General features: G+C 40.8%; 10 protein-coding genes across 15 annotated transcripts in view; all 10 read left to right on the forward strand.

Annotated features, from left to right (window-relative positions):
• The first annotated feature begins 8,009 nt into the window (after positions 1-8,009).
• LOC146385812 (tripartite motif-containing protein 2) lies at positions 8,010-36,307 on the forward strand. Of its 5 annotated transcripts, none has more exons than XM_084931786.1 (12): positions 8,010-8,121; positions 23,147-23,325; positions 25,194-25,431; positions 25,974-26,125; positions 26,233-26,413; positions 29,123-29,846; positions 30,810-30,913; positions 31,027-31,194; positions 31,667-31,847; positions 32,791-32,861; positions 33,325-33,465; positions 34,879-36,307. In XM_084931786.1, exons 2-12 carry the CDS (start codon positions 23,192-23,194, stop codon positions 35,029-35,031), a joined length of 2,247 nt encoding a protein of 748 aa, XP_084787912.1. In that variant the 5' UTR covers positions 8,010-8,121; positions 23,147-23,191; the 3' UTR covers positions 35,032-36,307. The 5 variants fall into 5 exon arrangements, with proteins under 5 accessions (XP_084787912.1, XP_084787911.1, XP_084787910.1 ...); XM_084931785.1 differs by lacking the exon at positions 8,010-8,121 and adding an exon at positions 13,774-13,972; XM_084931784.1 differs by lacking the exon at positions 8,010-8,121 and adding an exon at positions 20,155-20,474.
• Positions 36,308-36,914: 607 nt separating this feature from the next.
• On the forward strand, positions 36,915-57,415 carry mnd1 (meiotic nuclear divisions 1 homolog (S. cerevisiae)). Its single transcript, XM_084931792.1, has 8 exons — positions 36,915-37,062; positions 37,540-37,605; positions 38,097-38,154; positions 42,467-42,615; positions 45,828-45,902; positions 45,998-46,112; positions 53,038-53,082; positions 54,682-57,415. The coding sequence occupies exons 1-8, from the start codon at positions 37,060-37,062 to the stop codon at positions 54,786-54,788; spliced, it is 618 nt and encodes a 205-aa protein (XP_084787918.1). The 5' UTR covers positions 36,915-37,059; the 3' UTR covers positions 54,789-57,415.
• Positions 57,416-57,519: 104 nt separating this feature from the next.
• On the forward strand, positions 57,520-88,637 carry tmem131l (transmembrane 131 like). Of its 2 annotated transcripts, none has more exons than XM_084931789.1 (34): positions 57,520-57,717; positions 58,464-58,537; positions 63,955-63,998; positions 69,811-69,882; positions 73,099-73,222; positions 73,336-73,452; positions 74,789-74,893; positions 76,136-76,210; positions 77,409-77,562; positions 78,218-78,276; positions 78,354-78,459; positions 78,544-78,646; positions 78,836-78,980; positions 79,160-79,330; positions 79,417-79,483; positions 79,564-79,687; positions 79,804-79,873; positions 80,008-80,117; positions 80,230-80,299; positions 80,404-80,531; positions 80,834-80,976; positions 81,074-81,260; positions 81,558-81,743; positions 81,856-82,005; positions 82,114-82,651; positions 82,793-82,905; positions 83,098-83,264; positions 83,368-83,574; positions 83,805-83,883; positions 84,156-84,265; positions 84,394-84,520; positions 84,960-85,030; positions 85,182-85,315; positions 88,104-88,637. In XM_084931789.1, the coding sequence occupies exons 1-34, from the start codon at positions 57,594-57,596 to the stop codon at positions 88,401-88,403; spliced, it is 4,554 nt and encodes a 1,517-aa protein (XP_084787915.1). In that variant the 5' UTR covers positions 57,520-57,593; the 3' UTR covers positions 88,404-88,637. The 2 variants fall into 2 exon arrangements, with proteins under 2 accessions (XP_084787915.1, XP_084787917.1); XM_084931791.1 differs by having other exon boundaries at positions 79,597-79,687.
• A 9,609-nt stretch (positions 88,638-98,246) lies between these two features.
• On the forward strand, positions 98,247-100,873 carry LOC146385815 (toll-like receptor 2 type-2). The gene has a single exon (XM_084931793.1). It carries the CDS (start codon positions 98,247-98,249, stop codon positions 100,188-100,190), a length of 1,944 nt encoding a protein of 647 aa, XP_084787919.1. The 3' UTR covers positions 100,191-100,873.
• Positions 100,874-104,104: 3,231 nt separating this feature from the next.
• LOC146385816 (toll-like receptor 2) lies at positions 104,105-106,570 on the forward strand. Its single transcript, XM_084931794.1, has one exon. The coding sequence runs from the start codon at positions 104,120-104,122 to the stop codon at positions 106,481-106,483; it is 2,364 nt and encodes a 787-aa protein (XP_084787920.1). The 5' UTR covers positions 104,105-104,119; the 3' UTR covers positions 106,484-106,570.
• Positions 106,571-110,320: 3,750 nt separating this feature from the next.
• LOC146385817 (toll-like receptor 2) lies at positions 110,321-113,195 on the forward strand. Its single transcript, XM_084931795.1, has one exon. The coding sequence runs from the start codon at positions 110,835-110,837 to the stop codon at positions 113,193-113,195; it is 2,361 nt and encodes a 786-aa protein (XP_084787921.1). The 5' UTR covers positions 110,321-110,834.
• A 3,162-nt stretch (positions 113,196-116,357) lies between these two features.
• On the forward strand, positions 116,358-117,209 carry percc1 (proline and glutamate rich with coiled coil 1). Its single transcript, XM_084930019.1, has one exon. It carries the CDS (start codon positions 116,358-116,360, stop codon positions 117,207-117,209), a length of 852 nt encoding a protein of 283 aa, XP_084786145.1.
• Positions 117,210-119,128: 1,919 nt separating this feature from the next.
• pdia2 (protein disulfide isomerase family A, member 2) lies at positions 119,129-127,494 on the forward strand. Its single transcript, XM_084931796.1, has 11 exons — positions 119,129-119,451; positions 120,148-120,354; positions 121,596-121,729; positions 121,814-121,951; positions 122,680-122,796; positions 122,931-123,056; positions 123,261-123,455; positions 123,605-123,725; positions 126,381-126,559; positions 126,647-126,814; positions 126,893-127,494. Exons 1-11 carry the CDS (start codon positions 119,175-119,177, stop codon positions 126,947-126,949), a joined length of 1,719 nt encoding a protein of 572 aa, XP_084787922.1. The 5' UTR covers positions 119,129-119,174; the 3' UTR covers positions 126,950-127,494.
• A 5,370-nt stretch (positions 127,495-132,864) lies between these two features.
• On the forward strand, positions 132,865-137,151 carry LOC146385820 (lipopolysaccharide-induced tumor necrosis factor-alpha factor homolog). The gene is made up of 4 exons (XM_084930020.1): positions 132,865-133,014; positions 133,354-133,455; positions 135,376-135,583; positions 135,686-137,151. The coding sequence occupies exons 1-4, from the start codon at positions 132,879-132,881 to the stop codon at positions 135,789-135,791; spliced, it is 552 nt and encodes a 183-aa protein (XP_084786146.1). The 5' UTR covers positions 132,865-132,878; the 3' UTR covers positions 135,792-137,151.
• A 2,061-nt stretch (positions 137,152-139,212) lies between these two features.
• LOC146385821 (protein disulfide-isomerase) overlaps positions 139,213-142,188 on the forward strand; it is a 5,220-nt gene continuing 2,244 nt past the window's right edge. The window contains exons 1-6 of the mRNA XM_084930021.1: positions 139,213-139,381; positions 139,510-139,710; positions 140,413-140,537; positions 140,628-140,765; positions 141,101-141,208; positions 141,902-142,027. Coding sequence (XP_084786147.1) covers positions 139,213-139,381; positions 139,510-139,710; positions 140,413-140,537; positions 140,628-140,765; positions 141,101-141,208; positions 141,902-142,027 — 867 coding nt within the window. The remainder of the gene's footprint in view (positions 139,382-139,509; positions 139,711-140,412; positions 140,538-140,627; positions 140,766-141,100; positions 141,209-141,901; positions 142,028-142,188) is intronic.

The following is a 142,188-nucleotide window of genomic DNA, read 5'->3' on the forward strand; positions in this document are numbered from 1 at the left end:
ATTAAAGCCAGGATGTTAACACAGCAGGTCTAGAAGTGGATTCACTGTGTGGAAGAATCTTTTTTGAGGTTTGTGTACATCACCTAAAATAATTTTTGACAAATGCATGAATGATAATGATAAAACCATCAAGGACTCAGTGGTTTGACAGTACACTAATCTACTCTGTACATCCATAATGATTTTGATTTAAGCCCTTCTGTAGTGTCTCCTTAATATTCATACAGATGGTGTTATAGATACTCAGGAAGACCTCAGAGGTGCCATGGTGATGCCATAGGGTTAACCTGAAAGGACAAGTTCAGCTTTCAGAATGTTTTCTGGCTTTTCAGTTCCTCTTAAGAGATTTTAGAGGGTTTGCTGTTACATACCCCTTGGTTTAATGCCAGGACCTTTTTGTTTTTGAATTATTGTACACAACAACATAGTAAAAAAAAATCAATAATCATGTTTTTCTGATTCCAATTTCCTGAAAAATGATAGCTCAAGGTCGCGTTATAGACACCCATCAAACCTGACTGTCACTTGGGCGCCCACGAGGTGGAATCTGCTCGGCCTCGTGATGACTTCAACAAACTTTTCGAGCTGACATTAATCATTTTTGGCGATTGTCTCCCAAGGGATTCCCGCTCTTCAGTTAGGTGCCCATCACCATGTCAGATGGATGGAATAAATGATTTATGCTGACCTGAAATGTGTCACACAATGTTGGAACACTGAAAAGCTGTCTGCACACTGACCGGTCGCTCTTCTTGTGCTACAGCTGACATTAAATGTAAGATCATTGCTCCATTCAAGAAGGAAAGCCTGGAAAACCCTCCTCTATCCCTGTTCTGCAGGCACATGTAGACCTCATAGCAAAGGAAGCGTGTCCCATCCCTCAAGTTTATCCAGTTTCACTCTGTAAAATGTAGACATGTGTGTATATATATGTATGTATATATTACCATTATTACCATAAAATGCAGCACACACAGGTCTGCTGTAAATGAGTCATCCATCCTAACATACAGACAGTAGATAATAGAAGCACAATGCAGCATCATGAGGAGATAAAAAAACAACAAACAACAGCACAGACAGCGTTCTGCATGTTTTTTTTACAGAGAGGGGCTGTAAGCCTATCAGTATTCATAGAGATAAGCTATCTATCTGCCACGATCACAGAATACAGTCAGACTATTGTTTGCATACGATAAATGGCACATCATCATGTGACATATCTAAAAGATTACACGGAGACAGAGCAGGATAATGTGGAGTTTTTTATTCAGCGAGGTGAACTTGACAGTCTGAAAATTCTCCATTGCACATAGAAATGAGTTCATTTTCTAAAAGCACTGATCCTATCTTCTGTTTTAGATACCATTTAACCATTTAATGAAATCAACAAGGATTTGATACATTGATAGTGATTTTTCTACTCTTTGAGGACACAGTTACAGCTCAGACATGTTTCATCTCTTCAGGAGTCGTTGATATGGTCGCCCATCGATAGATAAATGGTAAGACTGGTCTCGGTCAAGCCCTGCAGCAGACTGGTGACTTGTACAGGGTTTACCCCGCCTCTCGCTCTGTGACAGCTGGGATAGACTGGATGAATGGGTGAATGTTGTCAGTCACATAAACACTGGAAAACACATCACACGCCTACAACAGTCAAATAAAAGACCCACAAACATTAATGTGCAATGTTAGATTTGGTTAATAATAATACGACCCGTGACTAAGAGGGCTTTTGCCCTTGAACTGAATAGAATTTCAATGTGTTTTACCTGAACTGACTGGTAGTTTGATTAGAATAAGGGTGTGATAACTGAAGATTTTACAGGAAAGAAGACACAAATTACACTGTAAGTAATTTTACGTAGTGTGTACAAAAAAGCATTCCCTCATTTTACTGTATTTACTGTAAATATGCAATACTTTGAGGGGCAGGGGTATTATGAAGTGGCTTTTGTGTAGAAAATTTAAAAAGAAAGAAAAGAAATAACTAAACAGTGGTAAACTGCATTTTTATATGTAATACAGGAAGACAATTGAACTGTGAAAAGTCTATGATGGAAGCAAATATAAAAGAAAATAAAAATGTAAAAAGCCAAAGTTAAGGTACCACAGCTGAAGATTACTTACAGTAGATTTATTTATTTTTCCTTGTAAACAGTTGAATCGGTGCTCCGTTATTCTGGTGTATCCACGAGGATTTGTAGATAAATGATAATTATATGCTAATTTTTGATAAAATTGGTTGGAATTGCATTAAATAATAAGGCGACTGTACCCCAAGTCACAGGCCATATTATAAAGTACTACTTAAATATATTGATATGATAGAAGTTTTACTGATTTTATTCTTTTAAACATGGGAATAAAGTTTCTGCCAGGAGGACAGAGGAAAGGAGGAGCCTCCAAGGTGAGTATGATGAGATTTTGCATTGATGGTGATTTCAGTTTGAGACCGTACTTGTCTGAATGTTAAACAGGTGCACGAGAGGGAGCTGGCAGGCAGACGGGATTCCAGGGAGATCCAGGGAAAAGGCTGGAAGTATCTGTTAAACTTAGTGTTATCACTTTAGAGAACAAACAAGAGAGCCAGGTTGATGACAACACCAACAATAGCCTGATAGAGAGCAGCAGCCCGAGTTGGTCCTTAAATAGCATGAGTCAATGATCCAGTGCAGAATGGGTGTGGTGGAGAAAGCCTCAGAGAAAGAAACTCCACCTGCAGTCGGGCAAGCGAGAAAACGCCAGCCCGTTACTCCACCCCAGAGTGAGAGAGAGCTACAACAGATAGAAGAGAGACAACAGAGGGAGGAAAAGGGAGAAAACCTCAGATCTGCCAGGACCATAACAGAAACTGTTATGTAAGGCTTTCTGTGGTCAACTGGTGCAGTGAGTGGTGCAGGTTCAACACTGGGCTGCATCTCTTCCAGAGGAAGCACTACAAAGCATGAGATATCAAGCAGCTCGTGACTTGGCACGTTTATCTCCAGATCAAAGGTGCTTTAGCCATGTGCGAGGGATTATGCTCCTCTCAATCCCTCCTTATCCTACAGCTCAGGGCGACACCTGAAGAGCCAGCTCTTTACTCTCACTGCTGCAGGTAGTAAAAGTCTTCTCCCTGCTGAAGGTTAGCCTGGTTAGTCAGAGAAAGCTCTAATCATTCCTGGGTTTGGAAGGGTTGTTTGGTGGATAGAAGAACAGCAAATAAACAGTCTCCTTTATATTAACGTCATGAAGCAGACACCTGGGATCAGACACAACAGGCGTGGTCCCGTACAAGAGTGAGTCGCAACCTCTGTAACCTCTGCAATCTGAATATTTACTGCAGCAGCTGTTTCTGCAAGTGAGAAGTTAACATGAAGTCTTAATATTTGAATTTAGTTTTCTCTGATGTTAAGCATCAAAAGCCACAAATGAAGCTGTAAAATGAAAATCACCTTTGGCTGCGACTCTTTTTGGAATTTGGGGCTGATGCAGGGTGATCTGTGGTTTGATAGTTTACTTTTTTAACGTCATGTGTTATTAGAGTCAGAGCTTTACTACGCTGCCCTGGTGATGACCTTACTCCGTATCACTTTAAAGGACATGCTGTCACTGCTTATTAGTCTCCCTCCATCACTGTGACCTTTAAACAAGCGTGTGCCTGTAAATGCTGTCTACAGCCCACAAACAACATGCTAGGAGTTTCATACTCACGCACTCATACTTACTACAGCCTCAGAGATTACCTGTGATTACAGCACACAGATTAGCATCCGGTTTGGATGCAACTGCTCAGATTTGTGACAAAAATAAGTGAAGCACTCAATGACCTTATAAATACAACCAGTGGGTTAAAAGTAATTCGGTAACAGAGCGAGTGACAGTCAAGAGCTGATCTGAGTGGGGCTTTCTTCTGTCTTCAGATCTTCATTACATGAAGATGTGGTGAAAGTCAAGCCCCCGAACTGACCTCACAGCACAGAGAGGAAGTGCTGCGGAGAGAAGACTGGAACAGAAACATGAGGTGAGGCTGTTTTTCATTCACTGATATAAAACATCTCCCCCATGCTAGTTTACTCAGCGCTTTTCAAATGATGTGCTGCAATAAGACAAGACTATCTTTGTCTTTGTGTTTATGAACCAACGTGATATTCATGCCATATTACCTGAGTCACTCAGTTTTTTAAATTCTCCTTTAGTCTCTAAATTGCAGTCTTTTACACTCACCAGACACTTTTTTAGGTACAGCAAGATATTACTGGGTTCCCTTTTGTGGCATAAATTCAACAAGGTGCAAGATGTCTGCAGCATCACACAGTTGCTGCAGACGTGTTGGCTGGATCGTATGGACACGTTTAGCAACAATACTCAGGTGGGCTGTGGTGTTTAAATGATTAGCAGCTGGTAAAAAGCGCTTTTCTGGTGTGAATTGTAGCCTCAGTTTCCTGTTCCTAGCTGACAGGAGCACTCGGTTTGGCCTTCTGCTGCAGCTGTGCCTTCTTAGTCGCTTGACACAGTCTGGCCATCCTTCTCTAAACTCTCACATCAGCAAGGAATTTATGCCCAGAGAATGACGACTGACTGGATATGCTTTGGAGATGACAGTGTGGGAAAATCTCAGCAGACCAGCTCATCTGACGTGAACAACCGTGCCACATTCAAAGCAACTTAAATCACCTTTTTTGCCCGTTCTGCAGCTCGGTTTGAACCTCAGCAGGTTGTCTTTACTACGTCTAGGTGCTGCCCTGTGATTGTCTGATTAGATATTTGCGTAAACAAGCAGTTGAACAGGTACCTAACATAGGTGAGTGTATGTATTCTGTTTCAAGCTTTTGGTTTTACTACACCACAAACATTTTGCTGCTCTTTAGTCTTACTGTACGTCTTGTCAGTATCAGTAGATTGCCTGGTAACTGTGCAGTAACTTCAGTGTACATTTGCCTGCAATAACCTGCAATGATGGCCAAATTAAAGCCTCACGCTGGACATTTGTAATGTCCCAATCATGTGTTCCAACAAACAGCATGAATGAGACAAAAGAAGTTGTTCAATTATTCAGCAGCCATTCACAGAGCCCTCTGCTAATCCGGCCATGCTCCACTGAGCTAATAACAGCAGCAGGTGCGGGCAGCTGTGACCGGTGTGATATGAAATTATGGTCAAATGGTAAAACTCCAGTCTGGCCTAAAACTAAAAAGCACTCTGCCAGAGCATGGCCACACTATAGTGTGGACTTTATTTACTGTTTCTACTCTCCCGTGAAGATTTGATTTTAAAATGAATAAAGCTTTTTTTCTGGTGACATCAATCGATTCACATTTTTATGCCAAGTTACATCTTGTTGTGTTATTTGAAAACTAATTTTCGGACTCTAAACCAAACACTGAAAGAACCAAAGCAAATCAGCCGTGGGCATGAACTGAGTGCATGGTGTTTTTAAGATTTAAGTTCTGAAGTAATTGGACTTTTTGTAAATATTTGATGTTTGTATGGCCGTCTCAGCGCCTTAATATTTACTTTAAAGATTAATATTAGACTTTTTCAGTCCAGTATGTGCATTTAACACCTTTATTTTACTTTTGTGTACTTTTTGTGTAGATTTAAGTAAATAAGAATTAATTTAAAAATAAATGCTGGTTACTGCTGATGCTTCTGAGCTTTTGCTCGCGTACTCTGAATGTGAAATTTTACATGCACTGGTGTGCTTTTGTGTTCTGGTTCCTCTTCAGCCTTTATTAAAACTCTTTTTAGGCTGTCACTGTACCGCTTTAGCTGTATGGAAGCAGAGGTGGGATGCGGAGAAGAAACAGAAATCTTTGCACTGAGCCTGTGATTGTGCATCGCATGCTAAACAGGTGCCCTTTGACTGTGGCACACACACACACACACACACACACACACACACACACACACACACACACACTGCCTGAGTTTTCTAAAATAGTAGTGAGGCCTTCAGATGCGTCACCCTTCCCCCACCTCTGACGCACACCAGACAATAAACGTTACACGGCCTGTTCCTGCATCAAACACAATCATTAATGGAAAAGGAATGCAAATAACTCGATTCTTTCTTTCTATTTAATCTGAAAAGAGTCTTTCATGGGCGGCTGCATAATGTAGAGTTGCCATGCAACAGCCTCCTGCATAAAAAAGGGAGGGGCTTGACAGGAAACCACAATTACAACTGGCGCTGGGACGCCCATCAGGAGTCCTGCTAGAAGCTGGAATTGTACGACCAGCTTACATTCTTTTTAACTCAATTAAAAAAATAAATAAAAATCTTATCTATTGATTGATTGATTGGATTAAAAAAATACATCCAATATAAATCCATCCGTTAGATTTCTTAAATCCTTGTCCTGTTCATGGCTCAAACCTATCCTTATTGTGTGAAGAGCTGGGAAAACTCTAGACAGTTAACCATAGTGTAGTTAAATATTAGCCCACAGACAGCTTAGTTTAAGCTATCTTAGCCTAATTTAAAACAAAATGACAGCTAACATGAACATATCTATTGTTATATCACCTGCTGGTTTTGGACTCTGCATTTCGAAACCTCAACAATGGCCCTTTGCCAAGAGCAGACGTGACAACATTTGAAGGAGAGCAGGAGCTCGCAAGCATAATTAGCAAGCTTCATCCATGACCTGCAGAGGTGCCATGCACAGACACACATAGCTAGTTACTTATGGAGGGCCTAGTTGGCCGAAATGAATGAATTAAATAGAATTCATTTTGGCACTCTAGGCCCTCAGTACCACACTTAGAGTAGTCTAATACCAGAAGTTTACTCCTTAAACTTAATCACACTTTGCAGCCGGTCTGTAGCGCACACAAAGCCCTGACATGAGTCAGATAATTCTATAACAAATGCTTCAAATGGCTCCAGCAGCACAAACACTGTGAAGAAGTCCACTTACAGTTCTCCTCACATGGAAAACTATCCTACAGCTGTCTGTGTTGGCATACCCAGCTCCAAATCAAATCCAGTTAGTAAAAAAATCACTTCACTTCTCTGCAGACTTCTGAAGCTACCCACAGAGACCAAAATCACATTTTGTATCAGTGTAAACTTTTTTGTTTGTTTTTTATTTTGTAAAGTTAAGCATTTTAAAATAGGATTGACTCACTAATGGATTTAGCCTCAAGTGGCCGCTAGAGGAAATGCAGTTTATGACAGTCCATATTTTAGCTCCAGTGCTTGTCACTTATTTATTATCTGGTGAATAAATAAATTAGGGTCACCTGTAAAGTTGAATGAATGAATAAATAAATAGATCGATCAATATTCAATTAAAAATTATCTATATAGTGCCAAATGACAACAGCTGCCTCAAAGGCTTTATATTGTAAAGAGGCTACAATAATAAATACAGGTGTTAGCTAGCAGTTGATGGACGGCTGACAAAGTTGGTTTGTTTGTTTAATTTTTCGGCTAACTGTCCTTTGTTTCATTCATTTCATTTATTTGGTAGTTACTTTAAATATTAAATTACTAAATGTGAGATTTTTGCCTCAGAAAGAGTGTAAGGAGGTTGTTTTTTATGCCATACGACAAAACTACGTTAGCTTTTAGCTTACCCGTGCTTCCTAACGTTATACTAAACTATAACCACTGGTATTTCTTACAACCCGACAATAATGATTTTTTTATTTGTGTGTGTGTGTGTGTGTGTGTGTGTGTGTGTGTGTGTGTGTTTAAATTATGTAGAAACAAATTAACAACATGCAGAAGCCTACTTTTCTTTTAAATGTATCGTGGTAGAAATATTAGGCTCGATTCCCAAGTGATAAAACAAGAAATACAACAAATAGTTTCCTCGGTGAGCTACAGAAGTACCAAACACTGAAGCAGAAATAGAAATAACTCTTTGACAATCGGTTATTTTTATACGTGGATGCATTATTGATGAGTTAAGACTGCCTCCGGCTGCTGTTGCCTTTCCCTTTATTGTCAGCGGATCCCTTTAATAAGTGAAGTGGAAGTGAGTTGAAGTGGCTCTCGGTTCAGCTGTAGAGTGAGCGCAGAGAAGCACACGGGACGGAACAGAGGGAGCTTAAACGGGACAATCCCAGCAGCTGACGATAACTGCTTGAAACACCCTCAGTTTTCGCGGATAAGTCTGCCTTTAGGTAAGTGGTAAACATCAGCTGTGTGTGTGCTTTGGGATTTGGCTTAACGCAGTCAAAGCTCTAGAGGATTCACATCTGTGTGTTAAAATGAAATGCATCCAATCATATAAAGTGCAGATGTCCAGCTGCTGGTTTAGTAAGAGCGCAGGTCTGCAGCGGGACAACAGCGCCTACGTCCGCATCTTCAATCTGCGAAAACTTGAACGAACCACTGATGCGCTTGTGATGAGCGCTGGGGAGGAAGGATCGCATGAGTTGCGAGGCACTGTGGGATTTTGTTTGGCGTCTTCAGCGCGTGTGTTGTCTGCACGTGTAGTTCTCTGTGAGTGTTTTCAGTTTAAACTTCAGGCTTGATCTTAAAGTTGAGTTGTCACAGCGCAGAGTCTGGCGTGAGTAACGCTGTAGTCGCCGCACTGCACCTGATTCTCTGCTGCTTGTGACAAGCTGCTGTTATTTCTGCAGTGAAACGTGTCTGACCGTCGGATTCATTCAGAAGTCATCTGATTTTAGCAGGAGTCATTAAAAACACTGAGATGAAAGCATTTATGAGATGAGAGTTAGTGATTTATTTAAATAAAAACAGTAACAGTAATTTTTCAGGGAATAAATTAAATAACTAAATCTTGAATTGACATTTTGACACCATGTACACCTAGTTGAACAGTTTATACACTGTGTGTTGATTTTAGAAATTAAACATGCTAATAAGTGACTCTTGGACTTGTGCTCTCCCTCTGCAGTCAGTTTACAGATATAAGAAACTTGAATTGAATACCAAATGAATCCTTTGATCAAATGTGACCAGAGAAGTCTTTGACTCTGTTACACTGCTGGGGTTTTACATTCATTTTGGGAGTTTCTACGACATTGCCATCATTATTCACAGTGGATTGTCTCAGTGGCTCATCAGCAAGCCACATTCATGTCATTGTCATGGCTTCGTTCTTCATAGATAAACTAAGTGGATTAAAGTGTAATTACATAAGCCTGCCCTCTCTGTCCACTCCTCTCTCTTATCCTGGCTCTGTGCGAGAGAGTCTTTGATGTCCGAGCAGTAGTTTTCCTACGGCGGGCTGTTCTTTCTGTTGTGACATCAGAGATGCTTCAATGCAGTAAATGGTTGTGGGAACAAAAAGTAGAAAGTGGTGTGGTAAGGGCTGCACAGTTCTGCCACCGCTGCAGTGGAGCACCATCCTCGTGCTAATCGGGAAACGTGAGTGTTTTGGAAAGAAGGAATTCATCTTCAAGCTTTTTCTTCTTTTTCCCATCATGTGACTAAGTGGCACCGGAAGCCACACGTGCCCATCCATCACATCCCACCTGATCGTGAGCTGTTCCGAGCCTTCCTCATCGTTTTGATTGAAGTTGACATTAGTCTCATCTGTCCAGAAAAGGTAAACTGGGAAATGAATCGTGTCATCTGGGCTTTGTGTTCTTAAGTCTGATGAATAGTTTGCTGAAACCTCTGTGATTATTGTTGTGAATTCTTCTCTTTATGGGATTATTATGTGTCTAATCATATAGAGGTTTCTTTATTTTAATGAATGTGTGGTCATCCACCATTCTTGTCTTCCATAGATGTCCAGGAGTCTTTGTTTCCAAGTGCATCTTTGTCTATTTTTTCTTTTGTTGTTTTTTACCCCTGAGATTTGATTTAAATGTTTTCACTGCTAGTGTTTCTGCTCTTAGCCTGATTGGTTTGTTATTTTTATTTTTATTTTTTACAGCCTAGACCAGGGGTGGGGGAACTCCAGGCCTCAAGGGCCAGTGTCCTGCAGGTTTTAGATGTGTACTTGATCCAACACAGTTGATTTATATGGGTAATTACATCCTCAACATGTCTCAATGTTCTCCAGAGGCCTGCTAATGAACTAATTGTTTGATTCAGGTGTGTTGACCCATGGTGATATCTAAAACCTGTAGGACACTGGTCCTTGAGGCCTGGAGTTCTCCACCCCTGGCCTAGACCTTCTGACCACATGTTTCTGTTTTGCACCTTCAAAATGCAAAAGCCACCCTAGGAGTCTCTACACATCACTACTTCTCAATTCCTCTTAATGACGAAGTAGTGATGAAGGAACCCACATATGTCCATGAAATAACTTTTGGGGGTAAAGGCAGCACGTCCAAGCAACAATCTTAAAATGATAAAACAGGAAATAACACAAATCCGAAACACCTCTAACTCTGCATCGAGTTACTGTAATCCTCAAAAAATTCCCACTCTGTGCACAGAATGCTGACTCCGATCAGTGCAACACTTACTGTTTCTGTATGAAACGACAGTTTAAAATGTTGTTTTTGCTTTTATTGGATAGTGAAGTAAAGAGTGGACAGGAAAGCAGAGAGTGCAGCAAAGGGCCGCAGGTGAGAATCAAACCCTGGCCAACGTATCGCTCCCTGCTCACCCTGGGAGCTAAACTGGAGTCCTTAAAAGAAAGTCCTTCAGATTACATTTACATTGAACAGTATGTCTACACAGTGAACAGTCTTTAGTGAAATGTAGAATGCATTTTGTCAATAAATGTGTTTAATCACTCGTGATACTTAAAAAATAGTTGAGGTACGTTGTCTTGATACGCAGTGTGTAGTGTCAGCAGTTGCAAAACACTTATTTTCCCTCAAATCCATCCCTCATTCTCATCCACGTCAAAGAAATTACTTATTTTTTTTAAATATACAAAGTTTGAATATGAGAACACGTGTGAGAGAAAAAAAAACTATGAATAAGCAATAAAGTAGAACAAACCTAATAGCAAGTTACATGACAAAACATCTGTTTAGCCATAAATATATAGAAAATTTTAAGATCATTTGCAACATAGACGCTCATTAAGGCAAATGTAGTTTTGTTATAATATCAATCAGCAGATAACCCCGATATCGACTGACATATTTTTCCATTACATGTCGGCTGGTGGTGTTAGTATTGATGTTTTTCTCGTACAGTGACTAAAACACCAGAGGCTTGCTGTTCTGCACTGTTGCACTGTGACATTGTCACCCCTCAGGATCAATGGACCCAGCGCTCTGAGCTCTGCCAGAGCTCAGAGTCTGTGTGGTTAAAGCTAAGCGATTAAGCTAGAACAACAACCAGCTTAGTCACTCTTTACTCTGTTGTAGCTCTGAGTGTATCTGAATCATTTCTGTGACTGCAAATCAACAGGAGAACGAAGGACTTCTGAGTGACATTGTTTTTGAAAGGGCAAACAAACACATTTTGTGCAGATTATGTGCATGAAGTGTGTTGATGAGCCTACTATTAGTGCTGATGTTGCATGGTGTGTCCACCAGGGGGCACTCTGCAATTTCCTGCGCACAATAACTAACAGCTAATCCGAGCAGATTCAAGCGGAGTGGGAATGAGTAAATAAATAATTACACGTACCGAATGATTGGAGAATCTGTTTATGTGTTATGGAATTTTTAAATCACCAAATATCGGTGTCTGTATCAGTCATAAAAATCCTTCTGATCTATTTCTGATCCAGCATGCAAGAGGTGACATTATCTTTTGGTCATCTCCAAATAATGAGGAGCTCTGATGTAATGCTACAAGTTAAAGGCAACACACATTGTAGTTATATGTGCATGTGAAAACCTTTCACTTACTATCTTTGAACATATTTGCACAGAGAGGCATTTGTACCATTATGAGCATTAAGGCTGCAAACATATATATTTTTTGTGTCAAGGGTATTGTCAGTCACAATAGAGGATACAGTACAATAGTGATGACATCATACGTCTTTCTTATCAAGTAATGCACAGTCTCCCACCCTGTCATGTGACCTATGGAGGTCACCTGATGCAAGATGTGAGTGGAGGTTGAAAGGAAGGGAGGAGACTGCAATGTAAGAGGAACCTGAACCAGCCTAATAACCAAAATAAACACGTGAGCTTAGAGATGGTCTGCTTAAACTAATTAGCAGTTTTAAGTTTATTTACCTTTCTGGAGAGCAATGAAGACAAAACATTAATCAATCAAAATGGGTTATTCATAGCAAGTAATAATCATCTTAAATTGTTCTTTCACTTTTCTTTTCTTTATCGTTCAGGTTGAGTAAACAGTATTTAGTCAGTATTTAGGAGAAAATACTGAAGCATGTCTCAATGAACTCGTTTGTTAGATTTAGCATGCAATGCAACGAGCCATTACAGATTAAAAGAACAGTAGCTACATCGCATTTCTTCTTCTTCTTTCACATATTCAGCTGGTGGTTTCCTGTTACTCTGTGTGACACAGTGATATAAATCTGAAAGAGGATTGAATCACAGTGCTCCTGTTACTGTATAACGTCATTTTCTATGCTTAAGTAATCCATTTAAGTGGGAGTCGGGGGGGCGCAGATGCATTTGGATAATTACCACAAACATTTGTTTTTGCCTGCCAATAAGATTAAAGCTTTCAAGAAATAGGAACCACTCTGGGGGGAGCTACATGTCTGTGTTATGTGAGAGTGTCTTCCTGTCTGTAGGAAAGTGTGGGTGTGGGTACAGCCCGATAACGCATCATGAGTGATTTTTTTTTTGTTATGGTGGAACAGCTAATGTTTCTCTGCCAAGGTATAAACGTGAAAGATGTGCAAACAATAAGAGGAAGGCTGCCCTCTTGGCTGCAAGCGTCAGAACAGGATGCTCATTTTATTATCGTGTTTTTGGAAACGCGAAACAAAAACAATCAGTAAGATCACACTAAAACACAGTTGAGCCGTTTATACTAAAAAAAAAAAAAAGCCTGCATATTAAGATTCATGGTGCTGAATGGAAAGCTGAAAAGGAATTTTAGAGCCTCATATGTACAGCTGTGGTCGGAAGTTTACATCCGTGAGCATGAATGTCATGGTCATTTTGGAGGTTTTAGTTAGTTCACTGAACTGTTCTTTTTCCCTGGAGGAATGACCGCACACATAAAGTCTGCTTCATGTTGAACTTATCTTCCAACTTTGCCTCATCTGGAGGCAAACAGATACCAACGCACCGCTGATTAATAACTGCATTTCTGCTCTTTGAACCGTAGTGTTCAGCATATGATTGCACTGTGGTCATCACTTAGAGGACTGTTACAGTTATTATGGCTTTCTGGGACCATCTTGTTTCAATTACTATGACTTTGGTTGGCTGTTGCTCTTTAACGTTTGGATCAACGAGTTTTGGATCTGCCTGCATTATGTTTTAACTCTGAGTTTATCTAGTTAAACTACTCTGTGCAGACATTTTTGCTTTGATAGTTTTTGCTAGTGCAACTTGTAGCACCTTTACCTCAAATCAGGATAAAACTTCTCATAAAAAGGTTGGAGTGGTGTCCTGTGCCTTCGCACTAACATCTTAATGTAAAAATTACTAGCTTTTATTACTTTTGTGTCATTTAGGGAGTTTTCTTATAATCTTTTGCACATGGGACAGCATTTGGACTCTGAAAATCATGAAATCCTTTGGCCACTGCTGGCACATTTGATTGTGTCTGTTTCTGTCAGCCGCCCCGTCCTCTGTCACTCCTTATCTGTCTCTGCTCCATGCTAGTTGAGCTTCTGCCCTCACCGGGGGTTAAAGAGCAGCACAGGCTTTAAGCCCAGCCTTCTTCAGCCTCCCTAGCTCCTGTGATTGGTCTGTTGTCTTCCTCTACACCACTGTACCATCCTCCCCCTCCGTCTCCGCTCACCCGTTGGCCTCCTGTCAGTCTGTTTGGATTATTGTAGCAGCTCAGGCCTCTCACATGCCTTCTTGTCACTGCCTCCTGGACATAATACAGCATATCATACATGTGGAGAATTAGGTGACGAAGAGCAGCGTTTGTTTTCCACCTCAGTGAAGAGAGAGAACAGAAGAGGAGAGCAGCCATGGAGTTGAAGTAAGTGGGATGTTCTGAATGTGGGTAGGAGGGCTGGAAAGAGCGGGTAACAAGAGGAAGGAAAGATTTATGATTAATTAAATGCAGAAGCTATAACAGCGCTGTGTTCGAACAGTCCAGCGCACAGCACTGAAAAGTTGTTTGGCATCTGTAACAGGAAAGAGATGATTAAAAAGATGCTCCTGTAACTTCAGGCTGTTACACTGGAAATCTGCTGATACAAGAAATACAGGTTCCTGCTGCACGTCTTGTGGTCTCAGGTGTTCACGTGGAGAAATACCTGTTATTTAATTTGGGCAGACGTGCTGTAATGGCACATCTGTTCATTTCCTGCTGCTTCCTGTTTACGATGCTCACTGGCTGATGCTGATTTGACTTTAGAAGCTGCAGGTGCGACATGTTTATGTTGTACTCTGTGCCGAGGAGGAAGTTAAGTTTTTCTCAGAGGTCTCAGATGTGTAACTAACAGCCAAGGAAACAAAGGACCTACCACATGTTTTTATACTTTACACAGTATCAGTGAATGTGAACTTGTATTCTCACAAAAAAATCATATCTTGCAAATTTACAAACTCATTTTACTGAAAGTACAAAGTGTGATCAGTACAAACGCTGAGGATTAAAGATCAACCAAACCAAAAACCAGCTTTCTCTTTTGTCTTGTCACTCATTCACTGAGGGAGAGTGTTTTGTCTGCACATTAAGTCAAGCGTCACTGAGCTCTGCCTGACAGATGTGCACCATGGACAGTTTGTAGCGGCCATGCCCTTCCACATCTGTAAGCCTTATTTGAGGTCAGCCGTTAGCACGCACACTCTGACACACAGAGCATTGTCTTATCTTGTGCCCCCAGAGTGCGTGGTTGGCAGATATACAGCAGAGTGACGCAGCGACACGGAGTTTCCTTCTTTATTCAGAGCTCCATTTTCTTAAAATAATCCAAGTTGGATCAGCCAAAAAACAAACTTAAACTTAATTCTCAAAAGGATTAATCCACAATTCTCCAAATGACACTTTGCCCACGCTGAAAAATGTCTTTAATCTGCCCAAATGGAAGGTTTAGAAACTTTAACCATCTGTGTTTTCAAATTTGTGGTGGCGTTGGTGGATGTGGAACTGGATAAGAGGACATTCACCCTGAAGTCGTCGTTTGCCTCTGTAATCTCTCATCATCCTGCCCCCAGTGGATGCTTTAGATTATGGGTGAAAACATGAGAGACTTTTCATAATTCGGGGTGGGGCTTATGTCACCCTTTTCAGCATTAAAAGCACGGAAAGCCCCAAATTCCTCTGAAATGGAGCAAACGGAGCCTCCGGGCTTTGCATGCAAACATGGCTTAAAATACAATAAGTGGAAGAGAGGGAACAAAGTTGAACACATAAACAGTAAAAGGTATAATAATCAAACGTGGAGTCCGTACTTTATAGGCAGCACAGTCAGCTTAGTCTTTGTCCATGTTGTCTGCTCCTGAATGTGATCATAGTGATTTCAGGCATAATGAAGACAGTTGCCAGGCAGCTAAGTGGGAGGCCATTTGTCACTTTACTATAAGTAGTCATTATGGCCATGCAGGCCATGATAAATGGGATGATGTCATTCTGTAGTCAGTCCAAACTGCCAGGTCTTTTTTTTTTTGTGCTTGTTCGACTTTAATGAGCCAGCATTTAAATGTCTCTTTGAAATTTAAAGTCATCCCACATGTCCCCAGAATGGATGGATGGCAGACAGACAAGCAAGGACAGCCTTTTCTGTACTTACACATCACTGTCATGCTTGTGCAGTAAATGTGAAGCCTTAGCATGGTGCATTTTTGCTCATAAACTCAGCGTCTTTTGCATTAATGGCAAAATGTCATCAGTGTACTTCAGAAAAAACTGAGAACATAAAAGCACTTTATACTTGCTGGGAGGCAAGTAGCTTTGCTCGTAAAAACATGAGGGCTTGAAGTGATGGGAAAATGTTATTTTCTTATTTACCTCCACAACTCATTGAATCTGATGGTATTTTTTACATAAAGTATAGCTGTTGAGGTCACATGTGAGCCATCAGGGTCACCTGAGTTGACGAGCAATACCATTTCATATCTGTCTGGGAATCCCCGCTGCTAGAAGCATCCTGGAATCTCGACCGAGTAGATACTAAAAAAGTACCTGGGACCAGATAATACCACTTAATGGAAAATCGTAAAAACTGCGTCGAGTCGATCTGTAATGAAAAGGGCTATAGATCGTTTGCTTCAAATAACTCGAGCAAGACCAGTGACCTTTGTTTTGGTACTTTTCTATAATAGGGTCTGAATGGCTGGAAGTCTTCACACACGTAAGCTGTTTTCACACATGAACTTCAGACAGAGTGAGGAGAATCATTGTCCAAAGAAACCTTTTCTCATATGCGGCACACAGCATGCTTCAGTGCTGTTTCAAATCACATTAACACAGAGACTTTGTACTAGTTAGTGTTGCTGGGTAATGACTAGAAAAGTTCACAGCTGCAGGACATGCGTGGAAAAAGTTACAGAAACATTCATGCTTTTCCACAAAATGAATCCTGATGACCTTTCAATTCAATTCACTTCAATTTAATTCACATTAAATCACAACAACAGTCATCTCAAGCTGCTTTATACTGAAGGTAAAGATCCTGCAATAATACTGAGAAAACCCCAACAATTTGGCAACCCCCTGTGAGGCAAGCACATTAGGCAAGCACTTTGGTGACAGTGGGAAGAAAAAACTCCGTTTTAACAGGAAGAAACCTTCGGCAGAATCAGGCTCAGGGAGGCCATGTGCTTCGACCGGCTGAGGTGAGGACAGGAAGACAGGGCAAAGACATGCTGTGGAAGAGAGCCAGAGATTAATAATAACTAATAATTAAATGTAGAAAACACACAGAGAGTGAAGAAGAAACACTCAGAGCATCATGCGAACCCCTCCCAGCAGCCCAGACTTATTGTAGCATAACTAAGGGAGGGTTCAGGGTCACCTGACTGAGCCCTAACTAACGCGTTATCAAAAAGGAAGGCTAATCGTAAAAACAGAGAGGATGTCTGTCCCAAATCACATTTAACATTTCCAGAATTCAGTGAAATCCCTGCACAACTCTATATATTACCATATAGCATAAAAGCTTGGAAAGCGATAGCAGGCCCACCTCTGAACCACATCAGACAGAGCTGGACTCGCTTCCTTTTTTTCCTGACTTGTACGTAATGCAGAGAAATGTGCTTGATATGCTGACTGTGTCATGGCTTATCTTGCACCTAACATCACACTGAGTATTAGCAAAGTTTGAATTCACACAACCTCTTTCAAAATGTGTCTTCTTTTTACGAGTGTTGAACTCCAAATTTACTTAAATTTACTGATCTTGGATAAAGGAGAAGTAAAGTAGCTCTGTGGACTCTTTTTTCCCCCCCAGTCGATTTCATAACCAGCCGACACAACAGTGAACCCACCTGTGACTGGACTCTTCGACCTGACAAACTAATGACTTTTCCATCATAAAAATGACATTAATAGCTCAGTAATGGGCAGGTGAAGTGTGTCAAACCAAAAACACTGTGGTCATACTTACTGAAAATCGAGGAACCATCTTTCTTGTCTTCACACTTGTTGTTTACAATTTGAAAGCGATCAGTCAGCCTGTGCAGTGTCGTCACTGTGCAGCGTTTTGTGTGTTTAGAAACCGAGAGAAGCGGTGGAAACAGCTCGAGTCGGTGCTCTGGAAAGAACTGCGGGTTAGACGGCAGGGTAACACAGAAAGCAGCTTATAAAGTAAAATGCAGTAAACACAAGTGTGTGTTTCTACTTCGTCATGGTGAGTGAGTGGAAGTGGTTCAAAACTACAACTTTATTTTCTCTATTAATCTGTCCTGTAGACGTTTGAAATGTTTTTGAGTTTGAGTCGTTTTGCTATTTGTTTGTGAGGGATAATGGTGAACGTGAACGTTAGAGCAGCTGAAACAGGTTATCTGACATATTTACTCCTGTGTGTTGGCTTCAAGTCAGGCCTGATGTAACCTGATGTTGCCTTCCTTAAATCTTAGCAATGTAATGCTGCAGTTTTTCAGTTTGCACAGTGTGTTTAAAGGCATCATTGCAGAGATTTACATGGATTATTAAAAATAGTAAACCATGTGACCTGTTAAACTGCTCACCATAACTGAAAATATCTGCATTTTTCTGCTGTGTTTACAAACACTATTGATATAGTCGAGCATTTAAGAGCATCAAAAATACATCATCAGTCTGAACATTTAAAAGACAGGTTTGATTTCAGTCTGTGCCTTTAAGGAAGCAAAAGCAAACTATTTAAGGCATGTTCGCTGGCTGTGATTTGCATTATCCAAATCAAAGGCAGCCTCTATAACCACTCAGTGAATAGATTTTAAACACTACTAGGATCGTGGAGAACTCTTTTTATTATTATATGCCTGGATTTCTTTAAATGACATGTGTGGTAATATTGTAAAATTTTCTTTAATAGAAATTATGCCAAATTCAGCAAAAACATTTGCCATATAGCATACTGTCCATTCGGCCGAAGACTGATTTAGTAAATGTATCTTTGTAACCAGTAGAAAATAAAGTGTTGAGATTAAAAATCTCTTTTACAACAGTGTCCTGGCCAAGAAGGACAGCAAATCCATACAGCAGCTAAGTACAGTCAAAGAGTAAAACACTAAACACAGAAACAACCAAACTTTATAAACTTCAGTATCGATAAAGAATGAGCACTAGTAATGAATCTAATGCCAGAAATAAAGGAATAGGTTTGGGTCCGAGTGCCACTGAGCTGCAAGTCAGAACAGAACATATAAGATCACACGGCCTTATCCTTCATAGTGCTGAATCTAAGATGAAGCTTTAGAGACTGATTGTTGTCACTGGTGTGCACCCACACAGTATTTCATTCTTTTTCCTGCATTATGTTTTCTTGTTCTGTGTCCTCTGATTGACTGAGCTCACTGAGTTTGGCAGAGGCTGAGATGAGATCACTGGAACAGCTGTGGAGCTGCCAGGCATGCTTAACTCTGTGAAAAAACTCCATCGACACAACTGTGTTTGACGTGGGACTGAAATAAGAAAATTTAAGAACTGAAGGGGAGGTGGGGGTGCTGCAAGTATCATGTAACATCGTACTTGCAGCCAGTTTTTTTCATGTATATTCAACACAGTATCCCTTGGAATTGTTAGTGCCAAGGAAGCAAAATAACTGCTATCGGTCCAGATACTCCAGCTTCCTCCCACAGTCTAGAGACAAGACTGATAGATGAATTAATTGGTGATTCTAAATGTGCTCTATGTGTTGGACCTGTGATGGACTGGCGGTAGAGCAGGCCATCCACTAATTGGAAAGCTGGTGGTTTCTCTCTGTCTCACTCTCTAACCACTGAACAGTTTTCAGAGAGTACGGTGACGGACCTGCTGGAGTCACCCACCATTAGGCCTTTAAATCTGTCCTCTTACTGACCAAATACTCAAATTGCCTCCAGTTTTCATGGTGGAAAACCCCCCAGATGATGTCCACAGAGTGGTCGGTGTTTGAGGTTGTCTGAAGGTTAAAGCTTTGTGTCATTGTTTAAGTCATCCATTCTTGCGTATGCAGAAAGCAGAGCTGCGACAGAGCTGCAGTGCAGTGAGAAAAAACAGGCAGAAAATGCGTTTCACCTCAGCATTTTATCACCTATCTCTATTTCTGTCTCTTAAACTGGAGAGGCAGTGTGTCCTTTGTGTCCACATTTGAAGCACACGTCTCACCGTACTTCCTTTCTCTCTGCAATGTTTACTCTCTGTCATCTCTCCTCCCTCTCTTCATATACAGTGTGTGACTTTTCCTTGCGCTCATTTTCAGTCTCTGCATGTACAGTGAGTCAGCAGCCTGCACGCACGCACACTCGCACGCAGAAAGATCCCTGTGTCTTCATCTCTATTGGCTGTGACGGAGACCCTTAAGTGCTGTCCCTTTTTTCCCATTTGTTAGGTAACCAGGCGTCAGCCAGTGCTCGCTCACATGCTCCGGATGCTGCGCTTTCTTGCTCACCGCGCTGCAGTGAAGCAGCATTTACTTCAGACAGAGAGGAAGGAGGGAGATGAATGGATGAGACAGACCGAGCAGGGAATGCAAGTGATGGGAGGAGAGAAAGTAACGCAGGGAGGGAGGGAGGGAGGGAGGGCGGGGGGACATGATGTAGAAAATTGAAATACAATCCGGCTGAACTGCTCCTCCTTAACTTTGCTCACGTGTGTGCACGCCCATAAACACTGGCTGGCTTTCTCTCTCTCTCTCTCTCACACACACACACACACACACACACACACACACACACACACTGGTGTCTCGTGTTTGGCTCTCTGTTGCAACCTGGAGGGAAGCATCATTTCCTGTCAGAGCCGGTATGAGTTGAAGGACGATTCAGAAGATGAAGGCTGTCTGTGTTTCATTCATTTGAAGTGCACTTGTGTGGATGACGCCTGTTGATCGTTCCGTGAATGCAGCACTGTAAGTTTTTAATAATCCTCTTATGATTATAGGAAACTCTCTGGAATAGCTGCTGTTGCCCTGGAATCACTTTTGTTGTGGAGTGTTTCTCACAGTCTTTCTATGACAGAAGATGCTTTGATTTGGTATAAATTCCTGCTGCGACACCCCCCCCACCCCTTTTTGTCATGTGCGCCCTCTTCTGTGCGTGGGATGACGGCTCAATCCAGCAGGAATTATTCCGCTTAGCTGGTGCGGCTCTGATTATGTAAGAGTGAAGCGCTGTGGGACTGCTGCGACCTTGTGCACCGTCAGCGTGGCACTGCTTCTGTTTTCCTGCTGTGGCTTTCTGCAGGATTTACATATTTATTTATTTTTTTATAAGCAGTCCCATATTTGATGCTGTGAGCATCTGCTTAATCTGCTCCGTGGAGCTGGTGAGTTATTAAGAGAGATCTGAGCTCTTGTGTTCGTGCACGTCTGTGCTGGAATACTGCCAGATGCTTTTATTTTCTGTGTCTTTTCATTTATGTTCTGAACATACGTATTTCTGTAGGTCATCCTCTTAGTGATAGATTAGCTTGGTGATGAGTCTCAGTTGATAACTTGCTGCTTTTATATCAGTTGCAGTAACACTGAGCTTGCTTCCATTCACCTAGCATACTGAGAAGTTTGTCTGAGAGCTTCTTTAAAACATTACAGGCTCCCACGTCTGCTTCCAGAGAGGAATATGAGAGAAGATGTGTATCTAAAGGAGAGAGATTAAGTGGAAGCGGGATGAGGAGAAAGAGCGTGCACTGTAGAAAGGAGTGCAGTCCCTCGGGGTTTCCTCCCAGCAGCAGAGGTGGCCTGTTTCTGTGGCCAACTTGAATGTGATGAGACAATAAAAGCACTGACACACTTTCCGTGTCTAAGTTAGCTGCCGGATAATGTAACAGGAATATCGCAGGGACGAAATGATGCCAGGAGAAGCTGTCTGGGATAAAGCAGAGGGCCGAGTTGGAAATAGTTTTGCTCGGCTGTCTTGGTAGTTTGACTAATGTGTGCTGAACGCAGAGTGCCTTGCTTTCACTTCACATCATCAAATATTTAGTGCTTAAAGTGCCTTTTCATGACAAACACATCTGCGGCTCAGGTGCTGCTCTGCTACTGCAGCGGTTACCAACATAAGGGTTGAGACCCACCACAGGGGTCACAGGATAAATATGTGTTATACTATAGAGAGCATTTATTTTCTTGACCGTGCACTGATTAGAGCTTGGATAACAAACTCATTTTATACTGTGGGCCACTTACTGCCCACATTAGTCTTGAGTGGGCCAGACCAGTGAAGCTTCCCTTTCTGTCAGTGTAAAGATGTTTAACTGAAATATCTAATACAAAAAGGAGAGCAATTTTCACAGTGCATAACAGAGAAATACTGCTCTATTAAATGAAAGAAATCTTGTCTTCATGACTCTTTGGACTTAAAATGCATGAAATAAATCTGTAAACTGTAAGATTTCTTGTAGCTCACTTCCCAGGCTGACCTCTAATTTAAAAAAGAGCAACTTCACAGAAAATGTCTTTTTTTTTAAGTACTATATAAAAAAGATTAATATATTAAAATAACCCAGAAATTTCTGTAGTAGTGAAGAAAGTGTCAGGTTCTGTCACTGAATTGTTTCTCCTATCACTTTGGTGTATTATGAATGGAAATGAGGGAAGACTTTATGAAAAGGAAAAGCTGTAAAACTCCCAAAAATACATTAAAAAGTCCAAAATCTATCCCTTCCTTCACATTTTCCAAAGCTGTCCAGTAGACCAGATTGGAAACTCTGTTTTTGGTTCCCGGGCCCTATGTTTGACACCCCTGAATCAGACTATTTTTAACGATATCAGCACTCCGGTAATCTTAAAAAATAAATAAATAAAAATCTGCACATAACTCAGTGAGAGTAATTAGGAAGTGTGCTGCACGCGATCGTGACTTTGTGGAGGCACATTAAAGATCTTCATAATGACATTTACGAAATCTATGTTATGTGGAGCAGACATACTGCATCTGACATATAAATGTCAGCGTCTGTGCCAGTACCAGCGTGGCAGAGCGGGATTTGCCTTTAAGCTATTTAAGTTAAGCAACATCAAAAGGAAACACCACCCGCACTGCCTTGATATTTATCCAGCTCATGGTTTGGTGAAATTGCAAACATCACTTGCATCACTTGCAGGATCAAAAGCCCAAAAATATAAATATATATTTTACACATCTAGCTGTTGCCATAAATCCGGCAGCTCATCACACAAGTTCAGTGTTATTGTCAGTCTGCTTATTTTAAATATGGATAAAAATATTAACAATGTGGTAAAGTCAATTTTTTTATATATATATTTTACTATATATATATATATATATATATATATATATATATACACATATATGGTTTTATCTTCATGTCCTGTTGATTGAGTGGCTGTTTGCAGTTGCCTGGTCACAGGCGCTGATTGATGTGTCTCTTTGTGTATTTTTGCATTTCCTCTGTGGAAGGAAGAAAGTACTTTGTCTTTGCCTTCGGCCTCAAACTCTGATCTCTGCAGCCCCACAGAGTCCCGCTCACCACCACAAGATCTTCATTGTGCGTTTGATCCTATGTGATGCCACTGTGTTTACGTCCTCACCGGTTTTGTTCTCCCTCCGTGTCGCTCCGCAGGGTGCAGGGTAAGAGGAAGAGGGACTTCTATGCCAGAGCTTTAGGATGGCCAGTGAAGGCTCCACTATCCCCAGTCCTGTCGTTCGCCAAATTGACAAGCAGTTCTTGATCTGCAGCATATGTCTGGACCGCTACGAGAACCCCAAAGTCCTGCCCTGCCTGCACACCTTCTGTGAGCGGTGAGTTTCCAAAGTGCTGTAAGTGTTGTACTGTTTTATGATTTCAGACACATGATGCAGCCTATAACGGCACAGTAAAAATAATAATAACAGATTTTTAAATTAATATCTCATTGCTTTAAACTTGTGCGTTATTTTAGGAGACAGGTCTGCATCGCTGCTGTTGACTCTGGTGTGTTGGTGTCATCCTCGCCGTTAAGCAGCCTTTGTTTCTGACACAAAAGACAAACTGTTCACGGTGTGCGCCTGCCTCTTTGCTCTGGTTGTTTCTGGAGCATCAGTGTGCAGCTGAACAATATACAGTCATTTCTAACTCTTTCTGTGGGGCATAGCTACTGTGTTTCACACATAGACGCTGGGATGAACATTAAAATATTCAGCTCCACCACTTACCTTTGTTTGACTAGATTAAAGCTGATATGAGCCGTCATGTACTATATTTACATGTGATTTGATGATCATCTTTGGGTCACTGTTTATTACGTCCTCAGCAAACCGACAAAGAGTCTGTTGGAGGCTAGACAAGCTGTGACAAAACACTTTTTCTTATTTACCTCAAGCTTATTTATTTCATGTAAAAATAAGACTGCTGCACAATGGACAACATATATGTGTCATTGATGATATCAGTAAATGTAGTTCAATAAAGGAGAATTAAGATGAGCTGAATGACAAGCACAGCAGCTACATGCATAAACAGTATAGTTTCACATATATGTTGTTTTAAAAGACTTGTGCTGTCATTTATTTTCTTGTTGGACTGGATTTATTAAGTACTGACCTGGAGAGGGATGTGAGCGAACAAATTTCGTATAACACAATGATGATTACCTTCACCAAGGAGGTCATGTTATTGGTAAAGTTTGCCTGCATGTGTGTCTTTCTGACTGCAAACACAGTTTCAAACTAATTTGTTAAAAAAATGTAGTTGTGGCTTTTTTTTTTTGGTAGACTAGTTTTGTGTGCGTGGCAGGATTTTAAAGTATTCTCTGCCATGTTTGTTTTTCTTGTGCTTTATTTATTATTGTATTTTTTATATAACTTTGGATAAAGTTACATACTCATTGTGGTAGTGAGCAGGAAGCGGGTGTTTTTATGGTGGCAGCGCAGTGAGTAGCACTGTAGCCTCTCTGTGTAGTTTCTAGCTGTGCTTGTTTACTAGTGCAGGTGTTACTACATTAAAAATATAAATATATATATATATACTGACTTTAAGTAATTTGACTAGTATAATATAAAACACTACATTTAATGGAATCTCAGTATATACATATTTTATGCCAATCACATTTTCCTTAGTGATTAATGAAAGAGATTTTATTTATTTATTTATTTTTATTTTGAGTTTGTGATTGGTTCACATTGCATCCTGCCTCCTGGCCAGTGACTACTGGGAAATCCCTGAGATGAATAAATAGAATATGATTTTTCTTTCTTTTTTTATCTCCTCTAACACACATTAGGAGAGATAATTGGGTAACATGGCAGTGCTACATGATGGGTACTTATAACTCTGCTGCAACTTAATCATCACCTTCTCTGACATGGCGTCAGTGTCATAAAGCGCACATTAAAAGCTTCACAATGACAGGATTTATGGCACGGTCATTGCATTTGAATACACTACATTGCACAGATGTCGTTGATAAGTGCTGCTGCAAATCACTGTCAGAGTATAATCGTTCCAACCACTAGATGGTCTCAAAGACACGATTTTGACCTGCTCTGTTCTTCTTTTACTTGAAGGACAAATAAGCTGTTAATGGACTGCTAGATGAAAGCTTTAAGAGGTTTTTTTTTATGTCAGGCGATAAAGCACCACATCTTGAAACTACAACCTTTTTAATACACCTGTCGTCCTCCTGCAGGTGCCTGCAGAATTATATCCCGGCCCACAGCCTCACACTGTCGTGCCCCGTGTGCCGCCAGACCTCAATCCTGCCGGAGAAGGGTGTGGCGGCGTTGCAGAATAACTTCTTCATCACCAACCTGATGGACGTGCTGCAGCGGGCGCCGGGCAGCTGCAGCCAAGAGGCCGCCGCTCTCAACAACATCACCACTGTGGCTACAGGCCAACTACTCTCCTGCCCAAACCATGGAGGCAGCGTAAGAGCTCCTCACACTGACACCTGACAGCAAAGTCAGCTTTAACATTTAGTTAGGGTTATAGATGTTATAGTTATAGATGTTCAGAGTGGAGCTGAGGGTGAAGTCAGGAGATCACCAAGTCATTATGTTTCATAATCTGAGCGGCTGTCATGCCTGTACACAATAATTTCATAGCAGTCTCTTCCACATCTGTCTGGGTATTTCAGCGTGGAGCAGAATATCAAACCAGCTGACGGTGCCGTGATTCAAGAGGTGGAGATCATTTTAAAGCAAAGAACATTATTTATTGATGGGCAAGTTTGTGCAGTAGACTGATAAAGTGACACAGCAGAGCAGTGTCCCCAACAAAAGCAGGAAATAGGACAGGACTCCTGAGTCTGGAGATGCAGAGTTGGCAGATGTGAGATGGAGACATTAAAGGAGTGTGTAAGCATGCAGGATCAGGAAGATGGTTTATATCCTCAGCATTAATGTAGATAAATGGGTCTATGACTCGGGCCTATTTTAAATTCAGATCCCTGCTTTTTCCTGATTTGTAGGTGATGGAGTTTTACTGTCCTCCGTGTGAGACAGCCATGTGTCAGGAGTGCACGAGCGGCGAACACGGAGAGCACCCGACCGTGCCTCTTAAAGACGTAGTGGAACAGCACAAGGCCTCATTGCACCACCAGCTAGATGCTGTCAAGAAGAGGTAGGCAGCAGCAGCAATATTATTATGTAAATACTGTCATATTGCACTGCAGTGATGATTTTCCAGCTCTGTCACACGACCTTGACATTTTACTCGACTGCCTCCAGGTTACCAGAGATCGACTCAGCCCTGCAGACGCTGTCAGAGATTCTTCAGCAGCTGACCAATCAGAAGAGCGCCATCGAGGACGACATCCACGCGACCTTCGATGAGCTGCAGAAGACCCTCAATGTCCGCAAGAGCGTTCTACTCATGGAGCTGGAGGTTAACTATGGCCTCAAGCAAAAGGTGAGCGCAGAGTGAAGCACAGCTGGGACTTTGGCTAAAATGTAACAACCAAATAGGACAAATGTAAAGCACTTAAATGAGCCTGATCTGGAGATTTTGGAGCACAGACTAAAGTAATCTTTTCACCTGTCACGGGTCCTTCAACAGGTCAGGGCTATCCAAATAATATAGATAATATCAGTACCAGCACTGGTATTCTTACTGGCCCAATACTGACACGAGAGGATTGATGCATCTGTTTGTTTCTCTGCTGTAAGCTCAGAGGATTATTCTCGTTTATCAGGCAGCAGACATGTCGGCGCTAACACCGCTCCTCTCATGCAGGCACATTTTGCTTCACCGTGTTTGTTGTTTTCTTGTGGTCATGTGACTTAGTTGCCAAATGAAGGTAGACAGAGACAGAGCCCACTGTCACTGCCATTCAGTGAGCCAAAGAATAACCGGGCAGATCATGTCATGGTGAAAGTAATGTGCCAGTCACGACTGATGCCACACCAAAGTGTTCCTCACAGTTGTTACTTCAGCAGTCGGATTACCTCCAGACTATATACAAACATTCAAAAATATATATTCAGCCCACATAATTGTGTTAATTCTTAAAATAGATCATTCTACTGGAAAGGGGAAAAAATATATACCCTAAAGATGAATTGTATTTTTAAAAAATGGCTGCATGTGATAAGCTTTTTGTGTTGAATGTAGAGTTTATTTAGTTTATGCAGCACATTTAAACAACAGAAGGTGACCCAAAGTGCTTTAGAGACCATAATAACAATAATAATAATAAAAACTGTTTCAAAATATGGATGAAAAGCTAAAAGGTGTATTTGGTTGTGTTAAGGAAGTATTGTACAAAGTAAAAATCATGTGATTTAGTGGTCATTAAAATTGTTCAGAGTTTGCAAATGTATGATGAGTCATGCTTCTCCCGGCATAAACTGTCTAAATGAGTTAAAAGTATCGATACTGGTATCGGCCAGACTGGTCCTGTATTTGGTATCGATCCGATAGAAAGTAAAATAAATTGGCAGTATGGCACAGACTGCCTCTCCACAGGAAGGAGGTGCCGGAGCGGGGGCTGGTGCGCTGCATTGACCCATGAGCCAATCAGCCGGTTGGGTTAAAAGCCTGCTGACTCCCTCGGGGAGTTGCATCACATGGGCACAGCTAATGATTTACAACTGAGTGGCTGTATGGCTGATCATCGGTCACAACACTGCAGCCCACGGGGAAGCTGTGCTGCTGCTCCTGCTACATGAAGCCGGTGTCCCGCGTGCGCTCTTGATTTGGGCGTGCCGCGCGTGGGGAGGGAGTACAGTCCGGGCCGCAAACACTTTGTCACTTCACCGTGAATTTCTCGTCCTACAATGTTACAAAGAGTCTTAGTTTTACTGCGCGGATGAGCTCTGTGGGTGAAACACTGGACGCTATGGCGTCTCTGGGAGTAGAAGAGGAGTGTGATGACGGCCGGACGCCGGTGAGTTTGTCTCGGTGCTCTAACGAGTGCAGCCTGCGGTAATGTCGCACTTTTTAGCGCCAGATTAACTTAACGTGTGAGCGCAATCCCCTATACAGCGCTCACAGGTGTGCTCGGTTTCACGGGGGATTTACAGAAGTTGCGCTGCTTTCTAAACACATGCGCAGTCTGTTCGCTTCAGTATCAAGTGCAGAAAATAAGATGTGCTGCTTTTTGTTTTTCTTTTTGTTTTTGCGGCGTTAAACATCGGCGCAGGAAAGTGCGTGTCGAGCATGTTAGTAAATCACTTTTTGTTTTTCGCCTTGAGAACTCCAAGAACACATCAGCAGCAGGGTCAGCCGCAAAAACCCGAGTTCAGCTTGTCACAGCGCTCTTAGTAAACACCCACAGTAGCAACTAGTTAGTAAAGCTGGTTATTAGCGGTTAAATGTGGCTTAGGTTAGCGCGTTATTGCTCAGGAGGGTTCGTCTGTAGAATGAGATAATAGGATGACTTAAAGATTTGATTAATTCTGGATATTTGATCAGTTCCTTATCCTCAGTTACCAGGTAACCAGACCAGTTTAAACACCTGCATTAAACACACCCACACATTATCTGCAGTTCAGTTGCAGTGAAAAGGTAATTTCTGTATGAAGGTGTTTTATATCTGGTTATCAGATACTTACAGTTTTCTGCACGTTGCTTCTACCACCTGTACAAGCAAGCGGTGGTAAGCTTTTTGAGTCCCAATTACTTTTTTTGTGGTGGGTTTGAAAAAAGCTGAAGGAAACCAGCAAAGCTGTGGCAGCTTCCACATGGGAGGCGTATCTGAATATCCAGCATTACAATCAAAGCAGCCCTTATTTAATTATCAGAGTGCCTGAAAGAAGATTGCAATTAAAGAACAGCAGTGTGGTCGTAGTAAAGTGACTAATTTACAAATTAAAATTAGGTAATATAAGAAATCACATTTTTATTGCATTATATTCTGAGATTTACCAGCAGCTTAATAAACTAACATCCCTGTAATGCTTAATTAATACCATATATTTGCTCCCAAGCTGAGGATTGCCAAGTATTAATAACCTGATCTGATATTAAAAGCGGACACAAAGGAAAAGCTAATATTCTTTTCGTTAGTATAATGTAATCAACAGAATAACTGCAAGAAAAATAATAATTTTGAAAGCTTCATAAAGTTTTATCTAAGCTCAGTGTCTCTCTGCTGCCCCCTGATGCATGCATGTGTAGGTGCTCCAAGCCCAGCTGGACACCCTGCTGCAGGGCCAAGAGGGCATCACCAGTAGCTGCAACTTCACGGAGCAGGCCTTGAGCCAGGGCACCGAGGCCGAGGTGCTGCTGGTGAAGAAGCAGATGGGCGAGCGTCTCGTCGAGCTGGCCAGCCAGGAGCTTCCGCTGCAGCCCGGAGAGAACAACCAGCTGGACTTCCTTGTGGAAACGGAAGGACTAAAAAAGTCCATCCACAACCTGGGCACTATTGTGACCACCAACGCCGTGGCCTCCGAGACTGTGGCGACAGGCGAGGGGCTGCGGCATTGTGTGGTAGGCGTGCCCACCTCCATCACCATCACTACTAAGGACAAAGATGGAGAGCTGTGCAAGATGGGCAACGCAGTCATCGCTGCTGAAATGTTTTCGCCTGACGGCAGCAAGTGTGACGGAGACGTGCTCGACAACAAGAACGGCACTTATGAGTACCTGTTCACAGCTCCTAAAGAGGGCACGTGTACTTTATCTCTGCGCTTATATGACCAACACATCAAAGGGAGCCCCTTTAAGATAAAGGCCACCAAATCCATTGACGTGTCACCGACTTCAGACGGCGTTAAGAAGAGGCTCAAGTCTCCGGGCAGCGGACACGTCAAGCAGAAGGCCATCAAGAGGCCGGCCAGTATGTACAGCACAGGGAGGAGGAAAGAGAATCCCATTGAGGACGACCTCATCTTCAGAATCGGTAAGACCGGCTCCCAGCCGGAGGGCTGAACATCAAACCTTAGCACTTTCTTTAAACCGCAGAGGAGGATGTAAAGTGTAGTCTGCACTGTGAGGAGCTATCAGTGGGGGGAAAAAAAAAGTTTATTCAAAATGCATAAACAACACAAGCTGCTGGCTATAAATTGCTAATGCTACCCAGTCATGTTCAAAGTGTTAAGGCGAATGTGTGACCCACCTGCCACTGAGACACAAACTTCAATACAGGAGAGGTAAATTTAGGTCAGAGTAATGAGCAGTATCCCAAACTAAGCCCTCCCATTACCCATTATCCCGAGTTTCCCTTTATAATTGTGGCCCACCTCCAGTATCTTCACGGCCTATCGGGAGCCGTGACCCACAATTTGGGAATCTGTGCACTAGGGAAAAAATTAGTTAAATAGCTGATTAACAAGTATTTACGAGCAATTTAAAAAGTGACAAAAGCTCAATAATTATGATTAGTTCGGCTTCTTGAACATGAGGATTTTAAGTCTTGTGTTCATATGATTTTAACCCTGACATGTCACATGCTTCAGTTTTTGTGACGTCTACATCATCAATGTGATCCTTTTTGTCGTTTTCCCCACAAAAACCCAGATGTAGCAAGAAATAATAACTAATACTTGTATTAAATATTATTTTAATACAAAAAAAAATGGTAGAAGGTTCAATAAACAGCTGTCCATTTGCAATTCTTACTTTTTCTACCCAAAAACAGACCAAAAAAACAATGTAAGTAAGATAATACTAGTAAATACGGTTTGGAGACGTCTGTTTCACGGTTATGTGAAGTATAAATGTTTACACAACAGAGAGCTTATTACTGCTGGAGTGAAAATTGAGCATCAGGTTACCTTTACTATGTAACCAATAGACTTTACATGTAGAAAACGTACGTGTCGTCATCATCATGGTGAACGTGGTCATGTTTCGTGTCTCACAGGCACAAAGGGAAGAAACAAAGGGGAGTTCACGAACCTGCAGGGAGTGGCTGCCTCCTCTCAGGGGAAGGTGCTGATAGCAGACAGCAACAACCAGTGTGTGCAGGTGAGAACGAATTCCCTGAAGCATCTGCGTCTGTTCTGAGATAATATATGAAAACTATTTAACATAGTGTTTTATTTTATTTTATTTCATTTTATTTTTTTAACCAAATCCAGATTTTCTCCAACGACGGCCAGTTCAGAAGTCGTTTCGGCATCCGGGGCAGGACTCCGGGTCAGCTGCAGCGGCCGACAGGTGTGGCCGTGCACCCCAACGGCGACATCATCATCGCGGACTATGACAACAAATGGGTCAGCATCTTTTCGAGCGAGGGCAAGTTTAAGGTGAGTTTTATTTATCTCTGGGACTGGGTCATTCAGTAGATTTTTCCTCAGAATGGCAATAGTCGGCATGTTCCTGGGTGGGCTCCGGCCATAAATGCCAGTGCCACTGCAGCTGTGCAGAAGGTCACACTGATTTTTGTCCTCGAGTCAGATGGTTACACTTTCTCACACCTCATTTGCAAATTTCTCACGCGTTAAGAGCCTCACTCATGCTGGTTTTGACTTCCCCTTTTCAGCCTGCTTATCTTCTGTTAAAAGAGTTCAGATTTTCAGGTTAAAAACACTGGTTTCCTGAGTGGGATCACCCTAATAGGACTTAGGGTGTGCTCTCAGTCTATGTGCAAACACATAGAAGGCAGCTTCGGGGGTTTTATGTGTTAATGCAAACAGTAATACTTACCATTACTTGTATTTTTGTGATTGTAAGTACTCATTTCCTCACGCGTGGCTTCGTGAAATAAAATCTCTCCAGAACAAGATCGGCTCGGGGAAGCTGATGGGTCCTAAAGGCGTGTCGGTGGACAGAAACGGCCACATCATCGTGGTCGACAACAAGTCCTGCTGCGTCTTCATCTTCCAGGTCAACGGCAAGCTGGTCACCAAGTTTGGTAACCGTGGCAATGGTGACAGGCAGTTTGCAGGTACACTCAATGGTAATACAGTGCACTGCTCCAATATAACACAATTCAGTCTTTCTCCAACCTGCATGCTGAATGAAGAGGAGCCGCACTGACCTCATGAGGGTCAATAATATGGAAAAAGCAACTTTAGTCCATCACATTCGTCCATTATTATAAACGAAAGTGTCCCTAAAACAGCATGGTGTCTTGTTAATCATGCTATGAGTTGGTTGTATGTTTGTTTTTTGTCATACATTTAATCTGAGCGACAGATGTAGGAGTTTTAAGACTGACACTGATACCGATATTTTGTCTAATATGTCGTCTGATAGCTTTTCTTTTCTGACACATGAAACATAAACAGATTTCCCTAACATGTATTACGTGTAGTTATTTGAGTTATTACTATGATTAGATGGCAATTCAGTTTAAAATAATTTTGTTTTATTGTTTTAAAAAATGTTGTTTACCTCTGCCTGACTCTCCTCAAATCAGCTGGTTGCTTGTGGCTAACAGGGAAGTTGCAGAGCGCCCTCTGGTGGATAAACTATGCAACAGCAACACTCAAAGCATGATTAAAGGGTGCTTCTGTCTTCTTTACTTTTTAAAGTTGGATTTATGGCTATTATAAATGTTGATAGCAATATATCAGAAAATGGCCAATTGCCTGACTGATATATCAGTATTTTCAATCAATCCAACTTTATTGACCAATATTTTGGTCATGCTCTAACATCAAAGCATTAAAAATCAGTGTACTTTTATTTTTATTTTTTTTTTGTCTGTTGCTGAATTCGTTTTTGAAGCTGCATGTCCTCCACAAATATGTCCTTGTGACATGTGCAATGAAAATAAAGTTGAGTTCTATTCTATTCTACCTGTCATGTAGGAGTTTTCTGACTTTTTGTTTTGTCGCAGTCAAGCAAAACTGTACAAATGATTTCTGAAATCTTCTTCATATTTCTCTCTAATCCAGGCCCTCACTTTGCTGCTGTCAACAACAACAACGAGATCATTGTGACAGATTTCCACAACCACTCAGTCAAGGCAAGTGAACTTCCAGAGCAGTCTGTGTGTTACAGGAATACAGATGTTAGCAGCTGCCACCAAAACGTGATTTACAACGTGTTTTCACATTAAAAGGCTATTGTCACATTCATCAGTCGAAGGTGGGAAATTTGTCATGTGGACGAGGATTTTATGACATTCCAACAAGTTCGGAGTCCATTTATAGTCAGTGTAGTATTGACCAATCATGTCCGAGCAGACAGTCTGTGCAAAGAGGAAACCATCGGCTAAGAATATGGTCTCAAATCCATCAGCATCTGCTTCTTATTTATTTAAATGTATCTCACTGCATTTATCAGACTGTAAACCAGGCCTGATGCACACAACAGTGAGTCCTGGTCTGGATATCAGTGTTCTGTTATGTGAATATGTGCTGGTTGCATATTATTTTTTTAAAGAAGTGTTCTCTCTCTGCTGTTGCTTCTCTGAAACCATACTGCAGGTGTTCAACACAGAAGGAGAATTCTTGCTGAAATTTGGCTCCAATGGTGAAGGCAATGGCCAGTTCAACGCCCCCACAGGAGTGGCGGTGGACGTCAATGGAAACATCATAGTAGCCGACTGGGGCAACAGCAGGATACAGGTACGCAGAATGAATCCTTTCTACCCCTCGAAGAATCGGTTAATAAAAACTTCTGTTTCTTTTTTTTTTTTTTTTATTAAGTGGCATCCAACATTACAATCTTGCTTCATAATGGCTTATGAAATGTTACCAAAACACCATTAATAGTATATTTATACACTGATCAGACAACTGGGTTTCCAAAACCACAGCTCTTGTGGGGGGTTCCCCGTCTGCAGTGGCCGCTATCCTTTAAAAGTGGTCCAAGGAGGGAACAGTGGTGAAGCAGCGACAGGCTCATGGGCGGCCAAGGCTCACTGATGCATGTGAGGAGCGAAGGCTGGCTTGTGAGGTCCGATCCAACAGACGAACTACTGAAGTTCTGAAAAAGTTCACCCTGGTTCTGACAGAAAGGTGTCAGAAAACAATGTGCATCAGTTTATTGTGTATGAGGCTGCATAACTGCAGATCAGTCAGGCTGCCCACCAACACCAACACTGGGCTGGACCCCAAAGCAATGATCTGGTCTGAATCAGGTTTTCTTTTACATCATATGGATGGCCGGGTTCGTATCACTTACCTGAGGAACAACTGGCACCAGGATGCACTGTGGGAAGAATTCAAGCTGGCTGAGGCAGTGTGATACTCTGGACAATGTTCTGCTGGGAAACCTTGTGTCCTGACATCCATGTGGATGTTACTTTGACACGTACAACCTACCTACAACCAACCTACCTACCTAAGCATTGTTGCAGACCACGTAAACCTTTTCATGGAAACTGCATTCACAGATCGATGTGGTCTCTTTTAGCAAAGCAAAAATGTTTTAGGGAGGGTTTGAGGTGCACATCGAAGAGTTCAGTGGTGTTCACTTGACCTCCAAATTCCCCAGATCTCAATTGAGCATCTGTGGGATGTGCAAAGAAGTCCAATATATCGATGCCTCACCTCACGCCTTACAGGATCTGTTGCTCATATCGTGGTGCCAGAATCCACAGCACACCTTCAGGGGTGTAATGGAGTCTATGACTCGGCAGGTCAGACTTGTTTTGGCAGTACAAGGGGGACCGACACAATATTAGGCATAATGTTAGGCCTGATCACTGCACGCTGGTGTCTAAAATACATGTTTTTGAACCTCCTGAGACCCTGCGTCCTCAGATGGAGATCTTCCATTTAGCTTTTCTGCACCTTGTATTTCACAGACCTCTTGCATCACATCTATCCCATACAGAAGCTTGGGTCTCAGAAGGGTTAAAACAATAGAAGGCAACAATTGTTGCTTCCTAAAAACTATTTTGGTCACTACATCATCCATATTCATGAAATCATTATTTTTTTTCAACTTTATAACTAGGTGTGTTGTATTTTCCACAAAAAGAATGAACGAAACACTGATTTCCAGCAGTGATGATATTGCTCTCTCTCTCTCAGGTGTTTGATGGCAGCGGTTCATTCCTCTCTTACATCAACACATCAGCGGACCCCCTCTACGGCCCGCAGGGACTGGCGCTCACTTCAGACGGACACGTCGTGGTCGCCGATTCTGGCAACCACTGCTTCAAAGTCTACCGCTACCTGCAGTAGCCACTCGACACAAAGCCTGTACAGTGTACATATGTACAAACACGCAGTAGTACGGAGCAACTGGAAGTTTTTTGCACTTCCCCCCCCTCACCTGTTCACTCTTGAATCTTGCTGTCATTGTGCCATCTGTTTGACCTTTCTCCCTCCCCAAACTAACACGAGAGACTTTATTAGTGGTGCGAGGGAAGCGAGATGACCTCTGACCTACACGAATGGCTGCTGCTGATCGGTGCTCACTTGAGACCTCGTTCACCTTCCATCTTAATGTGGAGTATTTGAAAAGGCTTTAACGTGGTCCACATGCTAGAGCTTTGAACTGCCACATGGCAGAAACTGAAAATAAATAAATAAATACTTTTGCACTTGTTCCTCAAATCACTGGCTGTATTAAGTAAAGTCATAATTAAAGTAAAAGGTACCTTAGTCACCTGAGAAATAATGAAATTCCATCTATAGCAGCAGTGACTACAGCTTCCTGCTAAATGCTCTCAAGGGTTTTTACATTTTGCCTCTTCACTATAAAAGTGTTCCACCCTCTGTAGGTATAGCAGGGTATTTAAGAGCATGATTAAGATGTTTTTGTGCATGCGGTTTTTACTTAAACACCTTAAACTGTGCGTATGAAACAGTTTCCAGCTGAACACCTTCTAACAGAGACGCTGTTTCACTTCTATTTGAATGTGAAAGCTCTTCAGTGAGCTGTGTCAACACTTTGAATTAAAAAAAAAACAACAGTATGCTGACAAGTGTGACTGTATGAATTAAGGGTACCAAACATAAGCCACCTGATATGCTTCTGCTGTGTATGATGCCTCTTAACATTTCTGCTGTGATCGTGTGCAGACCCCTCGAGTTGCAGAATTTGAATGAAAAGCTAAATACTTGGAATGAACTCGGCAGGATGCATCCTATTAAGTTTCGATTGAAAGGTTTCTTCATCACGCTGAAAGTAGAGATGCAGAACTGTGATCACCGTCACTCCTCCATGTGCTCTTATAACTTCAGATAAATCTATAGAGTGACTAACAGATTGTGTTTTAGCAACACATAATTTGTCTACCTTCACAATCAGCAATAGAAAGTTTGGCAGTCGAGGTGTACGTTAAGTGATAATGCACTGTGTTCCTATTAGAAAGCCTTGTTTGTCTTCAAGCACACAATTTGTTATCCAGAATCGGGTCATCGATTTTCTACACGATCTTGTAAATTGTTTGTTTTCCATTGTCCTGTTTATATTTGTAATGCCAAATGGAATTAAAGTGCCCATAGAAATGAATGATAGTGCTTTTGTGTGTAATACATGTGCTGCAATAAGCTGAATTTAGATAGATATGATAAATAAAGAATGACACTAGTAATTTCAAAAATGTTTGCACATCACTCATCACTCAATCAACCCAAACAGGTTTTTAGTCTTTGGCTGCAGATAAAGCCTTTAAGTCTACTCAACAAACGCCCCTTTTAGAGGAACCGCCCAAGGAAAGCCAGGGTGTGGATATTTCTGACCATAGAAGGTTTTTGTTGCTCAGGGCTGTCTGCTTTGGCCTTTTATTTCATCAGACGACAGGGGGCGCTATAAAGCCATACGCGGAAGTCAAAAAACAGTGCTCCTCCCCAATGCTGCCTTCATAAGCACTCATAATCCGGATACTGTTAGTTTTTTATTGGTAAATCAGGATTGAGAGAGTTAGGGGAGTGTAAAAGTAGTGCTTCAATTTAACAGTAAATATTTTGAATGCATTCAGAATTTTGGAATTATTATTGAATCTGTATCTCTATCAAACAGACAGTAACTCTAAGCACACAAAAAAAACATCTGGTGACTTGGTGAGTTTTGAAGTTCCGTAAAAGCAACATTGGTACGTCACAACCTTCCGCGGGAAATTCGCTACTGCTGCGTCCCCGCTCTGCTTATACGTCGCCTAATCTTTCTTCTTTACATTAAAAACTTTACAACAGCCCTGTGTTACCCTCAGGTGGCTAAAACGTTAATCTTAGTGGTCGTTGTTGGTGAGCTCTACATCGAAAATGGTAAGCAGAAGCGCACCTTAACCTGCTGTACCTCCTGTAAAGACCACCGGCGTTTACGTAGTTGTTTGCTATCATTTGTAAGCTAGCTTATAGCTTAGACAAATAGACAGTTACTTTATTGATCCCATAAGGGAAATGATTGTGCTACAGAAGCATGTTAAAGAGTAAAAGCTTATACCCTATCGCTAACGATACTTTCACAAAGCTGCATTTATTATTTCACATCATACATTTGGTAAACGGCTACAAACTTTACATTACCTGTCATTGGACCAGTCATACCCCTGCTAGCTGTCTATTTCATTTAGTTACTTCACAGTGAACTACTGAATATATAAGCAACTTGTTTAGATGAAAGATTTCAAGAGGTCATTCTTCTAATCTCTATTACCTTTGGTTCCTTGTTACTCGTAAATAATAAGTGTTAGTAACTCAGTGCCTCAGATATAGATTAATAACATTAACCCCCTGTTACAGTCAAAGAAGAAAGGACTAAGTCTGGAGGAGAAGAGAACTCGCATGATGGAGATTTTCTTTGACTCTGTGAGTTTTACCATTGCAGGTGACCCAGCCTCCATATCCCAACTGCTCTGTCCTACTGTGTGTCCTATTATTCATACTGGTCATTGCTGTTTTGTGATTATTTTCAACCATTATACATGCGTGATGTAATATATCCCCTGACTAAACATACCCCCCACCCCCAGGCAGCAGATGACGTGTTTGATTCAATGTTTAAATTCATGCACCGTAATATAGAGTTAGAAACTTGGTTTTCAACATTTAAATCGGCAATAAAAAAGTGCAGAAAATGAGATACTTAAGCAGTCCTTAACATGGATAAACCACAAACTAAAATATCCAGAAAATAAATTTATTTTCTGTTTATGCAAATGTTATTTATGTTACCATCCAGAAGCAGTTCTTTGAGATGTAATAGTTTTTAAATGATTTCTTTCTCTGTGATATTATAGTTTTTATTTTGTGTGTTTGTTTTTTAAATCCTGGAACATGTTCTTGTGCTCTCTTCCCAGAAAGATGTGTTTCAGCTGAAAGACATTGAGAAGATTGCCCCAAAGTCAAAAGGCATAGGTGAGTAAAGAACAACAGCTCCAATCGGAAGGTCAGTGGTTCGATCCCTGACTCCACTGGTCTGGATGTCAAAGTGTTAGCTGATTGGAGTGTGAGTGAAAAATTTGAAGCTTCTGTGTTTGAATATTAGTCAAAGTGTTTAGGCTTAGAAAAAAACTGTGTGTGTGTGTGAGAGACTGGGTGAAGTGCTTTGAGTCCTCTGTTACAGTAGTTCAGTTTAAAGGTTGGTTGAGACTTCACTCTATTTTTAGAAGACACTTATTTTTCCTAGACCAGACTTTCTTCTGATTTTGTTTGTATATATATCCACTTACCAGAATAGCCTCATATTTCATTCAGCCAAATGGCTCATGAGGTGATCTTGCTGCTGTGATGTTGTTTTGTAATAAACTCAGAGGAAAAGAAAACAGCTGGAAGCAACAAACAAATCTTCAGTTACTGTTTTATCAAAATGTAGGTTCTTGTCATTTCTGATGAGTCTTGTTAAGGAAATATTTGACTACCCAGCTGTACTTTATAGTGTGTGTGTATATATATATATATATATATATATATATATATATATATATATATATATATATATATATATATATAGAGAGAGAGAGAGAGAGTGAGATCTCTATATAAAAAAAAAAACACCCATCTCGCCCCTGCGGGCGGTTTATCCTTCAAGCTCGGGTCCTCTACCAGAGGCCTGGGAGCTTGAGGGTCCTGCGCAGTATCTTAGCTGTTCCTAGGACTGCGCTCTTCTGGACAGAGATCTCCGATGTTGTTCCCGGGATCTGCTGGAGCCACTCGCCTAGCTTGGGAGTCACCGCACCTAGTGCTCCGATTACCACGGGGACCACCGTCACCTTCACCCTCCACATCCTTTCGAGCTCTTCTCTGAGCCCTTGGTATTTCTCCAGCTTCTCGTGTTCCTTCTTCCTGATATTGCTGTCATTCGGAACCGCTACATCGATCACTACGGCCGTCTTCTTCTGTTTGTCTACCACCACTATGTCCGGTTGGTTAGCCACCACCATTTTGTCCGTCTGTATCTGGAAGTCCCACAGGATCTTAGCTCGGTCATTCTCCACCACCCTTGGGGGCATCTCCCATTTTGACCTCGGGACTTCCAGGTTATACTCGGCACAGATGTTCCTGTACACTATGCCGGCCACTTGGTTATGGCGTTCCATGTATGCCTTGCCTGCTAGCATCTTGCACCCTGCTGTTATGTGCTGGATTGTCTCTGGAGCATCTTTACACAGCCTGCACCTGGGGTCTTGCCTGGTGTGATAGACCCCAGCCTCTATGGATCTTGTACTCAGAGCTTGTTCTTGTGCTGCCATGATTAGTGCCTCTGTGCTGTCTTTCAGTCCAGCTTTGTCCAGCCACTGGTAGGATTTCTGGATGTCAGACACTTCCTCTATCTGCCGGTGGTACATACCGTGCAGGGGCCTGTCCTTCCATGATGGTTCCTCGTCTCCCTCCTCTTTCTTGGGTTTCTGCTGCCTGAGGTATTCACTGAGCACTCGGTCAGTTGGGGCCATCTTCCCAATGTATTCTTGGATGTTTGTTGTCTCATCCTGGACTGTGGTGCTGACACTCACCAGTCCCCGGCCCCCTTCCTTCCGCTTAGCGTACAGCCTCAGGGTGCTGGACTTGGGGTGAAACCCTCCATGCATGGTAAGGAGCTTTCTTGTCTTTATGTCAGTGGCTTCTATCTCCTCCTTTGGCCAACTTATTATACCAGCTGGGTACCTGATCACGGGCAGGGCGTAGGTGTTGATGGCCCGGATCTTGTTCTTACCGTTCAGCTGACTCCTCAGGACTTGCCTGACCCTCTGCAGGTACTTGGTGGTTGCAGCCTTTCTAGCGGCCTCTTCATGGTTCCCATTCGCCTGCGGGATCCCCAGGTACTTGTAACTGTCCTCTATGTCTGCAATGTTGCCTTCTGGTAGTTCAATCCCCTCAGTTCTGACTACCTTCCCTCTCTTCGTTACCATTCGACTACACTTCTCCAGTCCGAACGACATTCCAATGTCATTGCTGTATAGCCTGGTAGTGTGGATCAGTGAATCGATGTCTCGTTCACTCTTGGCATACAGCTTGATGTCATCCATGTACAGGAGGTGGCTGACAACTGCTCCGTTCCGTAGTCGGTATCCGTAGCCAGTCTTGTTAATGATCTCACTGAGGGGGTTCAGGCCTATGCAGAACAGCAGTGGGGACAGAGCATCTCCTTGGTAGATCCCGCACTTGATGGTGACTTGTGCTATATATATATATATATATATATATATATATATATATTTTTTTTTTTTTTCCTTTCCTTTTTTTGGAACGATCTGTGTGCACCTTCTTCAACTAAAGCAACACAATCTGTGTGTTGAATGTAGACAAAGCCTGACTTTTGCCAATTTGTATCATATTTATTTCCCCATGAAGGTCTCACTTTGAGACTTCTTCTTAATGCGTGTGTGGTTAGTTTAGGCAGAGTGAGATGGGTCGAAAGCGGGTGTCTCACACCAAAGTGTTAGAGTTAGCGGGCTCTTCTTCTTCGTCGTCGTCGTCGTCGTCGTCATCTTCTTCTTCTTTTTTTTTTAAAGTGAGCTGAGCAACTCACAATGATGCACAGGAGGCATGCACAATCAGATCTTGTGCCTGTCTCTGCATTAATGTTACTTCATAATCATTATGCTTAAAAGTTTCCTTTTTAATAAAGTGTATAGATTGGGTTGGATCAGGTGACCCAGAATCCTCCCTTAGTTACGCTGCAGTAGGCTTAGGCTCTCCATGATGCAATTTGTGTTTCTTCTTCACTGATCTTTTTTTGCTTCATTGCGTTTACACACCACTCTGCATGTAGTCAGTAGTTATTATTATTATCTGGCTCTTTTCCACAGTGTGTCTTTTGTCCTGTTTCTTCCTGTCGAAAGGGAGTTTTTCCTTCCCACTGTCGCCAAATGCTTCCTCTTGGGTTTTCTCTGTATTATTGTAGAGTCTTTACCTTACCTTGAGGTGACCGTTGTTGTGATTTAGTGCTATATATATAAAATTGAATTAAATTGAGTCTTGTAAGTGACCCGTAAATGTTATTAGTGCAAGACTGATATCCGAAATTATAGAAAACTGACCAGTGTGTTCGTCCAGGCATGATTAATGGAAAGGAGAATTAGAGTATGACAGAAAAATGACAAATAGATGGAGATAATTAAATACCATAAGGACAAACAGCATCAGCGTGCACTGCACATTTATGAATTCTTAAAAACATTGTGGTGACATGCTTACAGAATTGCCATGGCAACCAGGACGGGGCTATTGCCATCTTTAGTGTGTGTAAGCAGAACCAAACCTATCAGTAGCAGAAATCATTTAGTTCAGAGGCTTTTGGAAGCTTTTGGTTCTGCAGCCTGACTTTCTGATGGTTGAGGCAAAATTTCTAATAATACAAAATTAGATTTTTAGGTGCTAAATCGTCTTGAAGAATGAAATTCTTGAGCGTGTTTGACTGAACAAAGGAGAGATTCTGTTTTGAAATGGACACAACATTAATCTAAAGAAACTGGATCTTGTTGCCATGATTAAAAGCACATGTTTCTGACCCCTGTTATTGCGTGATGGGGGGAAGGGGCAATAAGAGATTTACATTGTGGGGGACGCTTTCCTGTAGAAGGGTTGGAAATGTGACAAAAGGGGCTAGTTGAATGGGGGGGGAAGAGCGGTAATAACATACATAGGAGTCAGAATAAGATGAAGCTGCTTGACTCTTATAGATGAAAAAAAGAGAAACGAGCACTTATGGACTTTGGTTAATCCATCCAGAGTGTTCCCCATTTTCCATCCAATTCTTTCTGCTGCTGGGTCCACATCCTCTCAGCAGATAAGCTCTTTCAGGTAAACAGTGGAGCAAAGCGTGTAGGAGGAGCACATTTCACCGCTGACACTGTTCAAGATGTAGCTTGTGCTCTGTTACATCCTCTCATGCAGCGTTCACTCAGATCTGTATGAAACAGCCAGATAGGCTGCAGATGTGTGGGTTTGAGTTTTGTAATTTGAGCAGCATACATTTCCAGCAGTAAAAAGTGAGACCTTATGATGACTTGACTTGTAAGTCCTCTGCAGAGTGCACTGTCAATCCCAGCATCAGATGTGTTTTATATTTACAGATATAAAGGCTACAGACTGCCTAGCTTGTACCGGCCATAACTCAGTTTTAAATCAGGAGAAAGCATTGTACCCAAATGGCATCAACTCCATGGGCATGCAGTTGAGCACTGGGGAAATAAACACCATGTTAATGTTTGTGCTCTGCTGATTTCAGCTCCCATGACTGTGAAGGAAGTGCTGCAGAGCCTTGTCGATGATAACATGGTGGACTGTGAGAGAGTAGGTACATCCAACTATTACTGGGCCTTTCCCAGTAAAGCCTTACACGCTCGCAACCACAAACTGGAGGAGCTGCAAAAACAGGTGAGCTCAGTCCCTTCTAGTCTGATTTCCAATTAAAGGTCGCATCAAGCATACAGGGAGTGCAGAATTATTAGGCAAATGAGTATTTTGTCCACATCATCCTCTTCATGCATGTTGTCTTACTCCAAGCTGTATAGGCTCGAAAGCCTACTACCAATTAAGCATATTAGGTGATGTGCATCTCTGTAATGAGAAGGGGTGTGGTCTAATGACATCAACACCCTATATCAGGTGTGCATAATTATTAGGCAACGTCCTTTCCTTTGGCAAAATGGGTCAAAAGAAGGACTTGACAGGCTCAGAAAAGTCAAAAATAGTGAGATATCTTGCAGAGGGATGCAGCAGTCTCAAAATTGCAAAGCTTCTGAAGCGTGATCATCGAACAATCAAGCGTTTCATTCAAAATAGTCAACAGGGTCGCAAGAAGCGTGTGGAAAAACCAAGGCGCCAAATAACTGCCCATGAACTGAGAAAAGTCAAGCGTGCAGCTGCCAAGATGCCACTTGCCACCAGTTTGGCCATATTTCAGAGCTGCAACATCACTGGAGTGCCCAAAAGCACAAGGTGTGCAATACTCAGAGACATGGCCAAGGTGAGAAAGGCTGAAAGACGACCACCACTGAACAAGACACACAAGCTGAAACGTCAAGACTGGGCCAAGAAATATCTCAAGACTGGTTTTTCTAAGGTTTTATGGACTGATGAAATGAGAGTGAGTCTTGATGGGCCAGATGGATGGGCCCGTGGCTGGATTGGTAAAGGGCAGAGAGCTCCAGTCCGACTCAGACGCCAGCAAGGTGGAGGTGGAGTACTGGTTTGGGCTGGTATCATCAAAGATGAGCTTGTGGGGCCTTTTCGGGTTGAGGATGGAGTCAAGCTCAACTCCCAGTCCTACTGCCAGTTTCTGGAAGACACCTTCTTCAAGCAGTGGTACAGGAAGAAGTCTGCATCCTTCAAGAAAACATGATTTTCATGCAGGACAATGCTCCATCACACGCGTCCAAGTACTCCACAGCGTGGCTGGCAAGAAAGGGTATAAAAGAAGAAAAACTAATGACATGGCCTCCTTGTTCACCTGATCTGAACCCCATTGAGAACCTGTGGTCCATCATCAAATGTGAGATTTACAAGGAGGGAAAACAGTACACCTCTCTGAACAGTGTCTGGGAGGCTGTGGTTGCTGCTGCACGCAATGTTGATGGTGAACAGATCAAAACACTGACAGAATCCATGGATGGCAGGCTTTTGAGTGTCCTTGCAAAGACAGGTGGCTATATTGGTCGCTGATTTGTTTTTGTTTTGTTTTTGAATGTCAGAAATGTATATTTGTGAATGTGGAGATGTTATATTGGTTTCACTGGTAAAAATAAATCATTGAAATGGGTACATATTTGTTTTTTGTTAAGTTGCCTAATAATTATGCACAGTAATAGTCACCTGCACACACAGATATCCCCCTAAAATAGCTAAAACTAAAAACAAACTAAAAACTACTTCCAAAAACATTCAGCTTTGATATTAATGAGTTTTTTGGGTTCATTGAGATCATGGTTGTTGTTCAATAATAAAATTATTCCTCAAAAATACAACTTGCCTAATAATTCTGCACTCCCTGTAAGCGCCACAGCAAAAAATGAGAAGGGGTGATTTTGGTTTCACAGGAACCTCGCAGTTTACAGTAATCTCGCAGTTTACAGTAATAAGGTCAACACGTGAGGTCAACAGTGCCTGGAAGACACTTCTGCTAATAGAGGGTCAAAAAAGAAATGGGAATAAAATGCAAATGAGCTGCTGATTAAACAGGAAGCTTGTCAGAGTTTGTTTTATATCTTAGTTGTAGGTCATTCCATCTCAAATCAGCTACGTTTTTAGAACTTTTTCTGCTCGACTGTCTCTGGCTTGAATACAAATCTTATGGTCCAAATATATTTGCACATATATAATGATTGTAGCTTTATATATATACTGGTGGTGGTCAGAGGGCCTGGTGGCGCCAGTGTCCGGCAGCCTCGCCTCTGTCAGTGCGCCCCAGGGTGGCTGTGGCTACAATGTAGCTTGCCATCACCAGTGTGTGAATGGGTGGATGACTGGATGTGTAAAGCGCTTTGGGATCCTTAGGGACTAGTAAGGCGCTATACAAATACAGGCCATTTACCATATATCTTATACATTTCAAGATATAGGTGTTGGTTTTTTTTTGTTTTTTTTTAATGGTCCATTGACCCACTTTCAGGCAATTTTCTTTGCACATTGAAATCTGAGGCAATTTTTGGACATGAATATCTCAAAACCAATTAAAGATTAAAGTCTGAAATTTTAACTCAGACATTTTTTGATGTATCTGTCCCATATCACCAATCCTGGTTCATTTAGATGGTAAGAAATAGCAATAAAAATGCCTTTAATAGTTAGTATCACTATTATGTATGTTTTCTTTTGTTAGCTATGTCATTTAAAAAAAAATCCACATTTAAAAATGATCCCCAGTTGTAGCTAATAATAAAAATCATGGTATTCATTTATGTGAAATTTGTGTTCACCACCGTGTCGTCCTCATTGATGACCCACTTCCCTCGACTGTTTCACGGCTGACAGATGGTGTGAGGGTGGCGGCTCCTCAGAGAACATTAGCCACCAGATTTCTGGGACAGATCTTAAGCAGCAAGCGCTCACTAAATAATGACGATGTTTGGTTGTACCGCATGTGGTGACAATATAGCGCTGTTTATGCGATATCACAGCATTTGGTCACTGAGATCATCAGACAGATTTTGCAGCAATGCTTGATGTTTTGAGTGGAAGGACGAGAGTAAAGTGTCGACTGTGTGGAAAATGATGAGGTGCAATTTAAAGTTAGAATAAAAGCCAGCTCCCTTTTGCAGCCACATTAATTATATTGTATGATTGAACTATAAAGTTAACAACACTGTAATTGGCTAAGAGTTTAGTACGGGTAAGCATTTGTGTACCATTAAGATTTTGTGATTGTATTTATTGTATTAATCGCTTACAAGGGCTCCAGTGTTGAGTTGTTTCAGTATATTATTGGGCGGTCTCAGTAAATATTGCAGCACTTATCAGTAGAAACATCAATGTTGTTAACAGCAGAAGTGGCTTTACTGTTTATTTATATCACAATTCAGGAAAATCTCAGTTATCTGCTGATTAGTACTGTAAGAAAAGCTTTAACGTGATGCTGTTGTACTTTAAAGATTTCTGAAGCAAAGCAGCGGAAAGCATCCCTAGAGAAAGCAGTCGAAAAAGCGAAAGTGGGGCGCCAGGATACAGTAAGTATACAAAGGTCAAACTTAAACCAGTGAAATAAAATGAATATAATCCTTTTAATGCACTGAGCATGTGAAATCGATGTTTGTCTTTGCAGAAGGAAAGAAGCTCTCTGCTGAAGGAGCTGCAGGCTCTGAGAGAGGAGCGCACACAGCTGCAGGCTGAGCTGGAGAAGTACAGAGAGTGTGACCCTGAGGTCGTCGAGGAGATGAGTGAGTACAGCTGCAGACCTACTGGTTTCTCAAAAAAGGTCACTTTTAAATTATTGCATCAATCGTATCACCTACAGTTACTCATGGGAGGCATGGAGCCCCGTGTGAAGCTTTAAATATCCAAATGTGAATCTGACCTATGCTGGCGAAGTCATATTTGATGTTAGAGTCATAATAGGCTGCTGCTGTACTTTGTTCTCTATTTGTCTTTAAATATTTTATCACAAGCTTTATAGCTGTTGGATTCTTTTACATCATAAAAGAAGTTTGATTTTTCTAATCTGTGGGATTACAAACTGTTACATCACTAGATGTTAAGTTAACACAGGAATATAAAGTGCAAAGCAGGTTTCGACCAAGTCAGCACATGTGTGGTTATTAAATTAATGTTTATTTAACAAGATTCAATCAGATGCTGCTTCCTAGCATCACAGGGCTTATGAATGCAGATGGCACTGTTTTGCATCCAGCGAGGATCTCTTATTAAAAGGAGTTGGGTATCATCCAAGACGCATAAGCATCCGAGCAGCTTCTGTAGCGTTCAGCCTAATGTGGATAAATGGTTTCACACCAGATAATAAACTCAAGATTGAGCCGTAGGAGCCGTATTGTTTAAGCGAAGCCTCCCACGCGGTGTCAGGCATCGTGGAGATACAAAGAAGACTCCGGTGCAGTTGGCAGATATGAAAAATGTTCATCCGTTCAGCACAGAGACAGCTACATTAATGGAAACGGTGGCAGAAAGCACCTCTGGTCATCAGTGCTGCACTGCAGTTGGCATTTGTCAATAGCATCAAGTCAATGTTATAAGTGGGATTTCCCAGCCTTGAAATGTCCTCCTCACCCATTTACTGATAGCCCTAAATAAGGTGCATTCAAATGCATTTAACAGATGTTGGGAAAATTTCTAAGAAAAGATTCAATAGTGACCTGGGAAATGTGCCAATCAGCCATAACATTAAAACCTCCCAGGCGAAATGAGTGCAGTTGATCATCTCATTGCAGTGGAACTTTTGTAGGTGTGCTTGTGTACACTTGCAACAATTTTTAAAAAATAAAATATAAACAGTTGTACTCTCCATGTCTTTGTTGCCAACATTACTGTAGTTGCTGGCTCCATTTAGTTTTTTTTTATTTTGTTGGTCTCTGCAGACTAAAACTGGAAATACTTGCTGCTCCTCAGACTGGCAATTAGCTTAAATCTTTATTTCCGTGTTCACCTAACCTCACTGGTATCAGGTTTGTAGAGCTAAAGGGAAGTATTTCCTTTTGACAATGAAGACAGGTCAAAGCAGGTCCTTTGTGCTCGTCGGGTGGTGCTTAACTGCATTCATGATTAATGTAGAAGGAAAAACACCCGCATTATTACTAACCAACTTTCTATTGTTTGCAAAGGACGTTCTTCAGCAGCTACCACGGTTGGGTTCAGCTAATCTTACTGTGCCAAGCAGCTTAAACAAGGTTGTTGGGTGTGTACCTGCTGCGTGAGACACCAGTGAGTGTACTGCTGAGAGCAAACATGTCAAGCTGCAGGGTCAAACATTCTCACGGTTCAAATTAAGAGACTCAGGAAGTGAAAAATGGTCACAAGTGGCCACTCACCTTGCTTTCAGGATATACTTTCTTAGATATAAACCTCAGACTGGTTAAGTTAAGGGTTAAGGGCGATCGTGGCTCAAGAGTTGGGCGTTCGCCTTGTAATCGGAAGGTTGCCGGTTCGAGCCCCGGCTTGGACAGTCTCGGTCGTTGTGTCCTTGGGCAAGACACTTCACCCGTTGCCTACTGGTGGTGGTCAGAGGGCCCGGTGGCGCCAGTGTCCGGCAGCCTCGCCTCTGTCAGTGCGCCCCAGGGCGGCTGTGGCTACAATGTAGCTGCCATCACCAGTGTGTGAATGTGTGTGTGAATGGGTGGATGACAGGTTGTGTAAAGCGCTTTGGGGTCCTTAGGGACTAGAAAAGCGCTATACAAATACAGGCCATTTACCATTTAAGTTGTTGCAGTTAGGTAAGTTTGAAAAGTGTAACTCTTCTTGCAGACACAGAAGTCTGAAGGTTTTTATTGCAGCCAAATGAACCTTATTACCTCCGAGCTGTCAGCTCACAGGGCTGGCATTAAAAAGCTTTTAAAATATGAAGGCCTTGGAGTCCTTTGCTGGCTGTCCCACACCCCTTACATAAGGGAACCACAAACAGACACAGCTATTGATAGTATTGCAAAAATCTGATAGTGCTTTGTTTTCATGCTACATCTGACCTGCAATATGGGAGGTGTGTTCCTTTATCTGCTCATGTGACTGGTGGTGGTGTCAGACAAATATCTGGGCTGTTTACCTGCACCTCCCAGCTTACCAGTTTTTTTCCACTCCACCGTGACAACCCTGTGGTGTATTGATGGCCACATGACCGTGCACATTACTTATGACCAGTCTACCTGAAGTGAGATGGAGAGGCATCATTGCTGCCGTTGCAGGTAACCTAAAATGTCGAATTTGCAGCCGTTTTACAGTGGAGCCAATGTTGAAGAAAAATTTGTGTGTTTGAAAAGTAACAATTCTTTGTTTTGCTTATAATTGAGAATTTTTATTGAGTTATTTTTAAAAACATCAAGACAGACCAGGGCAGGTCAAAGGTGCTGGTACAGACTGAGGTATATGAGGCAATTTGTACTTTATTATTGGGTAATATTCATTTGCCAGATGTCCAGTACACGCTGTCCGCTTCATATCAAGCTATGTTTTCATTTTGTCTTTGGATATGAACTCACCGTTACTGTCCCATTGCGCTATGATAATCTCAGTGTTATAGTTAAGCCTTCCCAACATATTCTGACAGGCAACAGTGTTGGATCATTTGTTCAGTCCACGTTTTCAGTGTCTGAGTTTGAGGTGTTTTCCAAAACTTACAAATTACTTTGGCACAAGTCACTAAACCGACCAGCAGTATCGCCATTACAGACGCATTCAGCTGTGGTAGGACACCACTTTAACCATCGGCCTGTAAAATAGTACCTCTTTCTGTCTTACATCTCTAGTATAAATTATCCTTAACTAAAACAATTTTTGTGTAATCTAGAAGGATGGTACTAATACAGATTAATTATTTTACTGAAAAAAAAATAATGATGGAAAAGTTTTCTCTGACATTTCGTTGACCACATTACTGATTGATGAGAAGATGAATTGGTGTTAAATCCCTTTTATAGTACTTGTTGTGTAAGTAGACAACACTTTGGTCAATCTGTGTTTTAAAATGTTTTTAAATGTGCTTATAAAAAAATGATTGATTGAATTGATAGTGGTATTGTCAGAGTACAGTCAAATGTTAAAGGTGAGTCCACACAGACAGCAATTCGCTCACCGCACGTCGCTTTGAAGCTGACAGTTTGTAGCTAGCTGCATTCTGGCCTTCAGTTGCCTAGGTAACCTTCAAATGTATTTGTCACCTTCGTCCTGCTTAAAGTTAAGACACGTTTATCTAATGGCCCGCCCACTTCGTGTTATCACTGGTTTCATTTTTTTGTCTTTTTTTTGTGTGTGTGTGTCGTCCCCCTCATAGTTGCTTGAAGTCACCAAATGTCGTGGGCTTCTTGTGTTGTCTCTGTTTAGTAGAGGTAAATCTTGCTATCATAAAGGCCATAATGTTTAATAAATTTAATGAAGCATTGTTTTAAACTAGGCAGCTTTTAAAAATCTTGTCCTTGTTTTATTTAAAGGACAAAAACACCTCTGTTTGATTTTACTCAGATCAGCAGCACTGCAGTCGGTGCTTGAAAATGGTTGTACAGTTACTTTCACATCTCAAAACCAGCAAAATTGAACTTCATGAATTCTCAGACTCTCTTCAAAGCACAGGGAGTCTGGAGTTGTTTGTAAAGTGGCAACACAACCACGTTGTGGGCTTGCTCGCCTTCACATGCTGGTTTAGAAACCTTATTTTGGGTAGTGTATGAAATGGACCACGGTTTCACCCCTGGTATGTTGCGTTACAATGCCCAAATGATTTGAACTGAAGCCGAGTCAAATTTTCAAATCTGAGCAGAAAGACAAAGTTAATCAGGATAAAACAAGCAGTTTAAATGTTGCTGAGAAAGTCACTTTGATCATAAATGACTAGGATTGTGTTTACAACACAGGTTTTAGCACATAGTTCCAACTTAAATGATATTTTACCTGCTTCAGGAGCAATGAATATTATTTATATTTTAATATGTAAAACAATAGTTATACCATCAGTGGTGCATTTAAAGGAGGATGGAGTAAAGCCAGTTATCTGTACTCTTTGTAGATGGATCATTATGAGTACATCTCACACAGATCACAGTGATATTGACACAAAACAGTTCAGCAGGCGGACTGAGAGCAAACTAGCTCGCCATTACAGTTAAATTCTTTTTTCTACTTTTACTGTTGCCACATGTCTACAGATCTTATTTTGTCTTTTACTGCCAGGTTTACCACACAGAGAGCTTTGTTAACAGATAACCATCAGCAAAGCTCGAGAGCAGTATCCAGCTGTATGATATTATGTAATGTCTGCTGCTCAAGAGGATCAGACTGAACTTGCAGAATGAGCTCAGACTTGTTCCTGCATATGTGATAGCTGTGCACATGTAGGCTCATTAGATATCTTCAAGGGCGTTGCCCATGCTGTTATTGACAGGATTATTATTCACCTGTGAACCATTATTTGCCTTCTTTCTTTCTTTCTTTCTTTTTTTGATTTGTAGTAAAGGAGTTGTAGGAATAAGGAAAATTAGTTGACTTGCAAAGTTAGCAATTATAAAGGAAGTCGGGCGATGTGCAAGAATGCTGAAGTACCAGAAGTAAGTTTGCCCCATTAACTTCAGCATGACTTACCTAAACACAACATGCCTTTCCACATATTTACCAAGCCAAGTGACAGAAACACTAACAAACACTAGGTACTAACAATAAATGCAACTTGGCTAAAAACAAAGCTTTCGTGCCTTCTTGTCTCTGCATGTTAAACAATGGTTGCCACTCCCATAGATACCAATAAGTTTTGAATGAAACCATTAAATAGCCCAACAGAAACCATTCCAGTGTAATTGAGCCCAGACTGTATTTAAATAGGCCAATATTAATGATTAATGTCAGCCTAACAGATATTTAGGGTTTCGGTGTGCTAGCAGCTCCAGCTCCATCGTTTCTGCACCACATGCAGCAGAGGACGCACCACAGCTAACCAGACGTGGGGGTGGATTTAATCGGTGTGTTCATTTTGTTCAGTTTGCAAGTAACCTGCTTTGCAAACCACAAGACAGAGTAAAGGCAAAGAAATCAGCATTTTTATATGTAACTACAGTAACAGGAAATCAGACAAGTACAGATTTATTAGTGGGCTTATAGGTGATTAAAAATATGATTTTTATTTATTTTTAACAAGGAAGATTTTTGGGGGGATCATCTTTGCTGTTTCTTCTATGTATTATAGTAAAAGTTCATATGTTGCTTTGTGGCAACAAAGCAAAGTGCATAACTTTTAATTATGTTAAACATTTTAGATATTATTTGGCGTTAGGGTCCCATCTTAATATCCAGACAAGGGTGATAAAAAATTCCATTACTTTACCTTGTTTATCTACAGTTAACTTTTTTCTGTTGATTAGTGAGCAGGGGTCCTGCCAGATAAAGAAAAATAAGTTAAGTATTTAAGAAAAAAAAAGCGGTGCGTCTGTGAGCCATGTCAGTCGATGTGTGAAACGTTTCTACCTTGCACCCAGCAGCTGTGTTTCGTTTAGCTACACACTTTTAACCATGAAGTGAAATCAGGTTCTCCAACTTTGAGTCAGCGATTGTTGAATTAATTCACTTCCTACTCAGATTTGTTTCTGGAGAAATTCAATTTTATTTTTACGCAATATCAGTTAAGTGTTGAACTGGTCCTCACGAGCAGTGTTTGTTCTGGTGATCCAAACGGATATTTTACTGGTACTGAATCTTTTCAAGCTTCCAGAAGGAAGAGAAACTCAGATCGGAGAGAAACTATCCAGAGCTGTTGGACTGAGATAATTTGTGCTGGATTCAAGCCTATTGTAGAACAATTCACACTCATACAGCAGCCAGATTAATGTCTGTGAAAAAGGTTATCATTATTTTTTTTATTTTTTGTACTACTTGAATATGATGTGATTATTCCAGGGGAGTGGAAACTTGATGTCATCTGTGTTTTTATGCTTAATCTGAACTTCTCTCTGAGTGCTGTCCAGTGGGAACATATTGTTCAGCTCCATTCTACTTTTTTACAGTATAAAGCGCCCTTTCAAGCGCCGCTGTAGCTGTAGGGGATGAGTAGGTTAGTGTCCACTTTAATTTAATAGGATACCGCCACTTAGTCATACAGCACAGCTGTGGCCACGCAACCATCACATCCCTGACCACCACTTCCTCCTCAGAGGGGATGGTTTGTTGCCAGCCTTCATTTGTGCTTGTGTTGCAAGCTTATTTTCCTCTTCTTTTTTTTTTTTCAGCGTTTTTCCCAGTTTTATATAATCTACTAGACTTCCTCCGTGTCAGCTGATGTTTTCACATTAAGCATTTTGTATTTGCAGTGTGTGAGCCTTGCTTGCAAACACCAAAGGTCATAAGAAACAAATCATAGGAAATAGCATTCAAAACATGTTACAAAGGTTATTAAATGTACTGAGCGCAAACAACACACCTCAACAGCAGCTGCAGCAACAGTGCAAACATGACACTTTTAATGACATGCTGAAGCAAAACTTGGAGTGATGTTATTGTAATGACTTCGTTGGGTGTTCAGTAGATGCCTTGAAAAAAACGTTTAAATGCCTTCCAGCTGCAAACCTGTGTGCTTTTGCACCGGGGGTCACTTATTTTGTATCTCTATATAAGTGGTTACTGACTAGTTGGATGCATATACTAATCCAAAATTTTATTTTGCAGAAAAATCTAATGTTATAGCAAAAGAAGCTGTTTCCAGATGGACAGGTGAGTCTGCTAATTTCTTTTCTTTCTTCTTTTTAAATATATATAGACATGTAATGGTCTGGATTTAAGCTGCAAGAACATAAAATGCCCAATATCTGGTTGTAGCGCTTGTTTATAAAGTGAGAGTTGTTTTATTTTGTAGTCACTATTTGTGGATTTTGGACTGCTGACTGTTGATTGACCTTGGTTTACTGTTTTCTGTTTGAAATTTCTGGTTAGTCCAAAAAAAAAAAAAAAAAAAAAGCTGGATGACAGCGGTCGGACTTTATCTCTGATTACTGTTTAATGCACGTGAAAGTGCATTAAAGTGAAATCTGTGAAGGCGCTTTCTAGTCCAGCTGTCGCTCTAAGTAGTCTGCGCTTATGCTGTGTGTGTACGTTTGTTGACTTGAGTGGTAACCTTGGACACAGCTGACCTTTAGGGATCATGGTAGCCATCGATGCCTGCGGTCTTTTGACTCTTTAGATCAACATTGCCTGCTGCAGGTCAACAGAGTGGTGTTCTCAGTTTTGGTTGGAGAGCTTTTGCTTTGCTTTCATGGAAGGAAGCTCAGTTAAAAAAAAAAAAGTGAGTCATTTCTGCCTCATTCACGATTAGTACTTCTCTTTTCTGAGCTGGACAGTATGAAACAAACATGCATAAGTGTTTCCTCGTAGCGCAGCTGTTGAATTTGCACAGTAACGTCTTTTACTACGAGCTATAAAGTTCTCATGTTATGCCGTTAGAGCGAATGCTACTATTTTACCAGGTCTGGTCAGGGTTTGTGGCTAAACACTCAAATCAACACAGCAAAGCCAAATTTTGAGGGTTTCATGGAAAAAGCAGCTGCAACTTTGCGCACTTTGTTTGTTTTTAAAACACTGCTGCTGTATGTTGGCCTGCTCATGGATTGTCTGCGGCTGCCCACACAAGCCTCGACACATTTAATCGCTTGTCATATCAAAACTGGAGAACAGTAAAAACTAATCCTCCAGAAGTGAAGTGAAAGGCATCGCTAAAAGTGCAAGCCAACGTTCATTGGCTTAAGCTCCTGATCAGTTGTTAGTCTGCAGGAAGTTGTTCTGCTTTTGAAACTGGAGACTTCAGAGTTCCAGCTGCTGAAATGTTTTCCTGAAATAGACATTTTGTTTTTAGTGAAACTGTTATTTTTATTGCTATTATTTAAGAATAGGACGCAGGTATATATAAAATGTTTTCTTTTTTAAACTATTTTCACATGAGGCTGTTAGGGTGAATTCACCACCATAAAACATCAAGATGTATTTAATTTGAGTTAGTTAAATGGATTATTATATATTATATTATATATGGATTATACACATACATTATTAAAGAATTTGAAATTGTTAATGCTGGATGTGAAATGTCAAATGACTGTTAAGGGCAGTTTGTGTTTCCTAAATTTACATGATATTCACAAACCTGGGAAAACAGATAATCTAAATCTGCCGCACTAACCAGTCATAGTAACCCAGCTTTCTCCTTGCTTCTGAATGAGCAGTCCAGATTCCTTTTGCTGTAAATGTACAGTATATATTTGTAAATTGAGATTTCATTTATATTTCATGTGTTTGTTTCTTTTTTACTCTTGTTCTCAGACAATGTTTTCGCCATAAAGTCGTGGACAAAGAAGAAGTTTGCCTTTGATAACAGCCGCATTGATAAAGCCTTTGGTATCCCGGAGGATTTCGACTACTTGGACTGACTGCCAGCATGTCATGGACGCAGCAATGGAGTAATGTGTTTCGGCCTCTGACACCTACCTACCTGGTCTCTGCATTTCTAATTCCTGTGCTGTGGGTTTCAGTGAAAATAAAAGCACCAGACGCTCCACTCGCGCCCTCGGGTGGATTTTGAATAAGGACAGATGTCAGTGACTTTGCGGTGGCAGATGGACTTCATCAGTGGATATGTTACTTTGGTGCAACCAGAGAAGAGTCTGAAACGCCATTAGTGGCTGTGAGGGCTGACAGGGTCCTGTGATGAGCACAAGCTAGCAGCCAAAGTTTTGGGACACCTGTTTGCATGAAAACTGAGCTCCGAGTAGATGATGGAAAGGAATCGACACTCACGTTTGTATGGTTTAAACAGATGGTTTGGAATCAAATGCTTGTGCACTTTTTCTTAGATATGTTCCTTTTCTCTCTCTCTCTCTCCCTCCCTGGAGTATTACAGGGCATGCTTTCCTAGTTGTATTATAACTACAAAGGTCAGTGTCAAGTTATCTTTGATGTTTTTGTTTCTTTTATAATCGTCACTGGAATTTCACAAAAGCGGCCCTGAAATTTTAGGGTTTTTTTGTTTTGTTTTTTTGTTGTTTTTTTCAGGACTCACTTTCCGGATGATCAAAAAAGATCATTGCTGTCACAACATGTCTAGAATGACTATTGACCTTCTTTTTTTGCTCCTTTTTTCTGTCAAACCAGATGCAAAATAGGCAGTTGTGTGTCTTGTTTACTCTGTGACCTAGTTGAGAAGGCCAATGTGTCTGGGATCTTTGATTTAAATTTCAAATGAGCTCTGTGCTCATTTTGCTTTGCTCATCAGTTTCATTTTTATTCCAGTAAATGAATGACATGCAAATGTAATATCTGATCTTTTGCCTCTTCTTCTAAGGTTTTTTTTTCCTGCATTAATGAATGTGAGACAGATGTTAGTTACTAATTTAAAGGACACTGTTTTACTACTGTAAGTTTAGTTAGTGGCATGATAACGACTCATCCAATCCAGTCTCTGGATGTCCATGAACTGATGACTACAGCAAGGCTGGAACAAAATAAATAGTCGAAATGCCTAGCAGCAGTTTGTTTGAGGGAGCTGGCACACCCACACAAGAATAACCTGGATGTATTCATGTGTGTACCTGCCCAACCTGTACTGTGATTCACGGGCCTGTTGGCTGTCAATACTCTGAGAACACTGCGCACAGTTTTTGGTAATCGCAGCTTGCAGTTTCTCTCGTTAAAACATGCCTGGCCCTGAAAAGAGACCAACAGAGCAGTACTGACACAAGGACTTAGCCCTCTCCCCATATGAACATATGAAATCAGAGTGGTGTAACTGGAGTGTAAAGGACTTTTATTACATGCATTTGCCTACGTTTCTGCGAAGAAAGTTTGAAACCCAGCCAATTTCTATTTTATTACACATTTCCAAATGCTCCTCAATACCTTCTTCAACTCTCGATTTACATGCTGACACTGCCAGTACAACAGTGTAAAATTCCTGCATTCAAATCTCACCTCAGTAAAAAGAATCACACACAAATGAAGTGAAATATCCCCTGTGACTAAGCGATTATATTACGAATCAAAGTGTGGGTTGCTTTTTACTGCTGAAGAAGATCAAGGTGTGGGAAGTTACTGTTTAATATACAACTGCCTGCCAAGGCCACACAGGAGTAATCTGGACGGGGGCAAATATATTAGAAGACTATTTTTACACTGTAAAATCTTAATAATACTCAACTTGAAAGCTTATGCATTATTATATTATTACTAGCCTATTATTACTAAAGTGCTGTGTATGCTTATTAGATTAAGACACAAAGTTTCCTTTAAATATCTTGGCCTGAAATGAAACATTTATCTTAAAATTAATTAGAGTTTAATGTATTTAGTCACTTCCCACTTGATAATACTGTGCCACCAGCAGTTTTAGAAGTATTTACTTACTGACACTAAGTAAAAGTAGCAGGACTGGAGAATACATCTGTAGTAAAAATGTCAAACACATTAGCAGAATATGGATTAAAAGGAATCAGAGTGAAAGGCTCTCTATACCGGACACTAATATTTTTATTAGTTAAGTTGTATATGCTATGACATGAACCCTGACTCCATGTGTAAGTCAGACTTTTATGTTCTATCTCATAAAGCCCAAGCAGATCTCATTTACAGATAGTATTTCCAGAATCTCAATTTTTACACCTACTGTTAGTACATGTATATTAAATTGACAGATCACGGCTGATCTACAATAGCATTTAAATGCTTTATAAGCCACTCAGCTTGAGATCTCCTGGTGTATTGCCATTAATAGCAGTGCATTTTAAAATAATACTCAAGTTATTTTTTAATTGTAATGTTTGTGTTATTTGTTTCTGTACAAAGCCATTCAGTGGGGAGGGGGAGCTGCACCCTCTGGGGATGTGTTCTAGCAGGTTTGAAGTGCAGATAAGTTTAACTATGTTTTAATTTCTAATATCAAATAGCAGCTCTTAACTAAAGCTAGTCAGAAATATCAGCATTTGATTCAATACAGCGTTTGATCAGTTGTTTCACCTCGAGTATTCGGCTACTTTACAGTTTATGTAGGGTTGCATAAAGACTTGTTGTTATTTTTAATGGTATTTGTTGGCTTTCTACCTCGTGCCTCGCTGCAGTGCCTGTAGCCTGCTTGAGCAGGCGGGGAGGGAGAGAGGGAGGGAACTGCTGCTGCTTCTGCTTGCTGAGAGAAAGAAAGACCAACGCAGCGAAACACAAGGCAGGCTGCTAGCAGAGAGGGCAGCATGGCGGGGCTACAAGACTTCCACCAAGGCAGCCACTGTCACAGGAAAACGTGGATCAATATACTACTAGGAATACTACAGTTTCTTTTACCCTGCGTCCAGCACGGAGGTGCTCAGCTCCAAGGTTTGTTATTCTCGTCTTTATTTTCCGCTTTGGGGGTGCTGGTACGTTCACGCGACCGTTGCAGAGAAAAAAAGAGAAGAAATGTGCTTTAATTTTGCTAGGCTGTTACTGTGGAAGACGAGAAACGAGTTGAAATGTCCACAGCCAGTCTAAGTGTATGAAAAATAATGAAAATAAAAGTTAAAGTGGTGTTTTTATTTTTATTTTGTTTTTACTCGGGAGAGGTTTGTAGCTAGTGCTTTATCACCCCGCTAATGTTAGTTCTTGCTAGCTTCCAATTCCCCTCTGCTGTTTGATTTAACGAAACTGAGTTGCTCAGACATGGAAGTAGCGGGTTGTCGAGACTTTGAACGTCCACTTAGCGGCTGTTACTGTAATAAATCTACGCGGTGTTGTAAGCTGCCCTTTACATGACCATACAGTCGTGTTTACTGCAGCAGCAGGGGAGATGTTTCCCCAAGTTCGTTAGCCACCGAGCTAACCCCCTGCTAAACAAGCAGCTAGCAAACAGCCTTTGTGGGGCTTCATTTCCTCACTTGCCTGTCATTCTCGTCCACTCCGTTTCCCTTGATTCATTCGTAATAAGAGATGATGCTACTTTGGCTTGGCAGGTTTAATTACTTATGTTATAATTATTATCTTTTCGGGTGCTTTGGATGCATTTCCACCAGAGTGTTGTTTTCCATGTTGCCCAGTTTACCAGGGCAGCACCTAACTGTTAATTTGATTTCTTGTTCCCTACAAAGCTCTGAGTCAGATGTCACCCAGCGTGGTCGAGGTCTGGCAACCAGAGGATGCAGAGCCATTAGTCCCGCTTCAGGTAGGTGCCTTCTAATGGCTGTGTTTGTATTTGCCTCTGTGTGTGCACACTTAAAAAAAAAAATCATCAGACAGCATGAGTGAACACGTGTGAGTTAAAGCATCACCGATGTTTTTGGACTCAGTTTGCAGACTGATTTGGGTCTGCTTGAGAGGGGAAAACTCGTCAATACCCCGCCACGATTTTGTCAACACAGTTATCGAGAAAAGTTATCTTGCTAGTAGTCACAGTTCATTAAACAACTCCAAAGTGAAGGCAGAGCGGGAGGTCACCTGCCATGTGGCTCCTCCTTATTTTCTTTTGTACGTGCTATCCATTGTGGAGTTCAGTTAGTAACACACGCTGACAGCCTGAAGACTTCTTCGCTGTTGCTTCCGGCTTTGTGGTTCACACATTTTAGTCTAGGTTATGCAGTTCTTTTTTGTTGTTGTTGGGTTTTTTAAGTACTTTTCAAGTGGGTGTGATTATTATGTAATTGTGAGGCAAGAGCAAGGGTAAACAGCACAAGTTCGGTGTTTACTGATAAACCTATCATGAAGTCACCAGCTGGCTTGTCAGGTTACCTGAAAGGGGTGTGTGTCATTTTTCCTGAAAAACTCTGCAAGGAGACAGTGTTGAGAGTTTGGCTGCTTTAGGTGAAAAACTAGATGCAAACTAAACTATTTGCATACCTTTTCTTTTTTTAAAGAGTTCAATATTATTCTTTTGTGTCCAATTAAAAGATTAAAAGCCGGCCTCCTTTGCACAGAAACATTTGCAGAGAGTTTATTTTTGCCACTGTATAGTATAGTTTTTACAAGCTTGCTTTGTGGTGTGCACCCTACGGTATTTGCCAGAGACCAGAGATAACACCGAAGCAGTTGATTCAGCATTGCAGATAGTTCTTAGTGTGAGTTGTATACGCTGATAAATAATTCATATGCTGAGGGGAGGAATTTGATGTTTCTTTTGTGTTTTGTTTTTCCACACTTACCCCTACCTTGCAGATCAGTTAGCAGGTGACTGGCTTGTTGACATTGTTGAGTGTCATATGTAGTATTGGATGGAGCGATTGTCTCAGTTACGTGAGCTATGTGAAACGGAGCATAACATGGATGTCTATCTTCTACCCCAGTGCTGTGGGCTCACTGAAGTAGTGATGCTGGAGATGCAGTGTCATATGTGCAGATATATCGTCAGAATCAAATCTGGGCTGTAAATACATTCCTGTAATACTTGCAGTAACTGCTGCACGTTTCCTTTGCTTGTGCTTTTTGTAACCATTAACATGCGTTATGGGTCACGTGTTTAGATTGGCCTCAGGTCTGATGATATTGGTTGAAGTTCCCTGGTAATTTTAAATAAATTGCAGTTTTATCTGATTCATCTTCCTGTTTGGGTTTTGTCATTTCTGCACTCATCGTTTACAAACACTGCTGCTGTGCTTGTGAATATTCCTTTTCATGCTTTATCAGCTCAGCTGCTGCAGTGAGCAGCATAAGCTTTTATTTTATTGTTGTGCACACTCTAGTGAAATTATTTTTGTTTCATTTAGTTGAACTATTGAAGGTGTCGGAGTTCTTGAAAGAAATTTACATCAGCTGGAGCTTTTCAGGCTGAGGCCTGTAGTTTCTGCTATGCTGGGGAAAGGTTTATGTGGTTAAATGGTCGGCTGTTATAAAGCGTTTTTACCCTTAGCAGTTCTACAAAGCAATTTACAGTGTTTCTCGTTCACCCACTCACACACCCCCCAGGGCTTTTTGTGGCTTCACTGGTCCGTGTGCAGCGAAGGCAATATGTCTGCCTTACATCATTTAATGGAAATTTCTGCATTTTTCTCTTATAGCTGAATTTTATTTTATTTTATTTACACAAATTTATACTGTGCTTGAGCACTATGCATGAAACATCAATTGCTTTAAAAATTGCCTATTTGGAAGAACAGCAGAAACTTCCACACTTGCACAATAACAGCTGTGGATCTAACTTCCATTGTGACTAATTTTAGCTTCAATGTCTTGCCCAGGGCTGTTTTTGCAGTGGCAATATGTTTATGTACATATCTGTCTTGAAAGAAGACTCATGCAGTTTCACAGTTATTAAATAATTCAGTGTGTATGTTCATCTTCTGCAAATAGCAGAAGAGGGGGGGAAAAATAGCTAAGAAATGAATCAGCTGTCGTTCGGTTAGCCTCTCATCCAGCACGTTAACTCCAATCCACTGTCTCAGACTGCAGCTGCTGAGAGTAGTCCTTGTTGTGCTTTGCGTCCTTGGTGAGCTCTGCTTAGCAGCACATGAACCACTTCTCCATCTGCTGCAGGTTCTGGTTAGAGTGGCCCTCCAGCTTACTTTAGAATGTAAAGACAAGGACTCCCATCGCCACCTAAATTATACCATGAACCTGCCAGAAAAGAAGCCTAGCTACTGAGCCAGTAGGACAGTAAAATATGAGGTAGGAAGACCTAGGGCACTGCCTTATCAGCAAGTGAACTTTCAAAATAGGACCAAGGAAGTGTTGCACTTGTAAGGATTTCCTCATGTTATGGTGACACGGGCCTTTGTTACCCTGAGCATGCCGAGCATATTACACACCTTTATTACAGAAATCGGGGTTAGATCTGTTACAGAAGTAACAGCTTTCAGTTAAATATTCCCATGACTACTGTTACCATAAAACAGTGCTTAGTACATGGGAAATGTTTTGGGTAACTAGATTCCTACTTCATACAAATGTAATACTGGAAGGAATGATGGTAGCATGCTTTTTATTCTGCAGGAAACCTGTGTGTGCATCAGAAAAAGAAGAATTAAAGAGCATAGTTGTTTTTCATGGTGATTAATAGTGTTCTATATCCATTGCTTGTAAAGCATTTAAATTTCGCTTATGGGTTTTTGGTTGCCAATATGATACAAATAGGAACCAGTTTTTGTGCAGATAAGACATTTTTAGATCTGTTAAAGGATCCTTCAAAAATTTCTTTTATAACGCTGTTATTTTACAATCAGCTGTAATGTACAGGTCTTCTACAGTTCAATTCTAAATCTACTAATGCATTTCCTACTTTTTAAAAAAAGTGACGTTTTGTTAAATGCCACCAACTTACTTAGACTTAGATCCTCCCGCGCCGATCGGGCGACAAGAGAGCGCCATTGAACTCGATCCATCGCGGCAGTTGTTGCTTCATCCCATGACAGTTCGGCTGAGCGTAAATCTTCAAGGAAAGTCCTCCTCCATGTTATTTTGGGTCTTCCTCGCCATCTCTTTCCATTCTTCGGGTTCCACAGAACCGCAACACGGGCAGGTCTCGGGTCCGGTAGTCGAAGGATGTGACCGGCAAATCTGAGCTGAACTCAGTTGTTCAGAGAGATTCCTGCGTTTTTGTGTTGTCCGCGTTTGGTTCCCGTTATTTGTGTGTGATGTTTATTAGCTGCAAACGGAAATCATTTGAACTGATGTAGTCTGCAGTACTTTATTAATTTAACTGGGTGGGCATAGATGATCCTGAAAATGTGTGCAGATTTTGAAAGTTATATAAACAGTCAGTGTTTTATCATGAACATGGATCAGTTTAATTTAAAAAACAAAAAGAAAAAAAAAAGAAAACCTTTAAAAGATTATTGTTAATGCTGACAGTATAAGTTCGCAGAAATTGGAATACACCAAAATAATTTTTATGTGTATATTAGGGCTGCAACTAAAGATCAGTTTAGTCGTCGACTTATCTGCCAAATTTTCTTTGATTAGTCAACGATTATCTCAGTAACTCTTATCTTCGCTTCCTGTGGGCAAACCTCTTCGAGGCTCCAGTACCTCACCTGCTCAAGTCTGCCCACCTGTGAATATCACCCTGTTGACTCCTCCTACAGCAAATGACCCAAGAAACATAAGACTTTGAAAATAATCAAATGTATTTTCAACATTACCCAAAAGGGCCGTCAGAATAAAAATGAAATAAAATAATATTTAGGAATGTAAATTAAAACGATGCGTTTTTTTTTCCCCAAGTCCCAAAAAACAAGTTTCCAAAGTTTTCAGATGATTAATTCACGATTACAGTGCACATGCTCCGAGTGAGGTTTGCGCTCATCTTTGAGATGATGTTTCGAGCTGCTGATAACCACATTAAAGATGCTGTGTGTCATGACTTCAGCCATTTGAGAGGTGCAAGAACCTTGTTTCAGGACAAACTCATCTATACGCCGCAGGGCTCGCAAAATCGCTAGCCCGACGTCCCGGAGCTAGCGATATCTCCGGTCAGGCGACCGTCGGGCTATATGATAACCCTATATGATTTTGCGAGCCCTGCAGTGGGTAATACTAGGTAAACTGAACAAAACAGAATTAGAAAAGACTGTTACTTATGTTACTATGTTACTTATGTATATCATACTTTCTCAGATGGTGTAGTGTTCAGTGCCAATTAAACAGTTCAATTGATGGTCAAACCCACAAATTAACTACCTAACGTTAGGTGGAAAAGGTTTACTATTCGGACTATTTAGCCATGGCTACCTGAGGATTTTGCTTTTCATGATCTGATTTATTCAGGTGTCTTGAGACGAGCCCCCTGTGGGTTGTTTTATGACTTAGTTATGTATAGTTTCTTTTACCATCTGATTGGTGAGTGCTGCACCATTGTTTGTCTTTCTATAAGGTCCTCCCAGCATTACAAAGGAAGTCTAGATGATCTTCATTGTCAAACTGAAGTTCATCATTCTCAATTCCAATGAATCAGTTTGGTTGTGTGCTCAAGTCTATGAAGACTCTGCTTACAAACATCTTCCCTGTGAGAATGATGGAGGCTAACATGATCTGGAAACTTATAATGGTGCTGACATTGTATCCTTCCTCAAATTAGTCTTTGGAAACAGTCCTGTTTCACAGGTCTGCGTAAATATTTCAAGGCTGGGTCATGGCTTAGTTTTCACTGTGACTTACTTTATCAGCTTTGAGACCTTATAGGCAAACAGTGTCCTTCCCAGATTATTCAGTGAATTGAATTAGGGGCACATGAGGTCTTAACAAGTTGAAGCACATCTTCAGGGCGATCTTGGGATACACAAAAGCTCAAGTGTGAATACCTACTTAAATGGGATATTTCTGTGCAAAGACATCATTTTTGCATTGTCACTGTGGATTAAGTATTGTGTGTAGATTGAGGGGGGTCCATTGTAAAGATGAGTTCAGACATAAAACGCTGAAAACGCCCTTTTTAGTAGAGAGAAGATGTAGTCATCCATAAAGCAGATTCTTATTGCCCTGTTCTAAGAACTGCATGGCAGTCCACCAACACTGGCAGACATGAGGTTAGAGCCAGGATGCACAAGCTCTAATGCCATTTTAAGTTTCCACTGACTGTTCCAGGTTCATAGTAAAATCAAATTTGATGCAAATTGGTTTATCTGTTTTGTTTTGTTTTTTTTCATCAAATTTCAGGTGGAGAAGGAGCGAAGAAAAGAAGGTCTTCCACTCGAGGACAGGTAAGCTTATCAGCTAAAACTGAATACCTAGGTAGAGACTTGCCAACAAGATGCATGATGACCAACAAATAACAAACCTACATAGAGATCTTGTCATACATAAGGGTTTCTTTAGCATGGGGCAAATTAAAATTCTACTGTACGCTCTACATTTAAAGATGTTGCGTCAAGGGATTTGTGTAATATGCAGCGTTAAACTGTAGCTGCTGGGTGACGTGTTTTTTCTCTTCACACAGACAAATGATGCAGTGTGGTTTCAGTGTAACTAGCTTAAAGTCTTTGCCTGCATGCAGGCTGTGTTGTTTATTTTGGTGAGTGAGGGGGTGTGATGGAGAGAGTTTGGGGGCGTGCGTTACAGAGGCACAGAACCAAATTCCTGCCTAATTTTAGAACTCCTTGAAAGAAAAAGGAGGGGAGCTCTGTCTTTCCCATCTGTTTCTGTTCCTGCTTAAAACTGGTTGGAAAAATAGACGTTTTCTTCAGAATCTCAACAGCTCATAGTGTTGCTCACTATCAGGCTAGTGGTGTTGATGGCTGCTCAGAAACGGAGCAATCTTGAGGCGTGTTCAATTGCACTTGTAAATATTTTCTTGCCTTAGCCTTCTTGGTTATCTTTCCAAAAATAATTGTTGAGCAGAATAAATGTCAGTAAAATCTCCAGTGCCTATGCTGGTTCAGTACAATCTCTGAGACTGTACTGATTATCTTTAAGGCAGTGTTTCCTGCCTTAAAAGATAAGATTTTTTTGATAACTGTTCCATTATTTGTTCTGCTTATCAGTGTGTTCCTAACCAAGTCTCATGATCCCTGATTTCTTGAATTATCTGCGTGTTTTGAAAAAGGCGTACATGTTTTCTCTGTCACGGTCTCTGAATGGGTTTTGTTTGCTGGGAGCTGACGGTCTAGTCAAACTCACTGTGGATGGTGAGCTCATTGTAGCAGTTTAGTTTGAATGAATCAAATGAGAAAGTACTTTCTGTTTTTCTCTCAAAAAAAAGAAACCTTCTAAGGCTGCTTTGTGGAGCTAATGCGTTTATGACATAGCATATCTGGCCTCTGTCCTGCACATTCTTTGGTTTGCACTCATGCAAAGAGAGTCAGAAACATGGCAGTCCAATGTTCCCAGAAAGGTGTTTTCTTCCTGTCTTTACTCAAAGTGATTATTTTACTGGCACAACTAGAAGCATTTTTTGTTTTCTTGGAACCTAAAGCAAGGTCCCTGATATGAGGTTTTTTTGGAGTAAGGAGAAGAAATGGAGAGAAGGAAGGGTTTGCAAAGAAAGAAAAGATACATGCATGCTGCATATGATTGGATATCAATAGAACACAAATTTAAAAGATACTAGAGCTACTTTGGTCATATAAACATAGTCTTCCTACCTGTTTCGGAATGACAGATTGCTTCTAAATGGGAATCATCATATTTATTTGAAAGATCCAAACACCAGGAAAAATGTTTGTGGAATATGCAAGGTACTTGATCAAATCGTTTGTAATTGGTTGTCAGGTTGAAGAAATTCTCAATTCTTTGTACCATTTTAATATTGGGTTGATTTTGATGCTACCTTACCACCGAGACATTTCAGTGCACTCGTCAGCATCAGCATGCAGTAGTTTAGTAAATTCATTTAATATTTGCAATAGAAAGTTTCTGAATAGACCACATATGGAGTTTAGCAGGCAACTTAATTAATTTAGTAATATCAAAATAAATGTATTTTTATATCATGCAGTCAGTGTTGATTATTAAAAAACATTATCACTAAAACCTTTTGTTAAAATAAATAGCTTTTAGCCAATGCCAGCTTTCATAAACGTGAAAGACTAAATCTGTAGCTGTTTTAAATTGACAAGCATCTCGAGGTTAATGTGATTTGCATGTAGACAGCAGTTGGTGAACAGTGTGGGAATATGACTATTTTTAAATCTTGAGAGGTGAGAAGCAAAAGAGGCTTTGCAGTTCTGGTTGACCTCAAGACCTCCTGAGCCGTGAGGCCTCTCGTGCCTGGGTTATCAGGCACTTGCCAGGCCTGCCGTCACCCTCTCCCAGCCTAAAGAGCAAAGCAGGCAGCATATGCAGAGGTTAATGATATCTCTGTCTGTGCTCTTGTGCGTCAAAATATCTTAGTCCTACATCCTTCTCTTTTTAGGCCTTTTTACTTTATTCTCCAGCAGGATCATTTATGATACTGCTTTATAGAGGTATACTGTTAATACTGTGGCATGTGGATTTAACGTCATTGTCAGTTCACACGTCTGTGAATAAAGTTGATCTAAACCCTTGTCTAGTCCTAACCCTTTCCCTGGAGCGTGGCTCAGGTCACTGCTAACACTGACTTTATTTGAGTTAGATCTAAGAGCTCAAATAGCACCAAACATAACTTGTTATTTTTGTACTGTGGCAGTGGACAGAACCCTGAGACTACAGCTCAGTGGTATGCTTGTTAAGAGGCTGGTTTTTCTTCATGGGCAGCTGCTTTTGAATTTACAGCAAATTCCAAGTTCCTAATGCACATGACAAGGTAAAAGCCCCCAGCTAACCTTTGAAGATCCGAACGAAGCCTGACACTACTCACCACTACAGAGAGAGGAGTGTGTTTCACTTTGCATTTTAACATTTGTTCAGAATTTTTGCAGAAGTTAACATTGTTCTGCAGGTGGTCTTTTATTCCGAGTCAGTAGAGAAGTGTGCTTTTAATTATATGAATAGCTATGTGGTGAAACTGTTGACCTTGAAACAACAATGCTAGCCATGGCACGGGACTCCTCTGTACAAGCACACAACCTCATTTCCCTTTCACATTTGACCCCTCATACACTCACCCACACACAGTTTTTCCACTCTAAGACTGAAATGATACTGTTTAACAGGCTAGAAATTAATAAACAATTAGAGCTATACTGAACGTGAGAGGGAAGCCCTTATTATGTAATGCAATAGGCACTGTTCCTCTGAACAAGCCACAGCCAGTTCATCTGTGGTTTTTTGTATTATATTTGTGCCTTCATTCGTTCTTTAACTCAGTATTTACTTGACATCCATTTGCACGTGTTTCTCTGTGAAACGTTTTCAGAAGTGTCACTGTATTGCTACACCACCTTCAAGAGAAGGTGTAGCATCTGAATTCTGCAGTTATCACAATTACTGTGCTCTGCTGATACGTTGATAGTCATAAAGAGCTAATTTTATGGGGTCTGAATGTGGTTTTTAAGAGGACTGGACCCAGCAGAACCAATAATTTTATTTTCCCTCCTGTTTACTCATTTAATACATTCATGCAGAACATTGCTGGTAATTATGAAATTGTATGTCCATCTATTTATTCACACTGGTTGACAGATGCATCATTGCCGGTTTAGTCAAGTTGGGGGGAGCATTTTTTCACACTTGGGATGTTTTTGCATCTTCTGTTTTAACAAGTACAGCATCAGATTTCCTGATTTTTTTTTTTTTTCCATTTTACTGTCAAATGACTTGATGATCACAACGTTTGTATCTGCCAATGAAAATGGTGTTCGACAGAGTTGGTGCCTTTTATATTTATATTTGTATATTTATACTATTTATACTTTTGCAAACTCCAACACCCGTTATGAATAATGGGCGTTGTTTAGTTTAGTCTGAAATAAACTGTTGTTGTTTACATATCCTTCTCTTTGCACCTACTGATTGGCCAGAGGGTAGAGTAGAAAAGATAAACAGTTCCTTAAGGGAAGATTTGTTATTTCACCTGTTTCTCTTCAGCTACCTGTGTATAAAAGCGTAGTGGACCTGAGTGTAAAATCAGTCATGGCTTTTTTCAACAACATAGCATGTTAAGTTTGTAATTTTTCCACTCAGCAGTAAACACTGTTCACCAAAACCAAAGGTACAGACCTTCCTGTAAACCGTGGCCATCTTCAGTGTGTGATCATTTTTGCACAGGGTCCTCTTGCTTTGACTGTGCGCCAATTGTTCTGAACTTTGCTTAATTTTGGACTTGGAAGTATTCAGTAGTCAGTTAGTAACCCCTAAAATCCCAAATCCCATGATTTCCGGGAGAGAGAAATGCCTTGTGGATATCTTGGTGTCCCAGTAGACCTGTTGCTTCATCGTCATTTTTTTCTTTAAAAAAATAGCTTTAAGAGTTATTAATCTGTTCACGTTTAAAAAGAGCAGTCAAGAACAAACAAAAATTACGCTAACACTGAGTCAGATCTGTGAGAACAGGCTTGACATCAGAAAAAAGAGCAGATCCAGACTCAGTCAAAGTACTTGTTACTTTTAAAGAGAAAATAAATGCGTGTCTTAAAAATTCTTTGTTATCCTTGTGGTGTTTTTAGTGACGGTCCATTTTCTGACATCAGATACACAACACAGCTCTGCGCTGCTTACAAAGTGGTTTTCATTTGGTCTGTTGTGTATTAGCACATATGTTGCCCTTATATAGAAGTGAGCGTCTTCCACCTCTAGCTGTGTCGTGAGACTTAGAATGTGGCCACACCAGCAGCTCAGTCACTTCCTCTCCTGCACCCATGCTTGCGTGCTGTGATAGCAGACCCCATAATACTATAAGTAGTTGTGGTAGATGGCCATCGGTGACTGATATGAGGAACTGGTACTAACATAACCAGCAGTTTGTGAGATATTCTCTCCAGCTACAATGGCCAGCAGAAGATGCCACCCCTTTTGTGTATCTCTAACAAAATCTAGCTTGCCCAGTTGGTGTGTGTGCGTATAAGGAAGTATTGCTGAAGGACAGTAGTTGTTGTATGAATTGACCATTTTCAGTATTACTCTCCTGCATTGTTTACTGTATGTACACTTGGCAGTGTATTTTGTTGGTGTTACAGTCATTATTTGGGGCTATAAAAGATTTAGCTTCCATATATTTACTAATATAAGCTGGATGCTTTTTTCTGTTGCTGAAATGACTCAGTCATTTAGTCTGGAGAGCAAACAATGCACATCAGAATGAAAACATGTTGCCTAGCTCAGGATAGAGCTACAGAAGGTATAGTAAACTGAGGTAAATTAAAGATGTATATAATCTGAACTATGCTTTTTGTTTTTCAGCATACAGCAAGATGTGCGATGTATCTTGTGGACATGAAATTCATTGCTCACGGGCACTGTTGCCATTATTTTGAGGGCGTTGGCTTTACTGATAAGATGGCTGTAAAATAGCAGTGTCACTCTCCCTTCCTTACTTTTTTGGTGTTTAACTTTGGTCCTTGTAGCAGAGCTTTAGAGTCGCGGCTTTTATGTGTATAAATACTTTGTCGTTCTGCTGTCAGGGATGAACTTTGTCTTCAGATATGATAACGTTCAGAGTTCAGCATGAGCGCAGGTTTTGGAAAAAACAGTTTGTGACCAAATGACAACAAAAAAAAATGCTTGTTTTCCAAAACTCAGATGTAATAATTTGGTGGTACTCAAGCTCCGTACTGTCAATAGGAAAATAGTCAAAGATATTTATATTATGGGGTATAAATAAAAATAAAATGAATAATGTCCATGAGGACGAGTGCAATAAATGTCTTTGTTTAGAAAAAGTATATCTGTATTGGCACTTTACAGAAGCAACAATGACTTCTGCATCTGCAGACGTATTTTTAGAAGTATTGATTGCTTACTCATCACATCTTTCACTTGTCACTAAATCTGACAAACGCTCACAGTTATTCATTTAAAATACAGTCTTTGTTTCTTTGATCTACAGTTTTTGAAGATCCTAAACGATTGTTTATGAGCTTTGCAACTTTTCTGTGTTCAGTCAAAATGCACAAATGGTAACAGTTTGTTTTTGCTTGTTTTTCTTTTGATCAACAGCTCCTCCCCGTATATGCAGGAGAATGGGAAGGCTTTGCATTTTCAGCCTCCAGTGTTAGAGTTTGGGACCCAGTAAGTGCTGCTATCACTTTCTGCTTTAATATTTCTATCCAAGCATTGCTGTTGTTAATATTGTACTGAAAAGGATGACAGCTTTAACTATATAGTCAGCAGCATAAGACAAGGGGAAAAAAATGTGATTTGATTTTGCCATCTCGAATGATGTGGAAAACCCAACTGAGTTATTTTAATGTAGAGCTAAAGCAAGCCAGTGGTGTCATCTGTCACTGTGATGAATACTATGGAAGGGAGCATTTCATAAACTGAGGGCCCTTCATTGTTAGAATAGCCAAGTATAGCAGTCAGTTTGGTTTTCCAGCATCCAGACACACTGCAGAGGGTTGAAGAACTTGTTTGCCTTGATACTCCCAAAACACACGGTCTATTAGGCACAATACTGTGGTTGCACGGCAGTCCCCATTGCTTCTGCTTAAAGGTAAACAGTCACAAGCAGCTTTTATTAGTTCATATTTTATGTCATAGATTTGGAATGCAGAAGGCAAAAGATATCCCAGTATTAGATACATATTTGGACACTAGAATGAAATTGCTTCTGGGAGTTACAATTAATTTTAAAATAGTACTATAAGACTCCCCATCCACTCACCATTTTGTGGTTTCCTTTTTATACATGAGTTGTGGGAGAACGTTGTGGTTCTAACAGTAACACTGACTCAAATCGGTTGATATATGTGGCCAAAGAGAACAAAAATGAACATGTTCATAAGAACAACAAAGTACATTTGAGCAGGGGAACTGCAAGTGATGCAAACCACACCAAGCACTGTGTTTTATCTTAAACATGCTGGAGTGCCTAGTTTGGCATTTCAAACAATCTTAATAGAGCATGGCATTTTGATGTGGTTAAGAAGATCATGTTTGCCAATATCAAGAGTATTTTTGTGCCTCTTGGTGATAATTTGGCATTACATGTAATCCATACATGTTTGATCAGGCTGATTGTTGGAAGAAAAAGTAGAAACGATTGAATTTGACCACAGTCTCGCTTGATTTAAATTCTGCTGTACATGCAGTTCATTTGCCTAAAATGAAAGTAAAGTCGCTCTGACTGACAAACAGGAAGCAAAAGATGCTTCAGTTGAGGCTTGGGAAATGTCTCAAATGTAGAGTCTGGTAATATGAAGAGTTTTATGATTTTCTGCTGCAAAGTGTCTTTTTTTTTTTCCCCAGCCCGTTTTTAAAATTGTCTCAAATTATATACTGTAATGCCATATTGTGTAGTTCTTTATATAGATCTCTAAATGAAACCTTTTCATAATTGTTCAGAGCTGAGGTGCCTCTGTTTGTGTGCATTTCACTCAGGCGAGTAAAATAGCTTTTCTCTCTGCATTCATTTGTTGTGAGACAGGAGCATTCATACTCGTGCATATACAGAAGAGAGCAGCAGACATGACGTGGATTATTTCAAACCCAGCATGGAAAGGAGGAGCTGGGTTGGAGGTGGAGTTCAAACGAGCTTGGCAGCAGCAGCTGTACAGAGGCTAAAGCGACTTAAATACCCCACTTATTCAATTTGCCATTCAGATGTGTAGACAAGTATGAGCTGAGTAACAGACTCATATCTTACTCTTCTTACAATTTAAAATAAGTCTTGTGTAGTAATTCACTTTATGTCAGTGCATAACTTGCACTTCTAATTTTAAATCAGTAAAAATAAGACTCCTGTGTTCCTGAGCTTCCCCCGCAGAGAAGGAAGAAGTCGTTGTATACTTTGTTCTACCTGCGATGTTGAGCAGAAGAGACACACAAGATGAAACGAGTGGCAAAATGTTAGTAAATCCTACTACACTGAGACTGCACTTTGCAAACCGCTTTAAAGGGATGGGTTCAAATGCACTTACCCGCACATGCAGTTGGTCCGGCTACCAAACATTTAATAGAAAGGCTCAGATTACAGTTCACAAAACGGGAGCGTGACTTTGTTCTCTGCTGAGAATGACTCAATCACTATATGTTGTCAGTGCAAATGGGTTATATTACAAACTGTTTAAGCTGCTCTTAACTTGATCTGTACATGCACAGCTGCACTGCTCTGATCAAATGGAAAGACTGTGGAGGAAAAACAAAAACAGCAGTACTTGGAGCAGAGTGGGGTCAAGTGCTGTTTGCTCAATGATTTCTGCTACCACATATCAATGAATAAAACCGCTGTCAAGTGAAGCCAATGAAGGAAAGAGATGCACTGTGAAACTTTTTGTCCTTATCATATTATCACATTGTAATGTATGTTAAACAAATGCTTGCTGGCCCAACAGGCTGAACATTATGTGAAACATGATCTCAAAAGCCCCCCCCAGTCATGTGAGTATTGATCTGCCTAGTAATGGGACCTAGTTCTCTTTACCTGTGAGACTGTCAGCTTTTAAGTTGTCCCACTTCAATTATACACAGGTAAAATAACATTAACATCCTTCATGACAGAAGGTGTTATACAGATGTGTGTAACTCTGAAGTGCCCTAAAGTGCTTGTGCGAAGGGCAGGGTAGGAGGTATTCACCTAACACAAAACCCTAGGAAGCGTCATGTGACTGTAATAGATTAAAAGTGGCCAGACTGAGAGAGTTTGTTTGATATAACAGCCAGCTTTTCATAGCCTTCCTTATTTGCTTATTTGTGTATGTATGTGGTTTTAATTCTCACAGTGGCAGCTTGTTTGGATACAATAAAAGAGCTCATACATGTTACTCATCTTTTCCATGCAAATCGTTTGAGTTTCCTCTTACAGCTTCCCTGTATTGACAGAATGCAAAATGCTACTGATCTACTGCAGAGGATCAGAACTATGAGGCTTATCTAAATTATTATGGAAGAATTTGTAAACATAGACTTAACAGTGGACAAAGGATTAACTTTCATATAAGTGCAAGGGCTTGAGTGTGACCGTCTTTGCTCAGCTCCACTGGTCTTGCTCAGCTATTATAGCTTTAAACCTGTTATTATTTGGGATAGAGAAATGTGGTTTACATAATTAAGCATCATGTAAAGAATCTCCCAGGGTATGCTTTCAAAACTATGCATTTTTAAATAAACGTTCATGCACACCCCACTTTCTCAGGGAGCAGCAGGGGGATCTGCAGGGATGTTTGAATATTCTTATAGATGTGTATGTAGTGAACTATAATGATGTGTACCTCCATTTATTCAGCTAGCCATGGCACTCCTGTAACTCACTGGGGAATCCTAACGTTCTCGTGTGTGTCTTTACAGGCCGCTGGGGCTGCCAAGAGCTGAAACCATATATATACACAACCCCAGTCAGGAAGTTCCTGTCACACTGCTGTCAATGTTTACATCCAGCAGGCATTTTTACATACCTTCCTTTCACAGAAGAGTAAGTCCGTAGAAGATTCTTAACAAGTAATGATGCTTAGAAATAATTGCACTTGAAGTAAAATGTGTATCTTGTTCAAATAACTTATTGCTTCATGTTTTCTCTGTACCCAGGTGATCCCTCCTAGGGGGAAGGCATCTTTTAAACTAATTTTCCTCCCGTCTGAGGAGGGCAATATAGAAAACACATTATTTATAAACACATCGGCCCATGGGCTGCTGTCATACCAGGTGAGTTGCAGATGTGTTGTTTTTTTTTTTTTTTTACCCTCACTTCGTGTCTCCAGATAAGGGGATAAGCATTTGCTTACTGTTTGCATGCTATTGTTTTATCGCAGTATGTGTCCTTGTATGAGCTTATAGTCTCGCTCATGTCAGCTTTTGTTATTCTCTAAGAAAGTGTTATCCAAAATAGAAGCTGACCAGACTGCTTGCTTCGTCCCACGTGCACATGCTCACACGCAAGTCAAAACGCTGATCTTTGTGCCATTAGAAAGTTGAGCATACAAATGATGTTTAATTCAAAAATTGTTTGCAAAGCATGGCTGAGGCTAAAGAAATAAAGGGAAATAATGCTGGTAGGAAAAAGCGTTTATTTATTCAGGGCTCCACTGTTACCTCGAGGTAGAAAGCACGCTGGTTTCATAAGTTTTTTGTTTGTGTATTTGAGGCTTTAATTATTTCACTGAAAATGTTTTTGCTTTTTACTGCAACTCTGCAAGCTCGAGTTAAAGTAGATTGCTACAAGGAGAAGAAAAATAAAGTCTGGTTGTGAGACCACTTTAGGGGTTATCTAACCTCAGCTTGCTTAAATACTGTAGCCTTTGGTTAGCTTTGTCAGAGATGTTTGCCTTTCAAGGCTCGGCTTAACTGAAAATTGTGTCACTTGCAATGCTTGCTGTATTTGAAGTGGGATCAGTTAAGTTGTAAGTTGGATGTCAGACATAATTGGGCTCTACACTGAAACCAAAGCATGCAGAGACTGCCCACAGAAATCCAAAAGTCTTAAGTCTGGAATGATGGTTGTCATAGGCAAGTCTCGACACTCGACAGCCATCTTGGCAACTCCTCTGGCATTTATTTATCACCAACAAAACTCAGAGTTTCCTGGTTCGATTATTATTAAGGAGTGGCTTTGAGAGTAATGGTGTTCACAGGCTGCTATTATTATCACAGCAGCAATATCAGAGTTTGTCTTTATTTCAGGATATAATCAGGATCAAGCCATCACACCTGTGATTTTAAAAAAGATACCATAAAAACTTCTATGTGAAATTAAAGTTTGCAATCGGTACAGTGCCACAACAACGAAGTAAACATGAGCCAATAACATGCCACTGTCTTTAATACAGTAATGTTTGCACTTGATAGTTTTGCATAATTTTCTTCATAGTTTAAACATATAGTGGAGCTATATTCAGTCAGTTTGCCTTTATTGTTTTTGAGTTCTTCCATGTGCATTCAGACTGGAATAAATCATCCCAAACACTCGTATGTGTTGATGACACTTGTTTGTGTACTTGCTGACGATGTTTCTTAGTATAAATGTTAACTGCTTGTTTTTCAGGTATTTGGTGTGGGAGAAGACCAGGGATCATTAAAATCTGTCCAAAGAAAGGATAGTGTGCTAATATTCCCTCACATCCAGAGCATTAAACTGACCCAAACTCAGGTACTTTCTTGAATGTCTCTGTGTTTTTCTGTGGAGGACACACAGAGTATTGAATAAGAGCTCATCATTGGAAACAGCTGATTTTCCACTTTCCTGCCAACGCTGATAAACAAAATTGGCAATTGCAAAGATACAAACAGGAGCTTTGTTTTGCACACTGGCATGAGCTGGGTCTTATTAAATTATGAATGTGTTTGGCGTCAGCATAAAACTTGATAGAAAAAAAAAAAAGCTTCTTTTTTTAACATTTTTAATTAAAAATGTTAATGTTTGCGTCCAATGTAACAGACACTTGATTTCAAATCAAATTAGCCACACAGAAGCATTCATTCGTACACGCTTCACAGCGACGCAAAACCGAAAACCAATGAACAACTTCTGTATAGTTTTTGAAACAAGCTGAGGCAGTGAAAGTGTGTGTCTGTCTTTGTCTGTGTGTAAGAGGCATCTGAAAGGCGTGTCCGCCTCCACAACAGGAAGTGGGGTGGCAGTTGCAAAATGTCAGCTGAGCGAAGTGCAGAGACTTGTGTTCACTCAGTCACACAAACGGCTGCCAAAGCTACATGCATGATTTTTTTCCTTTCTATCTCTCCCCCACAGTGTTCATGTATATGTGTATTTCTTTTTCTTCTTATCGCACACAAATTGTAACATTTGCACCAACTTTACAATTTTTTGCAACATTTTTTTTTCTTTGTGGTGTTATGCTTCATGTTGTAGCCGATGTTTGTCTTTTTAGTGCCGTTTAGGTTCTTATTCCATGTTATGTGCATATGAGGTTGAAAAAGTGTTTTTCACTCTGTCTTGCAACTTTGTAGTGACTTCCCCATCTGAGCTCATTCCCACTTTACACATAATTGCTTAAGCACTTCAGTGCCAGGACTTTCAGTTTTGTTCTGTTCTGTTGCTTGAAGTTCAGCTCAGATCTGTAATTAGGTACATGTATGTATGCTTACTTTTACTTGATGTTCTTTTGTTACACCTTTCCCAAATCAGCAGCTCTCAAATCAGTGTAAACAAAGTGGATTGGTCATTGTTTGTTTATTTACCTTGAAAAAGTGTGGTCTTTATACACCAAATTGTTGTACTTTAAAATATCAGAGTGCAACTTCAAGAAAGCTGCTCTAAACTTTGTATCCTGTTGTGCACCTGTTGGGATTACAGTACTGCAATGCAAATGCTTTTACAGCAAGTAAAAGAAAAAGGCTATTTAACCTGTGACGATTGCTGTTGCTCTTGCAGGAAGATGCCTCCAACATCACTATACTGGGTCTACTCCTGGAGTGCAGCTTACCGAAGAGTTGGAACAGTCCACAGGTAATTTGTCTCCATCTGTTTCAGTAGTTGTCGAGCCTTTTCAGCTGACACGCTGCTCTGGAGAATCATGTTTTACAAGTACAGGGATTCGCGTGCCTGGATTTTAGACCTCTGAATTTAGAGGTTCTAAAGACAGTGGGAAGATCTTGGCACATTACTCCAGCTCAGAATGGTTTTAAACACACCTGAAAATTCAGCAGCTTCTCTCAAGCACTGTTGTTGATTTTAAAATCCTAGATATTCTTGATTTGCAGTTACTGCAAGCATTTGAAAATATCAAAAGAAAAGCACGATGCTATGAGAAGAAGCTTAGGGCAAACTTTGTGGAAATAAGGAGAAATAAATAGAAAGGCAGTTAGCCGCGTACTTGATTTTTTTACGATGTGTGATCTTGCACCATTTTTAGTTCACCCCTACTTAGCAAAATCGGAGCTGAGCTTCACTCCTCTTGAGCAGAAGGCCTGCCAGTCTTAAACTTCCAACAGACAGCCGGGCTCGTCATCTGAGCGCCTTCTGTTTTCTACAGAAGCCCTGAGGAGAGGGAGATCTCTTGCCAGGCCTTTAATTGCTTTCTCAAGAGACCTTATAATCGAAGAAGTGCACATGAAGTGAGAGAAGACGGCTGCAGACACAGACAACTACGCTGTCATATTAATACAAACTGAAATCTTCCTCGTGTGCTGTGGCGTGAGTGCCCCGGCTGTAACTTTTGGCTCGTATCCAGGACCGACACCTGCTGCTCAGTTCTTTTTCAAGTCTACTTGAACAAAATGGGCTTTGGGTCGGAGTCGCGGCTGCGTACAGATCAAATGAGCCCAACAGAAAGTTAGCAGCAGTCTTGGTTTCACGGGATTAGTTTTGCTTTTGCAGGCCTTGATCCCCCAGTGGCACCAAGCCATAGTATCTGTCTGCAGTTCGTCAAGTGGTGATTCACCCACAGACGATCCCTGGTTTGTAGTGAGATTTGCACTGTCCCACTACTGATCTGTCAACTTTAAGAGGGTGTTAGTAACAGGGAGGGTGGTAGCAGTTAACAGACAGGCAAAAGTGGGCAGCTAAGTCAGGGTATGTATTTAGTCTCTGTTCCTGCTTGTTGGATTTTGTTTTAAATTCTCAGATTACTCGTCATTGTTCATGTGCTCCTTATTTTGTCCTTGTGTTTGGTGCATGACTGTATGCTTTTCCTGTTCTGTCCCAGGGGTCCTGCCTCCAAAGCGAGGAGCGTCTCAGTCTGCAGATTAATCTGTCGGCGCGTGGTGACCAGCCTGCTGACCTGGACAAGCTCAAGCCCTATGTCATTGAGCACATTTTGGTCCTACTGGTGGCCCCTGCTGCTGAACGGGATGCATTCGGTGGGTGTCTGCGACCTTTCTGATTCGTGCCCCGAAGGCAATTCACACCGCAAGCGTGCCACGCTGCACGACCTTACTCTGTCGTTCATAAAACAGTATTTCAGTATGAAAAGAGAAACATGCACTGGTATTTTATTTATTTATTTCAGCCTACACATGAATTACATCATTGAATGTTTGTGTGGTGGAGCTCTGTCAAAGCAAAATAATATTTACTTTTTAACAGATTTAACCATAACAGAGCTTCTATATTTCCTGTGGAGTCGCTTCCATTTTTTTAAACGTATTAGTTTAACTAGAGAATGAATACAATTAAAAGACTTTGATTATTTTGCCGTTTTGAAAGAACCGTCTAATGAGAGGCATGGGAAATATGACATCAGTCCTGATTTTGTTTTCTTTCTCTGGTTTTTGCACCAAATCAGGGGCAAAGGTTCAAATTATTTTGGCCACAGTTGTGTACACAGCATCAGTGTACAGTTTCTGTGATTAGTTTGAACCATTATTGTTTTTCAGAACCGCTTTCTGAAGTATTTTATTGCACTTACCTGTTTTCTGATGTCGCTTTGTTTGAGCTGTCATCCTCATTCTGTTGTATTACACATGAATCACATTTGTATACATTATTCTCATTCCTCTTTGCTTCTTCCAACAGGGGAATCAAAAATAAGAGTTTATATGTTAAATTCTGGAGGGAAGAAGCTCTATATAAAGGTGAGAGTTCTGCCTTGTTGTACAACAGTCAGCGAGTAGAATTATTGCAGCTCTAAAACGTTGTTTTATGTCTCCAGGACATGCAGGTGCTATCAAAAGTAGAGGCTAGCTTGGACTTTAATCAGGTTCTTCTGACACCAGAAGCAAAAAACTTCACTGAAGTGGTTACACTGGCCTGCAGAGGTGACTACTTATTTAAGCTGCAATAGTTTGCTCTAAGCCCGTACCGATTCTTCTGAGTGAAATTGTATTTGTATTTTCTATCAGGCTCGTTGCCTGGCCTCGACCAGAAATGTATAAGTCATATCAGTTTGAAAATTATGGGAAACAGGACAGCCTACAGCTTCCCTGGACTACATGTTCCACACAGGTAACATGGAGGAATTTTGTAATCATCACAATAAACGTATATCTGATCTGAAACAGCGTAGCCCCAGAAATAGTTCATTTAAAAGTGTTTTTAAGGTACTAATAAACACAGACAAGTATATCAATGTATATCATCTATATTTTCCTTCTGGGGTCATTTTTATACTAATGTTTTTATTTCTTTCTTCAGATGGCCTGTTGGGGATTTGTTCAGCCTGTTCCAGATGAAACAAAGAGCTGCTAACCAGGTGGACTTGTGGCTCAGCAACCCCTTCCCTGTGCCTCTCATTGTGTTGAATGCAAGCCTCTCAGAGAAGCTGCAGGGGGTAATGAAGGTAGGCATGCACTACCGCAACATGTGATGATAGGATGCAGTTTTTATCACACGATGATCAAATTTGCGCCAGGTTATGGTGCATAGATTTTGACCTGTAACAAGTTATTCATTCATCATATGGATTCTAAACAAAGTGGAAGATTTAACAGATTATCTCTGCTGCCCCCTGTCTGTCAGGTGATGAACTTCAACACTCCACTGACAGTTCCTCAGGGCTGCTGGCACGTCCTGTCCCTCCAGCTGCTCAGCAGGGCCCTGCCTGTTAACCAGGTCTCCACCCTGAGTCTGAATACCAGCCTGGGCACAGCACTGCAAGTTCCACTGTACTTCCATCCTAATCCTTCCAAGGTAAAATAGCAGTTTCAGTGGTGAGTAGGTAGTGTGTTTGGGTCGGGCATTTGTGTAGAAATTAAAAGTTGTATGTTTGCCATCAGGGAGAGGTGGTGTTTGAGGCGGAAAGAGAGTGTGGACGTCCTTGTCCTCTTAGACTATCTGAAACAGGTAAAACGTCTCACTTTCTTTCTTTCTTCCTGTGATGGAAGATGTTATGATCCAAGTTATTTTCTGGTGTGTTTTATTAGGTCGCTCAGAGTGGCAACGCTCTCTTCTTCCAGATTTTTCCCACTCGTCTTGGGCTGTGGACAGCAAACTAGCAGCTGAACTCTGCTCTCGATGGCAGAGCCACAAAGACAAGCTGCCTTGCAGGTTATTCTTGAATTTAACACACACACAGAAACACACACTCCTGCACTTGTGCTTTTATATTCCATCAGCGGTCAGCATTAGCATAATTATTCATGTAAATATGTTCGTCTTGTCAGGTGGCCGAGACTCCCAGTGGAGGCATCGTCTCTCCTGGACTTTGGTGCTACTCCTGTCAATGAGAGCAAGGTGAGTTATGTTTGTTTACTGAAAATACAGCATTTATTTTTTATTAGTTGTACATTTTAAGATTTTTTAAGTTTAGGAAACATTTATTCTTAACAAGCATTTGTCTTATAAAGGAATTTTTTTTTTTGTTCCAGGTTAAGACGTTCATGCTGAAGAACCCTTCGTCTTCAGTGGTTTCTGTAGAGATTCGGGTCCTCTCTCTGTACCCTGCTCCCCTGGAGGCTCTGGACCTTCTAACCAAATGGTACATTGTCAAGTTATTGTTGTAGTTTAGTACACGGCTGTTTGGAGTTTTGATGCCGCAGCACCTCCTTCTACTCCACTTCTGAAGGTGTTTTCTTTGTTTGGATTGGCAGGTTTAATATCAGCCCTCTCTCTGTTAACATCAGCACAACGGAGTTCTCTCTGTTGGCTTCTTCCTCCAAGGTAAGCCTCGGAAAAACTCCTCAAAATAAAGCTGTGCCACTGTCTCATGTTCCTTTCTTTGACTAATCCTTTCCGTTTCTTCCCTCCTGTGTGCATCTGTACAGGTGGGTAAGAATATGGAAGAAAAAACCGGAGTCTTACGTCTGCTGCTGCAGCCCTGGGAGTCCAGAGAGGTTGCTGTGGTTTTTACTCCCTCTGAACACAAACCCACCACCACCATTCTTATCATCAGGTATTCATTGATAATAGTGTTAATGGATTTGATTGTGTCTTCTGGGTCCATGTGTGCTGAGTTTTTTTGTGTTCCATAGACATTTCACAAATCCGTTTTCCGCCATTTTTGTGGTACCCGGTTTGGTACAAAAGTGTAGTGGAACATGTTTTGTAGCCAGTTTTTAAAAAGTCGGTAAGTTGTCTGTTTATAACACTGAAGACTAAATGCGGCATGATTTAAGTGTCTCTTGATTTCCTATTTTAAGTTTCGACATCTGAGTTTGTGTGTTTTTAATCTTTTTTTCTTTCTTTTTTTTTCAGGAACAACCTGACGGTGTTTGACATGGTGATGGTGCAGGGCCACGGGGCTAAAGAGCTGCTAAAAGTCGGGGGGAAACTGCCCGGTCCTGGGGCCTCTTTACGCTTTAATGTTCCTCAATCAACGCTAATGGAGTGTCGTGATGGTGAGAGTGAAGTTTATCAGCTGTCATATTAATGTAAATTTTAAGCTAAATGTACGATCAAAATCAGGCTAATGGGCATTATTTCTGATGCTTACAGGTCTGCGCAGCAATAAGCCCCTTTTTGCCATCAGAAAGAGCTTCAAGGTGGAGAATGCCGGCGAGCTTCCCCTGACGGTCATGTCAATGAATATAAATGGTTACAAGTGTCAGGGATTTGGCTTCGAGGTGCTGCAGTGTCATTCCTTCAGCCTCGATCACAACAGCTCCTCTGAGCTCACCATAGCGTGAGTGGAATTTCACACCCCTTTCCTTCATGACTTCCCTTCATTTAACTTTTTGGGTTTCATTTTAAACCATAATGTGGTTTACTTTTCTGGTTGCGCAATATATTAGTTGCCCAATATCCTACTTCTCTTGTTATGTATTTATTTTTTGCTATTTCTCTTCCTTTTTTATATTCTTGCACAATATGTCCTGAATATGTCTTCCTCTCCTTTTTTAAAAATCTCATCATTTTGGCTCTTTTTTTAATCATTTTGCCGTTTGTTTCTCTCTCTGCCTCTACCTGTCCGCGCCTTCAGGTTTACCCCAGACTTTACCTCATCCTGGGTCATTCGGGACCTCACCCTTGTGACATCACGTGGCACTTCTTTCCCTTTTACCCTCAACGTGACGCTTCCCCATCACATGTTGCCCCTCTGTGCCCAGGTGGTTCCTGGCCCCAGCTGGGAGGAAACTTTCTGGGTGGTCACCCTCATCTTCACATGGTCAGTAACAGTAATTTGTGAGGAGAAGCGGATGCATCGGGGAACGTTTATTGATTGGGGTTTAGTTTTTGATTAACTTGTAAATTTTTTCGGATCTCTGTTTTTGTTGCAGTTTCTCCTTGTTTGGTGTGTGCCTGATGGCCTTTTATCAAGCACAGTTTATCCTGCATGAGTTCTCTGCACCGAGCAGCAGGAGCAACCACAACTCTGTCTTGTCCCGGGAAAATGGTTCAGTCAATAATATCACACCTAATGGAGTACAGTATGTAGATTTTTCTTCCTCATTTATTTATGTAGACCAATCGTAAACATAGCAGGAAAACTTTTTGGTGTTAAAACACTCTAAATAGTCAAATGTCTGTCTGTGCAGTAAAACAAAAGGCAGTTGTAAGACCTACGTGGACACCTGCCACACATCCGACAAAGGTAAAGGCCGCGGGTCTCCAGCCTTAGCCAACAGCCCCGTCCCTCGACCTCAGTCCTCAAAGAAGGGCTCCTCAACCACACCCTCCCAACAACAGAAGAAATGCAAGGTTTCACTCTATTACTCCAAATATAAACCCAGCTCATCCACAGCATCAGCTGGTGCTGTGACAGTGGACGAAGAGCTGGAAGACCTGAGACCAGACCCTCCCCTCACTCCCGACACCGACGTCTGCAACAACAACAACGAGCCAGCTTTCATCAATGAGATGGAGAAGATGACAGCCCCAGACTTTAAAGAAGTCGTAGAAGATACAATGCCAGCAGCGGTTATGTTTCCCATGGAAATACCTGCTGGTTTCCCAGATAATGTCACACTGGGTCCAGGACCCAGACCGGGCCTGTTAGTGTGCAGTCCCATAGAAAACACTGAGCACTATGCAGAGAAGATGGAGTCTGAGAAAAGGGACAGTTCTGAAGTCAAGGTAAAGGAGGAGTTTTTGTTAGACTGCTGCATTTCTGTTTAATTACAATAACAAATTCATTTCTCCTTTGACTTTTATCATCAAAGAGATTTCTATAGAAAAAAACCCCAACTGTCATCCCTGTTTGTTTACCCCGTCTAGCTGAGAGATGACTGCAAAGGGCAGAAAAAGAAAGCACAGAGCACAGAGTCTGGCACTGCAGCAGGGAATAATAAGGGAAAGAGGAGCCGCAGGAAGACTGAAAATGTCTCCAGGTAATACACACGTACTTAACCAAAGCAACACTTAATGTTTTTAAAGCTCATGATGAAAGATACCTTAAGACATATCTTTGACGTTTAATGTAAAAACAAGCAGAGACTCAGTTAACCCAGTAATATAAATATATATAATGTGTTGTTTTGGGGGGGTTTTGTTGTTGATTTGTCTCCTAATTACTGTTGTAGCGCTCCCGAGCACAACATGCAAGTAACACCAGAGAGGGAGAAGGAACCTGTTTGGAAAGCTGTGGACTTTGTCAGTGGATCCCGCAGCAGGAACCGCTCCACCAACAGCTTCAAGACAGAAGCACTGACGCCTGTGCAGACTGCTGAGAGCCCACTCAAACAGAACGGTGGGCACAAATAACTGACTCGGCCATTACCGAGCTTCCCTTAAATGAAGCTACTTTGGTGAGGAAAGTCGATTCTCATTTCGCTGGGCTTTGTTCCTGCCAGGTGTGTGTCCTGCTCGCACTCGGAAGAAGTGTACTCCAGAGTGGCGCGTGGGCAGCGTCTGCGAATCAGGCTCAGACTCAGGCAGCTCATCGGGCAGCGTGAGGGCCAGCAGAGGGAGCTGGGGCAGCTGTAGCAGCACCAGCAGCATGGAGGGAGACAAGGACGCCAGTGCCCGGACACACCGCTCCACTACCTCATCTAGAAAAAGTATGTGGCGCTTACCTTCTCTTGAAAAGAAACCCAACTCAAATTGTTTTGTTGCAGTGCTGCTTTTTTTGGGTTTATAGTGGTGCTGTCTCTGCAGTCACCCTCACACTTTCTCAGCCGTTAAGTGAATGCGTGTAATGTAGGAAACTAGTCAGTAAAAGTCTTCTTATAATAGATGAGAACTGTAGTTTGCCACTTTTTAACATTAGTCAGTTTGTTTGTTTTTCCAGGGGACTCCATGCAGTACAGTGTGTACCCAAAAGAGGTTGACAGCTACCAGCCCATTAATGCCAACTATAAGACTAAAAGGTACGACAAGAACTGGTTCTGATTAGTATCAATATAACATTTCTTTCTTTCTTTTTTTTTTTTAATCTTTTTGTTTGCCAACTTAAACAAATACTAATTTATCAGTCTGTAATTTGTATTCCAGTGACTTTGTCAGAGGTGGTCATTCATGTGTTTTTTACTGTGCTTTCATAGGATTTGTACAGTTTGTAATGCCAAGAGCTGGATTTAGGTTATCTTGTGGTTTATTCAGACGCAGTGTAAGTCGTAACTTTTGCCTTTCCTCTGTTCAGCATGAACAGTCTGTACCATAAAGACCAATGCCAAAGCCAAGAGTCCACCAGGCCCAGCTTGACCTCAAGCTTTGCTGCTGCTGTTGCTGCAGGAATGGACCAGAACACGGGTAAAGGCTTAATCATTTATAGCAAAGGCACACTTTTTGAAAAGGCAAAATGTGCAGTAAACTCGTCTTCTACAACGGTTGTGCGTCTCGTCCGTTTTCGTAATCGTTATCGTGTCCTCTCGTCACAGATGTGACAGGTCAGTATCTGCCTGAAGATACATGGTCAGCTCCACCCATCCCCCTCACCAGTGAGTTCAGATACAACACCACCGAAGCAATGCGCTACATACCACCAACCACCGCGTCATACCGCGGGTGAGTATTTGAAGATACACTTGGTTAGTGGTGCTTCACTCAGTTCCAGTAAATGAACTGTCTGCGTGGGTCTTTATGACGGCACCAAAGAGAGGGCTGGAGTTAGTGGAGTCTAAAACAAATCTAGTGTCCGTAACAGACTCGTAGATTCATAAAGTGATTAAAAACGATAATCCAGATTAACAGTTATTGAAAATCTTTAGTAGAAATGGAAATAACTTTACAAATGTGAGCATAAAGCGGCTTTTCACCTGTGGATAATCTGCATATTCATCTCAAAAGTTTGGTGTTACTCAGACCTTCTCTGTAAACAGCATCCCTAACTGAGTTAGCAGATGCTTGAATATCTTTGCTCTGCTGCTGCGCTGCGTATTTGCTTTTCTGTAGATTAGTGTTTCAGCTTCTTTGACTCTGTTAAAAATTTCCTCCTCTCCTGCAGGTTACGTTGGAATAGTGCCAGCAGCCACTGTAACAGTTCCTATAACTACTATCCGGAAAATGGCTACATAGGTACGAGCTCATGATAAGCACTTTGAACCGGTTATGTGTTCCCATTGCTTTGTAGAAGATCAGCTATATAATACTGTAACCAACAAATAATGCAAAGGCTAAACGTCACTGCTGGTTCAAGTCTGAGTTGTTGTTTGTTATCATTTTGCAGGTAATGGAACTTTTACAAGTGGTTTTCACAGTCAGGAGGGCCAGAACATGCACAGCAATCAGACCATCTGGAGTGACGAGCAGCCTCAGGAATCGCCCTCAACCTGGGACACAGCAGCCTGTGTGGGCAGCAAGGTGACGCCTCATAATACTCGAGTCAGATGGTTAACGCGGGGGTTCTTAAAGTTTTCATGACTCGGTGCCAATTTAGGGAGAAAGCATCTGGTTGAGGGCGGCAAAGGAAAGATGCACCAATTACACCACAAAGTTTTGTTTTTAATTTAATAGTAGCACTGTAGGGCTTTTCTTTTCCATCATGCCTGTGGTAGGCTGAGAGGCAGTAATCAGTTCATTTGCAGATATTCTGTTTCAAAGTGCAGATGTTACTATGAATTCGTGGTTTTACATCTTTTGCTTCAAAGAACGGTGGTTTTTATCTGTAAATGTATTTTTGTACCACTTCCAGTGGCTGTTTCAATTACTCACACTAATTGTACTTGGAGATATTATTTTATGTCCATTATGTTATATATGACAGCAGTTTGTCTTAATGATTCCTTTTGTGATATATTTTCTATACACTGGGGAAAAAATTTATATTTTTATAGCACACAGGTTCTCTAAATACATTTCTTTAGTTTCAATAACCAGAGTCAAAACACTACTTCATGATTCATCGTGGTGGTGCAAACAAATGACAATAAAATTACCTGAAATCAATGACTTCAGCTGCAGTCAGTCGAGGGGAACAGATTGGAAGTTTTTTCTTAAAAAAAAAAAAAAAAGAAAAAAAGAGTATTTATCATTTTTTTCTGCACCTTGTAAAGTTACTTTTTGTTTACTCACAATCATATTTTCATATTTACATTATTCTGATTACATGTTTATAAGGGGTGGGAGTGGTTCGAAGTGTTATACTAACAGAACACACAGTAAAGATGGTATGGCAGACCAGAGCAGAGCAGCCACTGCAACTACAGCAGTAACTGAACTGCAGCAACTAAACCTGCCGTGAGGCCTATAAATAAACCATGTAAAGATGACACATGAGGGGTTTCAGTCCCCTAAAGCAAATACACAGTTGCACTTCTGTAAATTGGATACATAAAGCAACACAGTGAAGTTTTCTAGCACAACTGGGTGGTGTAGTTTGCCTTACAGTACTGCAGAGACATCGTCGCACTGTAGGTATAAACAAACACACTGTTTTATCTCTGATAGGCTGGAGATGGTTAAGATGCTGATACATCTGTCAAGATTACTCTTTAAATAAATGTGTGATGGGTGATAAAACCCAGTTGCGGTTCCAGTTTAAACTTCGAACCTTAGATCAGTGGTGTCAAACATAAGCCGTCAGGATCAGAATCGACCCAGCAAAGACTTCAAGCCGGCCGACTGGACAGCTTTAGAAAAGTGCACAGATTTTGAGCTTTTAGCTGTATTTTCTGAAGTTTTACAGCTTTTCCTATTGATAAAGATCCAGCTTCCCCCATTGACATTCACACTACATGTGGCCTACAGTGTAAAACGAGTTCGATGTCCCTGTTCAAGATGTAAGCTGGATGTGTGTCGATTGGATCAGTGTAATTACACCTCTGACGTCTGTGTTCTGACTTCTGATCATTTTCAGAAAGTAATCAGCTCTGTGCAGAAATAAGGAAGCAGGGAATCTGGGTTAAAGAGTATGTTACTTTATTTAGGATAGAATCAGCTTCTCTTCTGTTTGTAGTCTCCGTTTCGTGTAGCTACGCTAACACGGAGGGGGTGACGCTTTGATTTAATCCTGACATAAAAGAACACACAGTGACAGACAACAAATTTAGCGCCTTTCAAATTAAAACCCAGTTCACATCTTTCTTTTGGTTCTTGTTAAGTTTTAGTCATAGTTGTGATCTACAGAGGAACATACATGTTTCCCATAACCCAGTCTAAACAGACAGGCTCACATGCAAGCTAACAGGCTGGATAAGAGAAAGGGAAGTTCATCATGAAGACGGAAGAGTACAGGAGACTGAGTCACGTACATCTTTACCGAGGGTAAAAATAGGGCGGGGGTATTGCTCTGTCATATAGATGTGTGGAGTCAAATACCCCGGATAGGGCACCAGAGAGTTAAAAGAAGAAAAAGAGGCATGCTGCTACAGCAGCTGGTTTATTTCCACCAGTCCAGTCTGTGTGGCAGAAATGAGCAACACGATTAACACGAAGTCTTTTGGTCTTTTGGTCTTTTGTTGTTGTTTCTTTTAATCCAGCATCCTGCACAGCCATTTATTTGTCAGGCCCGGCCTGTGAAGCAGGTTGGGAAGAGTTGGCTACAAAAAGAAAAGGAAACATTAATTCTTTACCCCCTTGAAAACCTATTAGAAGTAACCCTCAAAGCACTTTCCTGAACTGAGTGGTGACTCATATTTTAGGCTGCTTATAGATCGAAATAACTGGGTGGCCTCTGCCTATGCAGCTACCCTTGGAAAAATCCAGATACGATTCTAATGGTCGTTAAACCACATCTTTATTGATATATACTGAAGTGTCAGTGCGTAAACATCTGCTGCATCAATGACAAATGAGTTTATACAGATGTTAACAGTATTGTATACATCTGAGCATTTCTGTGACCCTTGTGTGACTCACTTTGGTTCAGTAACACTCCAGCTAGATCTTAGAAACTTACTCAAATTCTTTGAGGTATATTTGTAAGACAGTGTAGAAGAGAAGAGGATTATCACATAACTCATAAAGATGAGGGGAAGTGTTGCCGTCTTTGCTGAACTGGAAAGGTCATTTTGTTTTTGCTGAAAAGGAGAGACAAACGGCAGCCAGGTCGTCACTGTGGGGAACAGATGGTATCAGAGTGCAGTGAAAGGTGAGGTCAGAAACTGTCGACCCCTCCTGACAACGTTTTTCCTCTCTTCCGCCCCCACAGCCATACTTCTCGGGTACCCGCAGTCTCTCCCCCATGTCCAGCCTGTTTGGATCCATCTGGACACCCCAGATCGAGCCCTACCCGAGCCACTTCCAACCCGAGCGATCGGCCCCGGTGTCCCCCATCACCCCGCCTCACTCCCCCTTTAGTCGGGAGCCAGTGGGGGCCTGCGGACCGCTGCAGTACTCCAGCTTCAACCCTTTCGGCCCGCACATGAACTTGGACATATGGAACTCTTCATCCAACCGCAGCTCCAACTCGCAGCTCTCCAACGACTCCGGCTACTGTGGAGATGTTTAAAACAAGTAAATACAGCAGAGCTTAACTATAATTGGAAACTTATAAGTCAAGAAAAGGAAATAAAAAAAGAATGTTCTTTTATCATTGATGGGGAAAATGTGAATATTGTTTTTCTTTTATGTTCCCATTTTCAGATGTTATATGTTGTGAAAGGTTAAGCATTTGTTGTATATTTTTCTAGCTGTTTTGCAGTTTTGATCATAGAAAATTAAAAAAAAAAGTTTTGTACTTTAACTTCATGCGTCTTGTTTTTTAATTGACTTGTTTACTTGATTTTACTTATTTATTTATCTTTACTTTCCTGTGACTTTCAATTAGGGGTGGGTTTTATCGATTAAAATTGATTCTAGCTTGGATGACGTGATATCAATTCATTAAAATCCTGAATCGATTTTTTTTAATATAAATTTATTTTGGCCTAAATGACAGAATCTCACAAAATTTCAACAACCACCAACCAGCTAAAACAGTAAATGTGTGCAGGTAAACAGATTCTGCACAAAGACGTAAACACAAAGCGCGGACCCGCCGACGGGTCAGAATCAGTGAGGTGTCGCCTTTCTCACCCGACGGCACGGACACGGTCGGGGCTGAAAGCCGACAGCTCGCTGATTCCGATGTTTCGGCGGGTCCGCGCTTTGTGTTCACGCCCTTTTTGCGCTGATTCTAAAGCTGTTAGTTTGATCTCTCTCCAAACAATATTGACTGAACCAGCAGCAAAAGAAGCAGCAAACTACGCTTCACATAAACATCGTCATGAATTCCCTCTGACTTTTGCTGTTTTGCTTCCACCACAATAAAAATCACACTTCATGCACAGCTCGCTCTCTCTCTGTACTTCAAGAACAGTTTCCTGTCTAAAAATCTGTTTTCTGCATTATTCGCTTGCTTGTTACGCACAAGTCTACCGTTGTTTACAGCGCTGTCGGCCGCTGTTTTCTTTCCTTTTACTTACTTCCGAAAAGAAAGCCTCATTTCTGCTGTTCAATACTGAACAAATTTAAACTTAAAATTATGCAAAATTGCAAAACGCTTAGCTGTGTTTCTAATCAAACCTCTGTAACTTTGCTCTGCTTCACTTCCGCAGCATCAGATAATGTTCATATATTGATTAATGACTTTATTTCGTTTTTGATCTACTGCAGAATATTTTTTATAAAATCCCAGGCCAGGAAAATCGCCTTCATGTTTTTCTGTGTTTTATCCTCAGCTACTTTGACACAAAGGCATCTGCTGTGATGCTCACACCTTTGATAAAGTCTTGCAAGTGTCAGCTTTCTTTTTATAGATATAAAAATATGGAAATGTACTGATGCATGATCTGAATTATAATAATTCTGACTGTCTTAGGAAAAATTTCCCTGATTCAAATCGAATTGAATTGAATCGGAATCGAATCGATTCTAGAAATCAGTGACAATACCCAGCCCTACTTTCAATCATTTGAATCACTTTTCTGCCCCTGGCTACAAATAATGAGTTTTACTCAGCTGAGCCGTTTTGATTCTTAAACGCAGAAAATATTTTAACTAAAACCGACTTTTGGCTGCTTCCTTTTTTACAGCAAGTCACCATAGCAGGCAGCTCCACGTTAGCTTGGGCAGATTTGTGGGTGTGGGGTGGAATTGTCATCAACCCACCTGGCCAGTGGATGTTGGTGAGCACAGGCACCCAACTTTGCGAACTCAAATGAGGTGATGTAGGATTTTCAAACCTTACCACAGATTCTTCTACCAAATATCGAGGATGAGTTTGTGTATTGGTGATTTTGATCCTCAAGGTCAAAGGTCAGGTTTTTGTGAAACTAAAAAGACCACATAAATCATAAACACCCAGGAAAAATCAAATCAAAAATGTGTTTGACCCATTTTATGATTTATGATTCGACCTCGATATGATCCAACTGCTAAGTCTATGCAGACATCTGAGATCCCTCAGACTACATGGATATTAGGAGGATCTAAAGTCGTGTGCCTGTGTGTGTATATACCTTAAATCTGAAAAAGTGCATTGTAAAATTTCTAAATATAATTTATACAGATGTTAGGGAGATGTTTAATCCACTATACTAGAAATATTAACAAAACTAAACAAAATAAACAATCTATCACCAAACATGGACATGCACAAACACGTAATACAGTTAGAGTAACTTCAGCGGGCCTGGAGAACGGCATCTTTGCTGCTGTAATCTTACTGAGCACAACAACTTTTTTTGTGGAAGTCAACATAAAAAAAAAAAAAAAAAAAAAAAAAAGGAACGGGACTTCCCGTTCTCTAACTCTCATAACTATTTTTAAAACTTCAGTAAGTCATTGCCAAATACACAAACATTGTATGTCCCCATTTATATTTGGTGATACTTAAATTACATTTTATTTAATTCTTTTATCATAGCCAATATCACCTTTCACCAAACAACAACAATGCTGTTTGTTAGTGTGATTATAAAATTCAGTTTCTTTATTTTATCACAGGAGGCCTGAAACCTGTCCGGGGCTGGTTAAAAGATGGCGCTGACATAGATTTACCCCGTTTCAGGTGGATTACCTGTGCTTTATTTAACTTTATCAGGTCTTTTTTATGAAAAACAGCCCAATCTGTATCCAATCTTCCATTTAGACCTAGGTGGAAATGTATGATACTCTAAACTCAGCATTGTGGCACTGACCATCACACACATAAATTCATACGCTGCTTATAATGTGGCACGCACAAGCTGACAAAGGCAGCCTAAAGTATAATGAATATAACGTTTATATTATCACGGTAATGATACACATTCCTTTTCTGTTCACATACATGTTAGCTCAATGCAGCCAATCATATGGCAACAACTAAATGCATTTACACATACAGACATGGACAAGACTCAGGTTCACAGTGTGCATCAGACTGGGGGAAAAAATCTCTAGAATTTACAGAGAATGGTCCGAAAAACAGAAACTACTCAGTCAGTTCAGTTCTATTCAATTCAATTCAATTCAATTTTATTTATATAGCGCCAAATCACAACAAAAGTCGCCTCAAGGCGCTTCATAGATACAGAGAAAAACCCAACAATCATATGACCCCCTATGAGCAAGCACTTTGGCGACAGTGGGAAGGAAAAACTCCCTTTTAACAGGAAGAAACCTCCGGCAGAACCAGGCTCAGGGAGGGGCGGCCATCTGCTGCGACCGGTTGGGGTGAGAGAAGGAAGACAGGATAAAATACATGCTGTGGAAGAGAGACAGAGGTTAATAACAGATATGATTCAATGCAGAGAGGTCTATTAATACATAGTGAGTGAGAAAGGTGACTGGAAAGGAAAAACTCAATGCATCTTGGGAATCCCCTGGCAGCCTACGTCTATTGCAGCATAACTAAGGGAGGATTCAGGGTCACCTGGTCCAGCCCTAACTATATGCTTTAGCAAAAAGGAAAGTTTTAAGCCTAATCTTAAAAGTAGAGATAGTTTCTGTCTCCCGAATCCAAACTGGAAGCTGGTTCCACAGAAGAGGGGCCTGAAAACTGAAGGCTCTGCCTCCCATTCTACTTTTAAATACTCTAGGAACAACAAGTAGGCCTGCAGAGCGAGAGCGAAGTGCTCTAGTAGGGTGATATGGTACTACAAGGTCATTACAGTTTTTCTCAAATGTTAAAACACAAAAGCCAATCCTGTAACCCAAATGACCAGTAGTCTAAACACATTTACTAAATGTAGCCACCATATTCCAGTACCATAAACACATGTCACATGAAGACACAATTCACAAAACACAACCCTCTGTACTCATAAATCTAAACACATTTTTCCTTGCTAAAACACATGTTGCAAAACAACTCTGCTCATATTCTCAAATGAAAGCCCATGTGATGCAAAATGCTTGCCACAGTCACCAATCTTTGAACACAGGGAACACACCTGGCGTCAGTCACTACACACAACGACTCAAAATTGAAGACACCTGTTGCTAATGATGTGACCCCACCTATAAAAGCATAGTTTGGTGAAGATGCCAAACAATCACAATGGATGAAGGCATTCGAGCGTGCGGAAGGAGAAGAGCTGCAGGCCAAAGAGGAAGAGGGGTTGAGATCAGAGGAGGAAGAGGTGAAGGCCTAAGAAGAAGAGGAGTTCGGAGTAGAGGAGGAAGAGAAGGAGGCCAACAAGAGAGAGGAGGAGGTCCAGGTGGGAGAAGAAGACAACCTCGCACCATCATAACAGATGATATGCGAGCAACAGTAATTGATCATGTCATTGGCCATGGCATGACAATGGCTGAAGCGGGACGAAGAGTACATCCAAACCTGAGTAGGTTCACCGTGGCCACCATTATCAAGGCATTTAGACAACACAACAGGTATAGTACGCTATTGCTTTCTTTGTCACACTACAGTGTTACAGGCCTGTGAAAGTGGTCTGTTACTTTACATGTAGTTTTACATATAAATCAGTCAATTGACAACACATGTTTCTTTCTTTAGAGCTGAAAGGATGCCACATAGAGGTGGGAGGGTTGCCATATTCACAGCGGCACAAGAAACCCTCATTGCAGATATGGTCCGTGAGAACAACTGCATTAGACTCCGAGAGATCAGAGACAAAGTCATTGCAGATAATGTAAACTTTGAGAACATTGATGCTGTCAGCGTGTCCACAATAGACCGAGTTCTCCGGCGCCAACAGATGAGGATGAAACAGGTCTACAGGGTTCGCTTTGAGCGCAACTCTGCGCGACACATAGAACAACGTTACGAGTATGTGCAAGTACGTATACATCCATGTCCACAGTACAGTTAGTGGACATACTGTGTTGCTTAGTGGCCTACATTACTTCTGGACAATACTGTGCTACCTGATTGACCGTTCTGAACACCTGTACGCTTTTCCATGTTCACAGAGGATAATGCAGTTGGACGCGATGGCCAGACCCCATGAGTACCTCTTCCTGGATGAGGCTGGCTTCAACCTCCAGAAACGAAGGCGAAGAGGCCGTAACATCATTGGCCAAAGAGCCATCACTGAGGTTCCTGGCCAACGGGGGGGTAATATTACTCTTTGTGCAGCTATGGGTACGGAGGGGCTTGTCCACCGGCATGCTGTCCTTGGGTCTTACAACACCCAACGTCTCCTCACCTTCCTAGAGGAGATAAAAGACATCCTCCTGGACCGTCAACAACACCATCCTAGGCTAGCACATCACATGTATGTGATCATTTGGGACAACGTCCGCTTCCACAAAACACACCAAATCAGAGAGTGGTTCACCACCAACAGTGACCACTTTTTGAACGTCTGTCTGCCACCCTACTCCCCTTTCCTGAACCCTATAGAGGAGTTCTTCTCATCATGGAGATGGAAGGTGTATGACAGACAGCCATACACAAGAGAGAACCTCGTACGGGCAATGGAGCTGGCCTGTGCTGACATCCCAGTGGAGGCCTTCCAGGGATGGATTCGCCATTCCAGGGCGTTTTTTCCAGCGGGGCCTAGCAAGGGACAATATAGCCTGTGATGTGGATGAGGTGATGTGGCCCAATGCAGCTCGGCGACATGATGCCGCACAGTGACTGTGTGTAATACTGTAAAAAGACCGTGTAGACAATAAAAAAGACTTCACACCCTGATCATGTTTCCGAGAGTACTGTTGTGTGCGATAGATTCTGTTTTTGCATTGAGTTGTGTTACAGTAGTGTACGTACATGCAGGATGTTTTTATAGATTTATAGTCTTCATGTGAAACTCACAAATCTAAATGCCTAATCCTCTGCAGGGTTCTATGACGATCCGTTACTGTACAGTTTATAAAAATATGCATTGGCAGTTATGAACCAAAGAACCTTCTCACAAATTGAGCATTGTGTTTTCAATTGTTTTGCTGTAGTGTGTAATGCTGTGTATAGTGTTTACAGTTTTGACAGCTTCGAGCTGCTCTCTTGGTGTGGGAGTTTGAGTTTTGCAGTGGGAAGGTGTGGTTGTGTTTATGTAGCTTTAGAGAAGGGTGTTGTGTTTGGACATTGGGGGACCTGGTGGTAACGTTTGTGACATGTGTTTTAGCATTTGAGAAAAACTGTAAGATAAGATGGGGCCTGATTATTTAAGACCTTGTATGTGAGGAGCAGGATTTTGAATTCAATTCTGATTTAACAGGAAGCCAATGAAGGGAAGCCAAAACAGGAGAAATATGCTCTCTCTTTCTAGTCCCTGTCAGTACTCTTGCTGCAGCATTTTGGATTAGCTGAAGGCTTTTCAGTGAGTTTTTTGGACATCCTAATAATAATGAATTACAGTAGTCCAGCCTGGAAGTAATAAATGCATGAACTAGTTTTTCAGCGTCACTCTGAGACAGGATATTTCTAATTTTAGAGATGTTGCGCAAATGGAAGAAAGCAGTCTTACATATTTGTTTAATATGTGCGTTGAAGGACATGTCCTGGTCAAAAATGACTCCAAGGTTCCTCACAGCGTTACTGGAGGCCAAGGTAATGCCATCCAGAGTATGAATCTGGTTAGATACCATATTTCTAAGATTTTCAGGGCCGAGTACAATAACCTCAGTTTTATCTGAATTAAGAAGCAGAAAGTTATCGGCCATCCAGGTCTTTATGTCTTTAAGACATTCCTGCAGTTTAACTAATTGGTGTGTGTTATCTGGCTTCATGGACAGATAGAGCTGGGTGTCATCTGCATAGCAGTGAAAATGTATGCTATGTCTTCTAATGATGCTGCCTAAGGGAAGCATGTATAGTGTAAACAGAATTGGTCCTAGCACTGAACCCTGTGGAACTCCATAATTAACCTCAGTGTGTGAAGACGACTCTCCATTTACATGCACAAATTGGAGTCTATTAGATAGATATGATACAAACCACTGCAGTGCAGTACCTGTAATACCTACAGCATGTTCTAATCGCTCTAATAGGATATTATAGTCGACAGTATCGAACGCTGCACTGAGGTCTAGCAGGACAAGCACAGAGATGAGTCCACTGTCAGAGGCCATAAGAAGATCATTTGTAACCTTCACTAAAGCTGTTTCTGTGCTGTGATGAGCTCTGAAACCTGACTGAAACTCTTCAAATAAACCATTCCTCTGCAGATGATCTGTTAGCTGTTTGACAACTACTCTTTCAAGGATTTTTGATATGAAAGGAAGGTTGGAGATTGGCCTATAATTAGCTAAGACTGCTGGGTCTAGAGATGGCTTTTTGAGTAAAGGTTTAACCACAGCCAGCTTGAAGGCCTGTGGTACATAGCCGACCATTAGAGATAGGTTGATCATATTTAAGATCGAAGAATTAATCAATGGCAGGACTTCTTTGAGCAGTTTTGTAGGAATGGGGTCTAAAAGACACGTTGATGGTTTGGAGGAAGTAATTATTGAAGTTAACTCAGAAAGATCAATTGGAGAAAAAGAGTCTAACTTAACATCAATGGTACTAAGAGTAGCTGTAGATAATATTACATCTGTGGGATGATTACTGGTAATTTTTTCTCTAATGATAAAAATTTTATTTGTGAAGAAGTTCATGAAGTCATTACTAGTTAACGTTAAAGGGATGGTTGGCTCAACAGAGCTCTGACTGTTTGTCAGCCTGGCTACAGTGCTGAAGAGAAACCTGGGGTTGTTCTTATTTTCTTCAATCAGTGATGAATAGTAAGATGTTCTGGCTTTGCGGAGGGCTTTCTTATAAAGAAGCAAACTATTTCTCCAGGCTAAATGATGATCCTCTAAATTTGTGACACGCCATTTCCTCTCCAGATTACGAGTCATCTGCTTTAGGGTACGTGTTTGAGAATTATACCACGAAGTCAGGTACTTCTGATTAGAGACCTTAGTTTTCACTGGAGCTACAGTATCCAGAGTCGTACGTAGTGAGGAGGTGAAATTATTAACAAGATAATCAACCTCTGTTGGGGTAGCGTTCAGATAGCTGCTCTGCTCTGTGTTGGTACAGGGCATTGAAGATGATAACAGTGGGTGGATTATATTCTTAAACTTAGTTACAGCGCTTTCAGAAAGACATCTACTTTGATAAAATCTACTCTCCACCGCTGTGTAATCAATTATTGTAAATGTAAATGTTATCAGGAAATGATCAGACAGGAGAGGGTTTTCAGGTTTTCTCTGGATGAAAATGTCTTGACCCCTGATGCCAGGGATTAGAGGCAGGGGTGTTATAAATAATCAAAACTAAAAAAAAACACAAAAAAAAATAGACTAGGTGAAAAACTTTTGTGAACTTGGAAAGCTTAGGCTACATCGTTTGAAAACGCATCGTTTTCTCTCCGTTTTGGCCTCCCGTCCACCCTGAGACGGCGTTGTCCTCAAGGAAAAACGCAGCGTTTGAAACGCATGCATTTCAAAACGGAGCTGCCCCGTCGCAGTGTGGACACTCTAAATCAGCGGTCCCCAACCTTTTTTGCGCCACGGACCGGTTTATTTTCATGGACCGGCCTTTAAGGTGTCGCGGATAAATACAACAAAATAAAACTAGTACCGGTACCGAAAAAAAGAACATTTATTCATAACACACGTGAAAAGACCCAGGAAAACCGAGTAAACGATAAAAACGATAACAAAATAACGCTGAAAACCGATAAAAGCCCTGAAAACCATACATTTCACACCTGAGCCTCAACTCTCGCGGCCCGGTACCAAACGACTCACGGACCGGTACCGGTCCGAGGCCCGGGGGTTGGGGACCGCTGGTCTAAAACGCAGACTTCCTAAAACGATGACGCATTTTAGTCATGTGACGCATGCGCAGGACTGGAACGTAGTTGCTTTGGGCCGTTTCAACGTGGACGCAGATCTCTGTGAAAACGACTGAAAACGCTAGTGTGGACGCGGAGCTAGTGTAGTGTGGACGTAGCCTAACTCACCTGATGAGGCAGCGATGAAGGTGTTTATTGAGACTCCGAATCTCTAAGACTGTGAGTCATAAAATTTCGAAAACTTTTGTTTCAATTGTAATGTCTGCACTGATTTCCTAAATCTTACCTCTCACATGTCCCCTCCAAACAAACTAACTACAAATAACATTAAAATGATTAAAAACGAAACATTTTCAAACAATAAAGACGAAGCTAAAACGAGAAACCCCACTCTGGCAACTAAAGTTAAACTGAATTAAAAACAAAAAGTCTGAAATGAAATGTAAAAGAATTCTTGCCGCACTTTGGGCCCATTAGTACATCAAGCATCGTTAATCACAGCGTACCCATTTTCAATGGCTGCTTCCAGCAGGATAATGCAAAATGGCACAAAGCTCAAATCATCTGAACCTGGTTTCTTAAACATGGTAGTAAGTTCACTGTACTCAGATGTCTGTTGCTTTATTTCTGGATCTCCCCTTCTAATGTGACAGGATGAATGTATGAGATAAGGAAATAATCGAGCCACAAATAAGAGAAGTGGTAAAGGACACTTTCACATCAGTCAGTGTCCTGACTGTGCAGGAGGAGGACGTGACATTTCATCTGTGAGTAAGACAGCGAATTTTTACCGTTTTTTTTTTTTCTTTTTTCTTCTGTGCAGGGCTAAAGCTGGTGAAACCTGTTTTTAGATCATTTATTTAATGATGTGGTGTGTGTGTGTGTGTGTTCTGTGCTTGTTTAGAATGTCTGCTAAAATTAGTCCACGCATTAGCATTAGAGTTTATTTGATGATCACTCAAACAGTCAAACTGTAATTTCCCCACCACGTTACTTTATGACATTAGCATGAAGCCTCCAGCTGTGCTCCGAAAGCTGTTAGCATGGCTGTTTTTAGCATTAGATTGTGTCACACCAGCACCTGAAAGAAAAGCTCTGAGTTTGATTTTGTGTTTTGCAGGCACTCAGGAGAAAAAGTCATGAAGTTTCTCGTGTTTGTCCTGTTAGTATCTCAGTGCTCGTCACTCACCAGTCAACAGTGTCACCACTGTGAACAAACATCCTGCGACTGCTCGAGCCAAAACCTTCAAGAAGTCCCTGCAGCCGCTTCAAAACTCATCACTGAGCTCGATCTCTCTTTAAACGCACTGGAGACGATAATGAAAGATGACTTTCTTTCATATGCCGCTTTGAGGGCTTTGTTCGTGAATAACAACAGGATCCAAACCATCCATGAAGACGCATTTCACCCACTGATTCATTTGGAGAAACTGGACTTGTCCTCAAACCAGTTGGAGACTTTGTCTTCTGGTTGGTTTCAGAACCTGATTTCTCTCCACTACTTGAATCTTTTGGGAAACAAATATACAACAGTGGGTCAGGGAAACCTTTTCCTGCCACTGAGGAGCTTGAAGACCCTCCATTTTGGAGGACCTTTCCTTCAGTCTGTCAGTAAAAGGGATTTTTCTGGCCTTTTTGGTCTTGAGGAACTTGTTTTTGAAGGAAATCATCTGCAAGTCTATGAAAACGGAAGTCTGAGACAAATTGGACCCTTTAGCCATGTAACACTTAGTCTTAATGGAGTATTTCACAGAGATTTAGCAGTAGTACGAGCTATATTGTTAGACGTTGTTCATCCAAACACAACAGTGACATTCACTGACACACAGTTCAACAAAAGTTTGCAAATGTTGCCACTTCATGTGGCCATCGAGCGTGGTGCTACAGGTCTTAGTTTCAAAAATGTGAACATGTCTGTGTCAGCTTGTGTACAACTTATGAATATTTTTTCGGGCTCTGATCTGACCTTTTTTGCTGTTGAAGATTCACAGTTCTTTGAAGATGAAGAGGAAGTCTTTCTTGTTGACATAAACCTGACCAGCTTGGATGTCATCGTCTTCAAAAACATTGATATTAACGTGTTCTACCGTGTTCCTGAACTCCATTTCATGCAAAATATACTGACTGTAGTAAGAAAGGCATCTGTGATAAACTCCAAGTTGTTTGTCATTCCCTGCCAATCCACTATTCATTTCTCAGATTTGGAGGTTTTGGACATCAGTGACAACATAATCGGAGATTTGACACTTATGGAAATGATGTGTTATGGCATTGGTGTCCTTCTAAATCTCCGCACACTCAACATCAGCAAAAATATTGTGTCTTCAATCAACAGCAAACTCTTCACTAAACTAGAAAAGCTGGAAAACCTCGACATGAGTAGAAACTCATTTGACAGCATGCCTTCGACTTGTTCCTGGCCAGCAAGTCTCAAGTTCTTAAACCTTTCGTCAACTTCTCTTCCTGAGGTGACATCCTGCCTACCACAGAGCCTACAGATCCTTGATTTATCCAGAAATAAACTGACTGTCTTTAACATTGAGTTGCCGCTTCTCAAAGAGCTGTACATCTCTGGCAACAAGCTTGGAAATCTCCCTGATGGGCATTTATATGTCAGCCTCGCAGTTCTCTCCATTCAAGACAACAACTTGGCCAAATTCAGCAGTAAAAACCTGCATGATTACCAGAGCCTGAGGGTCCTGGAAGCTGCTGGCAACCCTTACGTCTGTTCATGTGACTTTGTAGGTTTCGTGACAAATGACTTGATGAACCACAAAACTGTAGTTAGACATGACTTAAAGTCTTACATCTGTGACTCTCCCGATGCAGTGAGGGGGGAGAGAGTGTCAGACGTGAAGCTGTCAGTGTTTGAGTGCCACACAGCTTTAGCGATTTCTTTGCTCTGCTTAGGCATTCTGGTGCTGTGTGTGCTCATTGCAGGTCTGTGTTATAAGTTCAGCGTTGTGGGGTTAAACGAAGGTGACCTGGGTGGAGGCAAATGTGATGCCAGCAGTCGAGCAGTCGGAACTGCCGTTCTGACAGAACTTTGTCAAAATCAGGTTGCGGAAAGCGATGAACTCTAGGACGTACCTGGAGTCGCCTCACGACGAAGATCACATTCCAGTGTTCTGGCAAAGTCTGAGAACAGCGATTAAAACATCTGAAATTGATAATAAAGACAATCTATAAAAGGGTTTATACTTACAATTTTGATTGTACAAACACATATTTTACATTTTCTAAGCGCTACAATGTCAGGGACTTTATGCTACAAATATATTTTAAGATTATTATATTTTAGTATGATATTTTAAGAGTATTATCAAAGACAGCATGGCGTATTTTGAATGTAATTTGGTCAATCTTTTTTAAAAACTCAATTTTCTCAAGAATTCCCTTCATTTGACAGTAAAAACAAAGTACAGAAGGGTGTATACGGATCATTTTGGAATCTTTTAAAACTTGCCCTTGTATTTCTGAAATCCTTTTAAAATCTTTCTCTTAACTTGTCATATAAATGTGCTAAAAAAAAAAAAAAGCTTAGCTCTTTGGACATATTTTGGGTTGGAGCTGCATATTACTCATATATCTTTCAGTATTGTGCTAATTTAGTTTGAATGTTTCAGGAGTTGTTCTTTTCTTTCTTTTGAAGTTCTTTTTTCCCTCCATGAATGCATGTACTCTAGTGGAGGTTGACATAAAAACTAATGAGAGATAAGTGAGTGGTCTATTACAGGTCATAATGGTTTTATATACAATAAAGATTAAAAAAGGCAAAATGATCTTTTTGTTTTTGTTCACTGGAATGTTTCAAAGTTATCATAAGTACCAAAACCTGTAACTGACACAATTTATGTATATGTGAAAAACTCAAACAAAAGTGATTATATAATCAGTTGCACAAGATTTTTGGGCAATGACACATTTTGTGTTGTAATTTTGCCTCTGTGCACCACCGCAATGGATTTAAAATCAAATAAGGCAAGCGTAGAGTTTCAGCTTTAATTCAAGGCTTGAATAAAAGTATCACTTTAACTGATTAAGAATTACAGTCATTTTTATCCAAATTGCCCATTTTCAAAAGACATTGAAAAAAATATAATTTTTGTTATAATAAAGATTGTTTTTAATACTTGTATGAAAGTTTTCAGTCAGTAATTGCTGGAAGGGTAGAACACGTTGACATCACCATTTGCTCTGCTTCACCTTTGGTGCAAGCTACCATCAGCTGCTTACTGGTTGTGAGTCTCTGCCTCCAGTTTGTCTCCAGTAGCTGAAAAGCATGTAAAATGTAAATATAAGGAGAATGCAGTGATTTGCAAATGCCACAAACCATTATTTTGTTTTTATTTTTAATTAATATGAACTGAGGAAAAATGGAAAAGTGTTCTGTCGTAAGACAAAACAACATTTGCAATTCTTTTTGAAAAACTTGGATCCTCTGCCCTCTCCACTGAAGATGAGAGACTATCCAGCTTCTTATTATTCCCAGTGCAAAACTCTGCATCTCTGACACTATGTGGATGCATCAATGCATATGGAATTGACATCTTGCACATCTGGAAAGACGTACCACACCTAAAACATAGCAGCAGAGTTTAAGAACAGTTCAGTCAAACCATTATAAAGGTTAATAAGCAGTTTTTGTGGATGAAGCTGTATTTCCCTAACAGCATCTTTCTGCAGCAGTGCTCTGCTTTTACTGACCACAAATTTTTGTGGAAGTCCACATTAAAACTTTCCTATCATGCAGAAAAAAAAGTAGAACTTGAATTTCCCGTTGTCTAAATGCTGACATGTGTCAGTTTCTCTGCTCTTAAAATGTTGCAATCTTGGTCAAAATAAGCAACTTCCCAAGTCCATATTGATATTACTGTTACAGAACTATTTTTAAAGCTTCAGCAAGTGAACAAACACTAACAAACAACAATGAATGCTGTTTGTTAGTGTGATTATAAAATTCATTTTCTTTATTTGATCACAGGAGGGTTGAGGTTGGCTGAAAGGTGGCGCTGACACAGATTTATTTTGGATTGCTTGCGGTTTATTTAACTTTAGTCCCTCAATCTAACACAATGAACAAGTGCTACAGTCACACTCTTTCAGGCTCATTCTCACACAGGATGGAGTAAAGTCTTTATGACCTAAGCCTAACTGCACCTTTTGTCTTTTTCTTCCCTTTATGTTTATGGAATATTTAACAATTGTCATTTTTCTCGGGCACTTGAACATAAACACATTTTATTGAAATGCTCGACAAAATATATGAAAGAAATGAGACACCAGAGAAACTAATACCTAGCTTCTGTTCTGCTTATCTCTAATCCCTGCAGGGAAACTGTCTCTACTTCTGAATATGACAGGACCAGTGTGAGGCATGAAGAAATAATTTAGCGACAAACAGAAGTAGTGCAGGGCCCTTACAAAGCAGTCAGTATCCTGGCTGTGCAGAAGGAGGACGGGACATTTCACCTGTGAGGAACACAGCAAGATTTATCGAGTTATTTTTTCTTCATTTCTCTTCTAAACCCGATTAAACCTGTTTTTAGATCAGTTAATTTAAGAGGTGGGAAGTAACGAAGTCAAAAAATAGCTAGCGAGGAAGAAAAAGGGGAACGAGGGTTTTTTTAAGTGGCAGAAGTGCAACATTTCTATCAGCTCAACAAACATCAGCAAACACACAAACTGTCTGTGTTCAGTTTGTCTCACTGTGTGTTGCTAGCTAAAGGTCCAGCTGCTGTATTTCACAGGCAGAGAAAAGAAAAAGAGCAAACTTCACTCAGAGATGGAGAAAGATGTAAGAGGACAGGACAGGAGAGGTTAGGTTTAAAGGTAAGGACTGCTCAGTGACGCTTGATAAACTGCAAATCTAGTGTTGCAGAGATCAGTTTGCATTTAAGCTGATTATGCTCAGATACATTCATTGAATTCTGACTTTATATCAATTGTATACCGTCTAGTATTAAAATAGGTATAAAGTGTATAGTGTCAGTGTAGGAAATGGAGCTAAGCAAAGACATCTGTGAAACATCTGTTGACATCTTGTTGAATTCACTTGTGTAAATCCACAAAGAGCAGAAGGGCTGCTGATCACAGCCTGTATATAAAGAAACTTCTCCGAAGCTCATATTAGAAATTATTGTGAGTTGTGATTCTTTTCCCTGTGCTGATCAACTACACAGATCTTAGGGTTCCCCCATCTGCTGAATCCCACTGTAACCCTTGACTGTGCTCACTTTACTGTTTAGGTGTGGAAGCAAAGTCAGCCTCTACAATGTAGGGAACAGAAAATAGTTATTTTCACTGCGTCTGTCCTAGATAACAGATTCAAGCTGAGTACATCCATTACAATTACAATTTAGATTTGAATAACATTTGTATGCTCATGTATTCATATTTTCTTTTAAATATATTAATATAGCAAAACCAACAAAAATGGCTCGTAGAATTGTCCTTAAAGGAGCTACTTTTTATTTTTACTGTGCATTTTCACTTTTGAGAAAAAACGTTGCTTCAGTACTTTAACTTTTACTGGAGTATGTTTTAACACCTGTATCAGTACTTCTACTTAAGTAAAGAAAGTCTGTACTTTTGCCACCTCTAAATAAGTTTAAACGATGCAATGACAAACAAATAAAAATATCAAAATAATTAAGATTAAATTCATTTTCAAGAATATTTACCAATTCCATTCTTTTTTTTTTTTTTAATGCACAGATTAAAGATTTTGTAAAGACTGTAAACATTCCTCAGAGATTTTGATAGGACAGCATCACAGAGTTGCTACAGATGTCAACAGAACACATCTATGATGTGAATCTCATATTCCACCACTTCTTAAAGTGTTGAAAACAAGCCTGACATGACATTAGCATGAAGCCTCCAGCTGTGCTCCAAAGCTGTTAGCATGGCTGTTTCATTATTAGATTGTGTCACACCAGCACCTGAAAGAAAAGCTCTGAGTTTGATTTTGTGTTTGTTTGTGTTTTGCAGGCACTCAGGAGAATAAGTCATGAAGTTTCTCGTGTTTGTCCTGTTAGTATCTCAGTGCTCGTCACTCACCAGTCAACAGTGTCACCACTGTGAACAAACATCCTGCGACTGCTCGAGCCAAAACCTTCGAGAAGTCCCTGCAGCCGCTTCAAAACTCATCACTGAGCTCGATCTCTCTTTAAACGCACTGGAGACGATAATGAAAGATGACTTTCTTTCATATGCCGCTTTGAGGGCTTTGTTCGTGAATAACAACAGGATCCAAACCATCCATGAAGACGCATTTCACCCACTGATTCATTTGGAGAAACTGGACTTGTCCTCAAACCAGTTGGAGACTTTGTCTTCTGGTTGGTTTCAGAACCTGATTTCTCTCCACTACTTGAATCTTTTGGGAAACAAATATACAACAGTGGGTCAGGGAAACCTTTTCCTGCCACTGAGGAGCTTGAAGACCCTCCATTTTGGAGGACCTTTCCTTCAGTCTGTCAGTAAAAGGGATTTTTCTGGCCTTTTTGGTCTTGAGGAACTTGTTTTTGAAGGAAATCATCTGCAAGTCTATGAAAACGGAAGTCTGAGACAAATTGGACCCTTTAGCCATGTAACACTTAGTCTTAATGGAGTATTTCACAGAGATTTAGCAGTAGTACGAGCTATATTGTTAGACGTTGTTCATCCAAACACAACAGTGACATTCACTGACACACAGTTTGAAAATAGTTTGCAAATGTTGCCACTTCATGTGGCCATCGAGCGTGGTGCTACAGGTCTTAGTTTCAAAAATGTGAACATGTCTGTGTCAGCTTGTGTACAACTTATGAATATTTTGTCGGGCTCTGAACTCACCAGTGTTGCCATTGAAGATTCACAGTTCTTTGAAGATGAAGAGGAAGTCTTTCTTGTTGACATAAACCTGACCAGCTTGGAGGTCATTTTTCTCAGAAACATTGATATTGTTTGGTTCTACCGTTTTCCTGAACTCAGTTTTATGCAAAATATACTGACTGTAGTAAGAAGGGCATCTGTGATAAACTCCAAGGTGTTTGTCATTCCCTGCCAATCCATTATTCATTTCACAAACCTGGAGTTTTTGGACATCAGTGACAACACAGTCGCAGATCGTGCATTTATGGAAATGATGTGTTATGGAAAGGAGGATGTCCTTCTAAATCTCCGCACACTCAACATCAGCAAAAATCGTTTGTTTTTAATCAGCAGTGAACTCTTCACTAGACTAGAAAAGCTGGAAAACCTCGACATGAGTAGAAACTCATTTGACAGCATGCCTTCGACTTGTTCCTGGCCAGCAAGTCTCAAGTTCTTAAACCTTTCGTCAACTTCTCTTCCTGAGGTGACATCCTGCCTACCACAGAGCCTACAGATCCTTGATTTATCCAGAAATAAACTGACTGTCTTTAACATTGAGTTGCCGCTTCTCAAAGAGCTGTACATCTCTGGCAACAAGCTTGAAAATCTCCCTGATGGGCATTTATATGTCAGCCTCGCAGTTCTCTCCATTCAAGACAACAACTTGGCCAAATTCAGCAGTAAAAACCTGCATGATTACCAGAGCCTGAGGGTCCTGGAAGCTGCTGGCAACCCTTACGTCTGTTCATGTGACTTTGTAGGTTTCGTGACAAATGACTTGATAAAACAAGAAGCTGTAGTTAGACATGACTTAAAGTCTTACATCTGTGACTCTCCCGATGCAGTGAGGGGGGAGAGAGTGTCAGACGTGAAGCTGTCAGTGTTTGAGTGCCACACAGCTTTAGCGATTTCTTTGCTCTGCTTAGGCATCCTGGTGCTGTGTGTGCTCATTGCAGGTCTGTGTTATAAGTTCAGCGTTGTGTGGTACATGAGGATGACCTGGGCATGGCTAAAAGCAAAGAGAAAGCCAAAGTTGAAGAAGGGAGTGCTCCAGTACGATGCCTTTGTGTCCTACAGTGAAATGGACTCTGGCTGGGTGGAGGCGCATCTGACCCCGGCCCTGGAGCAGTCAGAACCGCCCCTCCGCCTCTGCCTCCACAAGAGAGATTTTGTTCCCGGAGGATGGATCATAGACAACATCATGGACGCTATAGAGAAGAGCCACAGAACGCTCTTCGTCCTCTCCCAGAACTTTGTCAGAAGCGAGTGGTGCAAGTACGAGCTTGACTACACCCATTTTAGATTGTTTGATCAAAACGATGACGCAGTCGTGCTGATTCTACTGGAGCCCATTGACAAAAATAACATCCCCAAAAAGTTCATCAGGCTGCGGAAAGTGATGAACTCCAGGACGTACCTGGAGTGGCCTGATGATGAAGATCAGATCCCAGCGTTCTGGCAAAGTCTGAGAACAGCGATCGAAACACCTGAAATTGACGATACAAACAATCTATAAAAGCGTGTATATTTCACATTTTGAATATACACTCACTTTTATATTGACATTTTCTAAAAGCTAAAATGTCCCCGACTTTATGCTGAAAGCAGGTATTATTATAAGTAAATAAATATAATAAAATTTATATCATTTTTTTATATTTACTTTCTTCAATTAATCCCTACAATTAACCATTAAAACAATAATTTTGGAGATTTTGTTAATCCGAATTTGCAATTCTAAAAATATTTGAAAGTCCTCCTGTTTGACTCGCCATATAAATGTGCTAAAAAAGTTTAGCTCTTTGTACACAATTTGCGTAATAAAGTACTCATTTATCCGTCTGTATTAAATTTTGTTTAAAATAAAATATAATCCTGTCTGGAATTGCTCAGTTTTTTCCTTTTTTTTGTTTTCTACTCCTCTTTAATTTCCTAGAAGAGATGATGCACAAGAGATGGATGGTTCCAGCTCTTTGTTAGCATGCTCAGTCTGTCCATTAGTATATGCGAGAGTCTTGTGATTGGTCCAGACTATGAAACCTCCAAAGTTGTAGTTTCTCTCTGCAGACGAGAGGTAATGAGGGGGAAAAAAACACATGGACGAATATTTCCATGTCTTGTTGGGTGAGGACTGCTCCCACACCTGACTCTGAGGTGTCCTCTTCCACTAGGAACTGTTTACTTAAGTCAGGTTGAGTGAGAATGTGGATGTAGTGGAGAGCTGTCTGAATTTGTCTGCAGAGTTCCACTGAAAAGGGTGCTTGGGAGAGGTTAAACTGATTAGTAGCGACGCAACTCCATTGAAACCACGAATAAACCTGTAATAGAAGCTTGTAAAACCCAGAAACCTTTTCAGATGTCTCCTGTCTGAGGGTACGGGCCAGTCGACCACAGCCTTTACTTTTACAGGGTCTGCTTGCAGTTGCTCTCTTCCCACAATGAATCCCAAAAGAGACACAGAAACTAGTGCTGTCAGCATTAATCCCGTTAAAATGATGTTAACACCATAACCGCTTTAACGCAGCAAATCTCCGTTAACGAATTATCGCGGTTCGCTCCGTGCATGGGGCTGCACGGCGCTAACGCGTTGACGCTGTGCAGCCCCACGCACGGGGTGAACCGCGATAATTCGCTAACGGAGATTTGCTGCGTTAATGCGGTTATAGCATTAACATAATTTTAACAAGATAACGCTGCCAGCACTAACAGAAACACATTTTTCTCCTGTCACATAGGAACAGTTTTTCGAGAGGAGCTGGAGGACCAGACGGACATGTTTCTAGTGCTCCTGGAGAGACTTAGAGAAGATCAGGATATCATCTAGACACACAAACACAAAGTGATTATTGAAATCTCGTAGCACATCGTTGATCAGGGCCTGAAACACTGCAGGGGCATTGGTCAAACAAATTGGCATAACCAGATACTCAAAATGTCCAAAAGGGTGTTGAATGTTGTTCTCCATTCGTCTCCTACCTTAATTCTGACCAGGTGATGATAAGTGTTACAGACTTCCAGTTTAGTAAAGATAGTCTCACCTTGAAGCAGTTCAAAAGCAGTTGTGAGGAGAGGTAAAGCATACTTGGTCCCTGCGTACACTTTCACAGTCAAAACAAAAGTTAAGAACGAGTGTTTTGTCTTTTTTTTCCCATGAAGTAAAATCCAGCACCAAAGGGAGACAAAGATGGGCGGATTATGCCACCTGTGAGGGAATCTTAGCAGCCGAGGTAGAGCAGTCCTGGGGGCTGGCTGGGTGGCCAGCAGCATAGGTGGAGCAACCCTGCAGGCCAGCCAGGTGGCAGAATATATGTTCTCAATTTAGCTGATTTAGCTGAATCACAGAATTTAGCGATTCCAATTCCATTATTAACATCAATTATCGATTCAATTTCTTATCGATTCTCGTATGGACCTTCATCGCATTCTCATTGGCTCCACTTCAAGAGTGACCACCATCACTTTAACATGCTAAGCAGCGTATCACAGGCATTATAGTAATGCAAATGAATTGCATGCTACATATATTTCCTCTTTTGTTGTGATCAATGTTGGGGTTGTTACTCAAAAAAGTAATTATTACACATATTATACACAAGACTTTTCTTAAAAAGTAACAATAGCCACCCCAGTCACTACCTAACACACTCAACGTGTCACGGCATTTTCAGTTTCTTGTGTTTTGGTATTTTTTTGTATTATGATTTATGGTTTGATTCTTTAGCTGTGCTGTTTTGATTATTCTTCTAGGTTTAGTTCAGTGTCGAGTTTGCGTCTTTGTGATTTGTTTCTCGTTTCCTGTTTTATTTTGATCGTCCCAGTCCTTTGTCAGTGTATTCAGTTTTACTGCCCCTGTCTCGTTAGCCCTAATTTCTCCCAGCTGTGTCTCCCTCCTGTTTCCTATTCCCTGATTACTCCACTGTGTATATAAGCCCTCTGTTGCGTCGTTAATGTTTCCTACCCTCAGTAAGCTGTGTGTTTGTCTTGTACTCCTGTTTAGTTTCTCTGTTCAGAGCTTTGTATTGTTTTTGTGAGTTTTATTTATGAGGAGATTTTTCCAGCAGTAAAGCTGCATTTTGAGTTCCAGTCCCGTCTTTGAGAGTCCTGCATTTCAGGGCCTTTTTTCCTGCCTGCCTGCCACACAGCCTATCGTGACACAGCATGCTCCTACAAAGCTTTTTATTATAATTAACAGAGTTGATATTTGGTTTCCCCTGCAGTGAAGCCATAGACCACAGCTCCCCCAGAGTAATAAAGTACATTGCTTAATAACTCCCAGGAGAAAGTAATTAGTTATTCTACTCATTACATTACTTTCATGTTACTCTGTAAAATAACCTCAACCACACTGTCTCATAATTAGCATTTAACATTACAAATCTCGAGGTTGCAGTCCTACACACCAACACAAATCCCTGCGCTAATGACAGCAAACATATGATCCTTCTCTCAGTATTTAGGTGTGAAAACAAAGCTCACAGCACAAAGAAAAGATGAAAACCAGCACAAAGAGACTTTTGAGTGATTCTACTTTAGAAACACAAACCGGCAGAAAAGGAGCCTGCAGTGTGACTGCTCATCCCTGCTTTTGCTACCTGTTGAAGTGCAAAGCTTGACTGCTAGGCTGGGGTCAGCATTCACTCAGCTAACGTCACAAACTGAAATCAGCTAATTGCAGCACAAATGCAACCGTCAAATAACTGTAACCGTTCAACGGAGGGAGTTTCTTGTTTTGTTTTTTCCTCCAGTCGGACAAAACAAGTAAAGACAAGTACAGCCACACTCTTCGATAGCGTACACACCCATTCTCACACGGCATGGAATTAATCTTTTAGGATTTAAACTTAAATGCACCTTTTCTTTTTTTTTGCTTTACTTTTTGAATATTTAACAAAAAACATTTTTGTTGGGCGTTTGAAGGCACATGTATTTTATTCAAATAACATATAGAGGAAGCTTTCTACAGACAACTGAACAGTAAAACCAGAGAAACCATTTATCCTATTCTTATCCCAAAGCCCTGCAGACAAACTGCCACTCTGTTTCTGTATCACCACTTCCTAATATGGCAGGATGTATGCCAGACATAGGGAAATAGTTAAGCCACAACCAATAGAAGTGGCACAGGACACTTCAGAAGTTGTTCTGAATGTTCAGAAGAAGGGTGAGACATTTCAACTGTGACCAAGACGGGACATTTATGAAGGTATTTTCTCATTATTTTGTTCTGTGCAGGCCTATCGCTGTTAAGCTTGTTTTTTTGACCAGAGAATTTATTATGTTTTAATGATATGTTGAAAAACTAATTATAACATCAGTAACATTAAATTTGAATGCATTTTCAAGAACATTTTCCAATTCCATTTTTAAATTCTTTGTTTATATGCAATTAAAGACACACATGATTTTCCTACTTCAGTGACACATTCTGAACTCTATAACAATCAAGACAAATTCCACACTAGGAAAAGCAAGTCAAGTGTCAACTATTAGACAATTATTTAAAGATCGTAGATTATATTGTGTACATTGTGTTATTGTGATGATTTACTGGCATACGCGTATATAATACTGTTCTTTTATTCCTCTGAAAAGTAAGAATTTGTGTTTGTGTGAATTTGGTTCAGACGTTTGTGGTCCCTGATGTCTTTTCTGCAGACGTGTCTTTCTTAATGATCACTCGATTGCTGCCAGTGGGTCAAACTGTAATTTCCCCACCACGTTACTTTATGACATTAGCACGAAGCCTCCAGCTGTGCTCCAAAAGCTGTTAGCATGGCTGTTTCATTATTAGATTGTGTCACACCAGCACCTGAAATAAAAGCTCTGAGTTTGATTTTGTGTTTTGCAGGCACTCAGGAGAATAAGTCATGAAGTTTCTCGTGTTTGTCCTGTTAGTATCTCAGTGCTCGTCACTCACCAGTCAACAGTGTCACCACTGTGAACAAACATCCTGCGACTGCTCGAGCCAAAACCTTCGAGAAGTCCCTGCAGCCGCTTCAAAACTCATCACTGAGCTCGATCTCTCTTTAAACGCACTGGAGACGATAATGAAAGATGACTTTCTTTCATATGCCGCTTTGAGGGCTTTGTTCGTGAATAACAACAGGATCCAAACCATCCATGAAGACGCATTTCACCCACTGATTCATTTGGAGAAACTGGACTTGTCCTCAAACCAGTTGGAGACTTTGTCTTCTGGTTGGTTTCAGAACCTGATTTCTCTCCACTACTTGAATCTTTTGGGAAACAAATATTCAACACTTGGTCAGGGAAACCTTTTCCTGCCACTGAGGAGCTTGAAGACCCTCCATTTTGGAGGACCTTTCCTTCAGTCTGTCAGTAAAAGGGATTTTTCTGGCCTTTTTGGTCTTGAGGAACTTGTTTTTGAAGGAAATCATCTGCAAGTCTATGAAAACGGAAGTCTGAGACAAATTGGACCCTTTAGCCATGTAACACTTAGTCTTAATGGAGTATTTCACAGAGATTTAGCAGTAGTACGAGCTATATTGTTAGACGTTGTTCATCCAAACACAACAGTGACATTCACTGACACACAGTTCAACAAAAGTTTGCAAATGTTGCCACTTCATGTGGCCATCGAGCGTGGTGCTACAGGTCTTAGTTTCAAAAATGTGAACATGTCTGTGTCAGGTTGTGTACAACTTGTGAATATTTTGTCGGGCTCTGATCTGACCTTTTTTGCCATTGAAGATTCTCACATCTTCAAAAATGAAGAGGAAGTCCTTCTGCGTCACATAAGCCTAAACAGCTTGGATGTCATAGTCTTCAAAAACATTGATATTAATTCATTCTACAGTTTTCCTGCCCTGAATTTCATAAACAGTATGATGAAACTAGTAAGAAGGGCATCTATGATAAACACTATGTTGTTTGCCATTCCTTGTCAATCCATTATTCATTTCACAAACCTGGAGGTTTTGGACATCAGTGACAACATAATCGGAGATTTGACACTTATGGAAATTATGTGCTATGGCATGGGTGTCCTTCTAAAGCTCCACACACTCAACATCAGCAGAAATCGTTTGTCTTCAATCAACAGCAAACTCTTCACTAGACTAGAAAAGCTGGAAAACCTCGACATGAGTAGAAACTCATTTGACAGCATGCCTTCGACTTGTTCCTGGCCAGCAAGTCTCAAGTTCTTAAACCTTTCGTCAACTTCTCTTCCTGAGGTGACATCCTGCCTACCACAGAGCCTACAGATCCTTGATTTATCCAGAAATAAACTGACTGTCTTTAACATTGAGTTGCCGCTTCTCAAAGAGCTGTACATCTCTGGCAACAAGCTTGGAAATCTCCCTGATGGGCATTTATATGTCAGCCTCGCAGTTCTCTCCATTCAAGACAACAACTTGGCCAAATTCAGCAGTAAAAACCTGCATGATTACCAGAGCCTGAGGGTCCTGGAAGCTGCTGGCAACCCTTACGTCTGTTCATGTGACTTTGTAGGTTTCGTGACAAATGACTTGATAAAACAAGAAGCTGTAGTTAGACATGACTTCAAATCTTACATCTGTGACTCTCCCGATGCAGTGAGGGGGGAGAGAGTGTCAGACGTGAAGCTGTCAGTGTTTGAGTGCCACACAGCTTTAGCGATTTCTTTGCTCTGCTTAGGCATCCTGGTGCTGTGTGTGCTCATTGCAGGTCTGTGTTATAAGTTCAGCGTTGTGTGGTACATGAGGATGACCTGGGCATGGCTAAAAGCAAAGAGAAAGCCAAAGTTGAAGAAGGGAGTGCTCCAGTACGATGCCTTTGTGTCCTACAGTGAAATGGACTCTGGCTGGGTGGAGGCGCATCTGATCCCGGCCCTGGAGCAGTCAGAACCGCCCCTCCGCCTCTGCCTCCACAAGAGAGACTTTGTTCCCGGAGGATGGATCGTAGACAACATCATGGACGCTATAGAGAAGAGCCACAGAACGCTCTTCGTCCTCTCCCAGAACTTTGTCAGAAGCGAGTGGTGCAAGTATGAGCTTGACTACACCCATTTTAGATTGTTTGATCAAAACGATGACGCAGTCGTGTTGATTCTACTGGAGCCCATTGACAAAAATAACATCCCCAAAAAGTTCATCAGGCTGCGGAAAGTGATGAACTCCAGGACGTACCTGGAGTGGCCTGATGATGAAGATCAGATCCCAGCGTTCTGGCAAAGTCTGAGAACAGCGATCGAAACACCTGAAATTGACGATACAAACAATCTATAAAGGCATTTATAGTTAGAAATATTAAAATGAGTGTACATTCAAATTATGTTTTCTAAGTGCTACAATGTCAGTGATTTTATGCTATGAATACAGCGTAACATACTACTTTTATCTTTTAGTATTTTATTTTAACAAAATTAATATGAAAAGTTATGATCTAATTTTTTTTAAGTAGAATGTAATTTAGTACATTTTTTTTAATAATGCCATTTTCTCAGCTGACTCACTTCAATTCAATTCCTTTTACTTTACAGGACAGGAGATTGTATACTTATAATGTTGCAGTTTAAAAAAATACCTGCATTTGCATTTCTGAAATCCTCTGATTTAATTTCATCCAGTTATTGTGCCGATTGTGTTTGAAATGAAATGTAAATTCTGCCTGCAAATATGCTTTTCTCTATATTTTATAACAGTAGATATATTTTCTATATGAATGTATGCACACAAACCATGTACATACATGCATATACACATGTAGGTTTACATAATAAGTAAAGTGAGATAGTCAGTAGTCTTTTACTGGTCATAATTGTTTTATACAGGTCATTCCTGCTATTCAGTTTGAAGGTAGTAAAGTTTTAAAAACAAAAAGAGGCAAATTTTCCATGATTTTATGATTTTATCTGAAAGACGATTTATTAAACTATTACAAAAATAAACTCACAAAGCCCAGAACATTATTCTATCACAATTTTGCCCAAATTCTCCTCCCTGTTATAGGACAATCTCATGTCTTTGTGTTCAATGTACAGTCAGTCTTATATTTTTGTAAATATGAAAGGGAAAAATGTCCCTGACTTTGCTCAAATATAGTTTTCAGTGTGATAATAAACAAGTATTTTCAAAGAAAAAGATTTATTTTGATATTTGATGTAATTTTAATTCATGTCTTTGAGATTAAAAAGAACTTTTATTAAAATGTAGTCACATTTTTTAAATTATTCCATTCTGTTAATTTTCTCCCTTTAATTAACAGCAAAGATATGTATAATATTGTTTTATTTTATTTAGTTAATTTTAAAATAACACAGGTAAAACGGGGTGCACAGAGGAGAAACAGTGGACCGGATATGACATCACGTCCCAGTCATTCATAATTCACCGTTTTATCAAAGGTTTGCATGTTTCTAACATCTCTTAATTAAAAATGAAAAAATAATAACTTTTTAAAAACATTACTACTGAACTTCTTTAAATTTCCTTTTTACATGAACACCTGTAGCTTTTGGGTTTGTTACCAAAGGCCATACGTATAAGTAAGTAAAGATTTTATGATGACTTAATTTTTATTTATCATAACTAAATATTAAAGAATGACAACTGACAATGTCGATAATTGCCATTTATCTTGTACAAACATCTAAATTATTGTATGTATGTCATAGAAAATGGTCTAAAATCTTTAGTTTGCATGTGTGCTTTTTATAATGAATATAACATGTTAGACAAATCACAAAGTTACTGTGTTTGTTTTGCGTGTCTATGTGCTTGTGTGCCTAAAAGCGTGTGTAATTCTTTGTCAGCCTCTTGAGAGCTGACATATTGCTGCTATTGATCTTTAGCCCTAAAATCAACACAGAAGCCTGGATACTGATGACAGGCAGACCAGGAGTCAGGGTGTCCTGATAACACACACACACACACATTAAATAATGCTCTACATGCACACATAAACAGAAGCAAGACACGTATATACAATGTTACAGTACAAACCAGGTCAAATCGGCCTTAATCTGTGGAACAACTGCAATTATTGTGCAGTTTTCTGTGAAGAGTGTATTTCCTTTTTGATTTCAAAAATTCAAGTTTCAGTTTAAACTTTATCTGTAAGTACCAACTTCGATAGAGCATATTGCAAAACTTAATTTCTGTTGTCTTTGTTTTTCTCTTTGTGTTTTTAAAGGAGTCTTGTTCTGAAGCAGTACCAGCCTAGTTCATTGACACAGACTAAGCCTAAGTCAATAATCAGTAACAATCTCCACTGATTAAAGCTTTTAGTCCAAGACTAGCCCATGTCTGGGGAACTAATGATGCATGAGTTAAGTTTTAAGTTAGAAAAGCACATGGGTTTATGTTGGTAGCTTTTTGGAAAAACAGCACTGAAAACAAACCTACTTTTGTCTTTGTGGCCATTATTTTAGGTCTACATCAAACCGAGAGGCTGAACGGCATTTTATGGACTTTACAATTGGTGGTGCAGGTCTTTAAAACTTTACTTTAAAACTATGTGATAGGACATCTGGTATCTGAATATCTATTTTAAAATCTTTTTGAATGAATAAGCTCAGGAGGCCAAATCCCGACACAAACCACTGAAGATGTAAATCATAGAAAGATGGTGCAACACCGTAGAGTTTGTAGTTTTGGTCTTTTTGTATATTGACAATAAATGATAAAGTATCTCCTCCCTGTCAGCTTTAATTGGTTGAGTGGTTTTACACCATGAGATGCTAACAGCTCACCTGCTTATCAGTTTATTCCTTGAGGGCACTCTGATTTTCTCTGTTTTACTCTCCAAGTCAACCAGCAGCTGATGGCGCGTTACTTGGGTGCTTTAAAGAATATTACACTGTGTCGTTCATTAGGGAGAGTGTGTCTGGCCAGCCTGTGTGTTAGCCTGCTGTCGTAGGGGGCATGTGGTGGGCTGATGTGGGTTCAAAGTGTTCCCCTTTAAAAGTCAAAACAGCATGTGATTTGATTTCATGCTCTTTTATCCTTTAACTAGCCTGATAACAGGGACGGAAAAAGGCAATGATGTGTTTGTGTCCGCGTCTGGATAACAAATCTCCATCATCCCCTAGCAGAGGGTCCATTAGCTTCGGCCCCCCTCCCCGGTTGCCCAGTGATAAAGTAAACAATGTGTGTTTGACCAATCCCGCGCGCAAATATTTGTCCTGGAAGCTGCCTCATCCGACGCCAGTCACACACACGCCTACTGGCGTGTGCGGAGGTATATATACAGGGCCAGTCCTGGAGGGCACATCGAGTGAATCCATCAGTGACCCAGGCCAGACCTTTATTCTTGGACAGACACTAAACCTGGCAGCTAGGTAAGGTAAGGAAACTCAATATAAGCGTTTTTTCCTTTTTTTTGTTATTCCCAATCAAGTTCTTACTGTCCCTCTTTCTTCATTCATCTCACCAGGATTAGAAGCCGACATGGCTGCAGGTGTCATCAGGAACTGTCTCATCCAGGCTCCGACTCCGGCCTACTTCCCCATGATTTTTCAGCATTCTCTGTGTAAGGACAGTGCCTACGAGAAGACGCTGCCAGAGAAGCCAGAGGAGAGAGAAGACGAAGAAGAGAGACAGGCAGATGAAGACGAGGAGGACGAAGAATCTGAGGCTCAGGAGGAAGAGGAAGAAGGTTTGGAGGAGGTTTTCTTAAACCCCGCTCACCATGCTCTGGATGTGACCAAGCAGCTGCTGAGGTTCGCCGACGTCATCAGTCGCGATGTGCAGCGCTATTTCGGTCGCTGCTCCGGTGACCGAGAGGCGTGCGACATCTACAGCGACTCCATCTCCATCACCACCAGCGGGCGTCTGCGTTACTATGACGACCTGATGAGAATAGCGAGAGGAAGTCCTGAGATGCAGGAGAACAGCTTCCGGGCCTGTCCTGAAGAGCAGAGAGCCGCGGCTGCAAAAGGCAACAGCAGTGGGCTGGGGCCCCTGGCTGAACTGTTTGACCTCAGGGCCCCGAGCAAGGGCCGAGGCCAACCAATGATCAAACGACACCTGCCTCTCAGTTTCTGGACCGAGCCGATCCCCGGCTGCCCTCTGGTCACTCTGAGTAACACGCTTGACATCGCACACAGGACCGGCACCTCGCCTTCGCAGGACCTCACACGCACGGACGAGAACGCGCACATGCACTATAACGTCCCAGCGCAGCACAACATGCACACCCTCGACAGCGCTCAGCCAGACTTCAGCGACCTGTTGGCAAACTGGGATCCAAACCCGGAGCTCACTCACACGCTGACGGAGAACACAAACATGCAGCACTGATCACGCCAGCCTCAGCCTGGGACTGAAAAGACTCCACTTATGATCCTTTGACAAATACAGTTTTCTGCAGTTTGAAAGGGTCGGGACAAAGAACCTGCCATCTGAGCAGAGTGAGATTTAGTTTAATAAAACAATGTACCAGGACCCACTGTGTCCTCTACTACTGTAACATAATCGGATGTGAAACTGTTACGCTTTATTTCTGTTGCATAATATTTTGTAGAGCTGCTGTTGATATTTTATAAAATAGATTCATTAACATGAGTGTTGACTCTTTGTTGCTTTTATTTACTCCCTAATTCACAGTTTGGATTTTTGTCAAATATGGCTGTGTTGGGTTGAAAAATTACGTTTTTCTGAATAAATCCATCATCGTTTTGGTCATACAGTCGTGGAGCTGTTAAAAAAAAAGTTTAACTTCTTGTTTTGCCGCATGGATGCACAGGTGCACTCCAGGTCGCTGTAACATCCCTGCTGTGTGTGGCTACAGCATTGGGTTACAGGTGTAAAGAAAACACTACTCACCACACCCATCATTTATCTCACGGTATCTCTACTGTACATAGATGTTGTCCAAGGTTAAACAGACGGGCAGCAAAACAAACTTTTCTTTTGCAGCTGTTTCCTGGAGTGAAACCCTTCACATTAATGCGCAATTTACCTTTATCTGCGAATCGGTATTAGAGAGACGACAGGAAACTAAAAATGGAGACAGAGAGCGATGCTGGAAGCAATGACCTGCTTCTTTGAATCTCAGAGCAACATTGAGAAACCTGGACGTAGTTCAATAAAGTTCAAAGATATTCATTGAGTTTTAAAGTTATAAACAGAAACAGATGTGGCTCCCTTCCACAGCACGTCTTTTGTCCCGTCTCCCTCTCATCAACCACAACCGGTCACGGCAGATGGCTGCCACTCCCTGAGCCTGGTGCTGCCAGAGGTTTCTTCCTGTTAAAAGGGAGTTTTTCTTTCCCACTGTTGCCAAGTGCTTGCCCATAAAAACCTTACCTTACAATATAAACCTTGAGATGACTGTTGTTCTCATTTGGCGCTATATAAAAAAATTGAATTCAGCAAATAAATAAGACTTTTCAAAACATACGTTTTAGAGGAACACAAAGGTTAAAAGAAAAGAACCTTGCGGTTGTTTTAAGAGCTCAAACTTCAATCTCAACTTTTGAAGCAAGTTTTAAAATCCTGAAAACAGCTGGACAACCTCTGCCTGTGGAGAAAGACTCAGCGCTGTGAGCCGTGCGTATGTGAGTGTTACATGTACTGGTTTTAGATTAACTGAAGCGCACATCGACACGCACAGTAAAACGCAAAGCATCTGCATGACAAAGACAGCACTATGTTGACAGCACTCAGCTTCAGTGATATTTCACTTTGCTTGCTTGAAGAGAAAACAGAGAAACTTGCTATCTTTCTTGATTAATGGTGCTGTGGATTTAAATTTGAGGTCGTGACAGGGGCAACTGTGGAAAGTGGTCTCTGTAGTTTGAGCAAACATAAAGGGTGTGATAAATGGTAAGAGTTGTTAATCCACTTGTTAGTATCACTGTGGGAGTTTTTAGGTAAATGAGGGTTTGATAAGGAGCAGAAAGAGGAGTTAAAGTTAAAAGTGTTTTAATGCTACCGTGTGGTGTATGGGGAGGTCTATTTAAACGCTATAAACAAAAGAAACACAAACACAAACATACGAGTAGGTGTACGTGTGATCAAACACAGCAGTCGATCATCCAGTTTACCCAATTCTGAATCTACAAGGCATCGTTTGATTGGCCGAGACTGGAAAGTTTCCCCTACAGGCGTGACGCCTGATTGGATGACAGGGAAGGCCAGTAACATTCTGACACACACGCTTCATCTTAGATAAATAATCGTACAAAGAGTAAAAGACACATGCATTGACGGTCACCTACACCTAAGCACAGGTACCAGAGCAGCTCAGACAGAGACGCAGGCATGAAGACTCACAAGCTTTTGTTCATAGCGCTGCTGGGCCTGCTGCTGTGGGCCTCCTGCACGCAGGCCGAGGACAGCACTGACAGCCAGACAGAGTCGCAAGAGGAGACGTCTGAGGAGGCATCGCAGGAGACAACCGAGGAGGCGGAGGAGGAGGCAGAGGCACCAAAGAAAGAGAAAACAACTGAGATAGAGGAGGAGAATAACGTCATGATCCTTCACATCAACAACTTTGAAAGAGCCCTCAGCGAGAATCAGTATTTACTGGTTGAATTCTGTAAGTGGGATGTCTTATATTAGATGCCAGTAATAACTTGTGATGAATTTTCCCTTATCGCTTTATTCTGTCTTCAACACAATTGTTATTAAATTTGAGTTGCTTTTATGCACAAATAACATCAGTGACAGCAAAGGTTGGCATAAGGTGCCACATAAAGAAGAACTCATAGGTAAGTTGTGCAGATTTTATGTAAAAACATGAAAACTAAAATGTAAAATAAGCATTAATGCTCCTTGTTCATCCTGGGAACATAATCTAATCTAAACTGATCAAAGAAGGTTAGAAAATATGGCAGGAAGTGAAAAGATTATCTCATTTTGCTGGCAAGGAATTTAAAATTTGATCAATTTACAAAAGAGAGAAAATCTAAGTTTCCTTTCCCAGCCTTTAACAGCGCCGAGGCATTATCGCACACGTGACACGTCCTGTCCAGGTGTTGTGCGGGTTCAACTCTCCCACAGATGAACTGAAGCGGAGAGGCCAGGACGAGGAAATGAGACATGGGGGAGAAAGACGGAGCCCAACTGCCACTTTTCTATCAGCTGCTCATTTCCATGAGTATCTGGACAGGAGCTGCTGATAGCAGCAGAGGCCTGCTGTGGACAAACCCCTGTAGTGTCTCCCTCTGTCTCTCACTCTCTCTGTAACTTTCATTGAACTGTGTGTGTTCATGTGTTTTTATATGTACTGTAGATGCTCCTTGGTGCGGTCACTGTAAACAGCTGGAGCCAATTTACGCCGAGGCTGCCGAGAAGCTGAAGGAGGAGGAGCCGGAGCTGCGCTTGGCCAAAGTGGACGCTACGGAGGAGAAAGAGCTGGCCGAAGAGTTTGACGTCGGAAGCTTCCCCACTCTGAAACTCTTCATCAATGGAGACCGCAAAGAGCCTGTCGAATACACCGGTGAACACACACATTTATACACAAACACGAGCAGCTCTTTATGCATCATCAGTGAACATCATCACCTGATTGTGTATAGTTTGCATTTTTCCACCTCCCAGCACCTTCGAGGGTTATCATCTATTAGTTTGCACACTGAACCAAATGTGTGTGTTTAACCTACTGTATAACCCAGTTGGTGTTAGATCTTTTTTAATTATTATAATTTTTCTGAGTCTTTGTGTGTCAAAGCTGTGGTTCCCACAAAGGCCTGTGGGATGGGTACTGCTTTACTGAGTAGAGCAGCTGACCCATATGCAATAAGGGTTGGAATCTGCCTAGAGGTCTTTACTGGTCTTTCGCTCAACTTTATTACAATAAGAATCTAATGTGACCAAAAATTATATTTTCAAAAAGTAGCCCTTCATCAGCATCACTTCTCACATTAAAACATGTTGATTTGAACTCATGCTACACTTTTTAAAATTAAAATAATTACTGTATATTCATTTTTCCAGCAAAGAGTCCAATCCAGCCACTGGACAGGTTTGGAAATGTTTTTTAGATGACAATTTGGGGCTTTTAACTTTTTTTCTGCTAAAAACCTTCCCCAAGGTTATTTGCACTTCAAGTGTAATTAAGTGACAGGTAAACAAACAAACACCAGTAAAGTTCTTGTTTTTTCACTACTGACTGTAGAAATAAATGGGTCCAAAGTTTTTTAAAAAAGGTATTTTTTGTGAATTAATGACACTTGTGTGCTTTATAATTACAGGACAGTCTGCACGATAAGCTACCACAACTTTTTCTGTACTTTTACACATTTATTTCTTACAATTTAAGACAGATTTGTTTCATTTACTACAGCAAACTTTCTATTCATTTAACTACACATTTAGCAATATGCAGTTAAACCTCTTTATACTGACCGATTACTTAAGGTCAAAGCTGGGTTGGCGGTATGTACCCCTCGATATAAAATGACTTTGACTAGCTGTTTCAAATATTTACCCATAACCTTTTAGCTAGTACTAAAAATAAAAGCTAGCTAGCAATTCCAACATTTATTAATTAAGCCAGACTTTTAGCAGATATTACAAATACCCATTACTTTCTGACTGTTCCTTAATTGAATTCATTGACTGCCTGTTTCTACTCTCTTGTTATCATTTCTGCTCAAAGCTGAGCTACAAGCTGATGTTGGGGACTCTTTGCTTCAAAGCACCTGAAACAGCCGCTTTATATCGACCTTTTCTCTGCAGGTAAGAGGACGACGATGGGGATAATCCACTGGATGAAGCGTCGCACTGGCGCCGGTGCTGAAGCCCTGGAGTCTGCAGATTCTGCAGCTCAGTTCATAGACGCCCATAACATCACTGTAGTGGGATTCTTCGAGGTCTGTCCTTCTGTCGAGGCTAACATTAAATCATGCAATCATCTATGAGTGCTCGTAACTCCATGCTCTCGCCCTCTCCTGCAGAGTTTGGATAGTGAAGCTGCTCAGGTGTTTAAGGAAGTTGCTATGGACACGCCTGACACAGAGTTTGGAGTCACAGCCACTCCAGAGGTTTTCCAGAAGTATGAGGTGAAAGGCAGCTCCGTGGTGCTCTTCAAAAAGGTACAAATATTTTGCAGAGACTTTGCTTTGCTCCCATCTAGTGTCCGGAGATGGTGACTGCATGTTCCTGTTAAAGGCCAAACGTCCTTGAAGATATTCGGATCAGTTTTAGTTATGCAAAAATAATCAAAGATCATTAAAATTAAATGTTACATATATGTTGTAATAACTTTATGATATCCATGTCCATGTAGCTGATGATAAAATAAATTATTAAGCCTATTGACCATGAAGAGAAAAAACATCAGAAAAAGAGACTGTGACATATAACAGAATCAACTTCTTTGAGTCTATGAGTCATTTCTTTGAATAACTTCACTATAAAACAGATTTTGATGAATCAGTGAGAATATGACAAAATAGTTGTAATGATCTTTGTATTTATTTAAAAGGGAAAATGCAACCTGGTAGGTTGATATTATTTATAGATAATTAAGAAAAAACAAACATAGAAAACCATTTAAACATACTGTATGTGAAAGAAAAAACGTACACATATGAGGTAACAAATCAAACATTAAAACCACTAAAACTGAATTAAAGACCAAAACACATTAATTACTATAACATTTATGGATTTGAGAGGGTAGATTATACAGTAACTACTGTGTTATAGATGTGGAGAAAGAACGCACCGAATTATGATCCTTAATCCTGCAGGTGTAATATTTCAAGTATGTAAAATGTAAATGTGTGTGTGTGTGTGTGTGTGTGTGTGTGTTTGCTAGTTTGATGATGGCAGAGCAGACTTTGTGTTGTCAGATGAAGGGAAGTTGGACAAAAACAACATGACCACCTTCATCAAGCAAAACAGCCTGCAGCTGATCATCCGATTCAGCCAGGAGGTAACGCACACACCAGTGAGCAGACACGAAGAGAAAACTGCAATTAAATTTAAAAAATGATAGCATAATACTGTGTGTGTGTGTGTGTGTGTGTGTGTGTGTGTGTGTGTGTGTGTGTGTGTGTGTATTTTCAGGTAGCAGACAAAGTCTTCAACTCTGGCATCAACGTGCACTGCCTTCTGTTCATGAACTCCACAGTGGAGAGTCAGATGAGGCTCCTGGAAAAATTCAAGGCTGTTGCCAAGGAGTTCAAGGGAAAGGTAACTGTCCTGCTCTGTGTGTGTGTGTGTGTGTGTGTGTGTGTGTGTCATGTGGATCATTACAATGTAAGGTGAAGACTTTGTTTCATCAGTGCTTTGTCCTCTAAACTGTTGGAAATGTGATTGTGATTGTGTGTGTGTGTGTGTGTGTGTGTGTGTGTGTGTGTGTGTGTGTGTGTGTGTGTGTGTGTGTGTGTCATACAGCTGCTGTTCATTCTGATAGACATGTCAGAGTCCCTGTCACACGTGCTGAGCTACTTTGCCGTGTCCAAGGACGACGCCCCCACGATGCGCATCATTAATATGGACACAGGAAAGAAGTACACCAGTGACTCAGAGGAACTGACCATAGACTCACTACAACAGCTGTGCCAAGAGGTTGTGGATGGCACTGCAAAGGTACTACAAACACACACAGTCCCCACCTTCTCAAGTCTGTATGTGACTGTGAATGTTAGGTTAAAAGCACTTGGAGTGAAGTAATGTAATGACTAGTAAAGTACTGTAGAAGTACGAGTTCTTCTAACTGGTCCTTTTTTCTTCTGCAGCCTTACTATCGGTCAGAGGATATCCCAGAGGACTGGGACAAAGGACCAGTTAAAATCCTGGTGGGAAAGAACTTTGACTCCGTCGCTCTGGACCCGACCAAAAATGTGTTTGTGGAGTTTTGTAAGTCAAATCCTTGACAGGGATCTTGTGAAATCAGAGCGTTAATTTATTATTCAACTCAATCAAATTTGCAGTGAAGTTTGCCAACATCACTTTGATCATCACTTTTCTCTGACTTCAAATTCATTAGTCCTTGATTTAAGCTGCTTCGCTAAATGATTTTTAGAGTCCGGCACCGGAGTTGCTCCGGTGTCTCATCTTACTTTAATGAGCCTACCTGTGAGCAGGATTTCCGACATCTTAATAACTTAAAAGCGAGTCCTGGTCTAATAGGAAATTTGGCAGCTGGAACCCTGCACAAACACCAAGGATAGACATTTCCAATGCAGTCTTTAAACCTTTGACAAGAAAAATATTTGCATATCCACCAACAGTGGATTCAAGGAGGGAAAACTCCTTGAATTTACTACTTCTGAACAAAACATCTTCTCAAGAGAGCATGGAGCAAAGGCTGTAGAGTCTATAGCATACTGAACGATTTTAATGTTACAGAAACTACAGAAGAGGACACAAAACAAGCACTAACAGAAGTAGATTAAGCTACTGAGTGAAGGAGGTACTGATATTAGATGCAGTATCTATATATGATAACATTATCATTCAAGTCTTGTGTTAAAGCTGGACAGAACTCAAAGTGAAGCGACAGGAAGCAGAAGCATGGTCAAGCAATATTTATTTACAGTTTACCAAAGAACATCATGAAGTGTTTGAGACAGAGAAGCAGAATGAGCTGGTAAAAGGGTTGGAGCTGGCAGCGTGCACACAGAGCGAAGGCTAATCCGAGCCAGTGAGAGCAGAGAGGGACACTCAGACACAAGTAATCTGTGCAAGCTGGAGACCAGAGGAGGTCCACTCCAGGAGTGGATCAGCAAGGAATTAGCAAGAGGTTTAGTGAGTGGCCCGAGGAACTGAACGGCTGATTATGTGATTGGGCAGCATGCTGGAGCTAAGGACCGGTATTTGAGGCAAAGATGATTGCAGATGATTGGCAGCTGGAAACTCAAGCCACCAAGCAACTGATTCCACTCCTGTAATCAAAGCAGGGCATGTGGAGAAAGATCCGGATTTGGGAAAAAGGCTTAGCCTGGAGAAAAAGTAGTATAAATTCACACCTGTTCTTTTTATATGTTCGAGGCATAATTATGCTGTGGCTGTCTTTTAATCTTTAATCCTGCCAAAATTTGCTTAAACGTTCTCTTGCACACACTGAACAGCTGATTAGAATTTGCTGGCCAAACATCAATGCAACCAGTCAAGACTACAGCCACAAAATGTCTAATAAAATAGCATTTTAAAGCCAGAAGGTCGATGGTCACCTGTGCTTTGCCATAGTGTTGTTCTTCAAAAACACTTTTTTGGCCAATATTTGGTGCCATACACACACAGAAGCAGAGGGTGAGACCGTGAAGATATTTCACCTTCGGTCAGATGCTGATCTGGTGATGCTGACCTTTTGTGTCCACCGATTAATAAATTCGTTCAGCGTCTACACTGCATGTATCTTGAGTCTGGACACAATCAGAAGTAAATTCCAACTTTAGTATATGGATGGAGTCACACAACTGCAAAAAGGTAATATTAGTTAGCAACAACCAATCCTAAAGTTCATGCCAGGCTTGCGGCAGTTTTTCAAATTCTTCATTCTGTATTTGGTGGTGAATAGATGAACAAAAGTAAGAAACGCAAACAGAGAAGATAACATCACATTTATAGAGGTATGATAAAATGAACATGATATCATGAAAATTAACAGAGCTGGGGTTTATAATGGATCTAAAAAAAACACCATCTAGATGTTAGTAATGCAAGTTTCATTCAGATTGGCCCACCTATTAAGGTGGAGAAAGGGCACATACTCTGTAAGAAGATTATTGTTCTCACTTAACACAAGTAATTGTTAACGTGGCCATGTCACTACTCTAAAGTCAGATGGGGCAAGAGCAGTAAGACAGGCCAACAGTTCAGCTGGATTTCTAAAATAAAGAACATACACTATGCGGACAAAAGGATTAGGAAACGCCTTTTAATTCAGGTGCTTTCAGTTTCATTGCCACAGGTGTATAAAGTCAAGCACCTAGCCATGCAGTCTGCCGTTACAAACATTTATGAAAGAATCGGTTCTGTAACAGGATGCCACCATAGCAACAAGTCAGTTTGTAACATTTTCTGTGACATCTATAAATTCCACGATCAGCTGTAAGTGTTGGTAGACCTCGTATAGATCATAAAAGACGCCAACTCTCTGCCGACTCAGTAACTGCAGAGCTCCAAACCTCTGTCATTAACATCAGCACAGAAACTGTGCACCAGGAGCTTCATGGCATGAGTTTGCATCTCGAGCAGCTCCTGTTGGTGGAACATCGTGTTGGCTAAGTTCTTTGGTCCATATAATGTGTGTAGATTAGTATGCACCAAACAGGGAGTTGGCATTAAGGGAGTTAACGTTTATTTAGCTGAACTTAAGGTTTGTTCAAACACGGTAAGAACCTCCTATCCTTCCACATTTCCTTTAAGCAACGAAGCAGATCTCTAAAATGGTTATTCCTCTGTGTTTACTGTAACATACAGCTGAAATAATCCACCTTTCATTAATTCATCTTCACCAACATTAAAATGAGGTTCCTTGTATGTGTATCTCTGTGTGTCTGAGTGTAGATGCTCCATGGTGTGGACACTGCAAGGAGTTGGCTCCCATCTGGGATCAGCTTGGTGAGAAATATGCCGACCATGATGACATCATCATAGCCAAAATAGACGCCACAGCCAATGAAGCGGAGTCTCTTGACATTAAGAGTTTCCCAACACTCAAATACTTCCCAGCTGGTGACAAAGAGGTACACACACACACATGCACACACACACACACACGCACACGCGCACACACACACCTCTACACACTGCATTCTTTCCTTTTCTCTCAGGTGATCGAATACACTGGAGAAAGGGACCTGGAGACATTTTCTAAATTCCTGGATGGTGGAGGAGTTTTACCTAAAGAGGAAAAGGATGAGGATGATGACGATGATGATGATGATGAGGATGAGGTGGATGAGAAGAAGGAAGGCGACAAGGCTGCTGGCGATAGCAAGGTTTGTGTTAACGCTGCAGATTTATGCTGTTTTTCTTTTAAAAATAATCCACAGTTCACACGTTTTCCTCTTTTTCAGGAGCCCAATGAGTCCGCAGAGGAAAAGACCAACAAAACATCCAAAGATGAGCTGTAATGTCACTTTTTGGCCAATCAGGATCAACCTAGCAACTTTGAATTTTCTTAATAAAAGTGATACAGGTTTAAAGTGTTGGCTTTGTTGTGAAAAAGCTTTAAACTTTTTGTCTTGATGCTTGCTTCTTTATATGTCTGTTGAGTGCTTCACACGGCTGAATTTGACAGGTTCAACACAGACGGTAATATTTATAGAGACTCTCCAAATGTGTCATAAAATTGAGCTTCAGCAGGATTACGAGGACACGATGGACCAGGATCAAGGTTGGACGTAGCGGTGCAGTGAAAAGAATTTCTTAGAGATTTCTTGGAAACGAGTCACATAATGATTTGTTCTGTGAGTTTCTTTGTGTACAAACTGTGATCAGCTGACTTGTGCTGCTGCTCTGATATTCACTGCTCTTTATCTTGAATTCAACAAGACATAACTGTATGTGTTGTGAGCTATGTGGCTTATTTCTAACCCCCTTAATATGATAAATCTAGTGTAAAAAGTAGAAACCAGTGCGTTTATCTAATCAGCATCACCTCAAATATAAATTAATGTCTGCTACCCTTTATCACTGTGTGAGAGGTATTTGTTATACAATATGGAGGACTCAGGCATAGAACTGAACTCAAAAGCAGCTTTATTGCTGAACTTACATGAGACTGAATAGAAAGACTAAGCAGACATGTGGGAATACAAGCTAGGAAACTACACAGGAACTCACAGGACACACAGCTTGAGGGAAAGACAAACAAGGGCTTAAACAGACACAGGAAGTAATGAGGGAGATGGAGTGCACCAGGGAGCCCAGGTGAACTAAATCAGGCTAACAAGACAGAAGAAGCAAAAACACAATGCACACATAAGAGACGATCAAAATAAGACCAGAAATAAACAAACACAGAGACAGAGACCCGGACTCGAGACAAACTAGATGCAGGTAAAGACTAAATAAACACAGAGACATGACTGACCTGAGACAACAGGGTGACCGACCATAGGGACAGGGCACAGTGAGAGTGGTCACAGAAGCATGACCAGGGCCACAGATGAAGATAACTAAATTTTACAGACTCAAAAGATCAAAATACAAACAGGTTACAGCCAACGAGCTTGAATTTATTTATATAGTACATTTAAAACAACAACTGTTGAGCAAAGTGTTGTACATTTAAATAATCAAAAGAGATAAAAACATAGGAAGACATGACAAAATCTAAGAAGCATAAAGTGAGAAGATCTGAGTAAGAAATAAGACAAATAAAAGTAGTATGAACTTATTCTCATTTAAAAGCCAAGGAATAAAAGGTCCTGATGTGAAACAGCAGTTTGTTTCACAGTTTAGGAGCCGTCACGGCAAAGGCCCGATCTCCTCTGTGCTTTAATTTGGACTTTGGAACAGCTAGGAACATTTGATCTGCAGACCTCAGTGATCTTGCAGGAGTGTACCAGTTCAAAAGATCAGAAAGGTATGAGGGTGATAACTCGTGCAATGACTAGGACATGAAGAACTAGAGTGTAATCACATAATAACTCCAAGAATGAACCAAAAACCCACAAAACTTAAGAAACTGGGAGGAGCAAGAAAAACTCAAGAAACTAGGAGGTGTTAGGACCCAAAGATCCTAACACCCCTGATGTAACCTAGTAACAGTACTTCCATCCCAAATAGTGCATCATTGTAAACGTTATCACGATACAGCAAACTAACCGGTGCAGCCTGAACTAAACTGCCAGCTGTTTTCATGCAAGCTCTGAATAAGGCAAAATTCGTATATTTAATTTGTTTTGGAAGACATTTTACAGACATAATTTGGCAATTTTGATCCAACATTTGGTTAAAAAACTCTAAAATGAATCAACATTAATTGTAGATCTAAATTAGATTTTCTAAAACTTCACTTGCTGAGCAGTCCTTACCTTTGCAAATAACCCCTCATCTTCTTCTCTTGCGTCACTTTAACACTGCAGCAGCTGTAGCGCTCACAGACACAATTTGTGACAAACTGGAGAGAAAAAGTTTGTGTTTCCTGATAATTGTTGAGCTGATTGAGAAGTATCTGAAAGGGCTCTAGGCTTAAAAAAGTTAACTAATTCAATAATAATATGCTTTAACCTGCCTAATGATAATAATAATGCACATCCATTCACTGTTCACATGCATTTAGGTGTGCAGAGTATCCAGCTGAGGTTCAAAGTGACCATCAGAATGGGGATGAGAGGTGATTTAAGTTATTTAATGTGGCACTTATTGTCATAGTGCAAGACAGGGTGGTCTGAGAATTTCAGAAAATGGTCATCTACAGAGATTATTCACCACAACCATCTGTAGGGTTTGCAGAGAGTGGTCAGAAAAAGAGAGAATATCCAGTGAGCTGCAGCTCTCTGGGTGAAAATGCATGTTGATGTCAGAGGTCAGAGGAGAATGGCCAGACTACTCTGAGATGAACAGAAGCAAAAATAACTCAGATAACCACTACATACAACCAAGGTACGCAGAAGAGCATCTCTAAATGCAGCAGAAGACCACATCACTCCTGTCTGCTAAGAACAGGAAACTGACGATACAGTTCACATGGAATCTTTAAAAGTGGACAATAAAAGATTCGAAAAAACATTTCCTGGTCTGATGGGTCTCAATTTCTGTTACAACTTTCAGACGATAGGATGAGAAAAATGGATCCATTCTGCCAAGTACCAACAGTTCAGGCTGCTGGTGGATGTGTAACTGCCAAATATGCTTGGACAAGATACTAATCCCAAGCTGTTCTCTAATGCATCTATCAGAGTGTGAATATGTGTAATTTCTGGAAAGAAAACACTTAAGCATCGAAAAACGTGCCTGGCTGAATGAGGCAGTTGTATAAAACTTTGAGTACTCCAGTGGAGTAGAAAAGCACTTTATAAGAACCAGTCCAGTTACTATCTTTCCAAAACTTTGGGGAAAAAATGAAAAAAAAAAAAGAAAGAAGGAAAAGAAAACCAAAAAAGCACCGGTTGTCTTAGAGCATATATAAAAACTCCCTTTTAACAGGAAGAAACCTGCTGCAGAACCAGAATGAGGGAGGGGCAGCCGTCTGCTGCGAGCGAGGGAGTGAGGAGAGGAAGACAGGACAAAAGGCACACTGTGTAAGAGAGTTGGAGATTAATAATAGCTAATGACTAAATGCGGAGGTGTACGTAGAGAGAAGGAAAAAATAAGGTAAAAAAAGGAGAGGAGGAGTGGTGACATTTATAAAAAATTGTGAAATATTAGAAATGATTGCCAATTATTAAAAAACTTTCCATAATTGCCTCATAAAGAATGATTAGTCTTTGTGCTGGGTATCTAACAATAAATCATACTATACAAGTTTTTTTTATTGCTGTAGATCTAGTAGTGTAAATATAGTGATTCCAGCTAGTAAGCAGGTATAGACTGATTTAAAAGAATTGCATTGATGATTTAAATGCCCTATGTTATGAAGGTGCCATTAAGTTGAACAATCTTTTCTTCCTGCAGGGAAAACCTCTGAATAGGCAGAGGTGACTAATAAGAGAAACAGGTTGGTTTTCACTGTGAGACGTAAAATGTTTCCAATTCCAGGGGAGAACAGGTTTAACAGGCTGTGATGTGATGACCATGATCAGCAATGGTACGTGTTTCCGCTTGCCAGTCGTTCTTCCTCATTTGCCCAAGGTAAGACCACTGCTCCAATATATCTCACATTACACTATTTAATTAGCGGGTAATGAGCTATAAGGTTGTTGGCAGGTGTTATTGGAAATGTCTATGTGGCAGGGGCAGGTCTGTGCCTGTCTGGATCAGGTATCGGGACTTGGATGTGTCTTGTTTACATAAGAGCGAAGTCTCGTGTGAGCTCGAGTGACTTGACTGCATTCAGCGGGTGCATTTCATGGCTGATACACTCAGTTTTCTCTGATATAGGGGTTGAAAAATACATCTTTGCCAGTCGGAGTTGTGTTTACATGCTGTAATAATTCTGTGTCATCTTGATAAAAAGGTGGACGATGAGTAATACACGTTTAAAAGGGTGAATATTTCACACCAGTTTAAAAACAGTGCAACTATATAGACTAACAGTCTAGATTTGACATTTGTTTCTATTTTTATAATCCATAAAAGGGATGAAGCTGCTGATATATATATATATGGCTTCTATAGTTACATTAAAACACAACTAAGATTAATGTGTGCGGCACTAAAGTATGCGAAGTATGAGTAAAAGACTGATTTACGCCATCACATGTTACACTGTGTGTATTGTTCTGATGCTGTCACTTTAAACCAGCAGTGCTAAACAATGAAAGACTGGATATGTAGCGCCTTTCATTGTTTAGCAGTCAGGAGGAGAGATAATGCAAGTAGCTATTACGGCAGAATCAGAGCTTCAGACTTAAAAGCAGTAATATGAGACTCAGCATCACAGAGCCTGGCATACAAAGAGCTAAACCGCCACATAAACTACTTTACAATTGACTCTTTCCAGTGCGCCCACAGTAACACCAGGATAAACTGAAAGAAGCTAGTGTACACACAGCACATTTCATTTGAAATGCAAGCTGGAAAAGCCCAGGGTATATAAAAGAAATTAAGTATAAAATGTTATTTTTTCATTCTTAAAACCTTATATGTTGGTTTTATTCATTCCCATTTTTTTTCCAGTTTCTCTGATTCAGTCCTAAACAGAGACAGAGAGTCTGTGACTGCGGATCATTGTTTGATACCGTCATTCATTATTATCACTGCTGTATGTTAGCTGTACCAAACTAACACTCTCTCTGTAACAAAGTACAAAAAGTACAAGTACTGCTTCAACTTTTGAGATGTTTAGGCTTACACGTGATTCAATGTCATTTTTTTAAACAATAGTCTTTCGTAACCATGTATTAATTAATTGGATTACTGGCACTTTTACTGAGACTGTATATATTACATGTTGTCTTGTCAATAAAAAAAATGTCCTTTTTGTATATAATGTACTCTTTCACATGGTCTATTTTTCAGTTTTCTATATTTTGATACTGGAGAGAGAGACTAACAAAAATAAGTCTGACTCTGACTGGAAAGCACAGTGATAATAGAGTGGAAATATGAGGGAAAGGAGTGGGCACCAGTATGTGTGAACTTCAGTTTTTGTTAGTGAGCTAAATGACAAGTAATCCAGCGAAAATTACTTGGAAATAAAGTAATTTTGCTTAATTCAATAGTGTTTTCACACACGTAATGTCCTTTGGATCCTTTATCACCAGGTAAACAACTTTAAGCTGGTCATCGCTTCCACTAATCCTAAAAAGTAAAATTATAAAGTGATGCATTGGATCATGTAAATACATTTTTAATGTAAGTACAACTTTTGATAAAAGTAACTTTCCTAATAATCCAGTCCAACAAATTACCCCTAAAAGAAGAACAGCAAAAGAAAAAGGGCACGACTGACTCCACGAATACTTTTATCACAATTCTGATAAGAGTCTCACATGACTCGTGTCACATGTTAAGAACCTAACATGTGACATTAGTCGTGTGTTAAGACTCGCTAATGTGGGTTCACCAAACACGAGATCATTGTCAGCTTTTTTCCCCACCAAATACTAGAAGATTGTGACGACTTATGAATGAAGATCAGAAATAACCTGTTTTAAAGTGATGACAACTAAAAATATATTTAATTTGTCAATGAAGGAAAAGCACAGATGTTATCAACAGCAGGAGCTACGTGACTCGATAATTGTGAAGAAGAGTCTTACATTAATGCCCTTTTGGGGTTTTATCTGGAAAGCAAGACTGTACCAAATCAAACATACAAAGATATCTGGGTATAGACTTACATCATTTTTATGTAATTAACTATCTGTGATGAAAACACACATTTCAAACTTGCTCTTATCTACATTTCTGTTTTCGTCTTCATGACAGTATCCTGTTTGACCTGTTTGGATGGACCCCCCTTCATATGAGGAGGCCAGTCGCCAACCTCCTGCTCTGCCCATTGCAGCTTTTAACGCCCCCCCGCCTGCCTATGACGCCTCTCTCTCATCCCCACCGACACCTCCACCTGCCTACAGAGAAGCAGGTGAGATAAAATCTTTCTGCTTCTTTTAACCCCATTTCTTGAGTCAGCTCGTGAGATATTGCTGACAGGATGTACACACTAGGCAGATTACATATGAACATGTGTCCTTTTCTATTCATTTTTTGGCATACTGTTTACATGAAATACCAGTTTTACCAGGCTGATTTGTAGAAATGTCATCATTAAGTGTATTTATGCTTTTACTCTGCCAGACAACCACTTCAGTGCATTCTGAAGTAAATTAAAAAATATATATATTTAAAGTAAAGCGTGGAAGGAAACCCTAGTGTGACTGCAAAATAACATGTAAACATTTCTTTTTCTTTTTTTAAATCACAGTTACAGTTCAGCCAGATCCTTTTCCTGTCCTGTCTGTGCCAACTGCCGTGTCCTCGCCTCCCCACCAAAGCACTGGAGTCATAGTCCATCCCATTACTCAAAGTATAAAGATTGCACTTTTAATATTGACTTTGTTATGTAGACCTGTTCAACTGCTCATTAACGGAAATATCAAATCAGCCAATCACATGGCAGCAAACCAAGGCGTTTAGGCATGTAGGCATGCTCAGCAAGTTCAGTTCAGTCTCTATGTGCTGCACGCTGGTTTCACAATGTAAGAGCCTCAGTCCATATGCTGTCTGTAGTCTACTCACCAAATGTTTGTATTTTAACCCCACAGTGCCTGTCGTATCATATTTAATTCATGAGTTTTTGTGAGTTTTTGAGACTTCTACATCATCACCGTGATCCCCGTGGAAAGCCTGTCTAAACAGCACTAGAGAGAGAGAAACAAATGTAACAAATATAATTTCAAAGTAAACTCATGTATGCAAATGAATATGTTTTTTCTCAGAAGGTTCACAATATTTTCAAAAATCTTGAACTTTCTGGCAATTATTTCATGGTTCAGACTTTAAAGGGTCAAAGTGTAAGTATTTAAAAAGCTACATTAGGTTAAATTTTGGTTTTTCTGTGTTACAGTTAATCCGCATGCTTCTCGTGCTCGCGCTGCAGCTTCTGCTCCAGCTGCTGCGTCCTCGCGTCCCCGACAAGGCAAGTATCAAGACTACATCAATACTATAAGCATGATCTCTTTACTGCTATTTACACTTACTGGCCACTTTGTTAGGTACACCTTTTCATCTGACTGTCAATGCAAGTATCTCATCAGAAAATCACAGGGAGGTAACTAAATGCATTTAGGTATGCAGATATGGTCAAGATAACGTGCTGAAATTGAAAAGGAGCATCAGAATGGGGAAGGAAGGTGGCATTCGTGGCTTTGAATGTGACACGGTTGTTCTCATCAGACAAGCTGGTCTGAGTATTTCAGAAAAAGCTGATCTCCTGGGATTTTTCCACACAACCATCTCTAGGGTTTACATAAAATGGGCCAAAAATATCCAGTGAACAGCAGTTCTCTGGATCAAAATACCTTGTTGATGCCAGAGGTCAGAGGAGAATAGCCAAACTGTTTCTAGCTCATAGAAAGGCATCAGGAAACAAGATATGCAGAAGAGCATTTCTGAACACACAACATGTTGATCCTCGAGGCAGAAGACCGCACTGAGTGGCTCTCCTGTCAGCTACGAACAGGAAACTGAGGCTACAGTTTAAACTGGCTCAACAAAATTGAACAAGAGAGTCAGTCATTTGGTCTAAGTAAGTAAATACGTTTTATTTCTATAGGATATTTAAAACCAAAATGTGTTACACAAAATAAAACAGAATAAACAGGTTCCTATAAAAAAAAACAGCAGCTAACAGCAGCCAATCCTCCAATCACAGCTCAACAATTCAACTGTTTCACAAGTTTAACAGAAAAGGCAGCTCAGATTTAAAAACAGTCTTCACTGATGCTTGCACGAGGTCATCTGGGAGGTCATTTAAGAGTTTTGATGCAGCAACAGCAAGGACACAAGCTGCTTTTGAAATAAGCTTTGACTGCAGGGATTATCAGGAGTAACAGAGAAGCAGTCCCTAACGTTATGCACGCAGCATAAACACCACATATACAAAGCTCAAATCATCTCAGACGGGTTTTCCTGACCATATGGCCTCCATAGTCATCAGATTTCAATTCAACATCTTCATGATGTGGTGGAACAGAAGATTTGCATCATGGATGTGCAGCAGCTGTGTGATGTCATCATGTCAATATGGAGGAAAATCTCTGAGGAATGTTTCTGGCGCCTTGTTGGAATCTTGCCATGAAGCTGTAAAGGCAGTTTTGAAAGGGAAAAGGACGTCCAACCTAGTACTAGCTAGGTGTACCTAACAAAGTGTCCAGTGGGTGTATAAGCTTCCGCCTTACATGTTCTTCTCTCCTTCTAATAACTTCATCTGTCTCCTGAATGGCAGCTGGTGCTGCACCGCGGGTCAACAGCAGACAAACTCAGCCGATAGCAGTAGTGAGCCAGCCGCAGCCTGTTCCCATAGCGGTGGAATATCTGAGAGGCGCCCCCGGTTTGGTACGCTGCCCACACTGCAGTCATCTTGTAACCAGTAAAGTCACACATGTACCTGGGACAGCTGCTTGGTGCTGGTGTGTCATTCTTGCAATGGCGGGGTAAGAGCCCCAAACACTCACACAGGAGGAGTATTGCATGTGCACCGGCGCTAAACGAGCTTGAGCACAGCTTCATTGGTGTTTTCTGTGCTTGTGTTTCAGGCTCATCTGCGGTTTCTGTCTCATTCCATTAATGGTACGGGGAATGCAAGACACACATCACTCCTGCCCACAGTGTGGAAACCCTCTGCACGTGCACAAAAGATGACCCTGTGAGGATTAATTAACCTTACACATCGAAGTGTGGACAAATGAACTAATGAACTTGTGATGCTAGTGTGACATCTATGGCAAACGAATACTTTACACAGATGATGGCTGAGGAGAGGCCCGGAGTCATGTGGAGACTTTTGTACAAACTCTCCCAGACTGTTACAGAGGACCTCCAGGTCACCACACACACTACCACAGCTGGTAGCTGTACTGAGACATTTTTCCTTTTTTTTCACACTTTAAGGCTCACAAGCAGAAAAGCATTTCTAGGACGTAAATATGAAAAAGAAATTACACAAAAACACTTTTCGCACTTTCTAATTTTGTACAAATGTATTACAGTGTGAGTTCATTATAATTAAATGACACACAGCAATAACACTTTACACTCCCCTAAAGACAGTTTGACGTGCAAGTGCAGGACAGTCCTTCTTCATTGCAGACAGTGAAATGCAGCCATGTTTAACCACATTTGTCCAAATTCTAACATGAAAAGAGTTTTACAGCTCTGCACTAAATTCTTTTATCATTTATAATTAAGCTTTCATTGCTTTTTAATCAAACTGACTGTGATTTCTATATCTGAAAACGAAAAAAACAAAACTTTGATGTTTTTCAGCTTTACTGCAGGTACAACTGAAGTTTTTAAAGTACCTTTAACTGCCTAACTGCACTATTTTACTCTTAGTGATAGTTAGAAAAAAGGTTATGTGGTTTAAATTATTATATTTATTATATCTGTTATTATTTCATGTGAGAATGGTGACCTAACTCTGCTGCACTGCTTTCTAAGCAGCTGTAATCAGTCAGTGGGACTGACTCATTCTGTCGTGTGGCCAAATGCCAGCCACTCCTGATTGAAACCTGTTCCTGAACTGATTTACAGCAGTAGTCCCCAACCCCCGGGCCACTGACCAGTACCGGTCCATGAGTCGTTTGGTACCGGGCCGCGAGAGTTGAGGCTCGGGTGTGAAATGTATGGTTTTCAGGGTTTTTATCGGTTTTTAGCGTTATTTTGATATCGTTTTTTATCGTTAACTCTGTTTTCCTGGGTCTTTTCACGTGTGTTATGAATAAATCTTCTTTTTTTCGGTACCGGTACTAGTTTTATTTTGTTGTATTTATCTGCAACACTTTAAAGGCCGGTCCGTGAAAATATTGTCGGGCATAAACCGGTCCGTGGCGCAAAAAAGGTTGGGGACCGCTGATTTACAGGACTTCTATTTACTTAGCAACATATAAAAGGTTTGTTTACACCAGCAATGTTTACTCTCTGACAAGCAGACCTATAAATGTTTAGCTTTACAAATATGTTATGTGATCAAAAAAATTCATAAATAAATAGAAATCCTTAAAATGCCTTAATGGTTGTGATGCGTTGGAAATCTATCACATAGAAATGGTCCAAAGAAAGTACTCCCTCTTCAAATTCCAAGTATTTACATATCAGGAGACAGTTAGCTGTCTTGAAGTTGAAGACTTGATAGATGATAAATCAATGAGATATTACCCTCTGTCATCATTTAATTAGCAAAAAAATAAGCCAAAATGCAGAAGCAGTGTGTGAAAAACTAAGTACAACATTAGTGTTTCTATAGAAACTTGGATTGCACTTGATTAACTGATGACCGCGGGTGAGCACCTCTATAAAAGCAGAGGTTTTTGGTGTTTGCTACTCTGAAGCATTCAGGTGTGTGTTAGCACACAACAAAGATGACAGACAGTGATCTTAGAGAAAAAGTTTTTATTTTCCATCAATCTGGAAAGGGTCGCAAGGTCATTTACCAACAATTTAAAGTCCTTCATTTTACAGCGAGGTAGAAAACATTCAAGACAGCTGCCAGTCATCCCAGGAATAAACATCCCAGCAAATTCACCCCAACATACAGAAGATCCAATAATCAGAAAAACTGCAAGAGCTGCATCTCATACTCTACAGGGCTTGGTTAAATGTTACACTTCATGGGAGTACAATTAGAAAAAGACTGATCAAGTATGACTTGTAAACCTGTAGAGTGGAGTGGAATAAAATTCCTCCACAATGGAGAGAGGGAAAGGGAAAGTGATACAGAAAGTGATTAATTTGCGGCTGCTAAAGGTGGTTCTACAAGCTACTGAATCATGGGATGTACTTGTTGTTGTTAAATCCTGATATGCAAAACCTTCGAGCTGACAGAAGCTGTACTATTTGCTTCCTTATAGTGACTGTATGTGTAACTTCTGTCAGTGTAGTAGTTTGTTTGATTTCAGTAGCGATTTTATTTTTAATCCCATTACCTTTGACTCTGCACCAATGTTAGATTTTAAAATGAGGTCTATTAAAGAATAAAGGAGGTGTGTATTAGCAGTTACCCTTTTCAATTTTGATTCAGCACACTTGTAGGTATCTTAGCTGGACTGTAAATGTGGAGTAGACAAACACAACTTGTATATCTTACCTGGCTTTGGCACGTTTGAAAAGATTTTGCAGCTAGATAGCTATCAGTCACTTCACTGGAGACCAGCAAGTCTGACCAAGAAACAATCGAGCACAGAGGGAGCTTTGATATGAATCTCTCAGAATATGAACAACAGGAAAACCTGTGTGGTACTTAACATTTACTAACCAGCCGAAATTAGCTACTCTTGCAGATGAAAACAAACTCAAACTTCAAACTAGCTGCAGGTAATGGGGGTACTCATCTATTTTAAGCAGTTTTCTGGTATTTTGCTGTTTGTATCACCAGATAAAATGTTCTTACTTACCTCATTATGATTAAACAGTTTTTATAGAACATAATTTGCCAGCTTAAGTGATCCTGGTGCTGTTTCTATTCTTTAATGCTAAGCTAAGCTAACCATGCAATTGTTGTACAGACATTTTTCTTGTTATCTAACCCTCTGTTAAGTCCAGTATAAAAACAGTGTGATAAAATGATATGACAGTGTGGGATCAAGCAGAAAAGGCTGTTAAATAAAGTGATAAATGGGCTTTCTTTCCCTGCCTTTAATGCTGTAGTGAATGTTTAGTATCTCTGCCAAGTTGAGGTCATGTTTCGTTACTGGACCAAAAACAAAACATGCATTTATGTATTTTCGAGGGCAAATGGGTGCATTTTGCATATGAACACAAACAACAAATGTGTGAGTAACTTCCTCTTTTATGTCTGCTGTGTGACCTTGTACAGGCAACAACGTTAGGGTTTAGCGTTTAGATACTAGAGCCTGATATGAACAGCAGCCAATAGCAGACATACAGCAGTGCTCAGATAGGAAAGTTAATCAACTATAGGCTGCTGGGTCCAGGCGGCAGATAACGCAAGGATTCACAGTTATACCTCCTCGGCACTGATACACACATCAGACCTCCCTTTCACCGCTCCCTCCGTACCATCTTGCCAAGCTAGTCCAGTTTGTCAGTGTGAGACTGAACCGCCATGAAGAGGCTTTTGCTGCTGTGCGTGACGGCCTTCTGTCTCGGCGTATGCATCGCCGCCGACACGAAGGAAGACAAACAGTTCCCAGAGAAAGACGGAGTGTTACAGCTGAAGAAGGGGAATTTCAAAAGGGCGCTGAGAAAGCATGACCAACTCCTGGTGCACTTCTGTAAGTTAAACATCAAGCCTTGTACAGCATGACCTTTGACCTTCATACTTTCATATGGTAAGCGCACAAACAGGCGACTGCAAGGTGTGTAAGAAATCAAATCCTCATTTCCTCTGCGTGTCTGTCAGTTGCACCTCTGTCGGGAGAAAGCCAGCGTGTGTCTACAGCTTTCCAAGGAGCTGCAGCAGAGCTCAAGGGGTCAAAGGTCAAGCTGGCAGTGGTTGATGTGTCAAAAGAGAAGGACCTGGCTAAAGAACTGAACGCGACAGGCCACCCGGTAATCAGACTGTACATCTCCGGAGATAAACACAACCCAGTAGCCTGCCCTGGTACGTGCAGAAGAGTTTCATTCATCTCATTTATTCTTTTAACAAGAACGATGTATATCATATGACATGACCCAGAGGAGTAGCTCCAGATATGGCATACTGCTGAAAAATAAATGATCCACACTTATTTTATCATGTGACAAAGCGAATGAAAAATCAGGGTTCTGATTATTAGGAAACAATAGAGAAACAAAGAGATGCTTTGGTTTGAATCTTCCTCTACCTCTGTTCGAGGGCTTTGTCCTCTACTAGTGCTCTGACTTCATCATGATGTTCGCTGGCACCACCGATGGTAATAAAAAACAGCAGTGAAAGCCCTGGCTGGAGTCATTATGTTTTCATATGAACCATATATCTCTAAAGTTATCCAGCACAAATTTTAATTGCATTTTTTGTATGAAAGTTTGCTCTTATTCTGGAAACATGCGAAAAGATCAGGATGAAAGAGGCACATGCTGCAGTTAAGTTGTTAAAGCTGACACCCTGTCATTAAATTTTGCCTTGAACTTTTCAGATATGTCTCTTTGAGTCAACTAGCCTGCCATTTGTTGTGAAACACCAATGGTTAGAGTTTACTGGCTGTTGTTTCATATTTCCTGCAGAGCACCAGGAGTTATTAGGATCCCCTCAGCTGTTGAATCTTAATTGTTTTGGGTAAAATATTAATGGTAAAGTGATTTGTGATCTTGGATTGTCCTGAAGTTCCTCAGAACTCGGCTTCCATCTTGACCTGGCTGAAACGGAGGGCAGGGTCAGCTGCTGACCTCGTCACTGATCTCAGCCAATCAGAGGCGTCAGAAGAGGTGACAGTGGTTGGATTCTTTAAGGTAAAACAAAAGCCTCGCTTGAGTTCTCTTCTCTATTATGTTGTGCATCTACCGCACTCCGACAGTTTCTATGCGTTTGCGTGTAAGCAGGAGCTGAACCACGAGTACGTCCAGGTGTTCTACGCCACAGCGGTCGAGCTTCCTGACGTCAGGTTTGTGGTGACGCAGGACGATGGCGTCATCGCCAAATATGGCCTCACACATGATGTTGTTCTGATGCTCAAAAAGGTTCTTCACGCACAACGCATACAAACACACCGGTTCACAAAAACAATACTAGTTGTGACATTGCTCTATGTGAAGAGAGGTTTTAGTTCTCTAGTTAGTTTTTAGTTCTGTTTAGTTAAGAGAAATTAGCTGTGGGTGAATGCCATAAAACATGAGTGAGATTTTAAACATAAACCTCACTGTGAGCCTTCAAAAAGACACGCATAACTGAAAGAAATCTTGATGTTGCATCCAGAGTTTTACAAAAGAAGCATAAATATATAAAGCAGACTTGTTGGTTATAGTCTTACCTGTGATACCATGTATGTTTGTGTGTCTGTGTGTGCCCACTGCAGTCTAAGCTCATCAAGGCTTACAAAATGACGCCTGAGACATCTAAAGGGGTCCTGATCGTCTTTATCACCATCTATCAGATGGACCCAGTCACTGAGTACACCGGGCAGGTACAGTGTTGTGTGCATGGTGTATTTTCACACATATACAACAGCTACAGTAGGAACGGTTTGGTCTGAATCCACTGGGATGGTTTTCAGGGAAAATCTCTGCTGACTGAAATCTAATTGCTGTTTTCATGTAGGCTACACCCACCGAGCACCTTGCACCTTGCAGTGTAATGCAGCTCTTCTGCCATAAACTTTTATAAGTCTATTGTTGACATTGCCCGAAAGGTGATTATTCTACTTTATCTTTATCACTGAGGTCGTTGTGGGTGGTGGTGGTACTGGATCGCATTATGTTGAAAATCAATTTTAATATTTATCCACCTCTTTGGCATACATGATGCCATATTAAAAGGTGTTTTTATACTCTGAAAGAGCAATCAAGCTAGTTTGCACAGCACTTTAACTGAAGTTTAAGTGCTTTTTATCACACGCATTCACACTGATGGATGCACTGGAGCTTTGGCACACAGAGCTGGAGTTTGTTGTCATCTTTATCCACCCTGACCTCCTGCCTTTGCAGTTAGCGGCTCAATTACAACTTAATATCCTCATTTGCACCTGTTATGATCATCTCAGCCAGTAGAGGGCTCTGTCCATTGAACTTAAAAATGTGCTGAATTGCCTTACCATTAGCGCCAGCTGAAATCCAGCTTCACTGCTTAAGTGTTTGAACTGCTTTGTCTCCTTTTGCAGACAGCCTCTCAGATCTTATCTTCGCCTGTGTTAAACCACGCTCTTCTCTTTGTCAACAAAAGTTCAGAAGACTTTGATGAGATTTTTTCTGCCTTCAGCACCGCTGCAGAGACATTCAGGATGAAGGTACCTAACATATGTCTGTGCTTTTGAGGTCAATAATAATGTATTTTCAGCCCCTGACCTTGACTCTATCGCATAAATAACATTAATCCTCACCTTAAACCTACTTTTTACCCGAACCAGTTCTTTACTAAGGTCTTGTGAGCAGTTTGGCTGCAGAACAG

This window comes from Perissodus microlepis, chromosome 6 (genome assembly GCF_051167445.1).
Source record: "Perissodus microlepis isolate ML-2025 ecotype Zambia chromosome 6, ASM5116744v1, whole genome shotgun sequence".
Classification (NCBI taxonomy): Eukaryota; Metazoa; Chordata; class Actinopteri; order Cichliformes; family Cichlidae; genus Perissodus; species Perissodus microlepis.

What these genes read in the sequence shown, in the direction of transcription:
- tmem131l (XM_084931789.1), top strand. Translation starts at nt 57,594, where the DNA reads ATGGCGGGGCTACAAGACTTCCACCAAGGCAGCCACTGTCACAGGAAA. An exon ending in GGACTACATGTTCCACACAG is followed by an intron (nt 78,647 to 78,835) that starts GTAACATGGAGG and finishes TTCTTTCTTCAG; the next exon opens with ATGGCCTGTTGGGGATTTGT. An exon ending in GCTAATGGAGTGTCGTGATG is followed by an intron (nt 80,977 to 81,073) that starts GTGAGAGTGAAG and finishes TGATGCTTACAG; the next exon opens with GTCTGCGCAGCAATAAGCCC.
- LOC146385816 (XM_084931794.1), top strand. Translation starts at nt 104,120, where the DNA reads ATGAAGTTTCTCGTGTTTGTCCTGTTAGTATCTCAGTGCTCGTCACTC.
- percc1 (XM_084930019.1), top strand. Translation starts at nt 116,358, where the DNA reads ATGGCTGCAGGTGTCATCAGGAACTGTCTCATCCAGGCTCCGACTCCG.
- LOC146385817 (XM_084931795.1), top strand. Translation starts at nt 110,835, where the DNA reads ATGAAGTTTCTCGTGTTTGTCCTGTTAGTATCTCAGTGCTCGTCACTC.
- LOC146385820 (XM_084930020.1), top strand. Translation starts at nt 132,879, where the DNA reads ATGGACCCCCCTTCATATGAGGAGGCCAGTCGCCAACCTCCTGCTCTG. An exon ending in ACCTGCCTACAGAGAAGCAG is followed by an intron (nt 133,015 to 133,353) that starts GTGAGATAAAAT and finishes TTTAAATCACAG; the next exon opens with TTACAGTTCAGCCAGATCCT. An exon ending in GTCATTCTTGCAATGGCGGG is followed by an intron (nt 135,584 to 135,685) that starts GTAAGAGCCCCA and finishes CTTGTGTTTCAG; the next exon opens with GCTCATCTGCGGTTTCTGTC.
- LOC146385812 (XM_084931786.1), top strand. Translation starts at nt 23,192, where the DNA reads ATGGCCAGTGAAGGCTCCACTATCCCCAGTCCTGTCGTTCGCCAAATT. An exon ending in CTGCACACCTTCTGTGAGCG is followed by an intron (nt 23,326 to 25,193) that starts GTGAGTTTCCAA and finishes GTCCTCCTGCAG; the next exon opens with GTGCCTGCAGAATTATATCC. An exon ending in CGAGCGAGGGCAAGTTTAAG is followed by an intron (nt 31,195 to 31,666) that starts GTGAGTTTTATT and finishes AAATCTCTCCAG; the next exon opens with AACAAGATCGGCTCGGGGAA.
- mnd1 (XM_084931792.1), top strand. An exon ending in AAGTGGGGCGCCAGGATACA is followed by an intron (nt 45,903 to 45,997) that starts GTAAGTATACAA and finishes TTGTCTTTGCAG; the next exon opens with AAGGAAAGAAGCTCTCTGCT. An exon ending in TGAGGTCGTCGAGGAGATGA is followed by an intron (nt 46,113 to 53,037) that starts GTGAGTACAGCT and finishes TTTATTTTGCAG; the next exon opens with AAAAATCTAATGTTATAGCA.
- pdia2 (XM_084931796.1), top strand. Translation starts at nt 119,175, where the DNA reads ATGAAGACTCACAAGCTTTTGTTCATAGCGCTGCTGGGCCTGCTGCTG. An exon ending in TCATCCGATTCAGCCAGGAG is followed by an intron (nt 122,797 to 122,930) that starts GTAACGCACACA and finishes GTGTATTTTCAG; the next exon opens with GTAGCAGACAAAGTCTTCAA. An exon ending in AAATGTGTTTGTGGAGTTTT is followed by an intron (nt 123,726 to 126,380) that starts GTAAGTCAAATC and finishes GTCTGAGTGTAG; the next exon opens with ATGCTCCATGGTGTGGACAC.
- LOC146385815 (XM_084931793.1), top strand. Translation starts at nt 98,247, where the DNA reads ATGAAGTTTCTCGTGTTTGTCCTGTTAGTATCTCAGTGCTCGTCACTC.